The sequence below is a fragment of the Eulemur rufifrons genome, chromosome 18 (assembly GCF_041146395.1).
Source record: "Eulemur rufifrons isolate Redbay chromosome 18, OSU_ERuf_1, whole genome shotgun sequence".
Classification (NCBI taxonomy): domain Eukaryota; kingdom Metazoa; phylum Chordata; class Mammalia; order Primates; family Lemuridae; genus Eulemur; species Eulemur rufifrons.
In genome coordinates this window covers 54583259-54727437 of record NC_091000.1, presented here as the reverse complement: position 1 = coordinate 54727437, position 144179 = coordinate 54583259, and the positions used below count along the sequence as shown (strand labels likewise).

Sequence of the window (144179 nt, the reverse complement as noted above, 5' to 3'; positions counted from 1 at the left end):
GTGGCATCTGGCTTCCTCCAAAGTGAGTAATCCACATGCATTTGTTTAGAGAGGAAGTTCCTAAAAGGTCAGAATTGTTTGAGCTCACTGCAGGTGTAGTTCTAGTCTCTGACTCCTGTGTTTATTTAAACCATAAATTTGAAATAAACAATGGTAGGAGTGATTGGACAGGTAAAGAAACCACCTTTCTTCACTTCTGTTGCTCTTTGCAACCATGTAGAGTTTTATGTTTAAAAGTTGAAGCAGTGAAAGCAGAGTGTAAACTGTCAGGGGTAGAATTCCTATTGGCTGTAAGTTTTAGCTCACACATGACATATTTTATTGAAATCGAATAATGTCTTTAAAATTAAAATGTATTTTTCTTTTCAAATTCTTGTTTTAAAGCAAAAGAAGGAATAAGAAAATAAAATATTTCATCAGTATGATTTAGTAGTTACCTAAATTGTTAATTTTTCACTTTTATTAAAATTCACTTAGTTACTATAATATTATTCATTATATGTAGATAGACATTCATACTCATTATTCATATGTGTAGATAGGCCAATATATAGATATAAGTTCTTCCCTCTTTATTCCAAAAATAAAGTAATTAAAGGTATTTATCCATTGATCCATAACTTTTTTCCTTTTTTGAACGGTAATATATATATATTTTTTATTCTTTATTTTGTGTTGCATGATTATGTATATTGAGTTTGGTAAAATACAAGTGTCCCTGGCTATGCCTTTTTTCATAGTCATTGTCATTATTTGTTTCCTTTTACAATTATAACAAAAATAATTTTGCCATATAGAGAAGGGTGGTGTTAAAAATTAATTTATGCCAGGTCCAATTTGCTAGGCATGCTACTGCTTCAGATAAAATTTTCCACGTAAACTTCATCTAGAAAGGTGATACAAAGCACTGGTTTTCCTTGGAGTTAGCAGGAAAACTCTTTCAGTTGGAAATGGTACCCAAACACTTGGAGATTATTAGTCTGGATGTTAGTTTTTATTATTTGCTTCATGTAGGTTTTATTATTCTTAAATTATCTCTCTTTGGATTTATTGGCGGCTCTTCCAGTATATGTGATGCAGATCGCAGAGTAGTTGGATGGCCAAAGGGATGGGGCATTCAGTTGGAGACAGGAGCTTTTCCCTGAAAGCGGGTCAATGTTTACCTCTTAAATATAGGGTTGGTTTTACGTATGGTCACAATAAAGGTAAGAAAGTATTGTTATATTTTGGATGAGTCTCTTACATTTACATATAGACGGTCTAATGACTACCCCAAGAGAGCACACAATTACAAATTTGAATATATGTTAAGATAGTAAGCCTTAGGTTTTTCAACTTGAGGTCAAGGGGGAGGCTCTTACTTTCCCTTACATAAAAAAAAACCCAATTTAAATATTAAGGGGCTTTATTTATTTACTTATTTTTAATAATTTTTATTTCAAAGTATTAAGAGGGTACAAAGTGTTTTTGTTACGTGGATGAATTGTATAATGCTACAGTCAGGGCTTTTAGTGTGCCCATCACCAGAATAGTATACGTTGTACCTGACAGTTAAGTTTTTAGTCCTCACCCCCCTCTCACCCTCCCTTCTTAGTTTCCAATGTCCTTTATTGCACCCCTTTATGACTCTCAGCTTGACTATTATCAGTATATGTAAATGCTACTGGTTTACGTACACTGATTTTGTAACTTGAGGCTTTGCTGAATTTGTTTATTAATTCCGGAAGTATTTTGGTGGAGTCTTTAGGGTTTTCTAGATACAGGATCAAATTGCCAGCAAACAGGGATAGTTTGACCTCCTCTTTCCTAATTTGGATGCCCTGAAATACAAGGAGCTTTAGAAGCCTCTGATAAAGACCCTGAGAAGATGATCTGGGCTAATTATTAACCCACTAATACAGTGTATTTACTTCCTTTGGGCTAAGGAGGAAAGTTATTTTTTTCCTTAAAAAAGTAATTTCTACATTAAATGAAACACTTAGACTCTGGTATCTATTTTCAATTCATTATTTTAAATGAATGACTCTGAGAGCTGGGAAAGCCATTTAATTTGCCTCTGTGTTAGTTTCTTTCTCTATAAAATGAGGGAATTGGACCAGGTGCTTGGACCTCTTCTTCCCTTCTATTCTCTGATTAGGAATGTAAATTGTAAGGTTGAATAACCGTGAAACCTCTGTCAGTCACTCCATACTCTTCAGATGAAGGTTGTCTAGAAGGTATCGTATACCTCTAATATTCAAAGGAAAGACGTTGTTTAAACTTTTATAAATGGAGGAAAAACTCAGCAAAAGAATTTTGATTTTTCACTTTTTTTTTTCTTCTCCACCAGCAAATCATTGCTGATTCACCGAAGTTAAAGAAATGTTTCTGTGGGTTTTTTCCGGGTGACTTCTTAGGGATGCTGTGCTTTGCTCTGATAGAATGTCCTATGTTAAAAGCTTTTTGGTCTTTCTTACCCACTGGCAGCCACACCATATTATTTCTGTAGATTTTGTTACAAATTTGCTTCACAAAGCTTAAAAATGCAAAACTCAAGTAGTCTGGAATTTATTTCTAAGTGACATTTAAGTTTAGATTTTCTATGGAATTTGACTTTCTTTTCCACTCTTTAAATTTCACTTAGTTTTTGGTAGATATTTTGGTGGTAACTTTGAGAGAAACAACTTTGAGAGAAACATATTACCTCTCCCAAGAGTTTACAATTAAGTTAACACATATGTCACATTTTAACAGTTTATCAAGTGCTGTACTCATACTTAAACTGATTTAATCCTCACTTAAACCAATTTACGTCTCACAACACATTTATAAAGTTAAGCATTGTTGTAATTATCAACTTTTTAGAGATTAGGAAACTGAGGTGTAGGAAGGTTATGTTAAAAGAAAAACTTTAGACAAATTGAATTTAGCAGAGTTTAATTGAGCAATGAATGATTCCAGAATTGGGCAGTCCTCAAAGTCAAAACAGTTTCATAGAGCTCTGGCCTGCAATGAGGTCAAGCAGCATTTATGGACAGAAAATGGAAGTGAGGTACAGAGACAGCTGGATTGGTTACAGCCAGTGTTGGCCTTATTTGAAGATGGTTTGGTCAGTTGGCTGCCTGTGATTGACTGAAGCCCAGCCCTGTGGTTGGCTGAAACTCAACTATTTGTTACCAAGGTCTACTATACAGAAGAGGAAAACGAGTCTTAGAAAGTTCAAGAAATTTCCTAGGAAACTGCAGCTGGTATGTGATGGCCTGGTGATGCTCTGTAGTAACTCCAATACCACATTCCCAGATTTCTGAGATGAGTGTCATTCAGTGAAGTGGCTTGCTTATGTGTCTTCCTTTCAACTAAGCAAGGAATATAAATGCCAGATGAATGTAAATGTAAAAAGACATGTAGCTGTTTGCTTGAGAGCCTAATCAGATTCCTTTATTTTTTATGGCTTGAGACAAGGGTGTTTCACAAATGCATGTAAGTTTTATTTTTACTTTAGGCAACTTGCATTCTTTTCATAAATGTTTATAGAGGATTTGTTATGTTCTATGCAGTTGATTAGGCACAGTACTGAACAAACAGTGAGGGACATAATGAACTAGATCTTTAAGATACCGTGTGCTGTTTGCTGTCATGGGGATTCATCCAATTTGGGGAAAGGTTAATTTAATTTCCTTAAGCCGATAAGTGTTTTCCAAAACATTTTTTTTTTTTTGAGAATTCACCAGGTTTATTGCTCATGGATGCACATCAAATAATTCTTAGAAACAATAAGCATGTCTTTCATTTGGTATGCTTGAGAATGTACTAAACATTTGGTATTGTTGCTTGCTTTGAAGATTCAGTGGGTTGCATGCAGGTATTGCATTGTTTGCTACCAGAGAAGTCATTATTAGTGTAGTACAGCAGTGCCCAGTCTTTTTGGCACCAGGGACCATTTTCATGGAAGTTAATTTTTCCATGGATGGGGGAGGGGGGTGATGATTTTGGAATGATTCAAATGTGTTACATTTATTGTGCACTTTAATTCTATTATTATTACATTGTAATATATAATGAAATAATTATGCAACTTACCATAGGTGGGGGACCCCTGGACTGTAGCACATAAAAGAGATTATGACTTTATAATGTACAAAGGAAAAATAATAGATATGGATTTTAAGTAGGTTGCAACAAAGGTGGGAAATGTGAGTGCAGTCTACCTTGAAGCAATGTTAAATTATAAATGCTGTCCACTACTATTTCCTGGATGGAGGAGATAAAAAAAAAAACACTTTATTTAATTCTGAGTTGCCTGGTATACATGTTCTACTCAGCCCTACATGCCCAGGGAAAATAAAACACATACTGAAGTTTTGAAAAATAATAAACTCTTCAATCCGTTTCAATCAGGCTTTCAAAAAATATTTTTGGTAATGCTTGCTTTGTACATTTGCAGGTAAGTCATGGCAGGAGCTCAATGAAAAAAGAATGAAGTATAGAATGATTTTAAATGTTTACTTTTTATTGCTGTCAGTGAACATCCCTGCTTGTGTTTCCTCTTATTCAGTGGACCTTCCTTTAGGCGTGACTACACATTACCTCCTTACCTGTTGCCCTTACTCCTGTGGGACGCTGTTACTCACACTTACCTAACTCATCTGCTCTTGGCCTTGTAAAGGGATACATGTCTCATAGAAATCCCAGCATCTCCATCTCTGTTTTGGTTAACGGTAGGATTCACCTGTGGAATTTTGCCTATCTGCCAGTTCTAGTTAATGCTTTTGGGCTCAGCACTGTCCCTAGCCCCCCTGGAAAGACCCAGTGGCTTATATTCTCTAGGATCTGAGCTGTACAATCCTGAATATTCATGCTGCCGATGCAGGTTCTTTGCTAGCCTCTCTAGATCTTTCTGCTATGGTCTGAATTTTCGTGTTCTCCCCAAAATCATATTGTTGAAATCCTAAACCTCAAGGTGATGGTATTGGGAGACTGGGCCTTTGGGAGGTGATTAGGTCATGAAGGCAGAGCCCTCCCGAAGAGGATTAGTGCACTTATCAAAGAGACTCCAGAGAGCTTGCTTCTCCTCCCTTCTGCCACGTGCAGACCCAAGCAAGCAGTCACTGTCTATGAGACAGAAAGCGAGCCCTCAACAGACACTGACTCTGCCTTGATCTTGGACTTCCCAGCCTCCAGAACTGTGAGAAATAAATTTCTGTTATTTATAAGCAACCCAGTCTATAGCATTCTGTTATAGTAGCCCGAATGGACTAAGACTCTCCCCTTCTTAATTTCTCTAAAACTTGTCTTTGTGCATTTAATCCTGGTTTCTTTTAGACCCTTTCTGTTTAGCCGTTAGGCATAGAGTTCCAGTACTGCTAAGGCCTCAATGTGTGCCCCGGTGCTCTGGAACCTGGAGGCCAGGCAGATTTCCTTGAAGCTGAACTACAACAGTGTGGCTGTTCTTAAACAGATGTGTTGTTTGGGATTGGCATCGTGGGATGTCCCTAAACAGAGAAAGATAAGAAAAAGCAGCCACTCACCATTGTTTTCCCTAAAGACACAGTCTTCTCAGGCTGCTGGCCAAATGATTAAAGTCCTGGGAGTAAGGCCTTGGGTTTGCAGCCCCTTTCTCCCTCCTGTACCCCACTATTCAGGAAGAAACCTAAGGCAGGACAGAGAAACTGCTGTTGTGCTTCCCTGCACAAGTGAGAGACACCAGATTTTCTTTAAAGGCAGTGTCGTGTCTTGTCATTCCTCAAAGTGTGTGGACCTCAGCCATTTGTCTTGACTTGATGAGATTTGCCCTGAGAAGCAGTATGTCTAAATGAAACTCCTGTCCCCCTACGAGACCTCAGGAAGCCCTGTCCTTTCTCTGAGCTAGAGCTTTCCCCGGCTCCACCTCGTTTAGGGATCCTTCCACAGCCAGCCTCAGACAACCTCTGTCCAGCCTGGTCTCTCCCCAACACGCACACCCACAGCTGGCTCTCTCTTCCGTCTCCAGCCTGCCAAATCCACTTGGAAGCTTTCTTTGGCTGCTCTCTTTGTTTTTTACATAGCACTCTACAACAGTTTGATTCTTTCCATCACTGAGTAAGGCAGTGTAGTGTGTCCATGACAATGGGGATGATATCTGACTCTCAGACTAAGTGAAATAATATTAATATACATAAAGCCCAAGCCCAGCAGTTGGTACACATAACAGGGATGCAATAAACACTAGGTTGCTTGATCCTTTCTGTTTTTTATTTTTATTTTTTTCTGGCAGCAAGCTATGTGTGAGCAGGCTCTTCAACTTTTGCTTGGCGAGCAGCATTATAATGTTACAGTTAGGAGAGTGGACCTGAGTCCATCCACTAATTGGGTTCAAATTCATCCTCTAGGTGACTTTGGGTAACTTAGCCAATTTGCTTAACCTCTGTGCCTCAGTTTCCCTATCTATAGAGTTAGCACTAAAAATAGTTCCTATTCATAACATTGTTGTGAACATTAGTTATATATTAAGTGCTTATACAACCACATGGCTGTTACACAGTGATAAGTAAATATTAAATCTGGGAGAAATATCCTGTTATATTAGTAATAAAAGCAGGACTGCAGAGGTTACAGCTTTATAAAGCAGTGGGCTTTTATTGCTATGCAGTATTAAGTGAGTGAGTTCCCTCTCTCTTTTCTCTGGGAAAACCCAGGTCAGATGGGAGTTAAATTTATGGAACGGGGGCTCCAGAACTGGGGTCAAAAATCCCTTGATGCAACCTTGCTGAAGCTCGGAGTTTTTAACTCAGCTAACTAAGATAGACACATTTTTCCAACCCCATCATAAGAATCACCTGGGGCACTTGTAACACACACACACACACACACACACACACACACACAGACTCTGTGGCCGTGCCCCAGACCTACTGAATCAGAATCTTCAGGGAGGGACCTTGGAATCTGATGTCTAACAACCCAGACAAATAGTGCCACCTGGAAACGCCACACACTAAACACCTGGGAAGCCTTAAGAAAATGCCTGATGCCTTGGTCTCACACACTGGATGTTCTGATTTGATTGCTTTGTGGTCTTTGGCATAGAGGTGCAAGGACTTTTTTTTAAGAGCTTTTCAGATATTTCTGATGTGAGCTGGGGTTGAAAATCACTAAAATAGAGAGAGAGAGAGGGAGAAAGAATATCAGACTTATGTCAGTATTTCTCAGTATCAGGGTGAGTGTTAAAAATGCCATTTTTATAAGCCCCACCCTGATGAATTGGACTCTGTAGTAGTATGGGGGAGGGGTGAGGGTGGGAGAAAGGGGAGTGAGGCCCTGGAATATGCATTTGAAACAGACTTTCCATATGATTCATCTGCAAGCTGGACTTTGAGAACTACTGGCTGAACACTGTTTGCCCTTCTTAGTAGGCATGTGTGAAAGTAGCTGAATGAATGACACTGAATCATTATAGTACCTCCTTTCCTTCTACTCCAATCTGTCAGAAACGTGCTTATTCACGTACTGTAGGTAAATTCATTATTTTCTCTTTTGATTGGTATGTGGTTTCCAGGTAGCTGTCTCATTTTTAATATACGTTGATTTGCCCTGGCAGAAATTTATGGAAGTTCTTTTTGGTCTTTGGCACAGTCACATGAACATAACAGGTCAGATAATGAAACCAGGTAAACGTGCTGCGGAACACAGTTGACTAGTTGAGCAGGTTCAGTGCCGGGTGGCTGTGTTCTCAAGGCTGTTAAACCAAGGCTCTGAAGTCATTGAGTGCCAGCAGTGGGTTGGGTTGATCTCTGCTGTGCAGATGGACGCATCAGGCAGCCAAAGCCTGATGGCATTAAACAGTTCAATGTTCAACCTCTCCTTGATCTAATTCATATTCAGCTCACCAATAAACTCTGATAATTGGGTTTCCCATGTAGCTTGTCTAGACTCTTGCTATTTAAAGTATGGTCCATGGACAAGGAGCTTGTTAGAAGTACAGAGTTTCAGGCCACACACCACCGAGCCCAGCATATTGGGTTTACCTGACAATGTGCATCCTGTTTTCCTATATCCTTCTCACTGATTTCTATTAGTATTTGTCAGCATGGATGAGTTTGACTAACGAAATCATTGCTGAGCCTGTGAGGCTGAGAGCTCACCTTGGGCAGAGGTGAATTCATCAAGAGAAGGTCACTAAAGGGATGGCTGGTTAGCCTTCTTCAGGAGAACTCTCTCCTTGTGTGGTGCCCTTTACTTTCAGCACTGATACTTGTATAACTGCGTGGGGCTCCTGTCCATTCTGGCACGTGCACAATAATGAACTCGCCTCCTGTCTGGCTGCATGAGCACACTTCCAAAAGGTGCTGTGCGGCCGGCTTGGACTTCAGCAGTGTCTGGGAGTCTCTGCAGATGGTGAGGAAGGAGCTTTCCTTGTTGAAATTCTATAGGAGACATCTGTCTACAAGTTACTAGAATTGTTTTCATTTTAAAGAGTATTTGAGCAACTTTAGGTTCCCAGCACAATTGAGAAGAAGGTACAGAGTATCCCATATACTCCCCGTCCCCACACCTGCATAGCCTCCCCCATTATCAACATTCCCCACCAGCTCTGGTACATTTATCATTTTTTAATTAACTGAAGTACACACTTTATTCAGAGTTCCTTAGTTTTTACTTAAATACCCCCTTTCTGTTCCAGGATCCCATCCAGGATACCACGTTACATTTAGTCCTCATCTCTCCTTAGGCTGCTCTTGGCTAAGGTTTCTCAAACTTCCCTTGTTTTTCATGACCTTGATTAAGGTGTACTTTTAGAGTCTTTTCAGATTGTCCCCTCAATTCGGATTTATCTGGTGTTTTTCTTATGATTACATTGGGGTTCTGGGTTTTTAGAAGGCAGACCACAGAAGTAGAGTGCTTTTCCCAGCACGTTGTAGCAGGGGCATAGACTACCTCTTTAAAGACTGTATCTTCAAATACAGCCACATTTTGAGGTACTGGGGGTTATATTTCAACGTGAGAATTTTGGAGGAGCATCAGTAAGCCCGTAACACTCCTTGAAGGAGTCTTGGATAGATACACATTTTTGCCAAGCATTAATTAGAAGGGGCAATCATTGGTTATTTTCTTTAGTTTACTTTACTGACACTACCATCATTGCCCTGAGGCAATAGTGTGCCTCCTCTAGGACAGTCTAAGACAGGTGCTTGAGGGAAGGGACTTGGAAATCAGCCACTTTGCCAGGGGAATGAGACCACTGGGTACCCAAATGTGTATGGGGGAAGTGAGAGGAGGGCAAGCTGTATAAAGGAGGTAGTGGGACATTAAATAGGAAGTTCATAATAACCTACTTGCTGTGCAAGATGGCTCTGTTAGTGAATAGCATCTTACTTTAGCAGCTTGATCACATACAGAGTCTATAAGAATGACCTAAGAGTCAAATATATGTAAGAAAATTGGATGACTTATATTGCAAGTGTGACTACTTCTTTGTATACCTGTCACTCAGTGTGAGGTAGAAGAATCTCTGTCTCTATTGTTACCTTAGGCTTTTGTTAAAAAAGACCTCCTGGCTTGATGCATACTTTGCCCAGAAGGGGTATGAGTATTGTGCCTGAATGCCTATCCCTTGATCCTAAGCCCAATCTTTGAAGTTAACTAAGTTCATTATGATCTTATAGACAACAGATCTTGCTAGTGAATGCGGTTCAGCGTCTTCAGTTTATTCAACCATGGCAGAAGGTAATGGTGTTGTGTTTTAGTACTTCATGTTTCATGTTATACACTTGTCCTCTAAGGCCAGTGACAACGTGGAACACCATACAAAAATGAGGTTGATTCGAGTGAAAGAGTAAAAGTTTGAATAGAGAGAGCCTGAACTATGTTGCTTTCTTCGTCTGTGGCAGATACTGCTATTAATGGTTACCTTTTCAAATTCCATTTTCAACTTCTCCTGTAGCCACAGAACTGTAGCTCAGTGACAGGGCATACTTCCCAGCCTCCTTTGCAGCCAAACGTGTCCACGTGATGAAATTCTAATCAATAAGATGTCAGTAGAAGTGTGGTGGGAAATTCCAGAAAGGCTATTGAACTGGGTCCTTCCAGAAAGGGTAGACATTCTTCTGTTTCCTTCTCCTTTATTCTTTCTTCCAGTCTTTGCTGTGGTGGCTGGAGTTCCAGCAGGTGTCGCGGACTGTGTAGAGATCTTGAAAACAGAAGCCTGATGTGAGGATCACAGAGCAGGAAGCAAAACAGACTGAAGTCCTGAGTGATTCAAGGAGCTGCACTACATGCAGACTTGCAAAAAACTCTTTTTAATATGAAAGAGAGAAAAAAAATCCCTTCTATCTTAAGACATTGCTATTTTTTTTTTTTTTTTTTTTTACGACATGCAGCCAAACCTAATTGTTACTTAGTGAACCTTGGGAACACATTAAAATCATCTGGGGAATCTATTTAAAAATACTACTGCCTGCACCCCACCTCTAATGAGATTCTGATTTTACTGGGTTAGCACAGGAACCAGGCAAGTGTGGTTCTTAAAAAGCACCCTAAGTGATACTCTGTCTCCTCCAAGTAACTATTCTGTTTGAAGAACTGTGGTTTCTAATACCACTGTGGCACTTGTTCTATTTCTGTAGCTCTGTTAGGAACGGGAACAGTACTAGGGATAACCTAAGAGAGGACTGATTTGAAACAGTTTGTGTTTTAGCTATTGAAAACAATTTTGGGGATTTGAATGAGACTCAGGAAGCATCAAGATAATGATGCTATCCCTGAACGCTGCACAATATGGCTTTACTTCTGAGGAAATGAGCAAACCTCTAGCCTTCCACATTTCCCTTTTTTCCACCAAATTCAACTGTACTTCCCCTGGAGATTACAATGGGGTTAGCAGCAGAGGGCTAGAAGGTAAATAAATATACCTTTACAGCTAAACTGCAGCTGAGCTGGATTGAGGGGGAATCCAACCCTTTAGATTTTTATTTTCCACGATCACAGTTCGTGCTTGGGTATCTGAGGAGGATTGATGGGGAATAAAAACCCAACCTGTCTTCTCAGGCTGTCAATTATACCTACTTGATAGTGATATCTCCCTTTCCTATTGTGTTCTGTTAGTTCCAGTTTTTTTGTCAATGTCTTACAGTGCTAACTTCTAATTTTATTTTATTAATAGAATGCATAGTGATTATAGATCAATGTCTAATATTCATGACTTTGTGTTTGTCAATAGCAAGATCAAATTTTGTCATATGGTAAGAACAGTCTGAAATATGAATATGATGTCAAAATTCCCGTTTCCAATTTCTTCTCGGTTATTTGCTACAGAGTTTTCTGTGGGAAGTCATGAGTAGAGAGAAGTAACTGAAACGTGTGTAATCAATTCAATTGTGAATGTTGAAGAAAGTTGACATATTGTGTTTCATTCTTTCAGCAGCAGTTTCCAACTAAGCATCTTGGTGTTTTAGAAATAATTAGCATTCACCTATACAGATACATTATTACATTAGAAATGATCAGCATGTTAGAAATGTACTGCTTTGGAAATATCAGTAGGTTAGAAAGAATGAGCAACTATTGGCTGCAAGTAACAGAAGTATGGATAAATTTGCTTTGTGCGAAAAGGAAAAGTGATTGGACTACATAATCAGAAGTGCAGGTGCAAAGTGTTTTAGGGGGTGATTAATTTAGCAGTTCAACAATGTCATCAGGGACCCTGGTTATTTCCATTCTCTGCCCTGCCATCCTCAGCATGGTGGCCGTGTCTCCTTACGGCTGGTTGACAGAATGGCAGCTCTAAGCAGCATATTTTTATTCAGCCATGATCAGAGGCAGTAATACGGAAGTGGTCACATGCTTTTTCCTTCTGTCCCCTGTTAAGAACAAGACTTTCCAATAAGGCCTTCAGCTGGTTTCCCCTCATAGTTCTTTGGCCAGAATTGTGTCATTATCTTATTCCTAAACCGTGTAGTGGCAGGAGGGATGGAAACACTAATAGAGTTGTACACCTCAGGTTTCCCCTTTCTTCTTTCCCATGCTAGAGAGGGGCCAGACTTACTGGAACCCAGGACTATGGATGCCTGTAACAATTACAGTTCTCTTGGCCACTGGTCACTAGCATTGGTGAAGAATATTCATGAAGATAAGAGGATACATAAGTAAGCATGACATGTATTACTTAATTTTAAGAATATCACATATGTGCTTATATTAGTGTAGCCTATAATTTATATGCATGATAAGACATAATGTGTACTATGTGAAATTATGCATACATGGTACTAGGGTATATATTAATGGAAAAGGCAGATGAAATGACAGGGAACCGGAGGGTGGGCTGTGGTAGGGGTAGAACTTGGGAAGTGGCCAGGCTCTGAAACCTTACTGTGTGTTCCCTGCACCGTGGACATTCAGTCTGCTTCAGTGTCATGGATATGCTGGCATGGTTTCCTATTAAGACCCAAATTATTTCCAGTGACTGTTGGTGCATATGTGATTCTACAGAACTGTGTGTCCATAGGTATGGAGAAAGAATGGAGGGGGATTCATTTCATTAATATTTTGCATTAACAACTATTTCTGAAAGGTTTTAAATGTAACTTCTGAAAAGCACCAACTTTTGTACACAATATTTTCTCCTACTGAGATTGATAGTTTGTGGGAAAATTTGCTTTGACTGCCATTTAGTAATTTATGTTTGTAAAAGCATCTGTGTTGGCTTACTTTTTAATTGAACTACAACCATTTAATTCTTCTCTTTTATTTAAAATGCTCTAGTTCCTCCTTGTCTTTCAACAGTCATTATTAGTAGCCTAGCTGTAGGTATATATCCAGATTATGTTGTGTACTCTAATGAAAATACAGAATCATTCTCATATTTGATTTGATCATCTAATATAATTTATTCCTCCAGAGTCTATCCAGTTAGCAAAACAAGCACAATTTTGAATTATCAAAGGCTGAGTAAAATATTCTTTCTGTTGCAAGTTTAATTATTTTTTGTACTTTGCATTGAATAACTATTTAGGTTTCCTAAAAAAAAAAAAAAAGTAAAACATATCAGCACATTCATAAGCTGGACTTACGCCCCAGGACATTCTAGGTTCTTAGAAAATGAGTTTGGAAGTAAAACAAAGGAATTTTGTCATTAGACCTGCCTCTTACCAGTTCCATGAAAGAGATGAAAAGGAGTACTACTTTACCCAGTAAGTAGCAGACTCTAAAACTTAGTTTGGGTTAAAATATAAATAAATGAAGTTTGATAATTATTATGTGAGAGATTTATTATGACTTACTATAGAAAAGTAACATTGCTAACATTCAAAATTGAGGTTAAAGTGGATACAGTCCTCTCTTAATTTCAAAGAGGCTACATTTTGAGCCAGATCGAATGTGACCAATTGTTCCAGTTTGCCTGGGACTGAGATTTCCTGAGACATAAGGCTTGGTGCTTCTAGCAACCAGCGCCCATCCTGAAGCTATCTAAGGGCTCACTGAGAGTTGCCTCATTAGAACAAAAGACACTCCTATCACCCTTATCAAGAAATTCCAAGGGTTTTTGGATTTCTGTGCCAGGACCTGGGGACAAAGACCAAATATATATTCCTGATTATACCACAGCTCCAAATAAGACTCAGCGGCTCCCACAGTAAGTATAACAATAGTATTTACAAATATTCCAGGGTTTGTGATCACTCTTCTAATGAAAACGCAAAGAGGAAGTGGACACAGAAGTGTGTGCCCCACTACGAAGTCTCACGTAGTGGTGAGTCTTTTGCATAAAGAAGAGGTGTCTCTCCCTTATATAAGGCAAATTGTACTTTTGAACTCATGGTTCAATCCCTTCCCTTCCCTTGTTTTCAATGTTCTTGTACTATAATTTATCCCATCTCTCTTAAGTATCTTCTATCTCTTTTTTTTACATTTCCTCTTAAATATGCATTAAAAACACACTTGATTGTTTCCACATCCCTCTCTAGGTACCAGTCTATCTCCTCATCTTTCACAGTTAAATTTCTTGACCAGGTTGCCTACTTGCTATCTCCTCCATTTTCATGTCTTTAGCTCACTTTTCAGCCCATTTCAAGCTGACATTCATCTCTTCCCCTTTCTGAAATTTCTCTTATTGACGTCAACAGTGACTCCTAGTATCACCAATCCAAGGGACCCTTTTTGTCCGTACCTTGCTTGAACTTTTACCACCGTTTGACTCTGTTGTTCACTTTGCTTCTCAGAACTTTCTTTTCCTTGGCTTTCATGTCTTACGTTCACTTGGTCCCTTGTTTTTCTTTCTACCACTCGGGCTCTTTTAAAAGTCCTTTTTAAAAATCTCTTTCTCTTCTGTTCATTTTTGTTTCTAAAAGATTAGGTTCTAAGCTTTCTTCATCTCAAGATTGCATTACTCTGTAGGTTAAATCATTCACATTCATGGCTTCAATAACTATAAATAAGCAAACTACTACTAAATCAGTATTTTCACAGACTTGTCAAAGAGCCTACATTTTCACTGTATAATTTATTTTGAATTCAGTGTACTTAAGTCTGGAGCTGTGTTTTTTCTCCAAAACCATCCACCTAATTGCTTTTGGAAGTAAACACTGAGTTATTGAACTCCCACACCTCCAACATCCTACGAATCCCCATTCCTAGTGATTCTCTCTTTAGTAATGTGTGAAGCTACTCACTTCTCTCCAACCCTGTTGCTACCACCACAATCATCTCCCACCTGTACTGCAACAGCCTCTTACCTAGAAGCAACTGCATCCAATTTTCCTTCCCTTTAAACTATTTCTACCAGCCAGCGTGACTTTAAAAAAATACAGATCTGGTAATGTCAGGTTGCCTAAAAAGGCTTTCCATGGTCTTTTAGTTCAACTTTTTTTTTTTTTTCTTAAAAAGACATGGTCTTGCTCACCCAGGCTGGAGTGCAGTGGTGTGATCATAGGTCACTGTAACCTCAAACTCCTGGGTTCAAGTGATCCTCCTGCCTCAGCCTCCCAAATCACTGGAATTATAGGTGAGCGCTACTGTACCTGGCTAATTTTTTATTTTTTGTAGAGATAGGGTCTCACTATGTTGCCCAGACTGGTCTGAACTCCTGGGCTCAAGCAATCCTTCCCCCTCGGCCTCACAAAGGGATTACAGGTGTAAGCCACTGTGCTTGGCCTTAGTTCAACACTTAAATTTATAAATTCCTTCTCTATTGTTGGGCCAACACCTTCACCCTAATTTCAAAACACTCTTCCTCAGCCTTTCTACAATCCAGCCCTGTTGAATTCTTTAAATTCTCCAAACACACTATGCTTTTCTGCCTTATGCCTTTTAAACATGCGTTTTTCTCTGCCTTGCAACTCTTTTTTCCTATTTTCTGACTCCTGCTCATCCAGGTTTCAGCTTAAATGTCAGTTCCATAGGGAGATCTCTCCTCACCCTGTGGGCTAGTAGTTGTCAACTCTTGGCTCCACATTATACAATCAGACGGGAATTTTTTTTAAACCAATGATCCAGTTTAGCTGCTCTGGGATGGGATGTGAATCACAATCACCTGGAGGGCTTGTTAAAACCTGTCACCAGGTGATGCCATGCTGCTGGTCTGGGGACCACACTTTGAAACCGTTGCTCTAGGTGAGACTAAGTTTGGACTCCAGGGAAGTGTTTCCATAGCATGTATGCATTCCTTCTCACAGCATGCTTCACACTTCATTATTATTGCCTTTTAAAAATTGCCTTTCCTGCTAGAAAGGAAGGGCAATTCTTTCTTTGTGAGGTCAGGTGCCCTGGCTTTTTTGTTTACCTTTGTATCCCTTGGGTCTAGCTCTGCCCTGATAGCATTGTTGTAGATTGAATTATTAATACATTTTTGAGGAATGTTCTGAAGTTGATCAAAACCCTTTTTTTGCCTGCCCTGCACATTTTCTGGAATTTCTTTCTTTCTTTTTTTTTTTTTTTTTTTTGTTGAGACAGAGTCTCACTTTGTTGCCCAGGCTAGAGTGAGTGCCGTGGCGTCAGCTTAGCTCACAGCAACCTCAGACTCCTCGGCTTAAGCGATCCTACTGCCTCAGCCTCCTGAGTAGCTGGGACTACAGGCATGTGCCACCATGCCCGGCTAATTTTTTCTATATAGATTTTTAGTTGGCCAGATAATTTCTTTCTATTTTTAGTAGAGACGGGGTCTCGCTCTTGCTCAGGCTGGTCTCGAACTCCTGACCTCGAGCGATTCACCTGCCTCGGCCTCCCAGAGTGCTAGGATTACAGGCGTGAGCCACCGCGCCCGGCCTGGAATTTATTTCTTGAGTGAAAGATCAGCATAAATCATAGTTTGTATTTATAAAATATGCATATTTATTATATATCAGTTATTGATTACTTTCTTTATAAAGCGTAATCCTAGAAATGACAGACAAATTTTCTGCCCTCATTCACATTTTAACATGGGAGACAGGCAAATACGCCAGTGATTAAGACAGAGTGGAGTCAGTGCTGTAGTAGAGCGTGGAACGAAGACTACCTTGGGGCTACCCAAGTCCCCCTCCCAGACAAGCAGGGGCCTTCTGTGTTTCAGCAACACCATTAGCCTGGGCAGTGGTGGTGTAAAGAAGTGTATTAGACTGTTCAGTCTTTGGGGATTCACAGACGAGGTTCAGCAGGCCCATGCACACCAGAAAATGTACAAAATTTCATGTATATGTAGTTTACGTATATATGTGAATCTTTTGAAGCAAAAGCTCATAGTTTTGTTGTGTTTTCAAAGGGGCCTATGATTTCCATAAGGATTAGAAGTATTGCCCTAATGAATAAATTGATGGAGGAGGGAGATGAACTGATAAAGAAGTGATCCTGTGGCCACTTAGATTCATACTGGGGTTTCCCTAGGCCTTCCCCCATAAACACAGAAGTCATCTGTGGTAGATGATACATTAAAAAATATTTTTTAAGTCAACCCATATTTTGCACTTACTAAGATAACCCAGTAAAGAAACTTGGGTTGAGTAATTTTGGGTGGTAAGGAATTCAAGAAAGACATCTTTGTGTGTTCATAAGTTCCGGTTTTTGTATATAATCCTTCTATTAAGATACTTATAGCAATACCATTACTGCCACCATGACTACTACTCCAGTGAATTCTACTAGAAGTTATAATTCATGCTCATTTTGTGCCAGAGGCTCTATGTATATTTTTCTGATTTTCTCAGCAGTTATACCTGATAGTTATCTGAATTTTATAAGTGAGGAAACCAAGGCTCCAGTGGGCTAGGAAACTTACTCTAGACTAGACAGCTTGTATTCAGTTGGGAGGGGTGGTGCTACGATTTGAATCTAGCATCGGCAGATTCAAAAGTCTATGCTGGCTTCATTGCATAATCCTGATTTAGTTTTTGGTAATGTGGTTTAGTGAAGGTGTTCCTAGTTTCAAATAACTAAAATAAATTTGAACTAGCTTTAACAGAAAAGGAAAATTGATTATAAAGACAGGGAGCATTTGAAGAACCTAAAGATAGAAATCCAGCTGGCTTCTAGAAGGAACTGGAACTGAGAACTAACTGAAAAGCCATAATTCCCTTTCTCTGACTCTTATCTTACTTCCCCTCTTGCACATCTGCTTTATTGTTCTCTCTCTGGCTTTTTTCCGCTGCTTGTATAGATGATGGAATATGGCTGCTGCACAGCTTCAACCAAGCACAGAGATTAGCTGTCCCTAGATCCGAATTCCAAATTCCTGGTAGAGAAAATCTGATTGGCGCTGCTTCAAACAGACATCCATCCTGGGTCCAATCAGCTTTAGCCAAGAAGGCAGGATTACATCATCCAAACATGGCTGCCAGGGGATTTGAAGGCACCATCCTTTACTGGTAGGAATGTCTGACTCTTGCCTTTTCTTACTCATCTGTTTTGGCTGTGGCCCAGTCTGTGTATTCTAAGTTATGTGGAGAAGTCTAAGAGTTTCCCTCCAGGTTTGACTCCTGATTTATAGTTCTTTGAAGAGCAAACAAGACCAGGACAGGATTGACTAATACATTGTCATGGCAGTGATTTTCCTCTTTTGAAGCACATCTTCATTGTATCCCCAATCTCCTTCCTTACAGCCCAGTTGTCTTCTCTCTCTCTGTCTCTGTCTCTGTCTCTCTCTCTCACTCTTTCACAGGGGTACAGTTAGAATATCTGCTCAGAAGGAATCACCCACCTCCTCTGGAGCTCAACTTTTCCTTGGGCTACAGTGGCAATAGCTCCACTGACTCCATTTACCAATATAAGTGAATATATTGACTTATTCACTCCCCTAACCTGTTGTGCTTATTCTCTCTTTATGATAATGTTGACAGTCCTTTTCCCAATTGTCACTGCTTATCCAGAGCTAGATCCCATTACTCTCATTGGGTATACTGGGAAGAATAAATTCACCCAGGGCTCTGAGGAACAAATGGTGGTCACCAACTCTTTTCTCAATTGAAGTAGCTCCAAAGGAACGAGGTCAGTTCTCAACACCCAATTATATATGTGCCTACTTTCTATAATATTTTTTTCTGCAGCTATAAAGAAAAACAATGCAAGGGAGGAAATTTATTGTTACATTTTTTTGTAGGTGGCCCAAACCTGTGAATATTTAGTGTTTTGAAAGTTTGTTTTCAGGTCAGTTGTTTAGAATGTGGAGCTTATTTGACTCTGGAAACAATACTATACATGCTAGTTGAGGTTTCTAGCCAAACTAAATGATCATTTGGCCTACAACATAGCAGATATGGTAATTGTGACCTTGAAATTTTCCTTACCCTTAAAATTGGAGTCTGAAATCTTGTCAATAGGCCTGAATTCATTAGTTTTCTGAATAGTCGTTCCCGTGAACCTCTCTAAAGTTTGGCACTCCCTAGAACTTCTATTTCTCTTACTCTAAAGGAAGTAGGGGGAGACCATGGAGGTATGCAAGTGGACTATGGGTGTGGGAGCCAAATATTGAAAGATGCAGGGATGGTAGATGGTATAAAAGGAAGGATAGGGCCAAATAGAGAGCAGTGAGTTTTACGTCCTTAGTGTCTCTCATAAAAAAGATAGAGGAGGATGGAGAAGAGGAATAGGGAGGGAAGAATGGCTGGCTGCAGTTTTTGCTAAATGGGTATTGTCATTAGTTATTCAATGTCTGCATTTAAAATATTTATTACTTTTTTTTGGTATGTAATTCTTTGAGTTGTACTTCCCCTCCATTGACCTGCAGTAGATGAAGTACAAATTTTACAGCATTCCTTATTTGCTTAGCTGGATCTCTGAACTCACCTCCCTGGGATGAGGCATCATGACTGCATTGAAGCCCAGCTGCGTAACGGGAAGTTGTGAACTGGCCTTTCCTAGCAGGACTGTGTGATACAGTCGCAGTGTACCTTTGTGGGACTTCGGCTTACGTGGCTTTAGCAGATGAGTTCATCCCCTTTTCTGACTTGGAACCAGACAAGTTTACATTCTCAGCAAACAGATGGACAACAAAGTTGAAATAAGATCTTGTACTGAAATAGCCCTTGAGTCATACTCTTTGACTGCTTGTTCCTATAGGAAACTTGCTCCTTCCTTTTTGCAGAAGGCCAGTGCTGAGAATTCAATGTACTCAGCTGTTGGCCTCTCTTCTCAATGTACGTTTCATATTTTTCTTCTTGATCAAGATTGGAATTCTGCTAATATAAGAATATTGTCTAATTTGTTTTGGCAGAGCACCTGGCCTTTTGCCTTCAGTAGATGTTTAAAAATAGAATTAAAAGTTTTGCATCAACCTTCTATTTTTGTCTTCCTTCCAAAAAAGGTCCTGACATGAGAAAAAGGGGAGCTTTGATTTCACCTATAACTTTATTTTTTGGGAAGTGAGGGTGCTCGAGTTGAAACTCATTCGACTTGGTCATTGGGGTCTAGCGCAGGTTGTACCAGTCACTGTGGGACTTCAGGAAAGTCATTTCATTTTTCAGTGCTCAGTTTCCTCATCTGTACAATGGGAAAGACAAAACCTCAACTGGAGGGTTGTGAGTATTAAATGAGATGATGTTTATCAAAGTACTTAGCTGAGATAACATTGCTGTAACATAGATTTTGATCAGTTTTCAGAGATTCAAACTATCTTTTCTCTGTAACAAAATAGTTCATAATAAGCAAGGAGTAATTAGTTCACTTAAAAATGCACTAAACCAAGTGTATCGTGCTCAATGCCTTTCATTCAATCCTTGCTAAAAAGGAGTAATAATGTTTGCTCCTTTGTGATTTCATTCTCCATTTGATTTTGCATCTACCCAAAAGAATAAAAGACATTCTATAAAAAAGACATCTGTACTTGAATGTTTATAGCAACACAATTCACAATTGCAAAGATGTGGAAACAACCCAAATGCCCATCAATACATGAGTGGATTAATAAAATGTGGTATATATATGCCATGGAGTTCTACTCAGCCACAAAAAACAACGGTGATCTGGCACCTCTTGTATTATCCTGGATAGGGCCGGAACCCATTCTACTAAGTGAAGTATCCCAAGAATGGAAAAACAAGCACCACATGTACTCACCATCACATTTGTATTAACCGATCAACACTTAAGTTCATACATAGTAATAACATTCATCAGGTGTCTGGCAGATGGTAGGAGGGAGGAGGGGATCGGTAGATACACACCTAATGGGTGCGGTGCACGCCATCTGGGGGATGGACACGCTTGAAGTTCTGACTTGGGTGGGGCAAGGGCAATATATGTAACCTAAACATTTGAACCCCCGTAATATGCTGAAATAAAAAAAAATAAAAAAAAGAAATAGCACCTCTAGAGGTTAAAAAAAAAAATATATATATATATACACATACTGTAGTCTACTTCAGAGCATGGTGTGGATCACAATGCCTCATCCCACATATTTAGGGGTATTTATTGCCATCATGCAATAAATCTGGCAAGAGATATAAGCTGATGTATGTCAGGAACATCACAAGCAATTTGAATGGTTGAATTGAAACAATTGGCATGAACTGGGCAGGCAGCCACCCACATGCACAGTGTTCTTTTGAGGACGATGATATCTGATTTCTGCTTGCTTATCTGTCTCCAGTTTTAACAGCCATAGGTATGTACTGCAACATATATGCTGTCCAAGGTCTTATAGACATATGTGTAAAAATTGCAGGTTGAAAAGATTGGAATTTTTTTTAAGGATTAAGTAACACTATGTAATAACATTGTTCGCTCTCAAAAGTTTCGTCTCTGTTGGTCAGCTCATGGATTACTTCCACCAAAAAAGGCTAATCTTTTGGATTGTTTATTTTCAACATAAGCACTGAGGAGGAGAGCTTCAGCCTGTGTGTGTGCCTTGGGTCACATGAAAGGAGGACAGATACTTGACAAGGGCCCTGTAATCCCAATAGAATAATCTGAGAACTTTGCATCAAAGTGTCTGTTGTCTTGATTTGTTCTCACCCTTACATGGGGAGGTGAATTAGTCTTCTCTTCATGTCACCATTTCTTAGTTTACCGTGTTGATGTCTTACACGACTGAACTATTTATCTGTATTCACAGTACTTTTCAGAGGAGTCATAAAACACTTATTTTGTCTTTTGATAAAATTTGGAACTTTATGTGGTGTTAACATATCCTGTGAGCCATTTTGGGTTTAAGAAAGTACTGGAAATTAATAAACAATAAGGAATAAAATTGGGATTGACTTTCCATGATTACCCTTTATTATAGTCTAAAAAAGTTTATAAATGAGTAGTTTTAAAGTTTTTTAAAAATTGAGTGCCTTGGCTGGAGAAATTTGTTTTCTGCCATCAGCAAAGCTTACCTTGTATCCATCTCTCTGACTTTGATTATGCAGTTCCTTTTGCCTAGAATGTCCTTCATCCTCCTCCTCCCTGTTGACTTCCCACACTTCTACCTATTAAGTTGCTCAGGTCCTGCAGGGTTGGGCTCAAAACACTGCCTGCCTTCCTGGATCCTGGCACTGCTCTGACTGGTTAGCATGCCGAACCTGTCTTTTTCTATACCACTTGAAGTCTTATGTTTATTTATCTTTGTTTTCCGAGAACCTAATAAAGATCCTGGTAGATAATAGGAGCTTAATAAATGTTTGTTGAATGGGAAAATGATGGTGGAGCATTGTACTAAGAGAGGAAGTCCAGAGAGGGTAGCTAACTTTATGGGGAAGGGGAAAGGTAGGTGGGAGAGGTATCCCAGAAAAGATATGCCTTAAGTGATATTTTGTGGGATGAGGAGCTATTAGTTAGGTGAAAAGGCTTGGGAAGAATGCCCTTGGCAAATGGAGAACCAGAGGAGTTTGTTAATGAGTAATTTGGAGTACTTAGAAATAGTTTAGTATGGCTGGAATTTAGATGCAAAGTGAAAAAGGATGAAAAGAGGATGAATCTAAAATGAAAGGCAGGTTGTATATTTGAATTTTGTGCCAATTAAAAAAAATCATTTAGGTTATTATCCTGAATTATCTCTGTGATGCACTGATGAATAGTACAAAAGCCAGGTGTGGGATTAGATTTCAAGAGGTCATTTGATTAGAAGGGCTTGAGTATTTAATTAATTGTGTAACAATTACTTCAAATTAGATGGATGGGCATATAGGTCTGTGTTTGAAAGAGATGTTTACTGAAATCACAAACTGAAACTTAGAAGTTTTAAGGGGATTCTTCCTGAGTCAGAGGTAAAAATACTAGAGTCTCAGTTTAACCCTAAATGATTAAGTATTGAATGTCATATGTTGTGGGATAACTTTAGAGCTGAAACTACATTTTCATGAGCCTTTCCTAGTATGTCAGTTACTACCCATTTATAAATGTGATAGTTACAAACAGTTTGTAAGTAGATAAGATAATGACTTTTTGTGAAGATTAAAAGAGAGAAGGTATGCAGGATATGTAGTACCAAGTACCCTACCTGGCACACAGTAGGTTCTCACTCAGTAATAAAACCCGTTTCTTTCTCAAACTCCCCAGAGCTGAGGAAGCTTCCACTTTATCATCATGAACTTTCGGAAGAAACAACATCCTGCCTCCAAGTGTTCCCTTCCTGAAATATCCACTGATTCTTTTGTAAAAGTTTGGAATTTCCTTGGTGATTTTAAACAAGATTTCCTTTCTCAGATGTGCTCATTTTGTGAGTCTTGTATCCCCGAGGTTAATCTGAGTTGAGTACAGAATCTTCAAGCCTCGGTGGGACTGTATACATTTTGGCAGTACTTTTATTTAAAATTGTTCTGGTCCCTTTCACCTTAAGGGTTCAGTGAATCATGCTGACTCCTTCTTGACTTGAGAGACAAATGGTTTTCTCTTGGAATTGTGGGTGGGCAACAGGTCTGCGTGAGTTACTAATGCTGTAGAGGAATCGAGATGCCAGGTTGGAAAAAGAAAACTTAAAGCAGGTTTTTGCTGTGCACAATTCAGGAGAATTGCATGCCTTTGGTTTGTTTTGATTAAATTCCAAGGTGATACAATCATCTGACTATTAAAAATAATTAATTGCCTTGTTTTCTACCTAGAGATGTAATGGTTCCAGATTTGCAAGTTAGAATGCATTTTGCAATAGGACGATGAAACATGAGCAATTGTTATTGTGATTTAATGTTTTAGGGGCTCAGGGCAGGTTATCTGGTCACATGGCTGTAAGACATTTCAGGGAACATTTCCTTGGACAGGTACAGTTTTTCAAACCCCAATGACTAGAAAAATCAAATTATTAACCTACTTGTCCAAAATAAAGTAACACTATAACAAATACAAAAAGTAGAGATTTTATATGTGACATTCTCTCATCATAATCCAATTAAATTAGAAATCAATACTAAACATAAGACCAAAAAATATCTACTTGAAAGTTAAGAAACGCTTTCCTGGTCAAACCCCAGATCAAAGAGAAAATCAAAGAAAAATGATAGATTTTTTTAGAGAGCAATTAAAAAAGTATACTTTATACCCAAATCTTTAGGGCATAACATTTACCCAAAACCAATACTCAGAGGAAAATATATAACAGTAAGTATCTGTTTTTTTCATGAAGAAAAGACTAGAAAAACACCTGCCCCCCCCCCAAAAAAAACCTCCCAAAACCAAATACACAGAAACACACACAAACTAGGAAGAGGAACCGATAAAGTTAAAGGTCAGAATTAGTGGAATAGGAAAAAAAGTAGAAGGGTTAAAATAAGACAAAACACTGGAGAAAGAGTAAAAATGTACAAGATTAGGAATGAGGGAACAGACACAATCACAAATGCAGGAGAGATGGAAATAATTATTAGAATTAGACATGAAGAGTGAGTATAAAACTCTATGGAAACAAATTTGAAAATATGGAAGAAATGGATAATTTATAAACAAAATATAAATGACCAAAATTGATTCAAGTAGCAAATTCAAACAGATTAATTATATATAGAAGTCCTAGCCTCTTATGTCTCATTTGACATTTGCTCTAGATTTTTTATTTTTAAAGAAGTAGTATTATGTAACAGTGCATTAAAATAAGTTGGGATGGTGGTCCTCCATCCTACATGTCAGGTTTTACTGTGGTCACATCTAATAGTGTATAAGATGCTTGTGTTGTGAAGAGTGTATTTTACTTGTGCTTAAATTTGAAAGATGATGAATATAACCCCACTTTTTCCCTTAGTTCTTTCAAAATGCAAGTTAACTGACACCTCCCTTTAAAGAACAGCATACAAGGTGCTTGCTGATAAAATGAAATATGTCCCTACATTGGTAGCTAAGGACAGCTAACTCATGCCAGTCTAAATGGTGGTGGGAGAAGTACTCAATGCCCCGTCAGCTACTTGATGCACCAGTGGCTTATGCCACGGCCCTCACTGGGACCTGCAAAAAGCTGGGAGCGTCCAGGCTGATCCTTGGTGGTATCAGTTGGAAGTGTGTGAAGTCTGAATGGTTTTGCCATTTTTTGGTATGATGTAAATCTACAGCTATTTATTTACCATTTAACAAATTTAAAATTTATTTTGGAATAATCCATTTTGACAGAAAAAGAGCTAAAAGGTGTAAATTTAATGAAAAACTCAGTGTCAAATTCCTCTTTCTCAAGGAGGTTGCCAATGGATGTGTAATTTACAAATCTATTGAAACAGCATCAATATCTACTTCAAATGTTTGTGATTGTTTTAGGAATACTTTGCCCAAAGACAATGATTTAACACACGTAACCACAGGAGGTGTCATTATATTTTATTCTGTGAAACATGACTTTTCATTTAGATCAAATGATTCTTCTACATCTATTTTACCAGTTTCCAATTTTAAGTTTTCTTATGTATGAAAAATGAAGTGATAGCTGTTAATGTGGTTGGTTCCATTAGCAGAAGAGGAATTTGCACACAGTTATGCTAGTTTTATATTATTATTACCAGAAGCTTCAAATAGAAATTCAGTTAAATTTATTACCTAAATGGTTTATTTTCATCTAATTTATGGAATCCAAGTAAAGCTTTTAGAAAAATCATCCACTGAAGTTTAAAATCATTGTGAACCTCATTGTAAATTTAGTTAAAAAGTTTGTCATCAAAAATGAAATCTTGGCCAGGCGCGGTGGCTCACGCCTGTAATCTTAGCACTCTGGGAGGCCAAGGCAGGCAGATTGAGCTCAGGAGTTCAAGACCAGCCTGAGCAAGAGCAAGATCCCATCTCTACTAAAAAAAGTAGAAAGAAATTAGCTGGACAATTAAAAACATATAGGAAAAATTAGCCGGGCATGGTGGCACATGCCTGTAGTCCCAGCTACTTGGGAGGCTGAGGGAGGAGGATCGCTTGAGTCTAGAAGTTTGAGGTTGCTGTGAGCTAGGCTGATGCCACGGCACTCTAGCCTGGGCAACAGAGTGAGATTCTGTCTCAAAAAAAAAAAAAAAAATCTTTTTAACAATTTTATTGGGGCAAAATTTACCTATTAGAAATTTCACCCATGTTAAGTTTGATAGTTTATACAGGTGTATAATTATCACTACCATCCAGCTTTAGAGCACTTCTGTCCCTCCCCCAACTTTATCTGTTGTCCCTTTGCAGTCAATCCCTACTTCCACATTCAGCCCCAGGTAAAAGGTAAAAATGATTTATTTTTCAGTGAAAATGCCAATAAGGATTTTGGTAGGATGATATCAAAATATAAGCAATGGAATTAGTAAAGAAAAAAACCCATGGAGCAGAAATTTGCTTATATAACTCATCATTTCTTTAAAAAAAAAAAACTGCAATAGAAATAGTTGCCAAAATTGACAAATACTGTATTTTTCTATATACAGTACATAGTTGAACTATAAAATTTTTGTGATGAAGCTGATTGAATATAAAAAATCCTTTATACGGTTTGTGTTTTTTCTCTTTGTAATCAGAGTTTAGAAATGTTTTGAGTTTTTGAAGAGCTACATTGCCAATCAGTGCCTATTGATAGTATTGATAGTATTGACCTATTCCCCCTGCAAAGGAGTCCTCTAAATTTTGGTTGTATTTTGTTTGAAATAAGTTGGAAATTTGTAATCATAATAAGCAGGCAAAATGTTCAGCTTTTGACATTTTACAAGTTGCAGTTATGGAAAACAAGCCTTTCAAAGAGGAAGGCATTAGAATTTATCCTTACAAATGCAAGGTAGGACCTGAGCAAATTAAAAGATAAGAACTCCAAACACGCACTGTATACAGGATTTAATTTCAAAAGTATATAGTTGCACTTGGAATACTGCACTTGTAGGAAGAATCTTTTGGTAGAACTACTGTTTTTAATAGGATAGATTTATTTTCTACCAGAATTCCAAATAGGCTGAATTTTAGAAGGCCTATGATTTCAAGGTATCTAAATTGGTGAAATAGCAAAAAGAATCCTAAATAGGCAATTTGATGAGTTTTTGTTTGTGCAATTTTTCTAAAAAATACAGTATCTTTGAAAATACTGTGGCTTAAATATTTATATACAGTTGACACTTAAACAATGTGGAGGTTAGGGATGCCAACCCCACCCTATGCAGATGAAAATCCATGTATAACTTTTGACTTCCCCAAAACTTAACTACTATTATAATATTCTACTGTTGACCGGAAGCGTTACTGATAACAGAAACAGTTGATCAACAGATACTTTATATGTTAATGTGTTATATACTGTATTTTTGTAATGTAAGCTAGAGAAAAGAAAATGTTAACAAAATCATAAGGAAGAGAGAGTATGTTTACTGTTCATTAAGTGGATCATTACAAAAGTCTTCATCCTTGTCATCTTCACATTGAGTAGGCTGAGAACGAAGTGGAAGAAGAGGGTTGGTCTTGCTGTCTCAGAGGTAGCAGAGGCTGAAGAAAATCTGCATATAAGTGGACCCATGCAATTCAAACCTGTATTGTGCAGGGGTCAACTGTATTTCAATATAAAAGTAGGAAAATTAAGAATATGCTCCATTTAGTAGAATTTTCTCTGAATTTGCTAGGTACTGGAGCACTGAAGAAAGAGTATCTTAGAAAAGAGTTAACTGAAGGTGGTACCACTTTTAAATTTATTATAGTAACTATGAAATGTACCTTTGCAATAGATTGCAGGAATACTTGCTTAAAAATTAAAAATACTATATTGAAAATATAACATTCTTTATAAAAATAGCTGTGGCTCAGTATCAGTGATAAAGTACTTGAAGATTTGCCAAGAATAATTTACCTTGTTATATTTTTAATATTAAGATAAATCAGTATAAAAAGTTTTTAAAAAGTTTTATTTTTGAAGACAATTTTTGCATTGAACTATCTTCTCAGCCCACCAATATAATAAAACCAGTTATTTTGAACATTAACGTATATTTTAAAAATTCTATCATTTTTAGTATTTATGAGCATCTTCTTTCATTTTCAAAATGTCCTGGTTTGAATGAGAAATTTATGGTCTATCTTTAAAAGTCAGTTAATGGCAGTGTTATTTAACCTCTTCCAGATCTTAGAAAGAGATAAGTATACCCCCAATTCACTTTATGAAGCCAGCATACATTTAATACCAGGATAAGACAATACAATATGATCAAGAAGGTATTGTTTTAGGAATGTAAATTTGGTTTAATATCAGGAAATCCAGAAATTTAGTCCCTTAAATCAAAACTTTAAAAGATGAGTAACATATGATCATATCAATAGTTGCTGAAAAGCCATTTGCTAAAGTTCAGTCCTATTCCCAATAAAACTCTTAAGGAGGGATAGAAGGAAACTACTTAAATTCATGAAGACATCTGTGAAAAACAAACCTCATTATGAATGGTGAAATACTAAAACCAATTAAATAAGAATCTAGATGAGTGCCTACGATCAGCATTTTAATTTATCATTATCTTTTGTGTTCTAGCAAATGCAACAAGAAGTTACGTTATTGATAATATTTACTGGAAAAGAAGAGATAAAACATCTTTTTTTGTTGTTGCTGATATGATTGTGTGCACACCCCCAAATATGAGACTAAATTAAAGAAAAAAGCCACTCTAGTGGAATTAATAAAATGTTTTGGGAAATGGCTGGATGCAAGATAAACATATAAAGTGGCATCTCTTCTTTATTTTACTGATAAGCACTAAGAAGTGGAAATAATTTTTCCCTTATATAATATGATAAAATCATAAAAATATACATAATATATGAATTTATTGCAATTCACAAATAGCAACTTGGGTTTTCAAAAATTGCATAAAATGACCATAAAGTTTTATACTGTTAAAGAAATGTCCTGTTATATTCAAGAAAAGTATGAAAAATAAGAACACCATAAAGTCACTATAATCAAGATAATATTGGCCTAGCAATAGACAATAGATTCAAAAATAGATGCTTCAGAAAAGATACTTCAGAATACATAATTCAGAATACAGATAATATTTGATTCATGTTGCAGTCCAATTCAGTGGAAAAATCATGGGTTACTTAATAAATTATTCTGGCATAGATAGTTCTCTGGTTAAAATATAACAGGACTCATCATAAATGATATGAAGATAATCCATTAATGGATTAAAGATAAATTTTAAAAACAATATAATAACCATTTCATTGGAAAATCTAGGAAAACACACATGTACAATCTAAAGCTTGGGAAACCTTAAGATGGAAACCCCAGATGCTATATAAGAAAAGGAAGACATACCAGATATGTGCAATCAAAAACCATTAGATGGAAATAGTAATTTAAAATAAATCAATAGACATCACCTGTCTGTCTGGAAAAAGTATTTGTCACATACACGAGTATTGCAGCAATAGTGCTAATCACTATAATTTACAAAGAGCTCTTATTAGTTGACAGGAAAAATATAAGCTATTTGAAAGCAAAATGGACAAAGGATGAGTAGATGACTGACAGAGCTAAGCTAGAAGGTGTATGTGTGTGGGTGTGTGTGCACCACACACGGGTATGACTAAAGGGCACAGAGAAAAATGTTTAGAACATTCCAGGCTATTAACTTTGGTATAGGGGTTAGAGAAAGCATGATGTGAGTGGAAAGTAAAAAAAAAAAAAAAAAAAAGAGAAAAAAGATGACATTCTTCTTACAGACTACTGGGGAGACAGACATATGTTAACAAATAGAGTGCTTCGTAAGTGCCACAGTTGAGGAATAAAGACAGCTGGATTAGAAGAGGAAGGAAGGGCCTATGCATTGTTGATTTCCAAGATAATTACTTCCAACAAGTGACATAGCGACCTTATGAGATTAGTATAGATCTGTTGGTTGGGCATAATATGAGTTTAAACGCTATTGTGAGGCCCATGGAAAAAGGTGCTTTGCAAAGACATGTAACATGACTGCAGTGATTGCCTATTTGAACCAACCATCGTGTATTTAATCTGAATGCGATCCCTCTCTGGGGCAATGAGAAGGAGCTGCTGAAGGAATGCTGTTGTGTAAGAAGGCCCTCTCTGAGATTCCATTTTGTTGGAGATGCAAGCAATGTGGTTGCATGGTTGTTGCTACAAGTCTACGGTTGTTGCTACAAGAGCTAAGCCCCTGGGGATGCTCCCTGAGGATCAGCCTGTGGCATGTGCCGAGGGGAGGTGTACTGAAACAACAGTCAACCCTCTGAGATAGTCTGAGGAGGATGTGGAAAACTTCAGGTAACCATTGGCAAATGTGGAAGGGAAATAGACTTTGCCAGTGTGGGAGATTTTTTTCTCATGTAGGGTCCACGACAGGCTCCCGCACACTGAAAGTACGTGCATTTCCCCATCCGGCCGCTCTCTGATCCTCTCCATACTTCACCCAGCCTGCCTTCCAGGCCTTCACTTTTGTTTCTTTGATCTGTTGCAGATGGTAGTATCTGCTAGCTCCATCTGGCTCCTGGTTTTACTGGGGAGTTGGTGATTCACTGTCTTGTGGGAAGAGGGAGCAGATGGAGGGGAAGAAGGAGAAGGTGGGAAAAGAAGGGAATCCACCATCTATGTCATAGAGAAAACTTAAGTTTTTTAAGGTATTTTTCAAAATAAAGTCCCACTGGAAACTTAACATCTATAATATTCCTATCTGTGGGTCATTTGGTCTCTGCAGGATGGAGTCTTAATTTTAAGAATGAAGTTCCCCATCTGTTAAGCCAAGAAATATTTTGACTTTTAATTCAGGGGAGTCCTTTTCTTCCATGTAGGATGTGGATGCACAGTACTGAGTGCTTCATTTCCTATAAAACGGTTAGTACCTTGGCTGGCATGACAACTTTGGGAACATTGTTTGGAGATTTTTTTTTCCCCCCATGGATTGTCTCATGCAGGAATTTACAAAGAGCTCTTATATACTGACAGGAAAATTCTAAGCTATTCTAAAGCAAGATGGACAGAGGATGAGTAGATGGCAACAGTAGGAGGATTAATACAAGCCTTGCAAACATAAGATTCTTAAGACTTTATTATCTGACTTTCTTATGCAGAATCTTAATTCAGGGCTAATGTGAAGTCATTTTTTTCTAGAGAGAGTTAGGTGTTGAACCAGGGTGCTAGACTCCCTTTTCTCATTGACCCTTAACCAAAGGTTGCTAGTGGTGTTATAGAGGATGTTAAGTCGTGGGCAACTGAGACCTCTGGAGTCTTGCTCTCTCATTCAAGTCTCCATCCTGACTCATTATAGGCTCTTGTGTGACATAATGGCCATGGCAGTTTGAGATTATTCTGGTTTTTCCTGTTGGGTTCCAGTTGGTTTCAACTTGCTCTGTAAGGAGTTGAGATGCCTCTTTTCCATATGAAATAGAGCCCAAATGACGTGTCTCAGGCTTTGTGAAACTTTGTGATACCTTTGTTATCAAGCCCCTGGTAACTGGATGATGTCTTTTGGGTCATATTTTGGCTTTCCGTGTAGTTTGATGTCAGTTCTTTGATTGCCATGCCACCCTGAATGTATCTCTGGCATAGTTTCTATTATTTTGTAACATTCTTAGCCTTATTTTGTATTGTCTTACTCTTAGTTCTATATGCAATGCATTCAATAAATGTTGAAAGAATGGTTAAGATGAATCCCATTAGATGCAACAAAAATGCAAATGAAATTGTAGTAGCTGTTTGGAAGTGAAAAATGACCAAACTGTCAGTGGCAGAACACCATGACCTTTGGCTTATCTCTGTTCCCATGGAGAGGGAATCGAACCTATTGCAGAAGCTGTTTTCCCAATACTTGTGTTCTGATTTACTGAAACTGAACAAACCATTATTGAAAAAAAAATTATGTTTTAATGACAAGATATGATTAAGATGTCAAGTCTAAGGTATGTGTATGCAACCCATGTACTAAGGTCGAATACAAGAGTAATTTCAAAAACAAATCTTGATTTTTCTTTTTATTAACTAAAGAGAATAATTTTCCAAAGAAGAAATCCTACTTGTTGATTCTTTTCTTATGTAGGACTATAACGTATTTCATAATATATACCTGTTATAGATTATATATTACATAGTATGATATATATTATTTCAGTATCTTACACATATAGAGAATCTAGTAATTATATTTATTTTTTTTTTTGCCTCACATCCAGGGAAAACTATATGTTTTGGATTTATTTTGATTTTGCTCTTATATGACTTTTAGGTATATTATTAACTAATATAATTTGTATTGTTTACCATTAATGTCAAGACTTTGTATTCCTTTTCTTTAGGAAGTCCTGGAATTCAGATTAGAAAATGATTCTGTATTATAATGAAGTTCAAATGATTACAATCTCTGGTGAACAATTTGTACTATTATATCATTGCTTAGAATGCTAAAAAATATTTTTGTAGATTGTATTGTCTGGATTTTACACTTCAGTCTGAGATATCAAATGGTACATTTATTTTTGTAGTCTAAAAGAAACAATTCCTTCTTAGGCTTATTTGAGGACTCTCCTCTTTTACCTAGCCTTTAAATACTATTATTCCTTTAAATACTATTATTCTTTTTTGCCACTTTCTTTTCTCTTCCCTTGTTAGATGAATAACACTGAGTTCCTATTGTGTATCAGGCCAGGGCCATAGTGTACAGTGGAGCAAGTTGTGCACTGCACATTTCCAGGAGGTTATATTCACTGCCCCACTCCCCCAAGACTTGTATAGTGCAGGCATTTCTGTCTGTCAGACATTTTACTAGCTACCTTATGAACGTCTCATTTACCCTCACAACAGCGTATGAGATGAATATCTATCATCGTTCCTATTTTATAGGTGAGAAAACTGAGTTTTGAGTATGTTAAATAACTTGCTTAAGGTTACATAATGAGTGGGTAGTAGAGATTGTCTATGTCCAAAGCCTTGGCTTCCCTCTACAGCATCTACCTTTTGTGGGTGATCTTAGCTTTTGGTAATCTCATCCATGACCACCACCTGAATGATGCAGTTCCCAAATGGCTCTCCACCTCAGATTGCTCTCTGTCGATAGCCTAGTAGACAGTTCTTTCAGTATACCCCAGAGGCACCTCCGATTCTGTAGGATTGACATTGAATCATCATAATTTTCCTTACCACTGCTTTTCATTCATTGCCACTCTTAGTGGTGCCAGCAACCTGGGCTATTCTTTCTCTCAGCCCCTACATCCAATCAGATACCAAGTCCCATCAGTTCTGTTTCTGAAATTTCTCTCCATTGGTTTCCTTACTTTGCCTGTCAATTGTCACGACGTTAGTTCAGGCCCTTATTCATTTATTCTGAATGCATCAGCTCTGAATTATGAAAAGCTTCACCTAAAGTCTCATGTCTAAACTGTTGTGCTAGCTGTTTGCTCTGCGTGGTTCAGCCTTCTTCACCATCCCCACTTGTATACTTGAAGACTCAGATTTAAATCACCTTCTCAGAGAAAGCCTCCTTTGATTCTTTTCATCAGCTCTTTCCTTTAGTTAAATTATTTTTCTCCATGCTCCCACGGCATACCATGTCATTTCGCTCATCACATATCACTCATCGCCTCATCCCACAGCTGACAACTATCAGTACCCTGATAATTGATTTGCTTGTCTGACTCCTTCCTTGGATTGAGAGGTCTTTAAGGAAAGAGACCATATCTAACGTTCTTTATCTTCCTAGCACCTAGCAGCTTGTCTGGGAGCAGATCAATAAGTGCTCAAGGGAATGAATATTCATTCACACTGCAGACTCCTTACGCAGATCTGTAACAGTTGTTTGCTTAATAGTATAACATGCAACATGTTTAGTTTTATTAAATTTTAACTGCAATTTAAAAAAAATTTGCATGGTTGAAAAAAATCAGTGGCAAGGTTATTCAGTTTACAAAATATTTGTGACAACAGGCAGCATGATTATTGCTTAACCTATATTTTTATTCATATTGGCAACAACTTCTTCCCTTATCCTGTTAACAAGAGATTATAACTTAATTGACAGGTAATTTAAAAAGTAGACTCTGTATTGAACTTTGGTGTAAGCCTCTGAAGTTATGCATCAACACTAATAAATAACCACTTCAAAGGTGCTTTGTTTATTTTTCCTAGTTCCCTTCCCTCAACAATGGTTTCTATACCAAGAAAATTCCTTGAGGTAGCATATGTTAGAACCTAAGCCACTGCTAAATCTGAAGTTACACATCCTCCGGGGTGGTTTTCATTAACATGCACCTTTCTCATGTAACATATAATAGTTCTCACTCCAGCTCTGCCCCTGTCTGGTTTGGGCCAATCACTTCAATCTCCCTGAACATCAGTTTCCTTATCTTTAAAATTAGGTTGTTTGGGCTAAAATCGCTAGAAGGACTTTTCAAGCTCAAATATCCTTTGATTATATTACTTTGGGTCCCTACTGTGTGGCTTCTCTTACCCTCTTATCTCTCTTAATCTTTTCTCTTCCTTCCCCACTAGTGGGCTGGTGCTAGCCTCACACACATAGATACACTGTGTTCTTTGGCACTTAGCTTTGACCTAGAGGTTTTCTTCAACATGGAGAGCTGAGAAGCAGCTTGCTTGTGTCGTTTGGAACTGTGCCTACTGCTGCTACTTCCCTGGCACGCACAGATCCCTTTCACAAAGGGCTTGCGAGTCCCTTCCTTTTAGGAAGCACATTCCTGAGAGTGGTTGCAAAAGTAGAGAGAGGGTGCACAGTGAGCACAGAAAGATCCCTGTGTCAGAGTAGTGACATTTCTAAATTGCAACACTAGACAGATTTAGGTTGGTGATTGTGACCCATGCGGGGGGAGTATGGGGAGTTATAAACATCACACAAATGAAGTGTCCAAGGTTTTACAGTGAGGAAGGCATTTCACAGCAGCTCACAGCTTCTGGATTATTTTGTCACATTTTCTTTAATTGAGGGTACAAGTTACAAAGGACTTCAAGGGAAATCATTGTTTCCTAAAGACGGGCCTATATTTCACGAGGTACACAAGACTGTTCCTGATTTGATTCACCTGCATTCTAATTTTATCATTAGAGGCAAAAGGACAAATCAGATACAAGCTGTTTTTTGATGGGAAGTGTTTTATAAGACAGTTTTCTGGGGAGGTGGGAAGTCAGGTCTGGGCTGTCAGAAGTAGAAGAAAGAGATCTGAAGAGCTGGGAAGGGGTGAGAAGAAAGGTGGCCTGAGAGGATATGCACAGACAGAGAGGCAGCGGGCACTGAAGGCCAAGAGCTGAACTGTCCCCGTCCGGGTAGCTTGAAGGGCACCAAAGGCTGCCACCGGGGACACGCTGCCCGGGATTCCTGCAGCAGCCGTCCCAGGAGAGGGAGAGGGAGAGGGAGAGGGAGTCCCGACGCTTAGAGCGGGCGCTGGGAGGACTGGAAGGCTGGGTCGCGCTGGCGGCCGAGTTGGGACAGGGTTAAGGCCATCACCTGCAGCTGAAGTGTGACCCAGATGGGAAGTAGGAAGTGCGGCGCCTGAGCTTCCTGTGTAAATAAACGCGCTGCTGCTGCTGCTGGCGAGCTGCGCCCCACGCTCGCGCGGCCAGGTTCCCGGGCACCGGGGCTGCCAGTCACGGCAGGGAGGCGGTTAGGGGACTCCTCCTCCTCGCGACCAATAGGTCTGGGAGCTCGAGTCCTGTTGCAGTCCTGCAAAGTGTAAAGCTGTCAGCCGCAGAGCGCGGAGGAAGAGCGAGAGAATGAAACGGCTCCTCTTTCCCGGTGCGCGAGCAGCCCCGGCTGGCGGTGCGCGCGAGGAAGGCTGCTGAGACGCCGGCGGCCCGGGGAAGACAGGTCTCCTGCCAGGTAGGTGCAGCGAGCTTCTTACAGGCTGCAGGCATTGCAAAACCGGAATGGTGCTGGACTAAGGGAAGAGACAAGGACGGGACACTCACTGTGACACCGTGATTTGGGGCTTTATTTTCTGCCTCCAGTGCTTAAACCGTACAGAATTGAATTCGTGCCTAATGCCTTAAACACCTGTTAACTTTTAAAAATAGATGCTTTTGTCAAGGTACACAGAAAGCAGCTTCGTTTCTAATAAAACAGTCTCTATGGAAGGTATTGTAAAATTCAAGATTAGACCACACATCCCTACGTCTTAAGGGGAGACTAAAAGTTGGCATAATCTCAGATTATGCCAAATAACCTTTTGTTATTTGGAAATGCATAGCGATATGTTGACACACATAGCTATAAATAACATTAATCCTGGCCATACATTAGAGTGATTATTTCATCAGGTAATTGCTGATAAAACAGAGTGAAACTCTGATGCCATAAGGCTATTCTCAAGTTTAAGTTAAAATGAAATTGAAAATTGCTGTTTCAATAGCGAAAAGGTATCTTTTGATTATCTGTTCTAGGGCACCTTTGGCTGTTCTTATTAGTTTCAGGGATTCTGCTGGAAGTCCATTCCCTGCTCGCATTCAGATTTCTTAGCAGTTAATTTCCCTCTCTCAGAAAACTGTCACTTAGTGCTTTCTGCCACATGTATCTTATCAAAACATTATCTCTGGGTCTCCTAATAGGATTCTCAGTGTTCTTCTGATCTGGCATTTCTGGGTGTTTATTAGAACACTGAAAGGTATGAATTAAGGACAATGTACCTATCATTTCTGAAGCAGCAGATTAGGGGTGTCTATGCCCAGAAGCAAAATAAAAGAATTTTGGGATGACTCAGTTTTCAGGGTGTGGGTAAGAGGCAGAAAGAAGGAACCCAGCCAGTCTTAACTGAGTTTCTGGCTAATTAAAGTACTGGCTGCTACAGCTTTCGCTGAGATGAACCTCTTGATCTTTGGTGCCTTTCACATCTAATTTCCCTATGGGTCCCTCCTTCTCCTTATTTTATCTTTCCTTCTTAACTCTGGTCTTTTTCATAAGTAGCAGTCCCTTCAGTATTTCTAAAACTGTCTTGAGGATGAGAGAGGGGGAGAAAAAGAAAACTCTATAGCAGATCCACAAAGCTACTTGGACATAATTGTATTATGAAATCCAAGGTCATGGTTTCACACAACTCCTGCCCCCGCCCTTGTACACCTTTGACTGGTGTTTTATTCTTTGTGGTGAGCATTAAAGTTAGAAAAATGGTAAAGAAAAGAAAAACACCTCTGTTTCAAAAGTAGCCTCTGATTAATTGACTGTTTTGATGAGTGAAAAAATACAAGGCAAACATGTATAGTGAATGAGAAAAAGATGTCAAGTAGCAGAATTGGGTTGCTTGGCTTTTTATTTAAAACAAACAACAAAACTCAACCAAGAAAACCCCAAACCAATCACCCTAGATAACTCGTTCCTACACTACTGTGCTGGAAGTAAGGTTTGAGTGTGGTCAAACACTGTCCATTTACCCAGAGTTTTACAAATATTTACAGTCATCTATGCCAAATATCTTTGTGCTGAGCTCCGGAGAACATTCTCAGCATTCAAAAGCCCCATTCTCATGAATGGTTTCAGTTCATTGGCAATTTAAAGGCATCGGGACTTCCAAACTAGGTCAGCTTAAGACATGTCTTTTTAAAATAATCGGTTTTTGGGTCTCAGATTTATGAACTAGGTTTTTGGAGCCAAACTCTACAGAAAAGAAAGTACACCCTCTCTAGAAAGAAAAGAAGAAAAAAAAAAAAAGCTTATATTATCTACTTAGCAGGGTCATTTAGCTTCCTGGAAAACATTTTTGTCTTCAACAGTATGAATACTTTTAATCTGAGAAAGTATATTTAAATTTTCTTCTTGAAAAGTCAGTATTTTAGACGTGTAGAAGCATTTATGTGTATGTCAGAATCATTTCTCTGAAATGTTTCTGCTAATCCTGGCTTCCGTGTCTCCCCTGGCCTTGACTTACGACATTACTTTCTTGTTGAGTGAGGTTCTTAGTGTTTGAAATCTCCAGTTTGAGGTAGAGGTCAGAAATCATGCTGAACCCAGATGTTGGTGGAGGAACAAAGTCCGAACAGTTTTGGGACTAAGCCTACTTTGTGCAATTGATTATTTTGGATGTGGGAAAGGGGCCAAGCTGCCACACAAGTCATGCTTTCCACTTTGGTTTTCAGAGAGTAGCTATCTGCAGCCATTGCTCCTCAGTACTGAGACATTTCTTTCAGGAATGCCTACTTTAATTTATAGACGCTCTTTAGATACACCAAATTATCAATATTTTCAGCTTTTGAATGGCTGGAATTGAATATAGATGAGAACCAGGCCTTAAATATTTTCTCTCCTCCATGTACAGTCAGAAAAGTTATCCACTCTACTGTTGGGTAACTACTGTTTGCTGGGTGCTATGCTAGATGCTGACAATATAAAGATATGATGTGGTTTCGGTCCTAAAGGAATTCTCATAAGCTTGGAAGTGACTTTGGACTAGAGTGGTAATTCCTAATTCATGTTGTTTTACCAGAGTATGAAAACTACTTTGATGTTTGTTATCTTGGTCATTTTTTTTTTTTTTGGTCATGTTTTCCTGATGTCACTTGAGCACTAAATAATTTGAAGAGGCATAACAGCATATAAGTTTATTTAAATATTTTAATTTATTTTTCACCTTTAGGTGCAACTTTGGCATTTGCTATTTACTTGATCGATGAGTACTTCTAAACTCAGTGCATCATACTGTCATATTTATTAAAAAATGGAAAACTATACATTAAAGAAAGTAAAAGTGACAATGCTCCTGCAATATGGAATGAAAAACTTCTCATTTATGATCGGATCCCTTTCTAGAATTGAAAACACAACCTAAGTGAAATGCACTTCTCTTATTTACAGCTGGAGATACTTCTGATCACATGGCTTGTAGTGTCTATTAAGAAAATACTTAGAAAATGATGTCTCATTGGTTTCTAATTCCTCTGAAGTCATGAGTTTGAGTCCTAGCCCGTAGGCAACTTGTTCTTTGTCTTTCTTGGAAAGACAGAACTTGACATTTGTGTCTTTGCTGGACTTGTGGCTGAAGCCATAAACCCACAAATTCTCTTGTATGTGATTATGTGAAGTCATCTGTTGACAAACTCAACTAGTTTATCCTTTATAAGAAGGGACTGGGTTTAATCACCTAGCACCTAAAGTGTGGAATTTGGGTCTTTGTGGGTTGACTTTGTTCCCTGCCTTATGGATTCCTGTTATAAGAAATTGGTTTGGCAAAGACATACAGAGATACACACCCTGCACCTTGCTCAGCATGGGATGGGGGAGATTCCTCTTCCAAACTGATTTTAAATTTGTTTCTAATTGAAATTTCAATATGAAGCTCTTAACTTTCATAGGAGGGGGTAATATTTACACATACTTTTATTCATTTGGAGAAAAATTTTTGATTTAGATATTCATGCTTTAGTGACTGTAGTTTCCTGATAATGTGTTAACCCAAGCAATCAGCCTGTCTCTTGCTCTATGAAACTCTCTGAAATACCACTTCTCCTTCATCTGTTAATTACGTCATTGTCTGACCTGCCTTTGAGTGGCCTTTCTTCTTGCATCTGAGCTTTGTTGTTATGCCAGGCAGGGGGAAGAAAAATATTCAGCAGGGCTGTGTGAATAATTGTGGGAGGCAGGGGAACCACTGATTTAAAAAGGAGTGGGCAGGGCACAGTGGTGTTGTTGAAGAGGGAGCTACCATGATGGATGTAAAGTTGCAACGCCAAAAATCCTTGAGTTGTTATTCTCATATTCACTCCTACCTTCTCTGGTAAGTTTGTATTATTAGGAAAGCTGGAGATGCATTTCCACCTCTTGAGCCTTACCCTATAGTATATAATGAGAACATGGAAAGAAGGCAAGAAAAAAGACATATGCTTTTTAGAAAAAGGAACAGCATTTTGTAAATGTTAAAATGACATCCCAGATGCCCTGTACTCTGTAGGTTTTAGAGTTAGGTTATCACAATGTCACGTACCTTGTTGGCCATGTTAGCATATCTCCTCCAATATATATTTTGTAGGAAAAAATTACAATAGTTGTAATGGACTTTATTCATAACCTAATTTCAAACGGCAAAGAGGCAGTTCAGAAAACAATTCTTGCTAATATTGAAGATGCTCCTCCTTCCTGATGGAGTGTCTATTCTTTTTACTCACAAAAAAGGTTACTAGGGAAGTATTTGCATATTAGTTCCATTTTTAGAAGATAATGGTCTCCAAGTCACAAAGTTATTGCCATCCTAGAAACTGTTGAGATGAAGATGTTAAAACTAAGGACTTGTAGACTGAAGTGCTTTTTCAGTCCTTGTTTTCCTCTGAATGAATCTGGGAAACAGTGGAGAAAACAGAAGTCCCATTTCCCATCACATAAGGCACAGTGATAAACAATGTCTTACAACACTGCCACCTCCCAGGGCCTGAGGAGGTGAATATTTACTTCCTTGCATCTAAGAACTAAATATTCCCTACGTTTGCACATGCTAGGGAATATTTTCGAATCTATTTTATTTTTTCAAATAATGATATTCTATGTGTGATACCATGTGAGTACTCATTGGCCTTGAGCATTATTCTTATAAAAAGTGATTAAACAGATATAAAATATACTTGAACAATTGCATTTTTCTGACTAAGCAGAGGCTGTCTATGTTTCCATTTGCTCAGGTCTGATTTCTTAGGGCTGTGCCTTGGTTCATCTTGTCCTCAGATGACCAGAGAGCTGGTCAGAGATGCAACCAGGGAGCAGAACCCCAGCACTGTCCAGTAAGGAAGGAGGGCTGCCATAGGTCCTTGCCTCACTTAACACCAACCCGCATTGCTGCTTCTTGCTCCTGCCACCATTCAGCAGGTCTGCCTTGCATTCCAGATTGTATTGAGGGTAGAACTTCAGCAAATGGCTCGTGGCTGATGATGGTCAGCACTTTATTATATGCAGTAGGTACCATTTGGATCACTTGTAGTTTCTCTTTTTTTTTTTTGAGACAGAGTCTCGCTCTGTTGCCCAGGCTAGAGTGCTGTGGCATCAGCCCAGCTCACAGCAACCTCAAACTCCTGGGCTCAAGCAATCCTTCTGCCTCAGCCTCCCGAGTAGCTGGGACTACAGGCATGCGCCATCATGCCTGGCTAATTTTTTCTATATATTTTTAGTTGTCCAGCTAGTTTCTTTCTATTTTCAGTAGAGATGGGGTCTCACTCTTGCTCAGGCTGGTCTCGAACTCCTGAGCTCAAACGTTCCGCCCGCCTTGGCCTCCCAGAGTGCCACTTGTGGTTTCTGTTAGGAACATGAACCAGTAGCTAAATAAACCAGTCCATTGGGCAGAAGTGCCAAGATCAACACAATACTGATTTTCAGATTGTGTTGCGTGAAAGCTGGTTGCCTTGCGTGTCGTTCTTAGGTGGTATTGGGAGAGCTTTCTTAACGAGGCAGAGGTGGCACCTTTAGATTGCTGCTTTTTTCTGCTCTATTGGAGTATTAGAGAATATCTTTCCATTGTACAAGGCAACACTTCAGCCTCACCTCCCCACCACTTACCCCTGCTGAAACCCTTCCCCCTGCCAGTTCCTCCCATGGTCACACATTCATGTCTGCTATTCTGGCTACTTCACAGCCATGGCTCAGTGTCTTGCAAGGGCATAGAAACATTTTAAGAGTGTTCATGTGTCTCCTCTTCTGTTTTTTCCCTGGAGTAACTCTTAGAGTCTCAGAGCATAGCCTGGAATTAATACCTCAGCACAGATCATCTGGATTTTTAGTTACGTTAACAGTTTGTTACATCAGTAATATCCAGTTGATTCATTTTGGTAGTTTTCCGTTTCTCTTAGTCTCTTTAATTGTGCCTTAGCAATTTTTCTGAATGTTATACTTTTGGCATAATTATGTAAAAATTCCTAAATAACTAGATACATACCCTAATCAAACAGTATCCTTTCAAATCCCACCATCTTTTTGTGCAAGGGAATAACTGTTTTGATTTTGGATAGTCAAACTGGCATAAAGCACATTAGTTAAAAATACTTTGAATGTTAACTCTCCCACCCTTGCATTTTGGGAGCAGATTGCTTTTTCAGGCCGCCAGCAGAATATGAAAATTCCTTATACATCCTGTGCTTCCAGCACAGCTTCTGAAGTATTCCTTTCTTTGGCAATTCTAATGAAAACACATGAGGGAAAAAGTGACTTTCCTGTTCCTTCCTATCAGATAGTACTTCTCGTATAATGAGCACTTTATAGTGCAGTAGACACATACAACAGGTAGAAATGCTGGTTCTCTTTTCCTGGTGATTTGGTGCAATTCAGGTTTTTAGAGTGGTGTTCCTTCCTTATATGACCCAGCCAATCTGTCCTGTTTTATGGCTAGGTATATGTACGCAAGCGATACCTGCCACCAACCCTGGAAAGTTTAAGGCTGAAGGCAGCTGTCAGGTTTCTCTTCTTTCCAACATACCCCTTGCATTCTCTGCCAAAATTCTTTTCCCAAGGGGTTCTTAACACCCAGTGAGAGGCACAGTCACAGCTGTAATAACTGTAAAAGTAATTATGATTGCTACCTTTTAAAAGCAAGTGGTAAGGTGGATAATTCAAGTCGCTTAGCTTTCTTATTTTAAATAAAAATGTGAGGTATGAGGAGGAACAAGTTGAGCAAGCCCCAGTGGGAGTGAGTTAGCATCTCTCTGGAATGAAGACTTTTCTCAAAACCTGGAGGGGAGTGGGTGGGACATTCCTGTGCTCTCTTGAAGGTGTGGCCCCATGGGAGGGACAAGAGGAGCTGGGAGCAGTCACCAATTTCATGCCATTTACTGAGAAGTTTGGGTGAGGGGTAAAGTGTGAGGTTCTATTGTGGTTCCATTTTGTAGATACTGGGGAATCTTAACACGACATAAGTGAAGAAACCACAAGACCTTGGAGCCGTTCATAGACATCTCAAGTATGGGGAAAATCATTAGAGGCTGTTGGAATTCTCCTATTTACTCATTGAAGAGCTCGATTTCTAATCAATCAGTGGTGGAAGGATTTCTTGTTTGCTATTCTGTTTTTGATGAAGTGCTTGCTGTGTGTCATCCATTTTGTTAAACATTCATTGTTGATTTTGCCCAAAGTGATTTTGCCCAAGGCTGGTTTTCAATCTGTGCGTGGTGAAGCCTTTAGGCTTCTGTGATGGTGCCTGGGAGGCTGCTGAGGGGGAGGGTCAAGGGGTCCTGGCCTCCCATCTCCCACTACTGAGCCGGCACGAGGCCATCTTCATCTCTTTTCTACAGTGGCTGTTTGCCTGAGATTTTTGTTTTTATGAAATTTCATTGCTGAAAATTGTTTGAAAGCCATCACTTTAGGGAATTGGTATTACTGTGCACAGAAAAATAAATCTTCTTTTTGAAGATTCATTTTGGATTGTTCACATCTCAAAGAGATGAAATATGTGACTTCTTTCCTCTGTCTCTCAGTCACAAGTCCTGCCTGTAGGAATGCTTGGAATTTTTGTTTAAACAAAATGCGTCTCTGCTATGTAAAAGGTTTTAATATCATAAAAATATTTTTTCATATAAAATATGTATTTTTATAGTTTTTATAACTTTGATTTCATAGCCTATAGGCATGCAACTCACAAACTAAGGAGTAAACACTTATGTATATGACAAGAGACAAGATGATGTTGCAGATGGCCTTCATTAACACAATTTCTAGCTCTGCCTTAAAAAGACAACTATTTCTAACAGATATCTGATTATGGGTATCCAATTATGGATAAAATTGAAGTAGTATTAGAGGTATCCAATTATGTCTGCTCTTCAAGAGAATCCAATTAAATTCTAAGAGGTATACAATTATGCCTTTGTTTTTCAAGAGCACATTAAAAATTTGACCTGTTTAATGTCTCCTTCTAAAAAATAATATAGAGTGAGACTGTGAGAGATACTTGGCTTTCTTGAAGAGAACCTAGATCTCTTTCGAGGTTGGAACAGCAGGATTGGCAATTTACAACAGCTTCCTCCAAAGGGCTCTTGAGGGTAATTGATGTTTGTGTGGGATGGTTCTGGCCTGTGTCATTTCCCATCTTCCCTACTCAGGAAATATTCACTGGCTACATTTCTTCTTGTTTCAATTGGGATTTCTCTTTTTGAGGGAAAGATACTAAATAATTTAGAATATATTTTGTGAGAAGTGTTGAGAAAATAGAGATGAGAAGACAGCAATTGGGTGAAATTGGTGGGACCATGTGCGCTATGAACCGGAGAGTCTTGGAGAACCAACTAATGATAGTTGTCTGAGCATCGACTGGGAAGAGAGAAGAGGTAAAAATCATTCATTTTTACTCCTATGTTGACCCTAAAGACAGGTTTTTTTTTTTTTAAAACCTCAAAATCCTGAATTTGATGTGCAGGTCCATTTGAACTGAATTTGCTCTTGGATGTGGAATGAGAACACTGTCTTAAACGTTATTGGGCCTTTGCCAAGAAAGATCACATCTTCCACATGGAAACTAATCGCTGGTTAGTGTCCTATTGTTATTGAAAGCTTGGGACTTGTCCACGAGGCTGCCAGAAGAACAAGGACAAGTGGTTGAGGAGAAGGAAAGAGAAGTTTATTACTTTGCCAGCAAAGGAGAAAAATAGTAGACTATCATTTCAAAATCCAAATTCCTATACATAAGCAGAAATACAGAGCTTTTAAAGGGAAGGCCCTCAGTTCTAAGCTATTGTTAATGAATCTAATTGTCCCATCTCTGCTGAAGACAAAGCCATGATCTCTGCCCACCTGGGAGGCCCACCCAGACCTCCGCTGGCCAGGTGCTGGACCTGGGACGGAGCAGACAGTTCAGTTGAGCTATCTCCTGAAACACAAAGAACAAAAGAGGTTCCCCTGTCCTTCCCAACTACCTGCCAGAGGCAGGGATGCAGGCCTCAGTTCCCAAAAAGAGTGGGGGGAGTTTTAAAGAAACAGAAAACATCTTTTGCCATTTTTTTTCAGGCCATTCCCTCTGTTACATATTCCCCACTCTCAATTTTATGCATCCGTATCTATGGGAAAAGGGGCGACTACTCTGTTACACGATTTAATTTATTTTGAATCACATCTTCTATTGCTACTCAGGGAGTAGGCGGAAAACCTTAAACACTTCAGGTTACTAGAGTTAGTAAATGTTGACTCTTTCAGGTATGACATTAAGAAAGTTAATGCTGGAAAATTGACAAGTAAAGATATCATTGGTTTTTTTCTTGCTTTTCATCTTATCCAATTTGGTGTTTCCCCCTTGTTTTAGTACTTTTGTACTTATATATTGAGATGTAAGCCATTGTGGGGCTTATATAAAGTAATGTCTTTTGTCCAAAAATTGAGAGGAAGAGAGTATGGTTCTTGTTGAGGGAGGGATATTTGCAATGATTTCTATGGCAGAATTTATTAGAATTGGCCAAACTCCTTAATAATGTAAGAACTGGAGGATTTTGCTTTTATTTAATCAGAACATGAAATTTTCTGATATGATATAAAATATGAATATGCAGGAAGAGTATTTTTACAATTATTTCACTCCTTTTAAAGAATCTGAATGAAAATACTCTAGTAGAAAGACTCTGGCTATCATTCTTATTTTTCAGTATAAACATACCTTTTCCTATGTCATACCATGTGTGGGGACAAATTTTATTCCTGTACAACTTCAGTGACCTTAACGATAGCTGTAGTCATGGATTTTAACTCTCATTCTTTCTTTCTCCTTCTTTCTTTTCCTGCTTCATCCCTCCTGCAGCATCCACTCCTGAGGCAGCTCTGGTGTGATGGGTCAGGCACTGGGTTTGGCCTCAAAAGATGGAGGTTTGTTTTCTGCTCTGCCATGTGCAAGTTCTGGGAACCTTGGCAGATTACGTGACTTCTCAGTGCCTTCCTTTAATCTATAATACAAAGAAAATAATTGTGGTTGCAAAAGTTTAAATGAAATAATATATGTGAAGGAACACGGTGAACACTAATACCCTACTTAAAAAATTATTGGGAGGAAATATATATCAAATTTACAATTTCAGTAATTTCAGGTGTACCATTCAGTGATATTAAGTATATTCACAGTGTTGTGCAATGATCACCGCTCCCCATTTCCAGAACTTTTTCATCATCGCCTGCAGAAACTCTGTACCCATTAAACACTGACTCTTCATTTTCCCCTCCCACCAGCCCCTGGGAACCTCTATTCTACTTTTTGTCTCTATGAATTTGACTGTTCTGTTAAAAGGTACCTCTTATAAGTGGAATCATATAGTATTTGCTATTTTCTCTCTGGCTTATTTTACTTACTGTAATGTCTTCAGGGTCCATCCATGTTGTAGCATGTGTCAGAATCTCACTCCTTTTTATTCCATTGTATGTATATAACACATTTTGTTCATTCATCTGCTGATGGACACTTGGGTTGCTTCTATCTTTTGACTATTGTGAATAATACTGCTATGAATTTGGAGGTACAAATATCTCTTTGAGACCCTGCCTTCAATTCTTTTGGGTGTATACACAGAAGAGGAATTGCTGGATCATGTCGCCATTCTTTGTTTAACTTTTTGAGTGACACTATATATTTAAGTATTTTTTGAATCTGTCTAATTCGGTGTTACAGAGGTGGAACTCCTAAATGATGTGCTTGTTCATGGTAGTATTCCCCCCACATCCACTTTATTAAGGTATAATTAGCAAATAAAAATTGTATTTATTTGTGGTATAGAATGTGATATTTTAGATATATCTATACATTGTGAAATGATTAAATCAAGCTCATTAAAATTTCATCACTTCACATTTTTTTTTGGTGGTAAGGATGTTCAAAATCTACTCTCAGCTATTTTCAAGAGTACAATTTATTATTACTAACTATAGGCACCATGCTGCACAAGAGATCCCAGAACTTCCTCATCCTGTCTAACTGAGACTTTGTACCCTAGACCAACATCTCCCCATTCTCACTCACCCCCAGTGGTCTTCTAATTTCCATAGTGCCTGTGGCATGCATCAGGACAGTGAGGTCAGCTTACATTTCTGGACTTTAGGAACACCTTGCCAAGGTAGCAAGCTCTGTAGCCCATGGGTCTCAGAAATGCATTAGTTGTACATTTAGAGATCACTGAGAGTGAGAATTTTCTCTCCTGGCACCCAAATGTGTTGGTTAAACAATAGCTGTGTCAATGGATATAATATTTTCTACTTTGGATCTTTCTGTAGGGTCTGAGGAGACTGAAGAAGGCTGAAGACAGGCTGATGGGCGCAGTTGGTAGGCTCCCCTGTCTCACCATGACTGCTGAAAATCCCACACCTGGAGACCTGGCTTTGGCCCCTCTGGTCACCTGCAAACTCTGCCTGTGTGAACAGTCTCTGGACAAGATGACCACACTCCAGGAATGCCGGTGCATCTTTTGCACAGCTGTAAGTCTTCCTGAATGCTTTCATTATGAGCAAATACAAAGGGGAAGCCAGAGTTGGCCACGATGTGAGGCTGCTTTGGAAAGCAATCCGCATTTGGATGTGTTTCCATATAGTATCTGGAATGGTAAATCCAATGTTTTCTTGTTGTTAGTAAGTATAACGTATGTTTAAAATTTAATTATTGGTTGCTTAAATAGTCTTTCTGTTCTTAAATTTCTAGCTAAGGAACAAAATAGAGAAAATTTGACATGCTTTAGTTAAATGCCATCTATAAGAAGCTCATCAGGTATTTTGAATGATGGAGAAATCAGGTTGCAATTCACTATGCTGATTTTTCTTTCATATTCTTGCTCATCTCCTACAAAGCACATGGTGTAAATTGTTTTACTTTGTCATAGCTCCTCTCATTCTATTTTCGCAATACGCTGAATGCTTCTTATTCCATGTAATAAAGAGAACGTTGTAGACCTGCAGGAGTGGGCTTGTTTCTTTTAGTGTGACACCTGATATCAATGTCTGTGACCTTCACTACAAGTGTCCTTGAAGGTTGATTGGTTAAGGATAGATAGGGAACAGACTGATGAGTTCCTAAAGGATTCAAAGATGACAAAGAATAGCATTGTTTGTTCATTCATTCAGCAAATATCGACTGAGCAGCAATGTCCCAGGAACTGTTCTAGGCACTAGGATTTATACGTCAGAGAAACAAAACCCGCCTCTGATTCTTGCTCTTAGCAGCTTACATTCAATCAAAGAAAGTTATGCAAGAGTGCAGGGCTGAGAGGATGTTGCAGTTTTAAGAAGGGTGGTCAGGAGTAGGCTTCACTGAGGAGTAATATTTGTGCTGCGTCTCCTTCCTTATCTTGTCCGTGTGTGTCGCTTTATAGGAAGTGAGGAAATGGCCTTGTCATCTCAGAGCAACTTCAGTTTTCTTTGGTCTTGCTTTGTTTCTGAAGGCCGTCCTTCAAAAATGAGTATTTCTCTGACTTTCTAACACATGTTTCAGACCCTTGCTAATCCTTGAAACAAATGAGTCAGAAGCAACATTTGGTGAAAACCGGAATGGAAATTTTCCCCTGAGGGTTACTGATGTTTAAAGCAGGACATGGAATTCAGTTTTTGCTATGAGACTTAATAGTGCAGAATTCAAGTTTGCGCGGCAGTGTTGGGTAAGGAATACACAAGCTAAAGTTGTATTTCCTATTCACGAGGAGCTAACACTGTCGTATTATTGTTTCAATTGACTTTAGTTCCTAACTAAAAACAGCACAACTGCTGCTCATTTCTCCTTCAGTGATTTGCGAGGAGGTGTTAGTACAATTAGATTATTCTGTCATGTCGATTCATAGTTTTTCATTGTTAGGGAGTGCTCAAAAGCAGAAAGTCCAATGGCTTGATATTTTTGGTATCCCTCCAAGTTTGAAACTTTTTACACCTAAAAACATTAATCTTCCCTGGCATCCTGTTACCCCATTACCTATGATCTGCCAAAATAGTAAGCTGTGTGTGTATGGTTATATTAGTGTCTGTAAATTTGCAATTAGAATCAGACTCACTTGAAATACTACTCTAACTTTTTTTTGGTTAAAGATTTATTTCTTTTTTTTAAAAAACAAGTTTTAAAAATGTGTCTAATATGTTTTGCATTTTCAAGGCTGAAAAGAAATTTGTAACATTTTTTTGATATGCCACATAGTGCTAATTTCCATTCTAAATAGGATCGGATGATATCTCCCAATTATTGGCTGGGAAAAGCTTCTTGTGCATACCATATATTTAAAATAGTTTTAGGGTAGGTGTGGTGGCTTATGCCTGCAATCCCAGCACTTTGGGAGGCCTTGGTGGAAGGATCGCTTGAGGCCAGGACTTCGAGACCAGCCTGGGCAACATAGTGAAACCCCCATCTCTAAAAATATAAAAATAGAATAATATTAGCCAGGCATGGTGGCATTTGCCTGTGGTCCCAACTACTTGGCAGGCCGAGGCAGGAGGATCACTTGAGCCTCCTTTGAGGTTGCACTACGATCACACCACTGCACTCTAAACTGGGTGACAGAGTAAGACCCTGTCTCAAAAAAAAAAAAAGGTTTTACTGGTTTTACTAAGGATCCTGCCCCACGTTTCCCCTAGGGAGTGTCCAAATGTAATAGTCCTCCTCCTGTTAAATTTGGTGCTATACTGGTCTATTTTCATGGATTTAATAAAGTGTCAAAAACATTCTTTCTTTGTCCTGTTTTCTCTAAGAGGCATCCCTGGCCATTTTGCTGTGAGCTTAAATTGTTTTTGTTTCCGAGATCACTGTGCTCCATTTCCAGCTCTACCCCAATTCAGCTGTGCGATTGAGCTCAATTTGTAAAAATGAAGGTGCTAGGCCCCTTCACAGTGTTCCAGATATGGGGTGCAGTGTAATCTGGGAGTACATAATGGACAGATGTGGACAGTCTGACTTGACCATTGAGTGTTGACCAGCCCATTCCCTATTTTTAGGCAGACCTGGCCTTGAAATTGGTGCGCGCCCCCAAGCATGTTCCATGGACCACCAGCTGTGTGAACTGAGATGGTCCTTGAATAAAGTGTTCCATAGTCAAATTAGCTTGGAAACTGTGATGTTCTCTGTTCCTTTCTTGGAGGGATGTGATGCACATTTGCATTTTGCAGGCTCTGTGAAATCTGTGGTTAAAAGGAAAGCAGGGGAACCCCATTTAACTTCTGGTAACCGTGCCACCTTTTAAAGTGGAATACCTATTAACTTGCCCACAGCTGGTACTCTGAAGAACATTGCTTTAAATGATTTCATGTAGGTAATTCTTGATTTAAATGACATCCAGAGAAAGGAATGTGATGGACGTTGCTTCAAATTAATTGTCAATATTATCTAGTTTGTTGTTAAAGGATGTTCAATCTGTGAAGATGGTTTCTGTTAGACTATTTATTTGCTCAGTGTTAATATATAGAAGAAAATATAAAGCAAGAAAAGCTGAACATATAAGACAAAAATGGGCATAGCTGTCACTAACATGACCAAAGTCATAGATCATTAGGTATATTACGGAGTCAAAGAAGTTGATATTTTGGGGTTACAGGGAGAGAGGTGTGGTGTAATTATTTGTTCTATTCTGAAGGTTAAACATCTCAGGGATGTTAGTCTACTAACAATATGCAAAGAGTATCTATCTGTCTCTCTTTCTTGCCTGTAGATTTAAATAACCCAAATATGAAAATTCAAACTTTCCTTTTCTGGCTTTTGCAACGTGCTCTTTCAGATAATGCCACCCAATGTTAATTCAAGTGAAAGAAAAAATTCACAAAAGTCAGTTATCAAAGTAATGGAAATTTGTAGGTTTGCTCCCTTGTGGATAATATTTGCCTCTGATTTATTTTGGAAGCAATTTCTGCCAGCCATGAATTAAGGAATAATGAAAACACAGTTGTTGCTTGTTTTTATAACCTAGATAATTTCACCTGAAAAGAATTGGTATGTTGGGCATAGCCTATTTACCTTCCAGATTAAAGACAGGATGTGCTGAGCAAAAAGAAAATAAAGTCCAGCCATATTCTTGCCTTTTTTCCATTACATTCTGTTGGCTCTAGGTAGTTAGAACTCCTTTTACTATTCATTTCTCTGAGCCAAATGGATTTTCCAATGTTTGAAAAGTGTGAGGAAATTTAAAACTTTTTAGACCAAGCCCTTCTTTCTCTTGGGGCCTGTTCTGTGACCTTTAAGAAAAGCCCACAGAGGGCTTGGGAGACTGTCTTGGTCCATTTTGTGTTGCCATAACAGGATACCTGAGACTGGGTAATTTATAAAGATTTAAAATTTAAATCTTCTGCAGGCAGGGAAGTCCAAGGGGCATGGTGTGGGTATTTGCTCGGCTTCTGGTGAGGCCCATGTGCTAGTCAAAACATGGCAGAGAAGGTCAAAGGGGAAGCGGACACGTGGGAAGAGACTAAACCCCAGTTATAAAGCTTCCAGGCTTTGAAACAACCCACTCTAAGGGGAACTAATCCATTCTTGCAAGAACTAATCCAGTCTTGCCAGAGTGAGAACTCACTACCATGAGAATGGAACCAAGCCATTCGTGAGGGACCTACTCCATGACCCAGACAACTCCCCCTATACTCCACCTCCCAATACCACCATCTTGGGGATAAAATTTTAACATGAGTTTTGGTGGGGACAAACAAACCATGTCTAAACCGTGGCAGAGACATTTACAGTTTGGGAAGATTTACATTATGTATGTGTACACATGCATGAGTGTGCACACACATGGGTTGGTAACTTATAAGTGAAGCAAAGAACCTGCAGTGGTTCTTTCTGGGTTCTAGTATCTGCATTAGGAGAAAGGAATGTCATTTTCCTCTTCTTACCTCCATTCCTCCCTTGTGGTATAGTATAATGGTTAAGAGTGCAGGAAGACTCAAACTCCAGTTCAGGTTTTACCATTTAATGATTTATGATTTTGGGCAAGTTCTTTGGCTTCTCTTCTTTAGTTTCCTCACCTGCAAGAGGGAGAGGGAGGGAGGGTTTGGTAATACCTACTTTAGAAGATTTTAGGAGGCATCAAATAACAATTCCATTAAAGCGTCTAGCACAGTGCCAAGCCCATAGTAAGTTGGCATTATTATTATTCCTTTCTTTCCTAAGTTACATCAGAATATGGATTTGTTCTGTTTTTCAAAAATGTTTTCAAGAAAGGAAACCCTACAAAGATTTGCCAGGCTTCCTCAATAGCCTTTTATAAAATGGGAGTTCTATGGGTTTTTTCAGCCTCACTACTATTCCGAGACACATGGAGACTAGCAGTTAGGACAGAGAGAGAGAAATTTCTCTGTTGGATTTGTTCAAAGTGTGGCTTACAGCTGGATGTTTAAACTGAAGATCTAGAGTGGGACTTACAGGGGAAAAAACCCAATACAACTTTGAAAATAGATCGATAAGCACATTTACGGTGGGTATAGAAGATTCAGCTGAAAGGGTGTTTCAAAGTACCATTTCAGAGCTGCTTACTTCCAGGAAGAACATAATAGTATATTACTTGCTGGCTGGATATGTTAGTCTAGTACCTTTTATTGAGAACTCTCTAGAGCTGCAAGAAAGAATGAGGCATCTTACTCCAGGCCAATATCGCAGAACGATTTTCTGTCCCTTCTTCTGATCATGAGTCCTGCAACCTTTCCTCAAGCTTTTAAATTCTCCAGCTCTCCAGATTCCCATGTCTTCCATTACTGTTAAATGGACAGAAGCAAATCCCGCCATTTAGTAAAAGTAAATTCAAAGCACTCCATTATTCTGTTAGTTTCTGGTACTAAAATATAGTTGCTTGCCAGGTTGGTTTTATGTTTTCCCTTGACTTTGCTTTGGGTGGACAGCAGTAAGTCAGTGACTTTATCCTTTGTGAAATGACTTCAATATACTCGCTGCCTCTACCCATTTAGAGATTTCATGATAATGTTATGATGACTTTTGTGTTTATCAGTCAAGTCTTTCTCTGGTTTAAAATGCCCATTTTGATACTATATTTTTCCACTGGCAACCGAGTTGCTGCAGGGTCAGATGGCATCTGCGGACTAAGAGCAAATAGTAACAACATGAGAAATGGATTAGAGATGACTCAAGGAGGAGCTGGCTTCCTGGACCTATGATCTCATCCATGCCTAATGCTCACCACTTACTTATTCAAGGAAAGGAGTAAAATGTGGCAAGAGAGGAAACAGCAGCAAAAGAAAGCCATACTATTAAGGCCCTAATGTCTTTGTCATAGCATCACAGTCCTAGAATTGGAAGGGACCTTAGATCTTCTAGTTCTCCCACCCTCCTAATGAAAGAATTTCTTTTTTCTGGAGGCCAGTCTGGTTTGGCATTTAAGAGAATAGGTCTTAATTCTGGTAGCTTCAGCTTCATTTATTTGACAAATATTTACTGTGTCTTGCACAGTTCTGATGGCTAGGATATAGTGGTAAACAATTAGGTCAAGGCCTGGTTTTCAAATATTTCAATTTTTAGTGCACAAATGCTAACAAGTAAATACAGAAGTCAGATGATGATATGTGCTCTGGAAATATGAAGTAGGGGGAGGGGATTAGGGAGTGCTATGGGGAAGGGGGTTTATACTTCATGTTAGATGGTCAGGGAAGTCCCATTTGAGCAGAGACCTGATGGAAATGGGGAATGAGCTATACAAATGTCTGGGAGAAGAGGGTTTTAGGCAGAGGGAAACAGTATGGAGATCTTAAGCTGGGGGTGTGCTTGGTGTGTTCTCATACAACAAGGGGGCCAGTGTGGCTGGAGAAGTGTGTATGTGTGAGTACATGTGTAAGGCAAGCAGTAGGAGATGAAGGCTAAGTTCCATGATCCACGTCTGGAAGCTGAGATTCAGGAGAGCTAGTGGTGTAGTTCCAGTCTGAGTCTGAAGACCTGAGAACCACGAGAGCCAGTGGTATGAGTCTCAGTCTCAGGGCAGGAGAAGACCCGTGTCCCACCTCAAGCAGTCAGGCAGGGAGAGTGAATTCTCCTTTCCTACATCTTTTTGTTCTATTCAGGCCTGCAATGACTGGATGGTGCTCACCTATGATGGGGAGGACCATCTATTCTATTCACTCTACTGATGCAAATGCCAAATTCATCTAGAAACACCCTCACAGACCCAACCAGAAATGCTGTTTATCCAAATATCTGGGCACCCTGTGGCCCAGTCACGTTAATATGTAAAATTAACCATTACAATCACGCTGCTGCACAGAGAATAAACTAAATGGGCCAGGAGAAAATCAAGAAGACTAGTTAGAAGGCAGTATAATAATCCAGGTCAGAGATGATAGTGGTTTGGACCAGCAGGTGATAGCTGTTAATGTCTTTGGGCAGTCTGAGTCTTCACTTTCTTTCATATTATATAGGGATAAAAATCAACTCATAAGATTATAGAGAAAATTACAATGGATAATTTAGATAAAGCACTAAGTAAAATACCTGAAATACAGCTAGCACGTGTAGCTGTACTCTTTTTAGTGTAATCATCTAATTTTTGACTAAAAACCTCCAGGATTGGGACATACCATAATACTGAATATTTAATTATTAGAAATTCTAAATCTAAACTCTCTTCTATATTAATTTGAAACTTGTTTCTATATCAATTATAACTATTAATGCTAGTTCTGCTCTTTAAAACAAAATTTGTTGGAATCTAATTTTACTATTACTGGTTGAAATCTAATTCTGCTCACTGACTTTATAATATTTGAATGAAGGCTCTCTTTCTGTTAGAGAGCAATGATTAGATTACTCATTAAAAATTCTCCCACAGTACTCAGTCCAATGTGGAAAATAGTGAGTTATGCAAGGCAGTCTTGACAATTAGGTATTGCTCTGGTTCCAATTTCTGTCAATAGCTCTGTGACTCTGAGTAAAACATTTATCTAGACTTTCCTCATTTGTAAAATGATCGCTTGGTTTGGGATTTTTCTAAAACAATTCATGAGATTTTTTTTTTAATAGTTCTCTCTTCTTTAAACCAAGACTCTTTAATTATTATACTTTAATCAGCCAAATCATTCTCCTCTGGGAGGTTTCAGTTTGCTAAGGGAAATATATAAACTTAAACTTATTAGTTGCTTTTTTTTTTTTTTTTTTTGAGACAGGGTCTTGCTCTGTCACCCCAGCTAGAGTGCCATGGTGTCATCATGGCTCACTGCAACCTCCAACTCCCAGGTTCAAGCAATCCTCTTGCCTCAGCCTCCTGAGTAGCTGGGACTACAGACTGGAGACACAATGCCCTGCTAAATTTTTCTCTTTTTTGTAGAGATGGGATTTCGCTCTTTCTCAGGCTGGTCTCAAACTCCTGGCCTCAAGCCTTGTTCCTGCCTTGGCCTCCCAGAGTGTTGGGATTACAGGTGTGAGCCACTGTGTCTGGGTTTGCTCACTTGATTATAGGATATAAATGTGGAGACAGGGGTGGGGAGGGTGAGGGGGGTACAGAGCTCAGGCAGTGATGTGAGTGATGGGAAGTGACTGTAAATACAGATGAAGCTTCCCTTGCTCAACCAATGCTCACATCCTGCTGTGTGCCCCCCTTTTCCCTATTCATGGAAAACAATTTTTCCTTGCAGGGGGTGGGGTGGGGCTGCTGGTGGCAGGGCTCTGTGGCCCGGTCCCTAACATTCCTACCTCCAAAGCACCTGTTGTATTGTAGGACTAGCTCAGGCCCTGGGTGCAGCTGTACTATTGGTTAGGGATCTTCTTCTCTGCCCAATTCTACCACGCTTGCTTTCCTGGAGGCATGACTTTGGTGAGGGTACACCTCAAAAATCTTCTACGTGGAATTCTCAATCTCAGAATCTGTTTCTAGGAAACACAGTTGAAGACACAAAACCTTGAATTATTATTTTTCTTCTGATAAAGCCCCTAGCTGTGTAGTCCAGAAAAGTGTTTCCTTTCTTCCCTCTAAAGTGAACATCTCATTTTTACAGGGTCTTCCTTTTCCTTCCCTTGCCTGTAAGTTAACTAATAAAATGTGGGGCAAAATACTTAGGTGTGTTATATTCCTGCTTTGTTAGTATGCTTACATAATTCTATAGAAACTGGAATATTCTTTTTTTGTGGTGGATCTCTTTGAATGTACTTTACTACTCGGAGTGGGTATATTAACGAATTGTACTTTATTTCCTCCCCTCCTTGGGTCGACACGATTCTTTTGGAACAAACTTCCCTTGCATAACATTTTCGACATCGATCATAGGTTCAACAAGTCTTTCAAGCTTTTCTGTGTTCTCTGAGAAAAGCATATGGTATCAGGGCAGGAGATGGTGCTATAATATGAAACAAGATCTTATTTCTTTTCACAAAGTTATGAAAATATGGAAATCCATGCCTGTGTGTTGCATAGACTTTCTTTTAAAAGCATGCCTTTGCCGAAATTTAATTCTTCAAACCACGTTTCAGAATGTGATAGGCTGGCCAAACACGTAAAACATGACCAGAGAGCATGAGAGAACTTTCTGCTACATTCACTAAGTCACCAAAGTTTATTATTCTTTCAAAGTTTCACTCTTATTCCAATTTCCTCAAAGTCTATTCCCATCTCCTCTAAGTCTATTCCCATCCTCATCTAGATTCTACTAATCCTTTTGGTACTACTTCCTGTGTGCTCATTATGGAGCAAATGGCAGTCATGAGACATAACCAGTCCTGCTGTCATGTGGGCAGCAGACCCTCTGATAAAGGCGGTACAGTGAGCATGTGGGAAGCTACCTACACTAGATTTGGGGAGGTCAGGGAAGGTTTCCTGAGAGCTGATACTGAAAGATGGATAGGAATTTCTGGATGCCTTTGTTGGTGGGCTGTGAGTGAGAAGAGTGCTCTAGATGGAAAGTCTTGTATGCCATGTTTAAGTTGCATTATGGTGCCACTGGAAGGCTTTGTTTGGGAGTGAGGTAAGGAGAATGGCTTTGGTATAGGGTGGAGAATGGACTGAAAGTGGGCAAGACGAGTAGGTTGAAGGAAGCATGGCAGGTTGGGTGAGATCTCAAACAACATCCTCATCAATATGTTTGGTGGACTGCAGTTTTGATGTCTGGAGCATTTAAATTATCTTTATGTCCCCAAATGATCCTTTTTTATATCCATTTGGGATACTGTCAGATTTCTTAAAATGTTGCTGTCAGAATGCCACTACTATTTTTAAGGATGCACGTGCTCTTAGTTGAATCCTGTTTCTTTGTGCTGACGAAAATTCAAGTTCCCCTGTGAACTGTCACATAGCGTCTATCCAGATCACCTTCTGCTACCTTTTAATATGAGCTAAAGCATACCTCCTTGTATCCTTACTAGAATACTCCTCTTTCCTTTTTTTTTTTTAATTCCAGCAGCTTGATGCCTAATGATGTTTCATTGCCTGGTCAAGGCACACCTACATTCATTATTCAACAAATACTTATTTTCACAAGCAGTATGCTAGGTCGTAACGGATTTATTAATGAAAGATGCAAGCATGGTTTCTTTCCTGGTAGCATTGACTACCCTAGTATAAAATAGTCATTTCTTCTCTGAAAGCATTTAGCGTTTAAATTGAATTAGATAGAAGATTTCATAAAATATCTGTATTTCCTTATGTTCCAGCTGTTTGACATAGATCCATTTTATCTTTCTTAGAGTTGAAGCTCACGGAGGGAGGGGTGGGAAGAAACCCAGGAAGGCAATTAGGCATCACTAGTCATCATTGCTGTCAGAATAATACCAGTTAGCATTTATCAAACACTTACTCAACGCAGAGCATTGTTCTAAGTGCTTTAACTCATTGTCTCTGTATCATAACCCAAATCAGGCACTAAAGAAAATCCTCATTTTAAAGATCATGAAGTTGATAGACAGTAGTGACTTTTTCCCTAGTGTAACAGTTGTTTGGATTATGCGTCTGTATTTTGAGGCCCCCTCAGCCATCCCAACAAACCATTCACCTAATTGCCAGTTTCTAAAAAGTACTTGGGACAGGCAGAGGGTCCTGTGCCATTACCAGATAGCTGCTCTGGTATATTGATAGTTGACTTCAATTATTTCTGCAAAGTTTGCCATAACTTAAGGGTGGGATGTGTAGGATTTTAGTTCCTCTGTTTATCTCTTTGTAGAACTAGGACGCAAATGAAGGGCTCCCACCAGAAGAGGCAGCGGGAAGGCCTCTGTGGCTGATGGCTGAACTCTCTCTTTCCTTCAACTGCCAACCCAGAATGACTTTCAGTCCCAGACTGAGACTTCAGATAAATGCAAAGATTTTGGTAGCCAATGTCATGTACATTGATGAGTGTCGAGAATTTCACTGAAGTATAGTAAAACCTCAGTTACCCGTTTCTCTCCTTCCTATCCCATTTTCCCTTGCTCTCTTCTTTTTAAATTGAAGATTAATTTTAAATTATAAATGTAATACATGCTGATTTAAAAATATAAAACAAAAACCTCAAAAAGTATTGAGTGTGGAAGAATTCACCTGTTCCCCCATCCAGACTACAAGCACATGTATGGATATGTACAAATTTTCCAAATTTAACTTAGTATATTATGGACACAGTTCTGTGTAAAAATATATGGACTTATCTTTTTAAGTGTCATATAGTGTTCTATGTTATGTCTATATCAAAATTTATTTAACTAGGCCACTCCTAGTAATGGATTTTAAGGTTTTTGCCAGTTCTTGCTATTATAAATGAAAATTCTTGTACTTATATAAATGTGAAAATATCTCTTCCTAGGATATTTTAGGTGTAGAATTGCCTAATCAAAAGGTATGTACAATTTTAAATCAATATATGTTGCAAAAAGTACCTTCTCAAACTGTTGTACCAGTTTAGCAATCCCACCAATAATGTAGGAAAGCCCATTCTTGTGAAATCCTGGGTATTTTCAAACTTTCACCTTCTCTAATCTGATATCTGAAAAGAACATATCTCATTGTTTAATCCATGCTTCCTCTTTTAAGGAGGAAGCCAATTATAGCAAAAGAAGCTCATCTCATGAATCTGTCTTTAAACAATATGTAGTATATTCCATGCCAGTACAGTTTCAACCGATTTTACACCTTGGTGTTCACGATATTGTCAAGTTAGAAAAAATGGGCTATATCTAGAAAAGTATATTACACATAGGAGACATGAATGAACAGAAAAAAGTGATGTTTACAGTGATGATCTTAAGACAGTAGGAGATGACTTATCACACAAAGTTTATGTTTAGTGACAAGCTGTTACTAGGTAGGAAAAGGAAATTTAAAAACTTTAGACAAGTTGAGAAAAGGCTGTGAGTTAACTAGAAAATTCAGTTAATTCTAAAATGCCATTTTCTGAACATTTCAGTTCATCAAAGAGTGGTTATCGAAGGCTTATGTTGTGGATGTCTCCTGGAATCAGGTGAGACACAGTCGGTGCCTCATTTCCATGGAAACAAACAGCTCTGGGTTAACTGAAAGCCTCAGTGGTTTGTAATCATTTCCACCCCCCAGTAAGGAGGTCCTTTTGGTTTGACTCTTCTGGAAAGTGTGTGTGAGCTATTTACTATGTGAACATAGGGTGTTTATTTAATCTCCTTGAACCTCAATTTATTCATCTGTAAAAAAAATATCAAGGGAGTAAAAGCAAGGACATTTGAGTATCTATCATGTAACATGCAAAGGTACTATTTTTTTTTTTTTTTTAATTTACTCTCACTCTCCAGTTTTACAGATAAAGAAACCAATGCAGAGTTAAGTAACTTGCCCAAGACCCGTACTCAATTCCTGGATCATAGCATTGTTTGCAGGAAATAAGAACAACCTCTGTGAAAATATGTAATGTACTGCCTAGCGCATTAAGTATGCAAGTTTTATTTGTTCACATGAACAGTGGACGAAGGCCCATGTTTAGGTTTTTATGACCCTACCTGTAGTTTCTAAAGCTTGACAATAGCCTGTATAATGCAAAACTGACAACTGATTACTGACTTTATATACATGAAAGTTTAGTCAGCATAAAGCAAATGTAAGGAGCAACTGATTTAAGAAATCCAAGTTGTTCAGTGATCAGAGAGTATGTAATCTGAATATAGTGGTGGCCATGGCCTCAGATTAAAAGGATTGAGCGGTGTGCTGTGAACTTTCGGCTGTGTGACTTGGGGCATGTTATTTGAGGAAACCAAGGCCGAGAGATTAACAGGTCTGGTTTACATAACTGAAAGCTCCCAGTGCATCAAGTGTATTTTCAGATGTTGAAACTGAAGTCAAGGTTCAGGCCCAGGCCTCTGCCTCAAAGACTGATATCCCCACACCCAACACACACGCTGGGTCTGTGGAAGTTACTGGTGTTCCCAAGGCGACCTCAGTCTGATGGTGGTTTCCAGGTGATTCCTGTGTGCTGAGGGTGATTCATGCATGGGTTGCTCCAGAGCACAGAGAGAATATTTTATAGCTGAAACATCTGCTTTTCCTAGGTAGCATGTTAATTACAGGTTGTTTTCATCTGGAATGGTGTCTAATCTTAGAAAAACTTTGCCTATGGCTTACAGTATTGATAACCTTCAGAAAGAAGAGTCTTTTCAAGTTGTAAAGATTCTAGTGTTTTCTCCTGTTTTAGTTCTAGTAACATGGAAATAATCATAGTGAGAAAACAGGCAGGTACGTAAGCATATGGATTTACTAAGAGAAAGAAAGGCATGACTGTGTCTCAGTTAGACAGTTCAAATCTCAACTCCTGTGTTTATTAGTCACGGGAACTAGGGTGAGTTGCTCAGTTGCTTTGTGTGAAATAAGGGTAATTCCAGTCTCAGAGTTGCTGTGAAGGTTACATGACGTAGTTTTAAGACACATACCATAAACATCATAGGAGTTTGACAGATATTCTTATTCTCATTGTCTCCCACTTTTCCCCTGCCTCTCAGATAATGAGTATTTTGGTTCTAGGCCATTGGTTCTCAAAGTGTAGCCCTCAGACCAGCAGCACAAGTATCACCTGTGAACATGTTAAATATATAAATTCTTTTTTTAAAAAAATTTTTATTCCAGATTTTACAGGAGTACAAATGTTTTGGTTACATGGGTTGCTTATTTACTGCTTGAGATAAAGTTATGGGTGTGCCCATCACCCAGATAGTGTTCATTGTACCTGTTAGCTGTGATTTCACCCCTCCCTTCCTCCACCCTCCCACCTGCTCGATTTCCGTGGAGTTTCACTACATATCAATTCATGATCCCCACCCCAGCCCCACTGAATCAGAAACTCCGGGAATGGGCCTTAGATCTGTGTTTTAGCTCATCCTCCAGCTGATACTGATGTGCTGGTCTAGGGCATTTGCAGAGTACTTTATTGGCAAAGCATGTATTGATTGCTCATTATCATGTGCTTTGACATATACGTGCCCCCTCTGTCTCTTTCGTGACCTGTGACACATTTCTGAAACAACTGGTCACATGGCTTTGACTTATGAACCTTGCCTTGATAGCCTAGTTTGCTAGAATGTGGGTGCTAACTTAAAACATTTGGAAAGTGGCAGTTCAAAGATAGTAACTAGGTTAGATTTTAACAAGAAAGTAGAGTTAGAAGCAGTCTCAGGTCTGTAAACATATGGATTTACTAAGAGAAAAGGAAGACTGGTTCGAATTACAGCAATTCATATGGAAAAAAACAGCACCAAACATAAAGTGCCCTGACTTCTAGCAACTTGCTTTATAGAAAATGAAAAAAAAAAAAAAAAATTCACAGTTTTTCAGAATAAACCCTTAGGGAGATATTACAAGGTAAGGAATAATTGCAGTTTTGATACAATCTAAATTATAATTAGAAAGATTCTGATTTTGCTATGGAGTAATTGAACGAAGTTGTTTCAAATTAATTTTAAATAAAATTCCTAAAAGCCAACCTATTCATTGTTCAATATTTTCTACTTTTTCAGAGTTCAGGTTTCTTATATCTGATAGATTCTCATCGCAAAAAAAAAGTCAGATAATAGTGATGCTGTTACAGTTGCTCTACATGGAATGATGATTACGGACATGGCATTATCCGTGTAGAGTGGACCTACGCCTTAAACAAACTTCCTCCTTGCAACTTCTGGCTTACTGATGTGAGCTGTTTTGTATGCTGGCTTTATAGGTTATATCCTGAAAGAAAAAAAATGTCGATGATGAGTTAGCTTTATTCTCTCATTGATACGGTATTAATATTCTTTTAAAGTTTCAAAAATTTTGATGGTCATTAATTAATATTGCTACCATTCATTTTAATTAACAAGATATTATTTTGCTATAATTTATTCAAACTCTGGTTTAAATACTGAAGCAGATATTGGAATTTTATTTGAAATATAATAGAGATGATTTCTGCTTTAAGGAACATTAAAATCTGAGATTTGATGAATGGTATACATTTTTTCTTTTGTTTTTTAGGTTTAAAAAATTGTACAACAGTCTGTTATGAAACTTTTCGTACATACAAAAAAGGTGAAAGAATTTTATAATGAATACCTATACAGAGGTCCCTCTGTGGCTGTGGGGTATGGATTCCAGGCCACTCCCCTTTCCACTGTGGATAGGAATTTGAGAATGCCCAAGTCTCTCATACAAAATGGTATAGTATTTGCATATAACCTATGCACATCCTCCCATATACTTTAAATCATCTCTAGATTACTTATAATACCTAATAAAATGTAAATGCTATGTAAATAGTTGTTTTTAAAATTTGTGCATTTTTGATGGTTGTATTTTTATTTATTTTTTAATATTTTCTATCCATGGTTGGTTGAATCTATGGATGTGGAACCCACAGATACAGAGGGCTGTGTCCCTACTGCCTCTTAGATTTTGTCTTAGTCCATTTGTGCTGCTATAACAAAATACCTGAGGCCGGGTAATTTATAAACGATAGAAATTTATTTCTCACATTTCTGGAGGCTGGAAAGTAGAAATCCAAGATCAAGTGGCCAGCAGGATTGGTGTCTGGTAAGGGCTGGCTCTCTGCCTCCAAGATGGTACCTTATTGCTGTGTCCTCTGGAAAGGAGGAATGCTGTGTCCTCTGGAAAGGAGGAATGCTGTGTCCTCACATGGGGAAGGGATGGAAGGACAGGACAGGAGAGCTCCCTTCAACCTGGAGCCCTTTTATAAAGGATGTTGATCCCATTCGTGAAGGGGGGATAGTTCATGACTTAATCACCTCTCAAAGGCCACACTTCTTAACACTGTTGCATTGGGGGTTAAGTTTCAACCTAAATTTTGGAGAGGACACCATCATTCAAACCATGACATGGTTTGACATGATTCTAATGTTAACTTTTTACTTTATCACTTGTCAATTCATCCATTTATCCTGCTATCCTTTGCATGGTGTAGTTTTAATATTCATTCTGAATTCTTTAGTTAAGTGTTCAGTACCCATTGTGTTTGCTTAGAGTGGGTTAATGGTTCTATTTTATTCAGATAACTTGTATAGCCCTACCTTATGGCTGAAGGGTTTCTGGACCTTTTATTAATTTGGGTTTTGTTTCTTTGTTGCTGAGACCTTGGGCATTCTTAGAGATTCGGAGACACTGACTGAGAGTTCAAGTAGGGACTCTAACAGGAGGAGGAAGAAGAAAGTAACAAATGAATCAATGGAATCTGCCTGCACTTAATCCAGAGTATGCTTATTCTCACTGCCAGTTCTGGGCCTGTCTGCTACGGCTTTCGTGCCCACTGAGGGCTAATGTTTCTTTGGAGGAAGTAGAAGGATATAAACTTGGCAGGCCTTCTTGTTTTCTTTCTCCTGGTACTATCAGTTACTTTTCTGGGTATACTGTGTCATAAGGTAGCACCTGGCCCAAAGAGATCTCTTTGGGACTAGTATAAGAATTAGGGCCTTCCTCTGCTAGGAAAGGCAGCACAAGAAAGGACAAAAGGAAAATCTTCTGAAAGGCCAATGGAAGATATATTGAATTACTTGTGTTGGAAGCTGATCTTTCCAATGCTAGTGCTGGTTCACTGCTCTGATTGGAATGTTCTTCCATTTTAGCAGATTTAATGGGCTTCCTTGTGAGGACTGGACCAGGCTGCAGCATTTCCAATGGATTTCTCTTCAGAGCTACTTCTGTTACTGAGTTTCTTAATTTAGATGTTTCATGATCACTTGAGATAAAGACAGAAGTGTTCGATTACTCTTGCTTGGTGAGAACTGGAGGTACTTTTGATTGGAGCCCAGATTTCATCTCCCATATGGAATTATTGTTTTCAAACTTACAAGGTGGACCTTAGTACCCTTTTCCAGAAAAAAGTAATGGCACTATTTTGGGCTAAAGTATTTAAAGGCTCTCAATCAGAGTTCTAAATTTTGCATATATAATTTCCCCCTTAAGCTTCCTTCACTATTTCTTGTGAAACTAGCTGAATGCGTGTATTCTTTATGATGATGTTGGTTAGAAAGGAGTTCTTCCTTTCGCTGAAGTTCATATTGCTTAGCATTATTAAATGACTTGTTTTTTTTTTTTTTTTTTTTGAGACAGAGTCTCGCTCTGTTGCCCGGGCTAGAGTGAGTGCCGTGGCGTCAGCCTAGCTCACAGCAACCTCAAACTCCTGGGCTTAAGCGATCCTACTGCCTCAGCCTCCCGAGTAGCTGGGACTACAGGCATGCGCCACCATGCCCGGCTAATTTTTTGTATATATATTTTAGTTGTCCATATAATTTCTTTCTATTTTTAGTAGAGACGGGGTCTCGCTCTTGCTCAGGCTGGTCTCGAACTCCTGACCTCGAGCGATCCACCCGCCTCGGCCTCCCAGAGTGCTAGGATTACAGGCGTGAGCCACCGCGCCCGGCCATAAATGACTTGTAATTAGTGGCGGTGGACATAAAAGTATCTTCCCTGATTAGAATTGAGGGTGTAGATGGTACTGAACTAGTTAGTGGTGCTCAGACTTGGTTGTACCTTGAAATCACTTCAGGAGTTTAAAAATACTGATGACAGTTCAGCAAGGTTGCAGAATACAAGGTCAATATACAAAATCAATTGTATTTCTATACACTAGTAAAGAATAATATGATAGTGGCATTAATAAGAAAACAACTCCATTTATAGTCATATCAAAAAGAATAAAATATTTGGGGATACATTTTAACAAAATACAAAAGTTTCTGACAACTACTAAACACTCTGGAAAGAAATTTAAAAAGACTAAATAATCAAACACCCCATATTTGTGGCTTGGAAAACTTGTTAAGATGGCAGATATTCCCCAAATGGATCTACAAATTCAACACACTCCTTATAAAAATTGCAACTGTCTTCTTTGAAGAAATTGTCAAGCTGATTCTAAAATTCTTATGGAAATTTGAGAGACCTAGAATGGTCAAACAGTCTGGAAAAAGAACAAAGTTGGAGAACTTGTTTCCTGATTTCAGAATTTACTATAGAGCTGCAGTGGTCAAAACAGTGTGATACTGCCATGAGGATAGACAGATAGATCAATGGAATAGAATTCAGAGTCCAGAAATAAATCTTCATGTTTATTGTCAGTTGGGTTTCAACAAGTGTGCCAAGACAATTTAAGGGGGAGAGGAGAGTTTTTTCAACAAATGGTGTTGGACAACTGGATATCCATTTACAAAAGAATTAAGTTAGACTGCTTCCTCACACAATAGATGAACAGTCACTAAAAATGGACCATAAACCTAAATATAAGGGCTAAAATTATAAAATTCTTAGAAGAATATATATGAATATAGAAAAATTTTCATGACCTTGGGTTAGGCAAGGCATTTTTAGATATGACACCAAAACCATGAGCAACAAAAGAAAAAAATAGGTGAATTGAACTTCATCAAAATTTAAAACCTTTATGCTTCAGTGGATTATCAAGAAAGTTAAAAGGTCAGGCAAGGTGGCTCATGCCTGTAATCCTAGCACTCTGGGAGGCCGAGGCGGGAGAATTGCTTGAGCCCAGGAGTTTGAGGTTGCAGTGAGCTATGATGATGCCACTGCATTCTAGTCCAGGCAACTGAGCCAGGCCCTATCTCAAGAAAAAGAAACAAAACAGATAACCTATAGGAGAAAATATTTGCAAATCCTGTCTTGTAAGGGACATATCTAGAATATATAAAGAACTCTTACAACTCAGTACTAAAACCACAAATAACCCAGTTAAAAGTGAGCAAAGGAATAGACAATTCTGAATGGACACTTCTCCAAAGAGGATGTACAAATCACCAATATGCACATGAAAAGATGCTCAAAATCATTAGCCAACAAGGAAATGCAAATTAAAACCACAGTAACATACTCCTTCACACACATTAAGATGTGAAGAAACAGACAGAAATTAATAAGTTTCAGTGAGGATTTAAAGAAATTGGACTCCTCATACACTGCTAGTAGGCACGTAAAATGATGCATCTGCTTTGGAAAATAGTCTGGCAGAGTCTTAAAAGATAAAGATAGAGTTACTATATACCTGCAGTCCCCAACCCCTAGGCCACGGACTGGTATGGGTCCATCGCCTGTTAGGAGCCACACAGCAGGAGGTGAGCAGCAGGCCAGCAAGTGAAGCTTCTTCTGTATTTACAGATACTCCCCATTGCTCACATCACTGCCTGAACTCCGGCCTCGTGTCAAATCAGCAGGGGCATTAGATTCTCATAGGAACGCGAACCCTACTATAAACTGCATGCAAGGGATCTAGGTTGCGTGCTCCTTATGAGAATCTAATGCCTGATGATCTGAGGTTGAACTGAGGCAATGATGCTAGCACAGGGGAGTGGCTGCAAATACAGATTATCATTAGCAGAGAGGTTTGACTGCACAATAAATGTAATGCACTTGAATCATCCCAAAACCACTCCCCTACCCCTGGTACATGGAAAAATTGTCTTCCATGAAACTGGTCCCTGGTGCCAGAAGGGTTGGGGACCACTGCTATATACCATATCTACTCCTAGGTATATACCCAAGAGAAATGAAAACGTAGGTCCACATGAAAACTTGTTCATAGCAGTATCATTCATAATAGCCAGTGGAAACAACCCAAATGTCCATCAATGGATGAATATATATAAAAAATGTGGTATGTCCATGCAATGGAATACTATTTAGCAATAAAGATAAATGAAGTACTGATACATGCTACAACATGTATGAACCTTGAAAACATACATACTAAAAGAAGCCAGTCACAAAGGACCACATATTGTATGATTTGATTTATACGAAATGTCCAGAATAGGCAAATCCATAAGACAGAAAGTAGATTGGTGGTTGCCTAGGGCTTCAGCATGGAGGATTTGGGGAGGAAATGGAGAATAAGTACTAATGGGCACAGGGTTTCTTTTGGGGTTAAGGAATATTCTAAAATCAAATCTAGTAATAGTTCCGCACTATGGATATACTAAAAAATACTGAATTATACACTTTGGATGGGTGAATTGCATATGAATTATATCTCAGTAATTATACATATATATATATATATATATACACACACACACACACACACATATATATAAATTGATGCCTGGGTCCTTCCCTTAGAGAGTATGAATTAATTAGTCTGTGGTGTGGCCTGGGCATTGGGCTTTTGGAAGTCTCTCCAGATTATTCTATTAAACAGCTAGTGTGGAGAATCTTTGTCCTGGGTCTCTTGGTACTTAAAAGTGTGGTCTTTGTGCCAGCAGTATCAACAAGACTTGGGAACTTAAATGGAAGGCAAAATCTCAGACACCACCACAGAACTACTGAATGAGAATTGCATTTTGGACAGGATTCTCAAATCACTTGAGTGCACATTCAAGTATGAGGAGCATTGTCAGTGAGGGAGTTGAATAGTGAGGCAAGCAATGTCATGTTTGATGTCTTCTGGCGTCCTGTTGGCCCACCCCTCCTCCTCCTGCCCAGGCCATCCCCATAAGGCCACCCTTCCCAGTAGTGTCCCATAGTCCCCAGTGTTTCTTGTCCATAAAAACATATTGGGCTTAGATCTTTTTCTTTAGGGCACTGCCCTCTGCTAGGGAACAACTGGGCTATGTGAATATATTCTCCTGCCATGATCACTTGTGGACAGTGACAGGGGGATTCTAGAGACAAGATTTTAACCAAAGAAATATAAAGGTTGAAATTTCTGATACTGTTGACAGGTGGAGTGAGTGATGAGTAATTTTTTTTGGATACATAATTATGTACATCTAATTAATTCTAATTATCATAAGTACTACAAAGAGTGCTTATAATCATGGAAGGGTTTTAAGCAGGTTGGAGAAGGAATCAGACTTGCGTTTTTATAAAGTTCCTTTTGTCTGCAGTGGGAATAATTAGAAGGAGGTAAAACAGATACAGAAGCCCAGCGAAAGAGCTGAAGAGAAGTCCTGGCAGAGGGAATGGCACTGTTTCTTTGGATTTTGGGATATTTTCATTATATTAATAGTTATTGGTCTAGTATCCCTAACTTGAAAATCTGAAATCAGAAATGCTCGAGCATTTCCTTTGAGTGTCACGTTGGCACTTGAAAAGTTTTGGATTTTGGATTTTCAGATTAGAGATACTCAACCTGTAAGTGGTAGATTCAGGCATGCAGCTCCCATAAAAGCCTGAGTGTCTCCCACTTGCCAGGTCCAGTGGTAGGTGCATCTAGGGGACATGAAGGGGAGTAGATGTGATCCAGACTCTCAAGGAACTCCTGAGCTGTTGGAGAGAGAAGCCAAGTTCACAGTCACTTGCAGTGCAGGGTGCTAAGCGCTACGTTGTTCATGTGCATCTCATACTTCACTTGTTAACGTCTGGTGATACCTAAGGTGGTGTTAGGAAGATTGGCAAGTAAGGAGAAAAAGCCAAGTCTTCTGGAGAACTGAGGGAGGGGAGGGAGGATTGTATCATTTATGAAATTCCCTTTGGATAGTCTGATATTCTAATACGTCCTCAGGGGAAAATGCAATACCACCGGCCCCACTGCCACTGAGAATCGCTGTGTTCTCCCTTCTTTTGGTGGATTTCTGTGGCTTCCTTTTGAAGGGGAAAATCATTGGAACCTCAGTACTGAGCTATTGTAAGATTACTTTTATGAGAGTCTTAATAAAACTTATGTAAACATAATACAAGGTACCATATCAGCACATTTAGGTATACATCTCTGAGTAAGAACACCAAAATAAATGTACAAGAAGAGTATTGACAGAAATTACAGACCACTAAAATATAAGTTAACATGAATGTGCTGGGTAATGCTTAGCTTCAGTTAAGTCACTTTTTTAGTCAGGCTCTGAGTTTGGCATAGTCCAGTAAGTAAGTGGAAATTCAGTGATCCTCACTTTTCTCTGCTGGAGTCAGTAAAAAACTTGTACAGCTTTTACTGGGCCCTGATTCTTCCATTCTTTTTTCATCTGCCTGTGACAATGAAAGGATTCCAACCTGGCAAAGAAGGATGGCACCACAGCCACAAGTGTGAGCATGGCAATTGGGTGGAAATAAGGAGTTTCCCGAGATGGTACAGAGCATGCTATCATGAAGATCATTGAGTAAATATAAAATGGGAAAAATCTTGCCATGAAGAACTCTTGGACTCCCAAGAATACACCCTTGCACCCAGTTTGAGAAGTCAGTGCTAGCTGGGTGTCAGGAGGCTGCGAGGCAGGTGGGCTTGGTGCCCTCCAGACTGGGAGGTGCGGCAGGGAAGGCTCTTATTCCAACAAGAGAAGCTGAAGGATGAGAACTGTAAAACTAAGGTCTCTTCTAAACTGTGCTTATTTATGGCTTCTTGTTTGACTTGGGGCTTTTTATTTTTAATTACTTGGTGTCAGGTTTTCCTATCAGTCCTTCAAAGTCCTGGGTGTTTGGCAAACACCTATGAGGGAGAAGTCGATCCCCATGGGTAATCTCACATTGGTAAAAAGCCAAGGACTCTGAAAGGCGTTTCGTGGGAAAAAACAAAAACATTTCCTACACCAGGAAACATTTTCCTGCCTAGCTATAGATTGTTGATTTGTTTGAAGTTTTTCAAACTGCATGCTTTTAGTGTGTCGTCTTTGAGTTGACAGAGATACCATCTTGAGTTGTACTAATAATGTAACTCAACCGCATCCAACAAAGAAGTCTTTCTCCTTGGCTCATGTGTAGAGATCAGAGTCTGAAGTGGAATTAACAGAATGTTGGCCTCCATCGGAGATGCTATTTAGAACACACTGGAGACATTGTGATGTAATTGTGTTCCAAGGCAGAGAAATGTTAGTCTGCATTTTACGGAATAGCCACTTCAATGTACGCATTGTACCTGGAGGTACAAAAAGCAAAACAGGCGCTCCAGGCCTGTCTGGGGTTAGGCCTTTAGGTACTTCCTCCCTCACCACCTTCCTTTCCACTCAGGGCTGAGCTAGGATGAGAAAACCTAGGTCAGTAGTTTATCAACTTGGCTTCAAGCCAGGTGGGCGGCCAGTCCTGCTTTGACCTCAGGACCCCAGCACCTGGGTCCAGAGTCATCCACGATCCTGGAGGTCATTTTAAACTTTAATGGCACCAAGTAGTGCCTTCCTCCCTACAGAACCTATTCTCTCCCCAGCCCTCATGAGGCCCATATCCCAGGGGTGTCCGTGTCTGCCTGCTGCCTTCTGATTCAGAACCTTCTATTGCATTCTCCAATTATACTTTACATTCATATGCCTCTTTTCACGTCTAAGAGTATTTTATGTATTTACTCTAATGAGGGACTCTCCATGGACCTGAGAGCAGGCTAGACAAGTGGTATTGTCCCAGTCTATAAATGAAGAATGCCCATGCCTCTGGTACACTGAAAACTACCGCCCTTGAAAGGGGTCTAGGAGAAACTCCTTTCTGGGAAGATTCCATTGTACATAATTCACAGACTCTCAGAGTTGGAAGAGACAACATGAGTCATCCGGTTCACCATGTATTTGGTAGTTAAATCCTTCGTTAGATCCCCTCTGAATCCTTGAAGGTTTGTGGAGTGAATTTGATGAACAATCCTTGTTATTATACATGACCCCTCATGGCTTAAAAATACTTCTGTGTTCTACCAAACTAAGTAAAATGTGGACTGTTCAAGAGAAAAAGCTATTTCTTTCTTTCTGGGGTCATTTGGGTTTTGAAATGTTCCATTTGAAACATTTCTCTTAGAATTTGTCAGCTGTGAAGAAAATTGCATATTAGATGTATGTTTAATGGAATGTAATTTTTAAAATGTTACTAAATGACGGTAGTTTTCTTTTTTTTTCTTTGTGTTTCTCTGTCTTTATTGACAAGCTAGATGTCAGTTTTCCCCCCAGAATTGTTAACCACTTACCTATGTTTGGTTTGTGTAACTACACTTGGTGTTCTTGTGAATGTTTTCCTTTCTTTTGTGCTTTTAGCCAGAGGTATTGAAGAAGAGAGGGAGGCTTTGAGATTAAATATTTTAGGGAAAGATAATGGAAGGCATATAATGAACCTCAGGCACTTGAAAATTCAGTAGGAAGCCATAAGTAGGACTGGTTGTTGCCTCCCTTTGCCTTTGAATAGGAATGCAAGCAAGCCCACACTGATAGCAACTCAAATGCCTGTGCTGTAGGATTACGCAGCAACGTGCACTTAACAAATCTCTGCCTTGAACCAGTGTTTCTTAGAATTAAAAGCAAAGGGTAAACCCTGTAGTCAGGGTACAGAGCTCTAACTTCTCTACTAAAATTGTGGGTCACACGTCATATTACTTTCGGCCAGGAGTGTGCTTGTGGGAAGTTTCAGAATTCATTAGATGATGTATTGTGGTTTGCAGTGTACCTAAGAACATCACATTAGCAAATGGAACATCCATTATAAGCTCTTAGGGAGGCCTGTATTTCAATTTAACAAATTTGCTTTGTAAGTCGAAATGAATTTTTTTGCCTATGAAGACTCGCAGAAGTATCTTTGGTTTCTGTTTAATAGTCTTTTTCCATAGATCCAAATAGTTCTAAGGAGAGGCTTGCATAGAGGCATGTGGCTATTCTGTTACAAATATCTGTTCTGCCTACACAGCTTCTCCACTGTAAGTGGTTTAACTGGTCCCCTACAGGGAGCGGAGAAAGGATATCTCAGAAGGCCTAAGGATTAACATTTTCCCAGCAAGTTTTTGATAGAAAGTCTAAGACGAGGAGAAGAGGAGTAATAATATGACCTAATATTCTGCAATTTGCAAATTTACTAAGGGCTTCCGGGATATAAAATTTCACGTGTGCATATGTGTGTTAAACCCTGTGAGGTATCCATAACAGGTATTATTGTCCTTATTTTTAAAATTAAGGGAGGCAAGTCTTGGTCATAGGTCAAGTCACTTCCCATTGTCACCTGTTAAAGTAGATCTGGGTTTAGAACCCAGACATCAGGATCTTAAGTTCATTGCACCTTGTTTTCCTCCAGTACCTTCCCCTCGAGCTGGAAGATTATACATTTTCAGAGTCTTTTTACTTATATTTCTTTAAGTGGCAGCTTAGGGGTAGGGGAAGGATCAAGGCAGCAACAGCAGAACAGGTGTGGCTGTTGGGAACAGGATGGACAGGCTTTCCCATCGTTGATTCATTTGTCTCTTGGTATGACACCCCTTTTTGGTATGACACCCCTTTTTGGTATGACACTCCTTTTTGTGAGCCGTCTTTACTGCTCCTCTGGGGGTTTGTCTGTCTGCAGAAATTCTTCCCCATGTTTCCTTGCTGCTGCTCTCTTCTGCGTACCACTGTTCCTGGTACTGCAGACCATGCTTAGCACCGTAAATCCTAGAGCAAGTGATTGTTCACCCTTCTCTTGAATAAGAAAGTCAAGGTTAAATATACTATTTCTATTGAGGTCAATCTAGGGGAAGAGTGACTTGATAGGACTTCTGCTCCCAGATATCTTGTACTCCTCACTTTATGCTAAATCGCAAGCATTTTCCCATGTCCTTGAATATCTTTTCAAAGCACTTTTCATGATTCTGCAGTGTTCCATGGCCTAAATTTAGCAAAATTTATTTGTGTTCTTCTATTTTGGGTATTTAAGTTATTTTCTAGTTTTTGCTGTGGTGAACATCATAGAAAAAATCGACTCCTTGGAGAAAGGGAACTATTAGCTGCTTAAAGAGATACAAATCTGGTTTAATGATTTGCCCTGACTGATCCATTGGTACATTGTAACAGTTGTTTCAATCAGAAAATAAATACATGATTATTTTTCTGAAGTAATACAATAGTGACATTAGTTTTATTTTCAGATGGGGAAAATGAATAAAGATGATTAATGAAAGGAAGAGACTTCACAATTATGTCTTCAGTATTCTGACCATAGAATTTTATGGAATGGTTTAGGCTTTTATAAAAGGTTGGTGCAATGGCAATATTTTTAATGTAGCAAGTTGATACATAAGTGTATAAATTTGAAACATCAAAACCCAATTATAAGTAATCACTACTTTGTAAGAGTCATTACTTCATTGACTAGCTGTGTATTTTTAGTTGGGTATACTCCTTAAACATTTTGAGCTTGACTTTTTTTTCGTCATGCATATTGAAAAGGGCTCAACAATTATAAGCAAATTAGTAGAAATTGAAGAGCCAACTTTTGGATTTTTTAGAGTTTTATTTGCTGCCTTTAGTTTCCTGTGGGTGTGTGCAGATGGGTTGGGAGGAAAAGGGGGAGGCGTGAGAGGTTTCTGCAAAGCTGTAAGTCCCTCTCCTGCCTTCTCAGTGGGACTCATGTCTCTACCCACTGCCCAAGATCCGGACACAACAGGCAATGAATGAATAGACCAAGTTTGTTCTGAGTGTTCTCTCCTTTTCTTCTCTGGGTTTCGGTTTTTCTGTCCAATTTCTTCTTTCCCCAGGTGACAAGTACCTTTTTTTCTACTCAAACCTACTCCACATGGCACCCACCAAGGCCCATATTTTTGGGAAGGTCTCATTCTCCCAATTTGTCTTTGCCATCCCCAATCAGCAGGAAGTCATCTGACTTTCTCAACTTAACATTGTCTTCCCCAGGTGCCTTTGCTTCTAAGTGTGTTCCTAAATAAGTCACTGCCTTAATCTTTGCTTCTGTTTGGCTAGCACAGTGTGAGGGTCACGGAGTTCTGTTTACTTTTTGGGCAAACTTTGATGGAGAGGACTACTAAATAAAAGTGGAATTGGAAAGTCACAGAAGTTTAAAAGAAAAGTAAGAAGAAGCTCTTGCCATTGGAAAAGAGTGTTTCTTCTTTGCTCAATCTATGGTGGGGGAAAGCATGCAAGAATCTGACTTGAATAAACTCTTAGGATGAAGTCATACACAATGAATCACCTGTCTCTGTTTTCTTTCCAAAGGATGGCTCTTAGCATTCACACTTGTGATAACTTATGTTTGCTGAGTACAAGAGCCCAGGGCAGCCAATTAAGGAAGAAGAGGCAGTGGTCGGTTCTGGTTCTGTTAGGCAACCTTTGTGCTACTGTAATAGGGTGGGTAATTGTCTGTCTTTTTCCTCCTTAACTTCTAGTGTCTGAAACAGTATATGCAGCTGGCAATCCGAGAAGGATGTGGGTCTCCCATCACTTGCCCAGACATGGTGTGCCTAAACCACGGGACCCTGCAGGAAGCTGAGGTATGTATGGCTGCCATAATATTCCCTTGATGTTATTTATTAGCATCTTGACTCTTTACGTACCTGCATACCAGGGAGTCTAGCAACGAAATACAGAGATTAATTTTATAAAGGCGTACTTTATTGCTGCGTACCTTTGGATTTTTTATACAAACTGTTAAAGCTGTCGTTTAGCTCAGTTCTGTTTATATAAGCCATCCTGAGTGTCGAAGAAGCTTTAGCATAGGCAAAGGTGCTAGAGATCAAATTTATCGAACATGAGGTTTGGAGGCTGAGTAGTGAGTGGTCTTGTGATTTTTATCACCTTAAAGATAAATAGACCATAGATTAGCCACAGTTACAGAAAATATAAACAATTTTGGTTTTACAATGTTAGCCTGAATCAAACCATTTCCAAGCATCAGAGAGAGGCCTTTCAGTTGATTTGCATCGGGAATCAGAAATATCTTTCTTTTTTGAGTGAGTCCTTCTCCCATTTTCTTAAGTTTGATTTAACTTTTTCTTTTGTTTGCTTAATCCCTGGTCATTGACTCACCCTTAAATCTGCCTTTTGATCTTCAGACCCTGTTCACATTAAATCAGAATATAATGAACTCTTGTCCATTCTTAGGGGGTGTGTGAGCCTCCGAAAGATGCCTCAGGAAACAGATGAAATAAATTATTCGTTCAGCAAACGCAGAACACCTGCTTTGCACCAGGCACCCTTCCAGTTGCATTTGTGGCCAATATACTATCTAATTCTCTCAAGAAACCTCATGAAATTGGATCTTACTTTCAGATAGGGAACCTGAGGCCCAGAAGGTTTAAGTAACTTACCCAAAAGTGTACATCTAGAAAGTAGAGGAGATATAATTCTAATCTAGTTCTTTCTAACCATCATAACTACATGGCTTTAAGAGTAGAACTAGGTAGGTAAGGACTTGGTAATTTTTAGCTCAATAGTGTGCATATGTGTGTATGTAGAAATAAATATATGTGCATGTATATATACTGTACATGCTTTATGAAGATATATGCTTTTACATGTGTAGCCTTCGCTTTGTAAACAAAGCAGTCAGATGGTATAGATGATTTCTAACCAATCTGTATCTGAGTATCCTGTGTTCAGTTTATGGAATATCAGCTGAGTGGTACAAGTAAAGGAGAAGTATCTTTTAGGGGTACATAAAAGGAATACATAACGGCTTAAAAGTGACTCATTTTAAGGAAATCCTGAAATAATATTTTTGATAAAAAGGTAATATTGAATATGTAAATCCTGTGGTGAGAAATATTGTTTACTTTTGTGTGGGTAGGATAAAAGGAAATTATAGTTGGGGGCCAGGATTAGACTAGCTCTTAAGAATACTGTTGATCTATGTCACTTAGAAATTATTTTTCAAATGAGCCTCTGGTGTTTGGAAGGATCCGTCTCTGCATAATCCTTCCAGGAAAGATGCTTCCTTTTTGACTTACTCCTCTGGTGCCTGAACGGTCAACAAGTGTTAATAAAGAGCACAGAGTGTGCTGGGCCCTCTTCCAGGCTAGGATGGAGAGGAGAATAAGGCAGGCGACCAGTGCTCTCCTCGAGGAGCTTCTGATCCAACAGAGACATTAAACAGACATCAGATCTGATAGTTATAAAAGTGAAATGCGAGAATTGGGGCAGGCAGTAAGAGCTGTGTCTGATGTGAAATCTTACTGAATTCATGTATGCAAAATCTATTAAACATAAATGAAATGAATAGTTTGAAATTTCAAAACAAGCCTATGAAATTCATCAGAGTCCTATACTCTAGACCCACGCTGTTCAATCCAGTAGCCACTAGCCACCTGTGGCTATTTAAATCTAGATTAATTAAAATTAAATAAACTTAAAAATTCAGTTCTTCAGTTATGCTAGTCAGTAACTGATTGTAGGTGTTCAGTAGCCACGGTGGCTAATGATTACCAGATTGGACAGCACAGAACAGAACATTTCCATCATTGCAGAAAGTTCAATTACGTAGTCTTGTTCTAGACTTTTCAGTGAATGGTAGCCATCAGCCACTGACATATGGGGTATTGAATGTCAGGGCTTATGCGTCCAGACAAGCAGGTCAAGACTGGCCATGGTTTGTCTCACAGTTCTTTACAATGGAGCTTACGTCTTCTGATTTTCTTTGTATAGATATTTTCTCTTTGTATTCCCTCTCTCGCTCACCCTTTCCTGCTTCTGGGTCTCTTTATTCAGTTTGACTCTAAAAGCAGATTTTACTTCTAGGCCATATATTAAAACCAAACAAACCCATAATGGCCCTTTAAAAATTACAAAAATCTATTAAAAAAAAAAAACAAACCACAGAACAAAAACATATTCCAAACTAAACTATGGTATTTCTTAAATTTTCCAAAGTCTTTTTCTCATTAGATGAGGGAGAAGACCCTGCAGGACATTAACGGGCCATTTCCATACTTGTCGGTCTTGCTGAGAGCCTGACCGAAGATGGGCATAAATGTGCAGTAATCAGAGGTTCTTAACTAACTCGCTACTATTTTTTTTTTTTTTTTGAGTGGTGGTGGTGGTGATTGTTTCTCATTTTGAACTGAGAACTGAATAGAAGGTTATAGTGGAGATATGGGTAGCTTCATCTATTTATATGGGGCTCTTCCTTTGAAAGTCAATACCACACACCCATGAACTTGGGCCGTTCCACCTTCCTTTCTAACTTGCTTTGCATCAAGATTCCATCACATACCGTTATTATTATAATATAGAGCTCATCATCCACATATTATTGAGTATATTACAACAGAGCTCATTCTCATTATGCTCCCCTGGACACCATATCCAGGACTACTACTTCTTTCCACCCTTTAAAAAGTGTTTACACAAGTAACACATGAATATACTTTGCTTGTTAAAAATAATCCTGGTTAAGGCTGGTTCCCTTTGTCCTGCTGCTATTTCTATTATGCTACATGATTCCTCATCATTCATTGTCTTACAAAATGCGTTTAAGTCTAACATTTTTTTCGTCTTCCGAAGGCACTGGGAATTGCAGCTCTTTCCTCGGAGTGCTTGGCTGTGCTCCTTGTGCCGCCTTCTTGAGGCCTCTAAATTGGCTCAGCTGTGGCCTTGCCTCTTAACTTCTATCTCTCAGAAATAGCCTCATTAGAGAAGCATTTAATGCCTAGTTCAAGTACAGTCGGCCCTTGGTTTCTATGGGTTCTGCATCCATGGATTCAACCGGCCACAGATCAGAAATATTTGGGAAAAAAATTATGTTGGTACTGAACATGTACGGGCTTTTTTCCTCATCATTATTCCCTAAACAATGCAGTATAACAACTATTTACCTAGCATTTACATTGTATTAGGTATTTTAAGTAATCTAGAGATCGTTTAAAGTACACAGTAGGATGTGCATAAGTTATATGCAAATACACTGTACCATTTTATATCAGGGACTTGAGCATCTGAATATTTCGACATCTATGGGAGGTCCTGGAACCAATCCCCCCTCCCCAGATACCAGTGGGATTATTTCCTAATGTAGGAAATAGTAGAAAATGGCAACTTCCCCTTCAGCGTCATGGAAGCCCGTGAAAAACAGTGACTCTGGAGGACTTGTGGCTGGAGGTGAACCCACTGGGAGCCAGGAGAAAGTAAAACTTTCCTTCATTGCATCATCTGGTACTTTCAGCTGTTGCTCTGTGGAGCTTTTCCAATGTACTTGATCTAGGAATCTTGTCCAACATGGAATTATGAAAGGCAGGACACAGATTGTTTATGCTGATAGCGTCACTTCAGGCACAGCTTTGCTTGAAGTGAGTAGCCCTGTTAAAAAAGGTGATGTCTAATTTAAGCAGTTCCCATCTGGTGTTACGGAAGTAGCATACTGTCACGTCTGGGAGAGCCTGAACCACTTGTCCGGGCCGTGTAAAATTTGAGTGCTGAGTGCATAACCCTGTCTGAATAGTACCTGCAAGGGCCTGAGAAATTTAACTTCCTCCAACTGCCAGCTGGTGGTGGAAGGCAGGGAAGAGCTTCTCACCTACAAATCCTCCTTCTGAGTCCTGGGTTACTGAAACGGCCAGCCTGCCTTTTACTGCTAGTGCCACAGCACGCATGAGAAGAAGGGTGGGTGCAGCTGCCAAGAGCTGGGGGCTCTAGAATTTCCATAAGAAGGGATTTAGGGCGGGCCACTCTGGAGGCCTGGGCCAGAGGGACGGCGGAGGGGGAGGAATAGAGTACTAAAGAATTTGAAGCTACACTTGCAAAATAAATACAGTTTTTCCTTGGATTGCATATTTATTTAGGGTGGCTTAGGGAAAGGCTGCTAGATATGGGGAGCCAAGTGTTCTCCCCAGATATCCTTTAGCACTACCTTTTCTTTTAACATTCTTCCTTCCCATTATCACAGTGGGAAGCTGGGGCAGAGGAGGAATGAGGATCTTCCAGCAAGAGGCCATATTCCTGTTACTGTGATTTAAGGATCTGAATGGGGAGGGACTGAGTATGTCTGTAATGCCCTTTAGCTGCCATATGTGTTGGCTGGAGAAGAGTGAGACTTTGGGGCAATGGGGGATAAAGGAATCCACCAAGCCAGAATTCATAGATTTTTTTTTGATGTTCTCAGCTGAAATTTTGTTTTAGAAAGTTTTTGAAATTTTGTTTTAGAATGTATTTAAAACTGCATATGAGGATTCTAAGATTCTTCTTTAACTAAAGATAAATATAGGAAAACTAAGCAGGGACGAGTTGAATGGGTTGCATGTATGTACATGTGTTCATTTTATCCATGGATGAGTTGAGGGAGAAAAGGCAGGGGATGATGTGGGAAGATGATGGTGGTTTCGTAGTATTCTGAAACTTCTGCAGAACATGTGAACAAAGAACAGCCAATGCAGCCCTCTGCCGTAGACTGGGAAGAAGATCACTGGCCCTGGAATTCCAGTTCTCTCTGTCTTTCACTTCCCCAGGGGCCCCCACCTTCTGCCTCCCAGACAATGATGCCCTCTTGTTTTTTCCAATCAGGATTTGTCCTCTAGGATTTAGGTAAGAGGACTTGAGTTTGTTTGTTTTACTCAGGTGAATGGGGTGAAAGTGCCGTTTTTCTTCTCTGTTAGGAGGAACAGTTCTTATTTTCTGGCTTGAGATAGAAAACATTCTTAGTTTCTGTATTAGTGCGATTAGACATCGATCCATAAGGCAAGTATTGTTTCTCCTGCTTTTACTTTCACAAGTAACAATACCTCAAAAATTGCCAAATCCTTGGCAGGTTGAAATGATCCACTAGTGGTCAATTCCATCTCCAGGTGTACTGATCTGCTTTTTATATGCTCAGCCTGTTTCTTTAATTTTTAAAAGTAGCTGTACCGGAAACATGATTTAAAGCAATGGTCTCCAACCTGTTTGGCAGCAGAGACCGGTTTCATGGAAGACAATTTTTCCACCGAAGTGGGGAAGGGGAGGCGGAGTCTGTGCACCCTGGTTCCCAACAGGCCGTGGATTGGGGACCGCAGAATTAAAGGTCCAAGCCTAAGTAAAGTCTGGGTGCTTTCCTCTTCTGTACTGGCTTTTCAGATTCTTTTGTGTAATACTTCCCTGATGCTGATCCCTAACTTCTGTTAGAACCATTTTATTTTCTTAACTGAGGATTAGTTTCCTAACCCAAAAGCAACGTATGTTGCATTTATTAACATTTCTTATGGGAACACACACCACTCTCAGGATCCACTGTCTGCCCCTTTTTTTCTTTATTTTTTGTAGGGTTAGTGCTAATATAGATGGTGATGCTTGTTCAAATGTTGTCGTAGTTAATACTGCAAACCACGGGGGTGCCTCACTTCTCATTTCTTCTCAGTTGTGGTTGTTAGTGATACCCGTGTATAGCGGTGGCTGCAGCCCTGCGTGTAGGTGGACTCTGACTTCCCTGGTCATGCTCTGCTGTAGGTGGGAGGGAGGAGCAAGGACATTCATCAGAACTGCGTAGCGAATAAGGATCTTCAGGTTCATTTTTATCAGAAACAAAACCAAATGAAACAGTGATTGTAGGTAATTAGGGGCTTTTTGTTATTATTGTTCTTATATTATTGTTCTATTAAAATGAAACCAAATTTATTTTCTCTTTGAATTAAAGTTTTTCCTTTCTGGAAAGAATTTCTAGAATGACGATGAAAAGGAAAGGTGGTCTTTTGTTTTTGGATAGGAGGAGAGAGAAATTTCTGTTTAACAGGCAAATTAGCACAAATTTCAGAAAAGAGGTATCAAAAATAACTTTAAATCAAGTTAAAGACTTTTTAGTAATTGATCTGAGGGAAGTGGTCTCTTGAGAGTTGATATTTAGAGAGCTTTGCTTCTATTATTTGAATATGGATTTGGTTAGTAATAGATTAGAACCCACTGAATAAAATAAATATCAGTCCATGCTGAGCTAAATAAAAAAATGAATAAACAAATAGGGGAGAAGGGACAGCTTTTTCTTACACTAGAATTCGAATCACCAAATGCAGAATGAATGATGGAAATAGAAAATCATTATTAAGCAAATACCATAGTAATAATTATTTTTGGCAAGAATTATCAATGGATACAAAAACTAGTGGGCAAAGGTGTGATGAGAAACAGGATTTTGTATAGTCTCAAAGTATCTCCCTACAAGACATTTGTTGATTACAAAGGGTGGAGAAACCTGGCAGATACCACCTTAACCAAGTTAAAAAGTTAACATCCCGAATAATGAGACGTTATTTTTGTGCAGCTCCCAATGGCCCTGAAGTCACGTCTGTGATATTCTTGCCAAAAATGCACAACCTGAATCTAATTATGAGAAAGCATCGGACAAATTCAATTGGGGAACACTGTACAAATAACTGGCCTGAGCTATTCAAACACATCAAGGTCATGAAAGATAAAGATAAACTGAGGAGCTGTCGTAGATTGGAAAGCCAAGGAAACACCGAAGTTAGATGCAAGGTGATAGCCTGGATTGGATCTGGACAGAAGAAAAGGCCTTAGTGGGATAATTGGTGAAATTTGAATAAGGCCTGAAGATTATTTGATTGTATTGATGTAAATTTCATTATTTCAGTATTGACTGTGGTTATATAAGGTGCTATCATTAGGGGAAGTTGGGGGAATAGCATTTAGGACATCTCTATACAAATTTGAGAACTTTTTGTAGAATTTTCTGGTGTGATTTTGAATGATTTAGATTTTTTTTTTTTTTTGGCAAAAAAGATGATAAATGTATATCAAAAGACACCTTTTTATACTCTCTTTTACTATTCTCTAGGCTTATCAGTCTAGCAGGTTAATTTTAGAGTACTTGTGAGTATCCTCAAAAAATGGATTGTAGCCCTTTTTACCTGCGGCCTGATTGAGTTTTCCAATAATCATCTGAACACAATTATTTCAGTTTTGTAATGGTAGACATGGACGCATCAAGCAATTGTGACTTAGCTCTAAATGGCAATAGAACCAGGAATTTAATACTTTAGATATTTGTTATTATTATTCTTTTAACAAGGACCAATTTTCTCTCATCTTAAATAAAAAATGTGATAGAAACTTTTCAGAAAATTAGCTCTAGTCTGCAAAATCCAACAGATGACAAGAGGAGTAGATCTTTTTTGAATTCAGTATGTATTTATTGCCTTCAGAGCAATTTAAGTTCCCTGAGTTTAGCTTCTGTAGGTCCTTCCTCATTGTATGGTAAGGCTTCAGCCCACTGCTTACCCACTGTAGGATGTCAACAAGTATACGGAGAAGATGCAAATCTAAATGCTGGGGGCCGGGGAAGAGAATGGTGTGTTCTGGAGGTGATCTTTATTCCAAAAGGATCAAATAGAAATGAGAAACGATGAAATTAACTTTTCCTGATAAAAAATGTCAATAGAAAATTTTATTTACCTTATTAAGTCTTTTTTTTTTTTTTTTTTTTTTTTTGTTGAGACAGAGTCTCACTTTGTTGCCCAGGCTAGAGTGAGTGCCGTGGCATTAGTTTAGCTCACAGCAACCTCAGACTCCTCGGCTTAAGCGATCCTACTGCCTCAGCCTCCCGAGTAGCTGGGACTACAGGCATGCGCCACTATGCCCGGCTAATTTTTTCTATATAGATTTTTAGTTGTCCATATAATGTCTTTCTATTTTTAGTAGAGACGGGGTCTCGCTCAGTCTGGTCTCGAACTCCTGACCTTGAGCGATCCACCCGCCTCGGCCTCCCAGAGTGCTAGGATTACAGGCGTGAGCCACCGCGCCCGGCCCTTATTAAGTCTTAATTCCATACAAACCTTTGACTTCTAATAAATAGGAAATCCAAAGTAGAGTAAAACACAAAAAAATTAGACCTATGACTTCCCTGATGGTAGTAATGTGCACTTTGATGACATTTATCTGTCTAATTTAAAATTAAACATCCATTTCTACTGTTGTCGACTTTTTATTACTGCATTAATTTCTGTCATTTTTCTCATTAGCGTTTCATCTGTGTCTAAAACATCTTCTGTTTTTCTTGTCTTCCATGAACTGTATTTGACACAGCTGCTATATATTAATAAGTTTCTTGTCATTGAAAAATCAGAATTTTTAGGGGCTGATTTTGAAGGACTTAAAGAAGGTCTTCATCAGTTCACAAACTATTTGAGATGGGGGTGAGTTGGGTACAGGACTGTCTCATAGAATAAAAGACCTCAAATAACTTGTGGGAAGGTGGTTAAAAATAGAGTCATAGAATATCACTGTGGTCTTTTGGGCTCAGTTGATATCATCCCCAAAAGTTGAAGTAGCATTAGGTTATTTTTCTGCCACCCACATGTAGCAGTGACAAGGCGATAACTCAAGCCTGGTTCCTTAATGCCACTCAATACTTCATTTGCCTGAATCATCTGTCTCCAACTCTGAAATTTATCTGAGACACATTTGCCTTTCAGGAAAGATGTCCAGGTAGTATTATAACAGACAAACAAAGCTGGCTTTCAGTATAATAAAAGTCTGACCATACTTTAAAAATAACTATGGTAAAATATATATAACATGAAATTGACCATAATTTCTTTTACAAGGATTGTGGAGGAGCTTATGTTTAAGGTATCTGATGAAAATGCAACACATTTTCTCCCCAACTGGAGAAAGAAAAAAGAAAATTTGGGGGAAAATGTTTTTATAATTAAATTAAATTTATGTTTAACCATATTTGGAATGAAGAAGACTGAACTTCCTTGTTTTGTGGCCCTTCAGACATTTTAACTAATTTAGCTTGATCCATTTGCAAAATAAATAAATGAGATGATTTTTGTAGGGCAGAGGATTAGATTTTAAATGCATTTTAAATGTATTTTATTTGTTAAATATAATTTTAGCTACATCATTCTCTTGCTCCAGTTTTCTCAAGCAGACTTCCTTTTGTTAGTTGCAAGAACTAACTTCTATCTAGATATATTTTCTACCAAAAAAGTAATGGTTTAGAGTTGAAATTGACAAGGCTGTGTCCTATATCAACTTGCTGAAAATCTGGAAGGCTCATATCAAATCCTTTGATTTTCTCAGTTATAAATCTTTTTTTTTCAGTTATAAATCTTTTAAGCAACGTCAATATACTTACATCTTGACGTCAATGGAATTAATATTTTTAGAATGCCAGTTTAAAGAGCAGTTAGTTTTTCCTGCATCTGCCTTTGAAATGTAATTTAAAAATGATTAATCTGAAATGTCACTTAGTTAGATATGAATCATTGTTGTTTACTAGTAAGCCTTTGGTTCATATTGCCATCTGAAATGGAAATGGCAGTCTAGCCACAAGAAATGTCTTAGGGTCTGAGATAATCAATGTGGGATAACTGAGGGTTCCATGAAGTGATTTTTGTCAAAAGAAATTATTTTTAGATTATTTAAAAGGTACTGTTTCCTAGGTGACAAATGAAATTTTCATAATTCCTGAGGCACTGTCTACCTGACCTTAGTTTTTAAGGGTTCCAAAGCTAGAATTATAATCTTTAAAAAATTTCTTAAATGAATGTAGAGAGAAAAGGAGCATCTGCCATATATAAACATGAATAATTTGGGAAGTCCAAGTTGTCTAGCCTTAGTAGCCACCGATCAAAGAATGGGAGATGATTGATGAGTTTTGTGATTGGTGCCTTGAATGGTGATTCCTAGCTGTGGTAGAGGAATGGGGGTGATTTGAAGTTGCTGCATGTGCTACTGGATAAACAGTGCAAAGAAAGAGAACTTTGCAAACAGTTGTCATAGAGAGACTATAAGTAAAATCAGGAAAGGAAACCATAAAAGCCTGGTCACTCATGGCCCTTTGATGACTGAAATCTCATCTTTCCAATATCTCTGGTTTCAGATTGCCTGTTTGGTACCTGTGGATCAGTTCCAGCTTTATCAGCGATTAAAATTTGAACGAGGTATGCACTCTTTTTTTTTTAATCCTGATAGTGATTGTGGTTTTACATGTGTCGTCTTTGCCCACATGGGAGATTAAGGCAGCTGTGGGCTGTCGGCAGGGCCACGAGGGTACTCCAAAAGGGGAAAACTGTAATTGCAACATAAAATTTCCTTTCAGCCACAGCCAGAAAAAAATGCAGACTAGCAGGAAATGGAACTGTCCTTATGTTGTTTGTTTTGTGTTTTTAATTTGGCTCATGTGAGAACGGTTTTGCAAAAGTTGGATGGTTTTATAATAACAGCAATAGAAAAGAAAGTGACTCTCAAAATGTGTTTTACCACCAATCTTCCCACTCTCGAAGACCACTTTGAAACATGAACCAGCCCAGACAATTTTACTGTTCCTTAATATTCACCATTTGTTTTGTGATACTGCTTTTGTAAGCATGATGATAGTTGAGAGAGTTTGGATCTGTTTCATTCTAATGTGAATTTACAATGCATTAGACTGATTTTCTTTCTCACTTTGGAATAGGGGTAATTTATATAGCTTTTCTATTTACATTGTCCATTTATCTGTAGGAATTATATTTTTTACTCCTTTTAGGTTTTTGGAAGGTCTTTTTTAGGAGCCCTTTCCTTCTTGCCATACCCTAATATATCCTTGAACTACATGGTCTGTTTTTTAGCATCTGAGAAGTAGGACAAAAATTGTTTCCCCCAGAACTCACAGGACTGGCATAGTCTTACTGAGTATATAAAAAACTCTAATCTAGCATGGGCATACAGTTTTCCGATTGCTAATATTTAAATCTGGATTAATAAAGCCTAGAGGTGAGGGTAGGGGGAAAAGTGAACATTTATCTGTCGTATGCCAGTAAGTTTGGTAAGCACAATTACCTTTATCTCATTTAATTTTTACAACTACCCAGATAGATAATGTTACGAGAAAAAAAGAAAGAAAACCATGCACAGCATGAAGAGATATAGAGTAGGAAAACTTGCCTGGGGATTCATAGGACGGCAGTTGCTACTTTAGACCAAGATCTGGCTCAATCTTAAAGGCTAAGAAAGCTGACATTTTTTTCAGCAAGCCAAAAGCGGATTCATCCCCCATGGGTGGATCACTTAACTAAACTCATAAAACTAGATTGTTTGAATTTCAAATGGCAGGTATATTTTTGCCCTGTAGAAAGATCTAGATGGGAAGTCAGGAAATAGAATGTTGAAAATGGAATCAGAATTAGGGGAGTCCAATGAATTGACTTTTAGTGGATGAAGACATAGTCTGATGCAGCTGTCCTGTGCGGATTCTGAGCTAACTTGAGAAATTAATGTTGGGGGTAGATTATAGTGGCCTTCCCTGGTCTATTCACATGGGCTGGTTAGATTGAGCATTGTAACACCAGATACATATTTACTGGATGTGATAGCTAAAGATGATGAAGGCATCAGACATCTGCTCTGCCATTCTCCCACTTTGTCCCAATATCCCCCATTATAAAACTCAATTATAACTGGAACATGGACATTCCCGGTATTCTGCCCTGTGGATGACAAGCTGGTAGCAAGTGCCATGATTTGATGGCTTTTACCTGGAGAAAGTCTAAAGAGTTAGGTTGGACTTTCAGGCTTCTGAAATGGTGAGATGTGGCCTATCAGCGTCCTCAGTCCTACTTAGTGACTGGGGCTCAGTCTGTCCATGGTGTTCCCTTGCTCCACACGTAACTTTCTTCTCCCACGACCGCTGACTTCCTCCCCCACCACTGCTGCTGCCCCATCTGTCAGTAGCAGGCCTTATTCTTGATTGCTTACGTTTTAGGGGACTATTCTAATAGTATCAGCAATTAAAACTTTCTGTGTGTTGGTTCTCACTGATGAGTATAAAGTTTTGATTTATTTAAGAAATAGTGGCTAAGAGCCTGAGTGCAATTGCAGGCTCTACCACTGGCCAGCTGTGTGACTGTGGGCAGGGTCCTTAACATTTCTGCACTTCTGTTTCCTCATCTGTAAAATGGAGATGATAATCGTCCATATACCCTAGGGTTGGGATGAGGGTTACGTGAATTAATACTTGCAAAGCACTTCCTGTGAGTGCTTCCTAGCTCAGCATCCAAACCTTTAACAGCTGTTGGTAATAAAAATACTACCGGCTTAAAAGTACCACCTTTATATTAAAGTACACTCAATGTTCTTCTCCTATACCCTTTTGTCCAGATGAGATAATCATACCATTCTTCAGGAAATATCCTCATATTGAAATGGATATTATGCTGGTCTTATGAACAGGATTAGAACACTCCAAGTTAATTGGCAACATCCATCTTTATAGTAGGAATGGCCTTGCCATGGGTGCGGTACACATGGGCTATCACTGGCCAAGATTCTCATTTTCCCTAGGTAGTGCTTGGGTTTTTGTGTTATCTGTAGTATTCAACCCTATTTGTGATTGGCTTATTTCTTCATTAGATGTTAAAGTCAAGTTGGGTAGACCTCAGAGCCAGTGCATCTCTTTTAGGAAGTATTGTGTATCTCTACCTGGCTCCATTATAAGTTGATCAAATAATTTTATTTATGCACAGAATTTATTTTTTCTCATGAATTCTACCTAGGCAGATTCCCCACTGTGAATCTCACGCATTGACACTTAATTTCATTAATCTTATAGATGAAGAAACTGAAAATTGGGCAGATTGAGACTTGCCTAGGGTCACATAGGCTGTCTAAGAGTCCTCATCTACATAAATTTTAAAATTCTATAATTTTTTTGTTGTGGTAAAAATATGTAAAGTAAAAGTTGTCATTTTGACCATTTTTTAAATGTACAACTCAGTGACATTAATTACATTCATACAGTTGTTCAACCATCACCACTGTCTGCTTCTAAAACTCTTCCATTACCCCAAACAGAAATTCTTGTAGCTGTTAACCAGTAACTCCCCATTCCTTCTCTTCAGCCCATAGAAACCACTAATCTACTTTCTCTCTCTATTATTTGCCTATTCTAGCTATTTCATATAAGTGGAATCATATAGTATCTATCCTTTTGTGTCTGTCTTACTTTACTTAATATAACATTTTCAAGATTCCATTCCTGTTGTAGGATGTATCAGAACTTCATTAAGGCTAAGTAATATTCCATTGGATGTATATACCCCATTTTGTTTATCCATCCATCTTTTGATGAACATTTCAGTTGTTTCTACCTTTGGCTATTGTAAATAATGCTGCCGTGGATATTGGGTTACAAGTATCTGTTCAAGGTCCTGCTTTCAATTCTTTTGGGTATAATACCTAAGAGTAGAATTGTTGGGTCTTATGGTCATTGTATGTTTAGTTTTTGAGGAACTGCGAAAATTTAACACCCTATAATTTAAATATAAATTTAACTAGACATCTTACTATCATAAAGTCTTGTAGTATGTTAAATTTGATGACCTTTTGGTTTGACCCCCTCATTTTATAAAAAAAGGAAACTGAGGCCCAGGATATTTCCATCTAGGTGATTTTGGAGGGTAATTTGTCATCATGTAATCCTTCATTATCATCCATTATAAATAATTATTATTGGCAAATAGACATTTCAATTAAGAATAAATTTAAGTTAATAAAGTAGTACATAATGAAATTTACTTGGTTGGGATAATCTTTATCCAAATTGTGTATTTCATTTTTACATAATAGACTTCCTGTCTACCTCAAACTCAAGACCTTTATCAGCTAGGTGACTTTGAGTTCTATGTTATAGAAATATATTTTATGTGGAACTGTTTATAAGGATATCTTGCAATGCATAGAATATTCACTAATATTGTCAATGTGTTAAATGACTAACTGGCTAAAAGTAAATTTCATTGGCAGGGCTGAGACAGAGTTGTAGAGATTGTTGTTGCTCTGGCAAAATGTAGACTCAGGGTAGATGCAGCCATATTTCCTGCTTATAAGAATTATCCTTAGTTCTGTCCAATTCTTATTGCCAAGTTCTTTTCTCAGTCTTTAGTTTGTTGTCCAGTGTGTGAATTGTCTTCTGCTTTATGTTACATATTTGATTAGCTTGCCTTTTATGTCTTTGTCTTCATGTAAGTCTGTGGGGAAAAATATTTTGATTAGGATCACACAAAAATCATCACCCTGCACAAAGCAAAGAAGCACTATTTGGCATTGGTTGGTTATTCTGTCCACTTTCCATCCATCTGTGACTTTTCCATTGGCTACTACTAGATTTCTGGGTTTCCCTTTCTGTGTCAGCCGTCCAATATTAACAAAGAAAAGGGAATGCTAAGTTTGCCATGTGTTAATGATCACTGCTTTCCTTTCTACTGGTTCTCAAAGTACATGCCTGATGATTAATGCTAGAATTATGCTTGTCTCTTACTTCCAGAGTCTACTTTTTCAAAATAGTTTTCTTTTTAAATTGTGTTAAGATTATCCATCTCTAGTTCTTAAGCACTTTTCCTAATTTTCATTCACCCTGTTTTACTTTCTATAACTGCAAGTTGTTTCAGTTCCTTCTAGGTTTATGTGTCTGTTTTTTGATATTTGTGATAAATGCAGTGGTTAGGAACTCTTACAAATGGTTATAATATTGTTCTCCTTCATAAAAAAGTGCAGTGAAATAAAAATTTGTTTTCCTATTATCTGTTAATTCTATTCTATTTACTCCTGTATTCAAAATGTGCTTATTTATATACTGAGTATCTATCCTACGCTAGGTACAGTTCCAGATGCTTCCTCAAGCATCTGGGTTCTTTGACAACCCTTTTGTTCTCAGCGTTCTTCACAAGGCTCTTTTCATTTTGTGTCTTCACATTTATGAATTTTTTTTTAAATTTCAGAGTATTACGGGGGTACAAACGCTTTGGTTACATAAATTGCCTTTGCACTGCCTGGCAGGTGTGCCCATCCCCCAGGCAGCACATACCGCATCCCTTAGATGTGAATTTACGCATCCCCTCCTCCCACCTCCCACCTGCCTGACACCCTATGAATGCTACTTCCCATATATGTACATTAGTGTTGATCAATTAGTACCAATTTAATGATGAGTACATGTGGTGTTTGTTTTTTCCATTCTTGTGATACTTCACTTAGAAGAATGGGCTCCAGCTCCATCTGGGATAATACAAGAGGTAGTTCATCATTTTTTTTTAATGGCTGAGTAGTACTCCATAGTATACATACACTGCATTTTGTTAATGCATTCATGTATTGATGGGCACTTGGGTTGTTTCCACATCTTTGCAATTGTGAATTTTGAGACGAAGGTCTTGCTCTGTTCCCCCAGCTAGAGTGCAGTGATGTCATCATAGCTCACTGAAACCTCAGACTCTTGGGCTCAAGTGATCTTTCTGTCTCAGCCTCCTTAGTAGCTGGGACTACAGGCGTGGGCCATGAGGCCTGGCTAATTTTTCTATTTTTAGTAGAGATGTGGTCTCGCCCTTGCTCAGGCTGGTCTCCAACTCCTGAGCTGAAGCTATCCTTCTGCCCTGGCCTCCCAGAGTATGAGGATTACAGGCGTGAGCCACCGTGCCCGGCCCATATTTATGATATTACTCTATGCGTTTCATCTTGCTTTTTTATTTGCCCTTAGTGAAATGCTTCCACCCCAGCTTTTGTATCTGATCATAAAAGTTTTATCTCATCAGAGCCTCCTATGTAGTTATTTGGTTTCTTCTAGAGTTTTTCCCTCTTTTTAAGACTGTGTGATACTTAATGACCTTATCATCTGCTCAGTTTTATTTTTTAACACTTCCCATCTCTCATTAGTCTACTAAAAGAGTTTGATTTCAGCTGATAATTAAATTAGCTTGGGGGTATGGTGTTTCCCACAATAATAAACATTCATGTGATGTCTTTTTTGGCGCAGCCTCGCAATGGTGGAGGATGGTGGAAAACCCATCCTTGTTAGTTGAGAGAGTATTCAACAGAATAAGAAGCAAACTCCACATATTCTAAGTTGATGGTGCCAGGTGGGAAAACCAAGGGTCTTGGATTCATTTTTTGAAAACTAAAAATAATCACTGGGATCTGACAAAGTCCTTAGGTCTCATGGCAGTTTTAATTTTCCAGAATTTTTCTATTTCCCAATAATTGTCAGAATACAGAAGTAAAAAATAGTTTTAAATAGCATTTCCTGCCTTGCATAATTTACATGAACAGGCAGAATCTGAAGATCAAATAGCTGTGAGTCTTTATTTCAATGGTCAATTCTACTTCCCATAAGTAAATTGCATTCAAGTCTTTGAATGTGTCTATCTCTGATGTAAGTCTGGCAGAATTAATCACTTCTAAATCATGTTCATTTAAGTTTTGAGGGCACTATTATTTGGGGGCTGACTTAAAGGTCCCTGGTTTCTCATTTTCTAGATTTCTGAACTTCCCCCATCTCAAAGCTACATGACACTTTCATCACTGCTGATGCAGAAGGAATTGATTTAATATGCATCAGTTCACTTTCTTCCAACTTTGGAATAGAAATTTGAAGGGAGGAGCAACTAAACCTTAAACTTTTTAGATAATTGTGCATTTTGTATATGTATATAATAATTGTGTTTCCTAAGCCAAACACCAGGAAGTAGAATTGAATTTACAATAACAGTAATAAAAAGTGTCTTTATAAATATCCTGTGACTCCTGTGGGAGCTTCACTTCATTTCGGATTCCTCTGGGATCACTGGTGTGGAGGAGAGAATGGGGAGGGAGACAGCTCTTCCTGTGACAGCAATTTGACTACCACCTGCTGTCCATCAATTTGTTCCTTTTCGGCTCAGGTTCTGGGCAGTCCTGTTAGACCCCAGGGCTGCAGTGTCTGATGCCCCTTCTGCGTTGCTTCCTTTTCTACTAATCCGTAGATTCCATGGTACACCCTGTTCCATGAGGCCTATAAAGCAAAACTGTGCTCTTAATGGCATACTGGAATTATAATAGTATTTTTTAAAAAACAGCTCTTTACCTTTTATCGACTTGTACTTGAAGCTGTTCTCCTAGGAGCAGCTGGGCCGAAGGGCATTCTGAAGGACAGATGCCCTGCTGCGCTCAGATGCCTTTTCAGTGGAATCTGGCCAGACTTGTATGTCTGGATCCCTGTTCCTTGGAGGAAGTGCTTCATCAAGAGCGCCCTATACAAATAGCTCTCAGGGTTGTTGTTACTGTTCTCTGGAAATACCAGAATGCAGGGCTGAACAACACAGGACCTTGACATGTCTAGTACCATTATCTTTTATTACCACAGGGACTTGATTTACCAGTACTGTTTTGTATACTTCTGTTATATTGCTTCATTCAACAATTACAATAATTTATTCAACAATTACAACATTCCAGGCATCTTGCTAGGTGAGTGTCAGAGAGGGGTGAATTTATCTTTCAGAAGACATTTGGTGATATCTGAAGATATTTTTGATTGTCCTGACTGGGAGGGTGGGATGCTATGGGCATCTGCCGGGTAGAGGCCAGGATGCTGCTAAACATCTGTGCACAGGGTGGCCTCCACAACAAAGAACTGTCTGGTCCGAATGTCAATAGCGCTGTTATTGAGAAACCGGCCCTAGATGATGGGGATTCAGTGATCATCAAGACAAAATCCTGCCCTAAAGGATCTTGATGTATATGTCTGTGTGTGTGTAGGGGGAGTAGATAATAAATACAAAGTAATATTAGATAGTTGTACGTACCATTTATATAAATAAAGAAGGGTAAGGGGAAATAAATAGATGGGGAAGCTGTTTTGGATAGGATTTTCATGGAAGACCTCTCTTAAGAGGTTATATCTGAGGAAAGACGTGATTTGAAGTGAGCAAAGCATGTGAGTACATATAGGAAGAGCATCTCAGGCAGAGTTAAAGGGAAGTACCAAGGCCCTGAGGCAGGAACAAGTTTGGTTTCTGTTTGCGAAAGCAAGGAAGCCCGTGTGATAAAGCTACGTAAGCAGAGGGAGAGTCATAGGAGGTAATTTGGGAGTAGTGGTCAAGGGCTTGATCATGTAGATTGTGAGGATGAGGTCTAAGTGTGATGAAGTCATTGGAGAATTTGGATCATGGAATGTTGTGATATGATTTCCATTTTTGGAGGACTACCCTGGCTGCCGTAGGAAGAATGGATGCTAGTGGAACAAAGTGGCAGCATAGGGATTTATCAGGAAGCTATCGTGGTGATCTAATCCAAGATGGTGCATTGGATTATATGTTAAATGTAGAAGTACTGAAAATCACCACATTTGGAATATATTTTGAAGGTGGAACTGTCAGGATTTCCTAGTGGAGATGCATTTGGATGTATGAGTCTGAAAGTAAGTGGAGAGGTCAGGACCAACAATGTAAATTTCGGAGTCATTAACCTAGAGGTTGGGTTTAAAACTATGATGTTGAATGAGCTCATCTAAGAATAAAGTGTAGATAAAGAAACAATCTGAGGACTGTGCCCTGGGACACTATAGGTTTTAGAGGTGGGTCCAACAAATGAGACTCACAAAGGATGGCCAGAAATATTAATCCAGAAGCCAGGTGAAGGTAGTGTTTAGAGAGTGTTTACTGGATCAGATGCTATTGAAAGATTGGGAGAGGTAAGGACTGAGAGTTGGAAACAGAGAAGTCTTTGGTGACCTTGACAAATGAGGTTTTAGTGCAGGGCCAGGAAAGTACCAGCTTGGAGAGGGTTCACAGTATTATAAGAAAAGGGAGTGTGGTGAATACCTTTTTCAAGAAAACCTATTTCAAGTTTTTTTCTTAAAAGGAACTCATGATCCTGCAGAAAGGATGATATAGGAGAGGAAGGGGAGAGAACAGCAGAAGCAAAATCCTTGAGAATGTGAGGGGGGATGGATTTCAGTGCCAGAGGGGAGGGATTGGACTCACTACGGACAGGTTCAGCTCAGCCTATCCCAGGGGAAGGTGGAGAGGATACAGGCCTGGATGCAGGTGAGCTAGCAGATGTGGTATGCATGGGTTCTCTTCTAACTGCTTCTGTCTCCTAGGTGAAATAAGAAGGAAGAGAGAAGGAGGAAGAGAGTATTGGAGGTTTGAAACAAGAGGAGGAGCTTTATATAATATTAATATATGAAAGTACAGTGACTCTAGCAATATTGAACATGACTTTTACAAAATACCACCCAAGTTGCATGCATTCATAAATCATTCAACAGATGTTTATACAGCCCCAACTTTGTGTAAGTCACTGTGTTTTTCAAGATATTTGACTATGACCCAGAATAAGAAATACACTTTACTTTGAAAGCCAGTATACACACATACACCAAGATAGAATGAAAAAAACTTTCATGAAACTATACTTAGGTAAAATGCATGCTATGTTCTTTTCTAATCTATTTCATGTTTAAAAATTGCTGGTCACAACCTGTTAAATTGATCTCTCAATCCCTGTTGTTTGAAAAACACTACAATAAAGAATACAGATTTGTGTGTCCCCTTTCAAAGAGTTTAAAGTCACACATTAAGGTTGTGGATTGGAAGGAAAAGAATGGGGAAGAATTTTACTAATTTTTGTGGAGAACCTGCCATATGTCAGGCACTGTGTTGTGTGTTATTTACAGTGTCTGTTTAATTTATTTACAGTGTCCATTTTATAGGGAGGGAAAACTTCTTGGGTTAAATGGCTCCTCTAGTAACTCATGGACCCATGCTTTCTCCTATATTATCATAGTCTTAGCTGAGTTCAGTGAAAAGTAAGGACTACGTCTATTCTGGGTTTGTTTTTCTGCTTCTGTAAAACAGAATTACATGTATGAATCTCTACGTCTGCATTATTTGGATAAAATCTGGAAATCTTTCAGATCAAAGCTATGTGTAGATTGGCTGCTTTATTCATGGTTCTAATCTATGGGTTTAAAATGTGATTTAAACAAATGTATAGCTGTCAGTGACCCTCGAAAGCAGGAATAGTATTAGCTCAGTGTCATCTGGATCTCACAATGTAACAATTTCAAAGGCTTATCTCTAGCAATTCTTTTTAAAAAAATTATCATAATAGTTTTTAAATGTTTATTTCACAAAATCAGTAATACATAGTCAAGAGAGAAATTGAGGAAATGCACAAAAGCAAAAAAGAAAGTAAATATCCCTTTACCCAAAGATCAGTTGACTTTTGCTTTAGCCTTAATGTATTTAGCTCTGTTTATTTTTATTACGTGTACATTTGCTAAAAACAAAGACCTTGTTTTGGCCTTTTATTTATTTAATTAAAAAAAATTGACAGATAAAACTGTATGTAATTTACTGTGTTCGACATGATGTTTCATAGCTGCCAAGTGTATGTACATGGTGGAAATTACTAAATCTAGCTAAGTAACAGATGCATTACCTCATATAGTAATCATTTTTGTGATGAGAACATTTTATATCCACTTTCCTAGCATTTTTCAAGAATACAATATAGTATTAACTATAGTCACAATTTGGTACAATAATCTCTAGCAATTCTAACCAAAATAGTAGTTACCCAGTTGAAAGAGCAAAAAGTATACATGTGAGCTGAGAGGATCTCTACCATGAATCAAAAATAGAGAAGCCAGAAAAACAAATTATGTAAGCATTCTTTGTGCCTTCAGGCCCAGAGGTACCAATGTACTTTTTCTTCTCATTCAAAAATGCCCCTCCTGAGTTTCTGTAAAAGTGTGTGGCTGTTTGACAGCAAGGGATGAATCTCTGCAGTCCTGTTTCTGTCTTCCAGTAAGAGAAATTGAGTCATTATTCCTTTGAACATTCTACCTTAACTCCTTGTTAACTTAGCTTCGTACTTTAACACAGAATTATAAAGCTGAGAGGCCTTTCAGAAATTTGTCTAGGTCAGTTTCCTTCCCCCAGAATGCTTATTTACTCTGCATTTAATGGTTTATCAAGAAGATAGTGCCACAACTCCTTAGGTAAGTATATTTTACATAACCAGAGTAGTATTTAAAAGCCTCTGAGGACCAGCTTTTAAGTACCCCATGTGAAAAAAAAATGTGTCCAACAGAAACGTTACATAAACAAATGATACTTTAATGTTATTGTGGGTACTCTCCTGTATTGATGGACATTTCTCCAGGGTTTAATCATGTCTGATTCTAACTAGCTGTGCCTTCTTTTTTATTTAAATTATTTTAAAGGGGGGCTCGATGGTAGAAAGGGGACTCAGAGTAGTAACCGGTTTGAATTTATAGACATCTGGTGTTTGTTTTCTCCTGTGACCCTCTCTGCGTATAAGAGGAAAAATTTTGATCTGCTGGGGTTGGCAGGAATGTAATGAGTATGTCCCATCTGATTGGTGTTGTGAGAGGTGCCTGAAAGCCTGGTGGGGAGACCCAGAAACAGCGACTTTTGACATACTGTGATTCTAAGTAGAAGAAACAGCCTGTACAGGGTACTCCTGTACTTCACTGGAGATGAAGAGCCCAGACAGAGGTACAAGAAGCAATTAATGAACAGTAAATTAGAATATATAACCAAATGCCATGTACTCTTAAGAAGATGTATACACACGTGAGTTTGACTTCATGTATGTATTCCTATCTGTATGTGGGATGTTCAGAAAGTATTAATATAAAAGGTTGGTCAGCAAATGGTCTTGTTTTTGTGCTGTGCAAGTTCTGCCCTTTACTTTCCCATTCTGCTCCATACTTGTCTGTGCTGGATGTAGGTTTTATATATTAATATGCTTACTTTCAATTTGGCCTGTGTTCAGTGATATGTTGGTGAAGTCTTTTGAGGAGGTGGGGAGGAAGACTATGATTTGTAGTGTTTGCCAGTTTCTAAGGTGTGAATAGTTCCGGCATGGCTGATTTTAAGCCACCAAAGTGATGTCACTGAACTTGGAGTTGGGAAGAGATGCAGTTGGTTCTCATGAGGCAGCAAGAACCCAGACTGCCAGTGTTCTTGCTCAATGTTTCTTTTAAGTACAGAATCTTGATTCTAATATCTGGAAAGAGACTATTTTCTCCCTTTTACACCTTCCAAATGCTGCCTACAGAGTTGCTACCCCAGGGATGGGTTTTTTTTTGTTTTTTTTTAAATCTCTGTTTATGTGGTGCTTTAGCTCTTTCTAATCTAATCTCTTTGTGTTTTATCTCAGCATGTGTTATCTGCTTTGTTCTGTGATTAGGAGGGACTAATTTTACCTCCTGATTTTGAAGTTGATTAAACTTCATTGTAGATACTTGGATAAAAGAGCATAGCAAACTTTCTGTATATAACTATTAAATATTAATATTTCTTACCTTCACTTCTAAGAGCTTCTCACGGATCTTTGTAAATAATTTCATTTTTATTATCTGTGGTATGTACTGTCATTTATTTGCGTTGCTTAGTTTCTTGTTTTTCGGGGGTTTTTTTGACATTGTTTTTGATTTAAACATCTCTTTCCCTTTTCATACTGTGAGGTTTCTGAGGAGGAAACCTCTATTGTTCATCTTCGTATGCCCAAGTTCTCTAACAAGTACCTGAAATCAGTCATTTGTTGAATAAACAATGAATAATAGACATTTGCCTAATTTTCCAGTCTTATAGTCACAAGAAGTCATACCTGGAGAAAATATTTGGAATAATTCAAATTTAAGTGAGAGTTGAGGCTCAGTTATGGCATGAGTTCTATAATTAAGTAAAATATTGAAGAAATCTGGGACTAGGTCTTGAACATCATCCGTGGATGGGAGCAAAGGAAACAGCATTGATGATAAAAGAGAAAGGAGGATTGTGAGAAGAAAAGAGAGGAAAAGGCAGGGCCTTACACATGAAAGACAGAGTTACAAGAAGAGTCCCATGGCAGATAGAAGATGGATTGATGAACATTTGCTGGATGTGACCGGAGGGATGTCACTTGTAACTTTTAGGGAGCAGTTTATTAATGCATTGAGAGTAAATTGCTTTATGTCAGTACTTAAGGAAGATATGAATGGATAGGAATGAAATTAGTGAATATGGATTTCTCATCTAAGGACTGAGATGAGATAGGAAGTAAAATAAATGTTTGTTATAGAGAAGCAGTAGAGTCCTAGAAGGGATAGTTATTGCTTGTTTTAATATTGACAATTTTTTCATTGTCGCCCATATAAGGTTTAATGTTGAAGCGCTACATATAAAGTTCCATGTTTTGCCAAGTCAACATCTTTCCAAATATGAGAGCCTAAATTGAGGTGGGTGGAGAGCTATGGTCTAATATAGATCATAACATAGTTTCAACACCAGGACTGATATTGGATGATTTTAGTGTGCTATGTACATCTGTTGATGACAGTACTAGAAGAGAATGAAAATAAATTCCAATGCAAGGCAATTCAAGATGGTATTATTAGTGTATGTGTTTTAAGTTAATTGCTTGCACAAGAGTATATCTATGCTTTTGAAAAACCAGAAATTACTATTTTAAATCAATAGATAGCATCCCATCACTCTGTCGGGTAAATTGAAACACATATATAGAATAAAAAACAGCCTTTCCTACAGTCTAAAGAGAGAAAGGCTGTCTCCATGAAATGAGTAGAAAGCAACAATTAACAAGATACTGATTCTGTGACACCCAAATTAAGGCAAGCACATAATGAAAGATGGTTCCTTTAAGAATGGGTAGGCTACTGCTCAGTAAAGAAGAGGGGATTTTTAGGGGAAAGGAAAAGCATGGGATGAGCATTGTATATATGAAGAAGAATGTGCAACAAAGGGGAAATGTGAATATGTTTCAGTGTTATAAAAGGAAATGATTTTCCAGGGGACAGCTTAGTTCCAGAATTATTTTATCAGTTTGTTATTCGTATGCCAGATTGAAAGTAGCTTTTTTAAACCAGTTTTTAAAAATTATAAAAGTAATATTTGTACCTTTTTTTTTTTTAATTCAAGTTTAGTGGTAAGGTAAATCTTTGCCTCCTCCCACAACTCCCTGCCCTTTACTCAAGGGTAACTGTTATGTTTCTTCTACATTCTTCTGGAAATGTTAAAATGTATGTAGATATAGATATAATATATACATATATATATATTTTTTGAGACAAGTTTCATTTTCTGTTTCCTGGGCTGGAGTACAGTGGTGTCATCATAGCGCTCACTGCAATCTCGAACTCCTATGCTCAAGCAATCCTCCTGTCTCAGCTTCCCAAGTAGCTGGGACTACAAGTGCACACCATTATGCACACTAATTTTTATCTATTTTTTGTAGAGATGGGGGTCTCACTATGTTGCTCAGACTGGCCTTGAACTCCTGGCCTCAAGCGATTCTCCCGCCTTGGCCTCCCAAAGTGCTGGAATTTCAGGCATGAGCCACCACACCCAGTCTCAAAACATATTTCAGATATACATATTTTTATAAGCATGGTTCATTTATATTCCTGCAATCAACTTTTTTTCACTTAACAATATATCTTAGAGGTGTTTCCATATTGTTACATTGATTTACCTTATTTTTTTTAAAGCTGCATAGCTTCAACTATATGGATGTATATTTTTTGTCTGCTCACCTATGTAAAAACCATATAGATCAGCCATAGTGTGTTAACTTTTTAAAAAAGCATATACATTTTTATTAGGTACACAAGGTTTTCTAGAGGATAATATATGTGGTTGTATATTTTGTGTCTATTTATATACACACATTTCCATGTGCCTCACATTTAGAATGATAAAATCATTGGTTGGGAAAACTTGTAAAGGTAATCTTAGACATGCTGCTTTAATCCCTTTGATACAATATCTGCCACATGGAGGGAACAGTCCTTGTTTGAATCGAGGACTTGCTCACTATTATAGGAAAGACTTGACAGTTACCATCTTTCAGCTTCAAGGAATAGAATGCCTGATTCAAACAGAATGCAAGGGCATTTAATTATGTCACACACAGGAAGCCCAGAAGTAGGCTGTCCTGGGTTTGGTTAATTCAGTAGCTCAACTTTTTGGAATCACTTAGGTTTCCCTCAGAGTTCCAAGATCGTTGTCATGGTCCAAGCATCATAACTTTACACAGCTGTTTGAAGGAGATGCAGACAGAATGGTGATTCTTCTGTGTGTATCAAGGAAGAGATCCTGTCCCAGAAGCCCCTTGGTGGACCTCCCCTTCCCTCCCATTGGCCAGAATTGTGTCACATGCTCAAACCTTAGCTGCATGGAATTCTGGGAAAGCATGCCTCTGTACTCTTCAGATTCTATAGCGATAGACAGGTGTTCTTAGTAAGGAAGGTTGAAAGGGGTGGGGAGAGATGTTGAATTGATACTCTACAGGGTCAGCTAGAGTAGCTAATTTCACTTTTGGATGAGTCAAAATCTATCCCTTGGTAACTTCACTGTTGGTCATAGTTAAGCTCTATGAGCCATTCCTAAAGAGCCAAACTTCTAATGAAGGAGATACGTAGAAAGCTGTAATGTCTCCCTTCTTCTCCTTCTTCTACGCTCCTTTGCCTGGTCCTTTGTGTACTGTCATAATGGTGAAAAATACAGGAGATCTCTGTTTTCTGTGGCTCAGACTCTTCCCTTGCTTTTGCATTGGACTTTGTGCCATAGCTGCACTAAGGTTTTTTCTTTATAGCAACTCTTCACAAGCTATAACTGCTCCTTTATTTATTGTTTCTGCTTCCATTGTGCTACCCCAGATACCTGAAATAATAACCAGATAGAAACAAGTCACAACTTCTACCAAGTAGTTTGAATAGATTAGAGTTACAAGAACCAGTTGCATCCTTGTATCTTTTTAAGGTGATTACTAGGGATGCTATAAAATTTAACAGCAATATGTACCATAACTTTCCCTTATTTTTCCTTCTTTTTCATCAAACTTTTAAAAGACCTCTGATTTAGAAGGGATGGTAAGTACATATTTGATGTGGGAGTCCTTAGCTCTAAGTTACATACCAGCCTTCATTTCTTTGGATTTAGTATTTGTGAAGCAGTTATAACATTTTGGAGGAAAATATTAAATGATGTATAATAGAAATAAAAGGCCAAGACCTTGGATCCTATGTGTATCACCATCCCCTCAATATCCAAAGTTTTAGAGACTTTAGAGGGTCCATCTCTCTTGGGGTCTGAGCATCTGCAAATCATAGGATTGCCGCTTCTGATTATGTTTGTTCCAGGGCCCATCATTTTTCAACCCCACCCCCTAGAATTATTAGATAAGACCATATATTTATAGATACTATTTCTGAACACAAGCTTGTAATGAGAGAGATCCAAGTATTTCATTTTCTAGTTGAGACAATTATGGAGATAATGTTTACTGGAACATTTCAGACTTTTTCCCCCTGACATTGAACTTGTAAAATTATTAACTTTAAAAACTAAACTCCTATTTAATATCTTCATTTCCTTTTTGCATCACCCTTTGGATTCGTTTGTTTCCTGTGTATAAATTTTTAGGAATCACAAGCCCCAGGAGGTTTAAAACTAGAATCTTACCAGTTTAAGATTTGCAAAATATATTAGTTCAGAGAAAAAACTCTACCCCTCAAATAACATCATTTTTCACATGGTGTGTTTCCTTAAAAGTCATATTATATGGAAAAAACATGAGGTCTATTACTGAATAGAAAAGGGAAAACTTAGGAAGATGTGTAAACACTTGAATAGGTATTTGTCCACCCTCCAACTCTATCTTCTTTCTTGTATATCAAATGGTCCTAGCCAGTGTGGTATGACTGGCTCTCATTTTATGGCCTGTGAAGGCCCCTACCTTTTGTTTTTAGAGCATGTGGGCCTTTTACAAATTATCCCTAATTAGCACATTGGTAGGGCAGAGAATACCTAAACTGACAGGTAGTCTGACTTCTTGGCTAACCCACGCCAGATGCTGTTTGGTCCCTAAACTATTTTGATTCTTTCTTGTTCTTTAATATCCTGTGATACAATGGAAGAAACTTTCCTACCTATTTCTCAGTGCCCAAAAGGACAAAATCTTTTGTGAAAATACCTTTCTCCCCCCCACTTTGGTTGGTTCTTCATGTTCAATTTTCTTCCAAGATAGTATCCAAATAATTGTAGAAAGTCCTTGAGATTTTTGCCTGTTTTGAGTGCTCAAAGGTGAGAAATATTTTAAGAGTTACAAGTTTTGGTTAGAAAGAACACTTCTCATCTGTTCATACAGGTGGTGACCTTAGTAGGTATGTCCATTAGTACCTACTTTGAAAAATGTAGTAGGGCTGAGCAGCCTTGTGGATGGTAGGTTTGGATCCATTATGAAGACTAATAGTAGAAACCATCACCCTTGGTTGTATTATATTTCCATAAATGTTAGTCTATGAAAGAGGATACATGAAGGGAGGAAAGCCTCAAGCTCGGATCAAAGGCAGGTAGACCATCATGTTTTCTTTCTTTACGCTTTAGAAGTTCACCTGGACCCCCACCGGACATGGTGTCCTGTCGCAGACTGTCAGACAGTGTGCCCTGTTGCATCAAGTGACCCAGGACAGCCTGTGATGGTGGAATGCCCTTCTTGCCACCTGAAATTCTGTTCATGTTGCAAGGATGCTTGGCATGCAGATGTCTCCTGTAGAGACAGTCAGCCTATTGTCCTGCCAACAGAGCACAGGTAAGAAAGAAAACTTTGTCTTTGGCATTATTCACTAGTTTTCTTAGAAACTCAACATATGTTGCTTGAAGAAGGAATTATCTTGTGATGGTGTTTAGAGGTTGGTCATTCTCCTGCAGAACTTCCCTGAGAAATGTCTCAGAATTGGTAAGTTGCTAACAAGGAATAACAACAACAACAACAAAAGCATTTCTAAGAGGGATTTTAGTTATTTGCTTCCAGAGAATCTTCCAGATATTGCTACAGTTAGGGTTTGCATGAGTTTTGTGTTCTCTTTAGGTAGAGAGGCACCATGCTCCACTGATTTTCAGGAGGAAGTCATGGGTTGTCCTCAGCTATTTATTAGGTACTCTGTCTGCCTACCATTGGTATATCTTGTTCTTTTTGCTTGCAAAGAGAGACAAATTATTTTCTTACCTGACTAAATTGCCAGCTCATGAGGTGTGCCAATCATAACAGAAAGAACACAGCAATAGAAACAACAGCCTTGTAGTGGAGTACAATTTTAAATTCTTAGGTAATACAGGGAGAGAGATTCTCTCTTAATACTTTATACTCTTGAAAGATTGTGCCAAGGTTGAGGTCTTGTTATGATGAGAAACAATTAAATCTTTACCTTTTAGTACAGAGGGTTTTTATGGCAGCAGCAGGGCCCAGAGTGAGAGACCTCTGTGTTTGATCCCTTGCTTTGCTGGAGGCGATGGCTGTTCTGCATCAGCAAGAACAAAATACCAGTGTTATAGTCCAGTTGGCTTAATCACCCCAATGCCTTCAGAGTGTGTAGAACCAGTCTTCAGGAACAGTAATGCTACTTGGCTATGATGCTGCGCTCGAATCTCAGAACAAACAAACGAAGAGGAAAAAAATCTAATGCACATGGCAAGCATGTGCCTCTTAGCCAGATTTAAACCAGTGCTTTCTATATTGTCGCGGCTGTAGTAGTAAGTTCCCCGGGTATCACAGGGCAATGCGAAGAACTCAGAGGAGAGGAGGATTTGAGTGCTGACATTATCACTTGGTATCTGTGTGTCCTCATACGAGTCACTCAGCCTCTATGAGTCTGTTTCCCATTCTGAAAAAAGGGGAATTAAGATACAGATTGAGCATCCCTTATCTGAAATGTTTCAGATCTCAGATTTTTTCAGATTTTAGAATATTTGCATTATACACTTACCAGTTGAGCATCCCTAATGTGAAAATCTGAAATCTGAAATGCTCCAATGAGCATTTTTTTTGAGCTTCATATCAGAGCTTAAAAAGTTTCGGATTTTGGACCATTTGGGATTTCGGATTTTTGAATTAGGGATGCTCAACCTGTGGTAAGTGTCTCGCCACTATATAAAGTTATTGTTGGTGCCAAATCCGATCATATATTGGACAACACTTTGTGAATTGGATATCTCTGTGTGCTGGGTGGTGGTTTAGAGGCACAGTAGCTAAAGTGTAACCCAGGGCTATATGTCAACCTGTCCTCCTCTCCCACTCCAACTTGTGTGGCTTCTTCTTTTCTGTGCCCCTTTGGGCAGTGAGCCTGTACTAGCCTATTCATGTGTTTGGAGAAGATCTTTCACTGGTGTTTTAAAGTATTGATTATTGAGGCTCCCTTCTCCATTTGCTTAATGAACAGACCTTGAGGTAGATCTGCAGGCCCCAAACCCCGGGCCGTGGACCGGTACCGTCTGTGGCCTGTTGGGAATGGGCCACATAACAGGAGGTGAGCGACAGGGGAGGGAGCAAAGCTTCCTCTGTGTTTGTAGGTGCTCCCCATCACTGCCTGAGCTCCGCCTCCCCCCAGCCCCCGAGGTCCATGGAAAAATTGTCTTCCATGAAACCTGTCCCTGGTGCCAAAAAGGTTGGGAACTGCTGAGATAGATTAAATATGCCTGGTTTGGATCCTGGACTAGTTCCTCTGTTGTATAGCTGACTCTTTGCGCTTCTTATTAAGGCAATGTGTGCTCAGGGAATGAAATATTAATTTGGCAAAATAATGAGTTAAATCAGCTGTGGAAACTGTAATCATATAATTCACTCAAAGCCAAAATAAATAAAGATTCCTTCTTGTTTGACTTATCTGCACATCTAATAATCTGTGTCTCTCCTGTTTTACCCACACTCTGTTCTTTGGAAGTGAATTAAGCATGGACATTAAGGGTTCATTACCTAACTGTCAGGAGCCCTGGGAATTCCGTTGATGATGCAATTTCTCATCCGTTTTGTTTCTAGGGCCCTCTTTGGGACAGACGCAGAAGCCCCCATCAAGCAGTGCCCAGTTTGCCGGGTTTACATAGAGCGCAATGAAGGCTGTGCCCAGATGATGTGCAAGAACTGCAAGCACACGTTTTGCTGGTACTGTCTGCAGAACCTGGACGTAAGTTCCACCTGGGAGAGTTTTGTTGTCTGGTCTTTCTTATGCTGTATCTGAACCTCAGCCAGTATCGCACAGGGTTTCCTTTTAAAATATTGAGGCTCTTTTTGTCCTGCAGAAGGAATTTATGTTTCTTAATGAGACTTGCTAAGCCTGCTACTTTAGCTATCTATAAAACCTCTTTTGATTACCGTAGGTGCATCACCTTAGCTTTAAAGGCAAGCTTTTGGTTTAGGGGCATTTCCTGTTTTTTGGGTATTGTCTTACTCTATTATATAAATGATTATTAGCATCTTAGTTTTATATTGCTGTTGTAACAAATTGCCACAACCCTAATGTCTTAAAACAATGCAAACTTACTATCTTATAGTTCTACACATTAGAAGTCTGACATAGGTCTTGCTGGGTTAAAATCAAGGTGTGGGCAGGGCTACATTCCTTTCTGGAGGCTCTAGAGGAGATTCGGTTTTCTTGCCTTGTCTACCTTTTAGAGGCTGCCCGCTTTCCTTGGCTTGTGGTTCTCTTTCTCCATCTTCAAAGCCGGCAACATCACACTCTCAGGCCCTTCTTCTATAGTCACTGCTCCCTCTGACCACAGCTAGGAAAGGTTCTCAGCCTCTAAGGGCCCATGTGATTAGATTGAGCTTAGCTGGACAATATGATCTTCCCCATCTCAAAGTCTTTAATCACACTTGCAAAGTCCTTTTTGTCACCTAAGGGTAACGTATTCACATGTTCTGGGGATTAGGCTGTGGACATCTTTGGGGGGCAATTATTCTGCCTACTACCACTAGTGTAGGTTGCTTTCTTCTTTTTGAGTTTAAGGAAAACTGTTCAAATCAATGGTGTCTCTTAACTAACTCTCTCTTTCTCATTCATTGGCACGGCAGTGGTGTTGCTTCTGTTTTGTCAATGCTCCCTTTCTAGATCAAGAAGCCTGGCCTAGTTATTATTTTCCCCCACCATTCATGAAGAAAGTCTTTTCAAGTTTAGGTGCAGTTTCATTCAGCCCTGTGCCCAGGACAGTGGTAACCTCAGAGTTAATTGTGGTCTGAAGGATTGCTGAGGTCACACTCCAATTAAAGTTTGGCGCAGCATAAGTTGTTTATAGATATTCCTTATTTTGGCAGTTTGGATGTATAAAATCTGTCCATATCAGCGTAATTCCCTCAGTCATGGTTGAGTTGCCATTCTTTTCTCAGCTCTTCATTTTTGTTGCTTGGTTTGCTTTAATTTGATTTGTGTAGTGCTTTAGTATCAAACACACTGAGTGAGTGAGTATGACGTTAACATGTGATGTCTTCTGGCCACCACATGCCTGATTTTTAACTAGAAATTAGATAAGTTATTTAAGATGACATGTATGAATAGGAATCTTAATCGGCTTGATCTCCGTATTTTAAGAAGTATAAATTAGGGAGAAGAAAATGGATATTTTAGACTCTAGATATTCAGCAGTGCAGGTTGAAAGAAATGGTTTTCATTTTTTTAAAAAATCGATTTATTATAGCCCATTCAATTAGTTATAATTGATACGTAAGACATATCATAATTCAAAACGAGTGGTATTCTGGATGAGGATTTAACCGTACACAACATTTGCATTACACATGAAAACGAAATAACTTTTGTTTTCCTTCATGTTTAACCAGAATATTTAATTGGGTTCATATCCATGAGGAGGCTGAGACCATGAGGTTCTCTTTAGGAGGCCAGAGTATAAAGGAATAAATATGTGCACCAGATCTCCATCCTTTGGCCGAAACATGTTTGGGGCATGGTGTTGCAAAGCACACACTGTTCTGTCACTTGTGCTGTTCTGGTGCTTGAGATGAAATGGTACAGATGTTAAACGGCTGGATACACAGACTTCAAATGTTGAAACATCTTTTTCTGGTCACTGTTTTTTGAGATCCCATTTTCTCTGTGTTAGCCAGGGGGCATTGGCTTGTTGGTAATGATGTTTTTCTCTGGGCAAGTGGTATTCTACGTCAGATGGTGCTGTTGATCTCTGTTTATAGGAAAGTTTGAGAGCATGGGGCCGGCAGTGGGGTGATTGTCTAAAATCCAAGCCTGAGACAGACACCAAATAGAGAGATTTTTGAGTGTTTTGGGGATGTTGAATTTGTTTCTGCCCCGATCGTCCCTGCAGTTTCAGAGGACGAGGTATTCTTAATCGTCTGTCTTGGAATCCCGTTCCCATCTCCAGCCTCAGCGACTTGTTCCTTTCACTCATCTCTTCTCTCTCCTGTGACTTCAACTTTCACTGTCAATATATTTATGCATTCAACTGTGTCCCATTTAAAAATGTGTAAACTTTTTTTCAAGCCTACATCTTTTCCTTAATACCCCTCTGTTTCTCTCTTTCCTTTAGAAGCCAAGCTTCAGAAAAGCCTAATCACCTCTTGCTGTTGATATTTGCTATCTCCCAGTCACTACAATGTGCTCAGATTACCACATAGTCAAACCCTGACCGAATTCTTCCCTAGGTTTAAAGTGATTTCTTATCGGTAAAATCCAGTGGCTACTTCCACCCGTATCTTAACCTAGATTCTTCACTCCATTCGACATCGCGGCCACCTCCATTTCAGTGATACTATCTCTGCTGGTTTCTCTTCTACCTTTCTGGCCACACCTCATTTCCCTTTCCAGGCTCTTCCTTGACCCCTTCTTAAATGTTTGTGTCCTGTTTGCTTTGCTTCTCAGTCTATACCTCTCCCTGGGTAATCTCACTCTCCTGTATGGTTTCTTCCACCCCATGTACACGGATGCCCAAGTCTTTTTCCCAAGGTCCAGATCTATGGAATGGGCTGCCTTTTGAACAGTACTGCTTGGATGACTCAACTATTTCTCAAGTTCAACATGTCCAGACTTAACATCTTCCCAAGAAAATCCATCTCTATGTTGACATTTGTCTCAAAGCCACTGCCTTGTTTCCACCCATCAGCTTTCCCCTCATCTGTGATTTCTTCTCCCTGTGTCTCCATCTAGTTAGTTGTCTTTTTAATGTCTCATGACCATAACTTCCTCTTCTCCATCTGTCCTCAGTCACTGGCATTTTCTCTCTCCTGGTTTGCCACCCACGCCTTCCACTGCCTCGCTCCTGGCCTTCCCATTCCATAGTGCCTCTGCCAGAGCCACCTTTCCAAGATAATGGGTCAGGTCATTCCTCTTTTTTTTTAGAATCCATCAAAAGTCTCATTGATTATGATGTTTTCACTCAGTGACTTGCAAAACTACCCAGATACTCTAAAGATTATGGGCTTGGAATTCCTAGGGAGAGTCATTAATATCACCAGAGAGAGACTTTGCTTCCACTAGGTGATCTGATTACCAAAACCTCTCTCTCTTTGTTTTTCAGAATGACATTTTCCTCAGACATTATGACAAAGGGCCATGCAGGAATAAACTCGGCCACTCGAGAGCGTCAGTGATGTGGAACCGAACACAGGTACCCTGTCCTTAAAGGGAGCATGACAAACTAGAATTGTGATCACTTAAAGGGCCCACGTCTTCATGCTTCGCACTCTATTCCCTACTGATCCAGCCAGGCTGGGAGGTTCTGGGGGAGGGCTAGGGAGAAGTAATGGGGCAACCACCCGAAGTTAATTCATGAGCACAGTCTCCTTAAGGACAAGTTGGGGGACAGGGGCCCCAGCACAGCCAAGCCATTAAGAGTGACAGAATGCAGGCAGATGTTCTTTCCTCTTGAGAAACTTTCCTAAAGCCCTTTAAGGCATATTAGCTATCAAAGGCAGTGCTCCAAAACCCAGTGAGCCCCTGCTGGGGCTTGGATTCCTCTGTACATGCCACTGTGTGTTTATGTGGCAGGTTCAAAGGGAGTCATGGTTTATTTTTAATAGGGCTTTATATTTATTAAAGGCTATGTTCTTTTTGAGGGACTCAATGCTAATATCTTAGTAATCATAATTAACATCCCTACGAGACAGGTGAGGAAACTCAGGTAGAGAGAGAGCCAACACCAACAATTCGTGGGCTTGCGACAGCTTCGGTTAGCATCTGGTTTAATCTCAGCCTTGATTTAGTCCTTGGTGTCTCCCTGCTTTGTGTGCAGTTCAGACCATTGCTGGGCACTGGCTAAAAGGTCCCATAAATGTAATTGTTTTATGTGCCTGAGATGGTGTCTTAGTCATTCTGGCTACTATACCAAATTACCATAAAGCTAGAGATTAAACAATAGAAATTTATTTCTCACAGTCTGGAGGCTGAGAAATCTGAGGTCTGGGTGCCAGCATGGTGAGGTTCTGGTTCTCTTCCTGGTCCTGAGATGGCCATTTTCTTCTGTGTCTTCACGTGGTGGACAGCCTCGAGAAAGGAAGCGAGCTCTCTGGCATCTCTTCTTCCATAAGCACTAATCCCATCATGAGGGTCCTGGTCACATCATTAATTTCCAAAGGCCCCATCTCCAAATGCCATCACTTTGGGGATTCAGAGTTTCAACACATGAATTCCGGGGATGGGAGGATGTGAACATTTGGTCCGTAGTTGGTGGTGTAGTTGGAATAAGTATACACATAGAAAGATTTAACTGCTGCAATATGCTTTTCTTGTACATTTCCAGGTGGTGGGGATTCTTGTAGGCTTGGGCATCATTGCCTTGGTGACTTCACCCTTGTTACTCCTGGCCTCCCCGTGTATAATCTGTTGTGTCTGCAAGTCTTGTCGGGGCAAGAAGAAAAAGCACGACCCATCTACAACCTAAAGATCTCTGCATTCACGTGCCACAGATGTCTGAGTTACATGAGACAGCACAGTGATAAAGCCCCACTTAGTGATCTTGCCTCCTTCTCCTTGCCAAACTTTGGAAGTGCCTCTGTGTCCAGACTTTGAACCTGCCTGCCAGCCTCCGGTGTCGGAAAAGGCCATGTCCTCGGTGCAAGTTCCTGTGTAACAAGAACTGGGCTCTGCGGTCCAGGCTGTGTCTATGGAGCATGTCGGGAGCTTTGGGGTTGCTTGGAAGGAACTAACACAGCATCATTTTATCATCCAAAGGATCCCACTGGACTTTCAATTTCCAGCCAAATTCAAGGAACCTGAGTGAATATTTGATATAATAAATGTGTTGTCATGGTTGGCAACATACACGATAACTGAGAAGCTAGAGTCTGTTCTGTGTTGATTTGGCCACCATGAGAGACACAGGGGAAACCCAGCGTAGGAGGGAAAAGATAAGACTCCAAAAGGAGAAATTCTCAGAGGCGTAAAGCAGGCTGCTTATCTTAGGAGTCAATATGGTGGTTGTGCCCCTGCTGGCTACTGGGTGTGCTGTTCCCAAGGTTCCCACAATGACTTGGCAGAAACACAATAGGTTTCTCCTTGTGTGATCTCAGCTTCAAGCAGGAGAAACTGCTGTGCAGAGGGAGTTGTCCCTTCCCAGTAAAAGGGTTGCAGCTTGTAAAACAATAGGATCTAATTTAGTGTCTGTCCCTTGGCAAATAAAACTTTTCTAAGCTGTCCACATCATCTCTTACAGGTGGTAGCTGTGGTCTACAAAATTGTTTCATATGAAATGTGGGTAGAGTGCTAGAGGTTCAAAACCTTCACTATAGATAACAGGGATCATTCTTGGGCTCTGTGTTCACATACCAACAGATCTGAAATTGGACCTAAGAGTACACATCTAGGATTAATATTAAAGTCCATAGGTACATCTAAAATCCAAATGACTTACAGTACCTAGAATTTCTATCCATTGGGCATGCATGGATATACCCAATAGTATACACAAAATAAAGATTTACTTAAAAGTCTTCTGTGACTAAAATGGTTTATTATAAATCACCTTAAAGATGTTTTGCATATTATATATGTGAATTTTGGTTATAAGTTCATAACTTACCCAAGGGTATAGATGCATAAACATAACTCTTTTAAACCAATACTTACTATGATATCATGCCATCTCTGTTTGTAAAAACACTAATCGATAATCAAGTTATTTACATGTTTTCAAACACAAATCAGAGCAGCTCTATTCTCGGCATAATTTATTATTGCTCTTTCAGCATCTGTCAGGACAATTGGAATACTGTCTATGTGTACAAGGCACTGATAAAACAGCGACAAAGATATGTAAGAAATAAAATGGAAATGCTTTATATATTTTAAATAGTTTGGATTTATATCATCTCGTTGTGGATTTTTTTCCCATTATACTTTTGGTCAGATTTGAATAAACAAGTCTTAAAAAGACAAACCTTTTTCTCCAATGACAGGATTACATAATTGCCATTAGCAGTGCAGCCTGGTGCTTCATGACACCTACAGTAAATGTTACTGGAGAGTTCTCCTTGAAGCCAGGGATACCATATCAGGAACTATCCGGGACTTACGATATTTTCTGAGGTAACTGGGTAACTAGATTATTACCTTGCTGCTATCCCGGAACTATTATTAAAGGATGATGCTTTACTTATATAATGGGATATATCCTAAGTGGGGATGTGTATATTTAAGGAACTCTAATTCACATGTATATGTCGATATCTGATGTATATGTAGTACATCTATTGGTCATGTACATTTTTATTTACAGTTTGTATAGGACATAGATGAGAACTCTGGGAAAACTTTTGAATGGCAACCAACCAAAATCATTTTTAATCATTTATTAGAAATTTCTTAATATTAAGTGTCTTTGTTTCCCTTTGAAACTCGAGAAACACTTCAGAAAATAAACCTCTTCTATCAGTGTATTTCATATTAGTATCAATGTAAGTGTACATATATTTGAATAGTTAATTTGCTTTGTTTTACACATAGCCTACTGCCTCACTGCGGGTAAAGGGCATTTATAACTGCTCAGGGGATCACAGGAACTGAACTGAAATTGAATTTTTGTAACAAGAATGTCAGTAGTGGCAATGGACTTCTCCATTAGTAAACTCTCTAAGTTTGGTTCCACAAAGAATCTTTAAACAGAGGCTGATTTCAAGCAACCTAAAATGCTGTGTTATCAAAAGAAAAGGTCCCAAATTTGGAGTAAAGGTGGAAGAAAATATCTATGCTATTTCCTTGGCAAATTGAAGAAATTTGCCTTTGCACAGAGATATAACAGAATTAGCTACTTTTGGGGGGTAGGGCAGGACTCAGGAGTGGGTTTTTTTTTTTTTTCAAACTGATTTTAAATAACTGGATTCAATTTTTTTTTTTTAATATTGAAAAGTGCCTGAAAAATGGTAACTTCTTCCTTAAATAGCTAAGTGCATGTGAGATTGTCAGAATCAACAGGGACGGGTTGATAGGTTACGTCCAAACATATCTCTTGTGCATCAAAGGGCGTGATGAAAGTCAACCCAGAGGCTTTGTTTACAAAGGAGAGAGTTGACAACTTTGATAACAGAGGCTGATATTTTGGGTTTGGATAAATAGCCAGTGAAAGAGTTTAACCTTGTCTCTTTTCACTGCCTGCCAGGTTTATTCTTTCCTAGTAATTCTCTTTCTATATTAGAAGAAAATAAGGATCTACATAAGGATGTTTGGAGATTGTGGCAAAAAATCTTTTTGTGTTTGGAGTGGTATAGGCCATTTGAAATAGAATTCAAAAGTCCTCCACAAACTTGTAATCTGGGTGTAATGACCCACTATCCAGATATACTTACTGTGGGATGTATTGGCACAACATCTAGCCATTGCCCCTCATCTAGGAAATTTTCTCTTGTTATTAGGTAGGGAAGTGAGGAAGGAAATGTTAGAATCTTAGGGATCCTATTTGTTCATGCCATGGGTATTTGCTTTGGACTTGAAATCTGTACTTTGAAAGAGGCCTTTGAAAAAACAAATAATTCAGTGTGAATTTTCTTGTGGCTTGCATGATGAAAATCGTACCTATCCAGGTTTGCAAATCTACCATGTTTGTTTGAATGTAAATCACTGTTTCTAGGAACCCCACATTTTTTCTTAAAAATTATTCAGAATCTAAATATGTTTTACTTTAGCCTTCCCTACACAGTGCTTCTAAAAGACTTTTCTTTCTGTTCATGAATAGATGCCTTTCTGTGTATAGAATCATGTCTGTATGTGTAGTTTTAAGGTCAATTTCAGAAATGCCTTAGATGAATGACATTTTACAAAGTTGTCATCTCATGTTGATTCATGATCCAGGAAGTTTTGTTATGTATTTAAGAAAGTGCTATTATGTTATATTTTTCCAATTCTTTGGGAGGAAAATAGCTGTTTTAGTCTCTCTACCCCCAATAAATGTGAGCAGGAAATCAAATGTGTTAACCTTTGTTGTGCTACACAATTCTAGACACATTCAATTTTATCCTCTAAGAACCCACCAAATCACTATTAAATGCTAGGTTCAGAATTTGAAAAATGTACCAGAATTTGCAATGCTATCTATGGAAATAATTCTTGCTACTTTATTTCTTAAAAGAAATGAGGGCAAGTGTAATAATGCCTTTATTTGTTGCAGACTTTCTTATTTTTTTTTTTTTTTTTCAGACTTTCTTATTGTATGTGTGATATTCCACACTGCCGGTGCACAGGAATTGATCATTATCCAGAGAAATAACAATGCAAAATTCTAATACAAAATGCTGCCAGGTGTCAAATCTATTAGTTCTGTAAAATGAAGGTTGGACTAAATGCTTTCTAAGGTCAGTTCTAACCTTCCAAAAGTCTGTTAGAGGAATGTGTTTTTTTTGTTATAGGATTTTTAAGAAAGGATTTAGATTAGAGTGTTAAGGTCATTTCCATTTGATTAGTATTCAAGGCAGGACTCGCCTGCCTAAAGTTGAGTGCCAGGAGCTAGTTAACAACTAGAACTTGTGTTTCTGCAAAACCAAAAGCTCTGTACTGATGTCATTGCCTTTTTATTGAATGTTATGTGCTTCTAAAATGATACCTCAGTACAAAGGTTTACAATTGACTTACAATTCAAATTTCATTTTCTAACCATTCAGTTTGGAAGAAATCAATAAGATCATTTAAAAACATTTTTGCGTTATGGTTTCTTAATTTTCCTAATCATCTTCTAGAATGTCAACATTATTTCATTTTCAAAGTGTGGTTATTGTGTACTAAAACTTGAATTTGCATTCCCAAAGAAATACTGAGTGAACCATTTTATATAGCAGTGATTTTAATCAATGCCCTAACCAGCAAACTCGTTACAATATAAATTATGAATCTAGTGATTTGGAGGAGCATGATAATTAGATTTTTTTGGTAATTATTCTTATTTGTTAGATAGTAAATCTAATTTTTCCTTGGACCCTAAAGATAATATAATTATAACAGATGAATTTCTTCAAATAATTTGTTAATAGTAATTATAATGTGTTCATATATTTTTACATAAACTATTTAAAGGACTTTTAAGACCAATCCTTTGAGATAAAATGAACAGATGTTAGATCGATTTCGTAGAGAAAGCAATGTTTTGAGTTCATGTCTTGCCAAAGGTCATAGTACTGATGGGTTTCAGCCAGAAAAAGAATGCTGGCTTGAAAATACTTTAATGCTCTTGCATCAGTTGGTAATTCCTAGCCTGCCTTCACTCCCAAATCTGCAAGTCCCAAGGGAACTCGCTCCCCTCTCAATTATCTGCATCACTGGAGGTAAATGTAAGAGAATAATTTATCATTCCAAATCATCCTTCAGAGTCTGTGTCTGACAGCAAAGGGCAGATGAGCACCCCCAAAGGTCAGCCCCTGTTGCTCCCTGGGGTTCAGCTGCAGAAGGGCAGGGCGTGTAGGGTGACTCATTAGAGAAATAACAAGGTGGGGTGCATCCGACTTGCTAATGTTGGAAGCACAATTATAGCTGAATCTATATACTTAGTCCAAATGCCAAAGTGCTTGCCTCTCCCTTACAAATACAAATTTCATTCTCACAGGTTCCTTTTGATGTTTACAATCAAGACTCAAAGCGATCGTTAACTCAGATCCAAATCCTTTCCTATGTTATTAACATTACCAACTTGTAATATGTGTTCGTGGCCTATCATTAAATACATCAACTGATGGGCGATTTCAAAAGCTAGGAATGGGGCTCTAAATAAAGCGCTTAATTTCTGATGTGTCTAATAAAGAGATTGTGCTTCGAATTCTATTTTCTGCCTTTATGATTTTCACTTTTATCAGTGCCCATATTTGTCTTCAGTTTTGCTTTGTTCTGGAATTCAAGCTTTTCATGAGAAGGAAATTAAGTCTAATGTTAGTCATTTTATCTTGTAGTTTCTTAATGACCTGGCATGATTTGAGGGGGTATATTTTCTTTTGCAGGGGGGAGTAGATGGGTAGGTAAAGTTAATATTATTGAACACATTCAAATAAAGTGAACATGAAAGTATTTTTGAGGTAAGTTGTGAGACTTCTAATTACTGACCATCCTGGACTTATGTTTTGAAGACAAGCCAATTCATTTAACTAAAAGCAAACAAGTCCAGAAATCCACATACCGCCCTGCATGGCATGTCCTGAATTCCAGCCTGACCCTGGGACTTTGTCACCACAAAGGGACGTGAACAGGGTGCTGGGAGAGGGATGGCAATTCTGATGTTACCCTGGGCACAGAACAAGTGTGCAGTGTCCTCTGTCCTCCCTGCCCTCTGCCAATCCAGGTGGTGTGGTGTTGGGGATAGTCACCCAACTTGCAGTAAGATGGCTTCAGTTCCAGGCCTGTCCCTGCTCTTGACTGCCGGTGTGGTTGTCATTTCATCGCTGTCTCAGGTCAGGATTAGGAGCATTGGGTGAAATCCTGAATGTCAAAGGGCTTCTAGGCATTGTTTGTTAGGGAGGTGAGAGGAGAGGAGCCATTGAGTTGGGTTTTCCCCGGGGTGGGTGATCAGTTTTTAGCCAGACACTGTTCCAAAAGGAGAAGGGAGGGGCGGGGATGGGGGGTTGGTTCCGAAATACATTTCAAGCTTCTGAGTGTTTGTGAGGGAGGTGTGACCCCCCCCCATCAGTAAATGTACTGTCCTTTTAGATTAAAAAAAAATCCCTTTATGTCATTTTTTCATAAAGAAATATTTCACGAAATAGTTATCTAATTTTATGCTCAATTAAAATGGGGTGTGTGGAAAGAGAAATGCAGGATTTATACCAACACAATGATTTGGGGGGAAAGGTTTATTATAAAACCTTGGCATCTATACAATGTCTTATGGTATGCAAAGTATTTTCAAACATTGTTTTCTACTCTGCACACTACTCTAGAGAGTAGATATTAATACTCTCACCCCGATCCCACAATTTACACATGGGAGATGAGACTGGGGGCTAGGTGACATGGTCATTCAGCAGGTTAGTGGCAAAGCTAGAATTTGAACCCACATCTTGCATGAACCAGCTCAGGACCTGTTAGCATTATTTTAATTTTTAAAAAGCAACTTAAAACAACATATTTGGCCAGGCATGGTGGCTCACGGAGCACTCTAGGAGGCCGAGGACGGAGGATCGCTTGAGCCCAGGAGTTCAAGAGCAGCCTGAGCAAGAGCGAGACCCCATTTCTACTAAAAATAGAAAAAATTAGCCAGATGTGATGATGCGTGTCTGTAGTCCCTGCTACTTGGGAGGCTGAGGAAAGAGGATCGCTTAAGCCCAGGAATTGGAGGTTGCAGTGAACTATGATGACACCACTGCACTCTAGCCTGGGTGACAGAGTGAGACTCTCAAAAAAACAAAAGAAAACCCCAACATATTTATTACTTTAGTTTCTGCAGGTCAGAAGTCTGACATGTGGGTGGGTTCTCTGCTTAGTATCCCTGGGCTAAAATTCCAGGTATTGGTTGGGGCTGTGTTCTTCTCTGGGGTTTAGGGTCCTCTTCCAAGCTCACTGGATGTTGTCAGAATTCAGTTCCTTCTCACACCTTCCATGTGGCCCCTCTGTCTTTCAGCCAGCAATGGCTTATTGAGTCTTTCTCATACTTTGGATCTCTTTGACTTCCTCTTCTGATACATCTCTTACTTCCATTATTTATTTTAAGTTTTAAAGTGGCCATGGGAGTATTCTGTTCTATTTCCCTGCCCTGTAAAGGCAAACAGTTTGCCCAGGTGACAGAATCAGCTTAAAGAAATCACAAACTCACGGAAGAGTTAGCAATATCTAACAGTTGATTTAAAGCTGTGATGGAGCCTGGTATAGCCAAGGAGTCAACAGCAACTCTGCTTTTGGCTGGCATCCTTGGGAGGTCCACTTGGTCTATACCTTGGACAGATTTTCCCAAATAGACTCAGAAGAAAACCTAATCTTACTTTTTTAATGAAATTCTCAGAAGATTTAGGATCAGATTAAATCTTGTGTCAGATTCAGGAAGGACAGCTCCCTTCAAGAGCTGGTTTTAAGTACAGGATGGTGTTTGGATTTGAAATAACTAATCACTGCCTGTTGCTGAGGGGCCTGAGCTCCAAAGTCAAGGTCATCATCTCTTCCCCCTTTGCCCCCCAGCAGTACAGGAATGCACACCCTGAGTAGGTGCTTTAGATGTTTTAAACTAGAATAGCCATGCTTCTGATTAGAAATAAGATTGGAGGGAGGTGTGAGAGCCTGATTAGTCCCTTATGGTCTTGGACAACTTACAATTTCTTTTGGCCTTGGTCTCCTCATCTAGAAAATTAGGAAGTGATTGTTTTCTAGGTTTGGTTTAAATCTAACATTCTAAGATGGGAAAAAAATGTCCAGCCCCCTCTCCCCGCCGTGAACCCCACATGCATGAGAGTAGTCAGCACAGGGGAATTCTCCTTATTAGACAAAGAACTGGTAATTCCCAGCAGCAGCTTCCGGGTGCTAAATTATGGATAACTCCAGAAGCACGTGAAGTATATTATCAATTTACCTAAAATGAGCAAATTCAAAGACTATTTGAACTTCATGGTTTGTCTGCAGCTCTTGGTGGCTGAAAAGAACTACAACAAAAGTTGCTTGGGGCAATCTCTAGGGACATATTTCTTCTAGTACCTATATGAAAAATATCAGGACCTCAGTCTCCTTATGTGACACACACCACGGACTATTCTGAGTGTGTCAGCCTAAGTGGCTTGGTATTGATTAATGCAGTTTACATTGTATATGGCCTGTGAATTGACTTAAATTTGAGGTACATATGTATATTGTTAATCAATAGTATTTAGGATAGTTTATATATAATATGTGTATATATGGGTGTGAGTGAGTAGAAGATAGAAAGCCATATCTACTTAGGTACAAAGAAATTTTTATTCAGCTTAAATAATGAATTTTATTTTCAAAAGTAGGACACAACTACTTTTGGACTTTAAAAACAGTTAATTAAAAAATAAAATTTACTGGAATACTTAACAAGCGTTTTAAAATGTTTCTGATGTTTGAATTAAAATGTGCTTATTTTTCCTTGTATTACTTAAAAACTACACTAAGCTGTTCTCACAGACCATTTCTCCCATTGTGACAAAATGTTTCCTCCTAGGGCTTTTAACATTCGAGTAATTTGGAGTGGTCATATTAAAACCCATGCCTAATATTTACATCTGATGCCACAAATATAACCAAGGAAGTAAAGCAAAGACTTGAAAAAAAATCATCAGGCTAATTTCCATTACCCATTATAAAGAAAACAAAAATGTGTTGATCACATCCTAAAGTAGAAATGATGAAAAGAGATGGAAATTATTGTGTTCTTTCCCCATTCGCTGTTCATAATCTACGGGATATTTCCCAAACATTTCTACATAAATATCCTCAACTCGTGCAGGAATATGAATTCCCCCCGGAAGGAAGAAAAGAGGACTGGAAGCATTGTTAGCTGCTGAGGGCTAACCACTTATTTCACATCTCCTGTTTTATTTTTAAATGTTATTGTTTTAAAAATTCATTTACAAATTATGCTCCATATTATTTTGATTTCATTTTAAAGATACCATTTTAAGTTACTGAAGTAAAGTTAACTTCTTAAACATGGTGCATCTTTATCTTGTATCCTCCACTACCCCCAGTGTACCTCTGAGGTGCACATATACCGTCTGAGAAGCTGACAGCTGAGCTTGCTGAAGAACGCAATTCTATTAGGTTGCCATTCTAAATACCAAGCATGTACTGAATGCCTTCTTTCTTTAAAAAATTTTAATTTTTTAATTTAAAAATTGGTACATAACCGTTGTATATCTTTATAGGTACATGTGATATTTGATACAGGCATACAATGTGACTTAATCAAATTAGGGTAACTGGGATATCCATCACTCCAGGTATTTAACATTTCTTTGTGTTAGGAACATTCCAATTCTACTCTTTTAGTTATTTTAAAGTATACCCTAATTTATCGTTGATTATAGTCAGTTTGTTGTGCTATCAAATATTATTCATTCTATCTAATATCTAACTATACTTTTGCACCCATTAACCATCCCTACTTTATCCCCACCTCCCCACTACCCTTCCCATCCTCTGATAACTGTCATTCTATTAAATACTCTGTCCCCGTGAGATCAATTGTTTTTAATATTTAGCTCCTAGTGAGAACATGTGATATTTGTCTTTTTGTGCTTAGCTTATTTCACTTAACTTAATGTTCTCCAGTTCCATCCATGTTGTTGAAAATGGCAAGATTCCATTTTTTGTGGCTACATAATATTCCATTGTGTAATGTACCACAATTTCTTTATTCACTCATCCATTGATTGGGCACTTAGGTTGATTCCATATCTTGGCTATTGTGAATAGTGCTGCAATAAACATGGGCATGCAGATATTTTTTTGATATACCGAATTCCCCTCCTTTGGATATATACCCAGCAGTGGGATTGCTAGGTCATATGATAGTTCTATTTTTAGATTTTTGAGGAACCTCCATACTGTTCTTCATGGTGTTTGCACTAATTTACATTCCCACCAGCAGTGTACAAGGGTTCCCCTTTTTCCATATCCTTCCCAGCATTCATTATTGCCTGTCTTTTTGATAAAAGCCATTTTCTTCTTTTATTTTTTTTTCAATTTAATTTTACAGAATCAAAGAGTCTAACAGTATATCTTGTTAGATACAGTATGTCCTCATAATGTATACATTATTTCTTGTACAATGATATGAAATAATATGGGAAATATTCATGATAAATTATTAAGTGAACAGTGCAAGTTAAAAACAATAGTTTCATATTTTTTTCCCCACCCCCCCTTTCCCGAGTCAGCACCTTCAAGTGTTACCACTCCCCAAACGGTGCGCAATGCACTCATTGTGTAGGCATACCCCCATCCCCTCCCCCACCCCCCACCTCAGTCTGATGTCCAATTGGTGTCGTTCCCAGATTTGTATTTAGGTGATGATCAGGGAAACCAATTTTCTGGTGAGTACATGTGATGCTTGTTTTTCCATTCTTGGGATACTTCACTTAATATAATGGGTTCCAACTCTCTCCAGGAGAACCATAGAGATGTCATATCTTCATCATTCCTTATAGCTGAGTAATATTCCATGGTATACATATACCACAGTTTACTAATCCAATCATGTATTGATGGGCATTTGGGTTGTTTCCACATCTTTGCTATTGTGAATTGTGCTGCTATAAACATTTGGGTACATGTGCCTTTGTTACAGAATGACCTTTTTTCCTTTGGGTATATGCCCAGTAATGGGATTGCTGGGTCAAATGGCAGGTCTACTTGAATCTGGATAAAAGCCATTTTAACTGGGGTGAGAGGACATCCCACTGTAGTTTTTTTTTTTTATTTTTTTTTATTTTATATCATCTTATTGTTATGGGGGATACAGAATTGCAGGTTACATACGTTGTCCATGTACCACCTTTCCCCCCAAGTCAGAGCTCCAGGCGTGTCCGTTCCCCAGGTAGTGCGAGTTGCACCCATCATGTAGGTATATATCCCTCCCTTCCCCACCCTCCCTTCCCGAGTCAGCACCTTCAACCATTACCATTCCCCAAACGGTGGTGCGCAATGCACTCATTGTGTAGGCATACCCCCATCCCCTCCCCCAACCCCCACCACAGTCTGATATCCGATTGGTGTCGTTCCCAGATCCCACTGTAGTTTTGATTTGCATTGTTCTGATGACTAATGATGTTGAGCATTTTTTCATATACCTGTTGGCCATTTGTATGTCTTCTTTTGAGAAATGTCTATTAAGATCCTTCGCCCATTTATAATTAGATTATTTGATTTCTTCCTATTGAGTTGTTGGAGCTCCTTGTATATTCTAGTTATTAATCCTTTTCAGATGGGTAGTTTGCAAACTCCCATTCTCTTCCCTTTGTTTATTGTTTCCTTTGCTATGCACAAGCTTTTTAACTTGATGTGAGCCCATTTGTTCAGTTTTGCTTTGGTTGTTTGTGCTTTGTGAGCTATTACTCAAGAAGTCCTTGCCCAGACCAATGTTCTGAAATGTTTTCCTAATTTTTTCTTTTGTAGTTTCATAGTTTCAGATCTTAGATTTGAATAAAAATTCATTTCAATTTGATTTTTGTATATGATGAGAAAGGGTTTAATTTCATTCTTCTGCATATGGATATCCAGTTTTTCCAGCACCATTTATTGAAGAGACTGTCCCTTCACCACTGTACAGTCTTGGCATCTTTGTTGAAGGTAAGTTCACTATAGATGTGTGGATATATTTCTGTGTTTTCTATTCTATTCCATTGGTCTATGTGCCTGTTTTTATGCCAGTACCATGCTGTTTTGGTTACTACAGCTCTGTACTATAATTTGAAGCCGAGTAATGTAATTCCTCCAGTTTTGTTCTTTTTCTCAGGATGGAATACCTTCTTTCTGCACAAACAAATGTGCAGCAATTAGTTGCCTCAAGTGACTCAGTCTGGTTTAGGAGAAAGAACACATTGGTCTGGAGAAAGATGAATGACCATGTCAAGTCATGCCTGGTGCATACCAGGTGAGTTGCATAGACAGGTGCTATGAGCCTGTAGAGAAGGAGAGACATTGTTGAAACTTCTCAATTAGGGTTTTGCAGAGATGGTATGTATCAGGGTGTTGAAAGATTGGTAGGATTGTGATTGGCAAGGGCACTACAGAGAGGGATATGATGAGAGCAAGTTGGCCTGGGGAGCTAGAAATCACTGAATGAAACTGACACAAAGCACTTGTAGGATGGGGGAAGAGAGAGAGGGAGAAGGAGAGAGGAAAGGACACCTGGAGTGCCAGGCTCCTGTGTTGGTAGGTTCTTTTTGTGGTGGGGAGCCATTTCAGAGTTCTGAGTTTGAAGATTGATTTGTGCTAAGCTACATTTTAGCAGGTTGATTAATCTGACCGCAAGTAATGTGCCAGTTAAATTGTAAGGGGGAAAGCTAGAAGTAGCATGATGAGTTAGGGAACGGTACTGCCATAGTCCAGGTATCATTTAATGAGGGTCTGATCCGGGGTGGTGTCTGACAGGAATGGGGGGTGGTGGAGGGTGGGAAGAAAATGAGAAAGACCTTATATTAAACAAACTCAAAATTAACAACATTTTGGTAACTATAGCATCCACAAAACTAGTGCTCTTGAAAAGTTTTCCACTATAATGTTTCCTACTTGAACATATTACTGTATTGAATCTTAAAACCTCTGTACAGTTGCTATCAGTCTTACCCAGAGCCAGCTTAGAAAGGGTTTTGTTAATGTGAGGCTTAGTCATAGGACCCACCCTTAAATCATTTTTGGAACAAAGCAAGAAATAAATAAAATTACTCATAGGGCATGATGAAGGAGCAGCCTGATTGAATGCATAAAAACCGATTGGGAGATGTATTTCTACTTGGTTTTATAACTTTAGTTAATGCTTATGGAAGTAGGGGCACAGCAGAGTCTCTTACAGCAATGCATTAATTCGTGTTTAAGAAATGCTTTCAACCCAACTACCTTCTCTTTTTTTTTGGGAAAACCAGGAGCACATAACTAACTTGACAAAGACCGGAAATGGAGCTAAATTCTGAAAATGCTTTGAGGAAGTTAATTGACTACATTGTTTTCATTTACTTGGAAAGGAATTCCCTTTGAAAATGTACGAGGTGACGTGTGTCTTTCCCCTCCGCTGCCACTCTGTCTGCTCATTAGATAAACTGATGCAATCTGACGTTATGTGCTTCCATCTTGTATGCGAAGAATGAAAGTTGTAGTGATATCACTTAACAATTCTGGTATAATTGGTGATTAGCTCATCCTTATTAGAATATTCTTTTGCCCCATGCCCATGGAAACCATTTGTTCTCTCTATGTCTGACAGAGTGGCTGTTGGAACCCTGCTTGGTATGATTGAAACCCAGAGAGCAGAGAAGAGAGAGGAGGAACGTTGTATTCTGGCCAAATTGGCCTTCTGTTAATCAATATCCATTACTTTGGAAGGGGGAAAAAAGGAAAAGCTGCTTATAATGATCAGTGACTGGCATAGCATTCACTGTAATAAATAGTGTAAGAAAAGCTCAGCCTCCCTAGAGTTCTTGTATGCTAATCAGTGGATGCTCAGGGAGAAAGAGTGAAACTTGGAGAAGTGCTTAGACAGTTTTCCTACGTTTTCCCATAGATGTCGTTACATGCAAATGTTCCTTTATCCAGTTTGTTAATATGTACGTTGTATTGAGAGGGTGAAAATTTTAAGAACTGAGTCATATCGAGAAGTCTTTTATAATTAAAAACAATCTCTGAATCTCAGAATGATATTTTTATCTGGTTTCCTCATAGTTGTTTCTTAGTTGCCAGATATGCATCTATTTCTTAGCCTTTTCAAACAATGAGCTCTTGGATTTATTAATTTTATTTTTGCTTTCTAATTTATTATTTTGGTTTTAATATTTATTAATTTTTTCTGCTTTTCTTACTTATTTTTTTAATTTCCCCTTTTTCTTTTTGAGACAGGATCTTACTCTGTTGCCCTGGCTACAGTGCAGGTGTGGCATCATCATAGCTCACTGTAACCTCAAACTCCTGGGCTCAAGTGATCCTTTTGCCTCAGCCTCCTAAATAGCTGGGATTATAGATGCAAGCTGCCATGCTTAGCTAATTTTTCTGGTTTTTTAGAGATGGGGTTTTGCTATGTTGTCCAAGCAACTTAAACTTCTGGCCTCAGGCGGTCCTCCTGGCTTGCCTTCCCGAAGTGCTAGGATTACAGATGTGAGCACCCAGACCTTGCCCTTTTTTACCTCTTGAGTTGAATGCATCACATATTTTCATTCGTTCTTGTTTATTTAAAACTATGAATTTTCCTTGCAGTATAACTTTGATAGCCCCCAGTAAATTTTAATAAATACTAATCGTTGTCAGTATTTTCTACAAAATAGATAATCATCATATTGATTTTCACTTTCACTCAATAATGCTTTTACTTAGGCTTTAGTTTACAAATATATTTTGCTTTTCCTTAAAAAGATGACAAATTCTAATTTTGCTTATTTTTGCATTGGGGTCATGTTGCTTGTGCAAGCTCTACTTTGGGGAATTTACTCATATTTATTTGTTGAAAAAATTAGAAAATATTCTGTAAACAAGTATTTTCTCTGAAGGGTACGAAGTTTGACACATAAATATTGAATCTTGCTTATCTTATTATACAGTTCTATTTGTCTTTGTTTAATATCAGTCTACTTGGCCTGGGAAGAAGGTGTTAGCCTCCCCCTATGCTCTTAATTTTATCAATTTCCTTTTATTTCTAGTGTTTCTTATATGTTTTAAAATTATTTAATTTCAATCAAAATAACACATTTTATAACAAACATAGTGTTAGTATATTTTGTTAATATAAATTTAGAAAATATGATAGTAAAAGATAAAACAAGAGCCTCTGACCTCTTCTTGGTAGCTTTAGTACACTCCCAGGTGACCCCTTTTAACCATTTTGGTTTCAAGTTCATCTGGTGGTGCCTCTGCTTGTCTATATAGTTTGTATACACCACAGGTTCTTGTTTGGGAAAGTCATTTTGATATAACTACAATAGTAATTGATTTCCCACCACGAGTTATGAGGATTTAGTTCACTTATACAAACTCTCTCTACCTTCCCCACCTCCTGTCAATATTAAGTCATTATTTTAAATTCCTTTCTTGGCCACGTTTCCAATCTTAAAATTAAGACCTCCATTTTCCTTTCCATCAACTGTATACAGTATCTCTTGACTCTCCAGTTTATAAAATAAAGCTATTAGCATTCCTATCTTTTCCTCGACCTCTCCTTCTACTCCTTCCCCATTTTAATTTGTAAAATCTATCAGTTGTACTTTGATTTTTTTAAATGCAAAAACAGGAGAGGAAGTATCAGTACCTGGAACATAGAAAATGCTCATCAAATGTTTGCTGTTAATGTTATTTTTATTATTATTATCAACAGGGCAGTGCAATTACTTTGCATGATACTATAATGGGAGATATACATCATTATACATTTGTCAAAACTCACAGAGTATGTGACATCAAGAGTGAACTCTAATGACATGATAGACTTTGGGTAATCATGACATGTCAGTGTAGGTGCAACAATTGTAACAAATGTACCACCCTGGTGGGGGATGTTGATAATGGGGTTAGGCTATTTATGTTTGGGAGCAGGAGATATATAGGAAATTTCTGTACCTTTCTTTCAATTTTGTTGTGAACCTAAAATTGCTTTGAAAAAATTAAATTCTTTAAGAAAAGAGGGAGGGAAGGAGTCTATAGTCTCACTTGGGGGTAGGAAAACTTTCTTACTCATTTTTCTCCATATATTTTATTTATCATTTTTTTTGCAGCTTTTTTTTTTTTTTTTTTTGAGACAGAGTACCCTCTGTTCCTGGGGCTAGAGTGCCGTGGCGTCAGAGCTCACTGCAACATTAAACTCCTGGGCTCCTAGCGTCAGGGGTCTCTCCATGTTGCTCAGACTGGTCTTGAACTCCTGGCCTCAAGTGATCCTCGTGCCTCAGGCTCCTGAGTAGCTGGGACTACAGTTATGCACCATGACGCTCAGGTCATTTTTCTATTCTTTGTAGAGTCAGGGGTCTCTCCATGTTGCTCAGACTGGTCTTGAACTCTTGGCCTCAAGTGATCCTAGTGCCTCGGCCTCCCAAAATGTTAGGATTATAGGTGTGAGCCACTGTGCCCAGCCCTTTGCAGCTTCTTTGAGGTATAACTGACAAACATTAAATGACACATATTTAAAGTGGACAACTTGATGTATTATGTATCTATATAGCGATATCTGTGACACCTTCACCAAATCATGTTAATGAATGTAGCTATCCCTTGAAAAGTTCTTTTTCTTAACTGAGAAAAGAAACATTTATCTTTATTATTATGTCATTATTATTTTTAAGATTCCTAATTATTCTATATATTGCTTGCAACTTGTTCTACTCTTTGTTTCAGAATCTATTGTGGTGCTGTTCTAATTGATTAATTTCTTTTATATCGGTACCATGACTTTCTTGTATAACTTTTTGCTTTTCTCTGGGTGTACCGCATATCTTTTTTACTGCACCTGTGATTCTATCGTATATCCAGCCATTCCTCTTCTCAAATCCTGTCTATTAAATGATGTTTTCCCTTTCCCCAGTGACTTCCCACCTAGAGCCGTCTTTCTTCCTGCCTCGACCTTTACCTCTAGACCAGTTTCATAGCTGTTGTGCTGGGACCTCCTTTTCCTGCTCGTGGTTCCGGTTTACTGTTTTCTGGATCCCCTGTCTTTTTTTCCTTTGGTTTATTCCCTTACTAAAATGAGTGTGGGAGGCAAACTTTCTGAGTCCTTGCTTGTCTGATTTTTTTAAAAGTATTCTTTCATATTTAATTAACAATTTGGCTGAGTATTGAATTTTAGGTTGTACATTATTTCCCCTCAGAATTCTGAAGACATTAATTCTGTATCTTTCAATATCTAGTTAGTTTGCAGGGGATTTGTTTTTTCTCTGTTCTTAATTTTCACAGTAATGTTTATAGCCATGAGTCCTTTTCCTTCATCCTGCTTATTAGTTGGTAAATCTTTTCAATTTGAAGACATACTTTTTTATTAAGCCCTGGGAAATTTCCTTTTATTATTTCTTTGCCCCCATTTTCTCTTTATAAAAGCTCTAGTAAATACTGAATTCTCTGAGTTGATGTCTCACTATTTCTCTGATGTTTTTCATTTCTATGTCTTTTTGTTCTCCTTTATGAGAGACTTCCTCTATTGTTACCTTTTATCCCTTGTGTTAATATTTTATTTTGTGTTCCTTAGCAGTCATGTTTTTAATCTCCAAGAGCTCAATTTTGTTTTCATATTCCCCTTCTCCATGGCATCCTGTTATAGATGCAATCTCTAATCTAATTTCTCTAAGGATACTAAGTAGAATTTTACTTTTAAAAACAGTTCTTCATAGTTCATTTATTTTGTGTTACAGGCTTCTTTCAAATGTTTGATGTTTTTTGAATACTTACAATGAGAGAACTGAATGGTCAGCAGCTCAGCCTATGGGGTTGAGTTCTGTTGACTGGTAGGCTTCTCTCCAAGCTGAGTGGCCGGGGAATTTATACTTTACTGGAGGGAATTTATGCTTTGTACCATAGCTCTCTGCGTGCTAAAATTAAGAAGACTTTTCTCTTATGTGCCAATACCCATGCTAATTGCACTAGTTTTCTACAGACATTTTATTGATTTTCTTTTGAAACGACTATTTATTTATTTACATATTTTTGGCCTGGCAGAAGAGGAGGAGGCAGATAGAAAGCCGCAGTTGGCTGTTCCTTATATAGACTTTCAACCAATTCCGCTGTTTTCATATCCAGTCTTCACTGTGTTATGTATATGCTTCTTCCTAGTCCAGATCCTCTTTTGGGTCTATAAAGTGAGTTAATTCCCTTCATTGCAGCAGCACTTTCCTTCCTAGTTTACATATTAGGTGGCTACTTTCTTGGCTCTGCTTTATTCCTTGGTCAATGTTTTTTCATCTGTGGTCTATATTCTAGCAATTTATTAACCTTTCTCACCCTCTGATGGTCTACTATCATTAATCCTTATTTTGGGAGGCTTATAGCTTTTTTTTTTTAGACAGAGTCTCGCTCTGTTGCCCGGGCTAGAGTGAGTGCCGTGGCGTCAGCCTAGCTCACAGCAACCTCAAACTCCTGGGCTCAAGCGATCCTACTGTCTCAGCCTCCCGAGTAGCTGGGACTACAGGCATGCACTACCATGCCCGGCTAATTTTTTCTATATATATTTTTAGTTGGCCAGATAATTTCTTTCTATTTTTAGTGGAGACGGGGTCTCGCTCTTACTCAGGCTGGTCTCGAACTCCTGAGCTCAAGCGATCCGCCCGCCTTGGCCTCCCAGAGTGCTGGGATTACAGGCGTGAGCCACCGCGCCCGGCCTGGAGGCTTATAGCTTTAAAAATTTACTTCTATAATTATTATGGGGTTTCATAGAAAGAGAAGAGATACTTATATTTCTTCACAGCTATCATTCTGAAATGGAATTCTGTTTTACGTAATTAAACACACATGCTGTGTTGTTTGGTGCAAATATGTTCATGGCTGTTATACCTATACTTAAATTCTACCTTGTACAAAAATAAAATTACTCTTACTCTCTTTTGTCTCTTTTAATGCTTTTTGTCTTGAATTTGACTTTATTTTTATTTTTATTTTTTTTTTTTGAGACAGAGTCTCGCTCTGTTGCCCAGGCTAGAGTGCCGTGGCATCAGCCTAGCTCACAGCAACCTCAAACTCCTGGGCTCAAGCAATTCTACTGCCTCAGCCTCCCGAGTAGGAGGCTGTGCCACCATGCCTGGCTAATTTTCTTCTATATATATTTTTAGCTGTCCAGATCATTTCTTTCTATTTTTAGTAGAGACGGGGTCTTGCTCTTGCTCAAGCTGGTCTCGAACTCCTGACCTCAAGTGATCCTCCCGCCTCGGCCTCCCAGAGTGCTAGGATTACAGGCATGAGCCACAATGCCCAGCCTGAATTTGACTTTAATATTATTAATATTATAGCTTTCATTTTCTTTTTAACTGCTATAGTTTTAAAATCTTTATTTTATTATTTATATTGACCAGATAATACAGAGAGTTCTCATCTGTCCTTCCTCATGTGTCATTTTCTCTATTATTAAATCTTTAGCAATTTCATGCTAAGATAAATACAACATCTGATCAAGGTGGAGAATATGATTTCTAGAAGATCACCAGGAAAACTTCAGTAATAGTATCACAGGAAGGTGTGAATCCAAGCCAATCTGAAGAAAGAGTCCAGTATTAATAATGGAGAAGATTTAATATGTTCCTTATCTCAGAGCTATTTTAATTATAGAGGGGCCAATGGCTTGAAAATTTAAAGAATACATATTAATATGGCTTTGGAAAGAAAAAATACATTAGTCCTGTGATTGAATGCTTATTTTACATTGGACACATTGTTTATAAAGCTCCTACTGTGTACTAAGAACTTTGCTGGGTGAATGTGATACATAGACAAATGAAATATGGACTATGCCTTGAATATGCACTAAAAATGAAGAGAGAGACATGTAACCAAATAATTTAATACAGTGTCCTAAGTGTAATGATGAAATACATTCTAAGTAGACTGAAGTGATCAGTTTACCTTGAGTGTGGGCCCAGAAAAGATTCCAAATAACTGTGGCTCTAATTTTCTATCTTGACTGCAAAGACTCTTGTAAAAGATATGCTAATTCTGTGGTATTATACCAGGAGAAACACTGTTTTACTTTCTTAAAATAATGGCCTTTGTGCATGTGAGTGAATTCAGAGATGGTACTCAGGTGTATAAGTCAGAACCATCCAGAAAACAGAACCACGCAGTAATTAGAATAAAGAAACTTTAATAGAAAGAATTACTATCCATATGGGATTAAAGTAAGGTGAGATTGGCTAGTAAAGAAGTAAAGAGAACTCTGAAGAACTCAGGAATCACAGGCACAAGGAGCAGCCATATAGGGCTGAGAGAGAGCACCCAGGGAAGAGGATTTCCTCTCTCTCAGGGCTAGGACACAGACTGTCCCAGGGACTCAGGGACACTATCATTGGATAGTGGAGGATCTCTGGGATGCTGGGCTTGTGGAACTTGCTGGAAATCTTCCCTCTCAGGTGCTGGGGAAGCCATATACAGGGAGGTTCCATGCCTTGCAATTCAGTGCAAAGTTGCCTGAGGGGCTATTGGGGAAGCTACTGGCCTTGGAGTGCTGCTGGCTGCCATGTGCTGCAGGAGCCAGTTCGTTGCAGGAACTGTTTATTATAGGTGTCAGGTAACGGACAAGCCATGCACTGCAGGAACCCAGTGCTGGAGAAACTGGGTGCTGTAGGAGCCTGGGAAGAGGAGCAGACCAGAACCACGAAGAGAACAATACCCTTTCTCCTCCAATGACTCTCCACCTCCCTCCACTGACAAAGCTTAACATTGTGCCAGTTGGCAAAAAGGGAAAATGTAAAGGGCCCATATCCATTTTTAGAGAACGGGCTATGAAGGGTGGATTTCAAGCTTTGAGGCAAATAAATTGATAACTGATACAACAGGATAGATTTTTGTGACTTTCTCTGAAATGGATCCTCTCTTTGAAAGTTCACATCACAGTTCAATGTTCATCCCTTACGTCCTACTGATGGCCTGCTGGTTTTCTTACTTTCAATATTTGCTTAAAAAACTTTTGACATTTCCATTTCAAGTTTTCTCTTGAAGACTAAAATTCAGAAACATGTCTGGCTTCAACATGCTGTTTCTCTGCCCTGATATAAAGAAGAAATTTTGTAGTTTTTTTATTTATGGAATTCTAGATTTGTGATTCCTTGGTTAGCAAGTCTAGCCACTCACTGCATCTTTCCATAATATAATAACTCTGGTCATCGTTATCTTTCTCTGGTCCCTCCCTTCTCATTATAAGCTACAGACTTAGCCTTAGCCTGCTTGACAACCCGAGGAGTTCAGGATTTCCTCTAGCTGAGAGTTGGAATTAGTTTTATAATCCCTCAGGATTGATTGTGATACTCCAGAAGTAATGCACAGAATGGAAGACTTTCCAAACGTGGTGTCTAGCATAATATCGATATCAGACAAATTCACTCCCTGTAATCAAGATATCGTGTGTTTCCTGGCAGTTGGATTTCAGGTCTTTCGGCTCTATAGACTTTCTGTTCCTTGGTTTTGAGGAAGTTTAGCAAGTGATATGGTACAATGTGGCTACAATGTGGTACAGTCGCTTATGTGTTAAAAGATCCATTGTGACAGATTTCAGTGATGGAAAAATGGGAGGGGGGACCTGCGGTTGGCAAGGTGATTAAGAGGGACTTTCAACAAACATAGAGGGCAAGTTATTGATGTCTCAGAAGAAGGAAGATGGTAGTCCTTACAAAGGAACACAGTGATGTACACACTGAAAGAACAAAGGAGCAACTCAACAATGATCAATGACTAAGGATGAAAGCACGTTCTGGAAATGCTGACCCAACAAAGGCTGGCAGAACCATAGAATTGAGCCAAAACCTCTTCTTTGCATTCTTTCCAATGCTTGTGGAATCCTTTGGTAACGTGTATGTATCCAGTAAGAACTGAGATTTTGTAAGACCTTTTAGCAGTGACACATAATCTGAAGAATTCATGCTTGTCACATAATCTTTTTTTCTGAGAGCATTTTTTTTTATTTCAGCATATCATGGGGGTACAAATGTTTAAGTTACGTATATTGCCCTTGCCTCCCCACCCCCCTGAGTCAGAGCTCCAACCGTGTCCATCCCCCAGACAGTGCGCATCGCACTCACATATAATCTTATTTTTTGATAGTTGTGATAATAATATATTTGAAAGTCCACTATGTGCCAGGTGCTTTGGCATTATCATTTAAAACAATATTTACCACCATTAACAAGGTGCAAGTTATCATCATTTTTTATGAGAAAACTATGTCTTACAAAGTGCAGATAACTTGATGTGGTAAAGCAGGGCCAAGTTTGGGACCTGGGTATGAGCTCTGCGAAGGCAGACATCATAGCTGTTTTGTTCTCTTGGTACTCCTAGTGGCTTGGATAGTGTCTTTAACATGATAGATGCTCAGTAAATATCTGTTGAATGAATGATTTCCATATCTGAATGCTTTCCATTCTATTCATTATTTCATATTGATACTATTTAAGAGTTTGGGCCATGGCCTTCCTATTTCTGTATAGCAGATATTCCAGTGGGTTCTGAGAGTGGGAAGATATCAGATGAAGGTAGTAGTTTTGAACTGGTGATCTGGAGGTCCTTGTAGGAATGGACAGTTGGCTAAGGCTGGCATAAATTTGATAGGAGTCATGGCAGACCTATGGAGAGAAATCATCATTTAGTAAATGGTTTTGTCTTTTCATTTAATAGTCTTTTTTTTTTTTTTTTTTTTTTTTAGAAATAGGGTCTTGCTCTGTCATCCAGGCTAGAGTGCAGTGGTGTGATCATAGCTCTCTGCAGCCTTAAACTCCTGGGCTCAAGTGATCCTCCTACTCCAGCCTCCTGAGTTGCTGGGACTAGAGGCAAGTGCCACCAGGTCCAGCTCATTTTTAAATTTTCTTTTGTGGAGATGGGGTCTAGCTATATTGCCCAGGCTGGTCTTGAATTTCTGGCCTCAAGCAATCCTCCTGCCTCAGCCTCCCCAAATGCTAGGATTATAGGCATGAACTACCACACCCAGCCATTTAATACATTTAATATAAAAATCTTTAACCTAGGAAGTATAGAGCCCAAGGGGGAGTGCATGGGAGGTTCTCAGGAAGTCTGTTGATACTGAAATTCATGAAAAATTGTACTGTGTATTTATTTTTCTGGGAAGAGTATACATAGTTTTTAGGTGTCCGCGACACAAAAAAGATTAACAGTATTCACTGGGAATACTTATCATTTAAATTCTGGTAAATAGGTATTTTTGTGTAATGTTGGAATTACAAGAAGCATTGTGTTTGTTGGTTTTTATTAAAAGGAGAAATTTCATTTTTTCCTACAAATAATGGATTTTAAAGTGTTTTTTGTTATAGTTGACATTTCTGAGCTTAGGCCTGGGGCATATCTCTTATTGACAAGCCTAAGTCACTTATGACATTGAACCCCAGAAGAGAATACTAATTAATTTCCAATTTACTTGGAGGCAGGATGAAAATAAGCTGGTCTCTCCTTCTGACCACCCAAGCTGCCAGTTACTCTGAATACTTTTCCTTGTTCCTTCATGTTTTGAATCCAAACTAGCTAAATCAGGGTCTTTTGGAGGTTTTCTCTAAATAAGCTAGTGAGCATTTACCTATTTCTAAACAAAACCGAATTGCCTGCCTCATTTTTGCAATCAAAGCTCCGTGGCCGCTAGCAAGTTTGCTTCTGCTTTGATCTGTGATGTGTACAACAATATATTTTTTGGCTGCTCTAAAGCAGACTGCCAATTAGATCCAAATGTGTCAGACAGACTCGGAGAGGGTACCAGTGGCCAAGTTTCCATTAGTGGTTACTACTGATTGATGCTTGTAGCATTCTGTTCATTTAGAAATAGAAACTTATTCTCATCTTTAATCTTGGGGTTGGGAGTTGAAGTAATGGGGAGGAGAAAGTCCTAGAACACAATTAAGTCTCTGTATCTCTCAGCTTTTAACTGTTGTTTTCCCTTTAACACAGGGCAGACTCAGAATATTACGAAGTTGTGATTCTCTTGCTCAGGCTAGGGCATGCTACTCATTTTCTCAGACATACAAAGATGAAAGGAAAAGGAAAGAAAGATATGTTTGTTGACAAACAGCTCTGTGCCTGCAACTCTGTTAGATGCTTTCACATGCGACCTCGTCAGGTTCTCTAACAACTCTAGAAAACAAGCATTAGTATGTTGCATACTGTTGAGGAAACTGTAGTTCGGGGAAGAAAAAGACATTCTTCTGTATTGTGCACGTTATAAGTGGCAAAACAAATTCAAACAGGCATCTGTTGGCTTCAACATCCTGTGCTATTTCCACTCCACTGTATAATAATGTAAGTGATTACGGTGTGAATCCTTCTAGGACCAGAAAAGAGCTTTATAAAAGCCTTGAGTGCACAATGGGAACAGGAACAATTCTAGCCTGAATAGCTTATTCAGACTAGAAGCTTACCTGTGAGTCACCAAGGACCAATACAAAAAAAAAAAAAAAAAAAAAAGTAAGACCAGGAACTTAATTTCTAGATTTCAACCTTTGCATTAATACTTACAAATGGACTGCTGTCCTCCTCCCCACCCCATCCCCCCAGTCCTGGGTTATACTTTCTTGAAACCAGAGCCTTGTTCTGAGAAGTAAACTGTGCCAGGGGAAAGAATGTAGAAGAAAAAAGAAAAGCAAACCTCTTTTCTTTGTAATGAATCATATTGTCTGCACTTGGATTTTCAATGACACCAGCCGGGCTGGTTTCTGCTCCTCTCTTAAGGAGGATCTTAATGATGAATCATGGGGCCTGAATCTCATTTGTGGTACCAATTAATTCTGGAAACTCAAAAGTGCATTCATTTGAATTTATGTTTAATGTTTTTTCTTTCTCCTTCATGCTTATTTTCTAGGAATGTAATTTTAAGTTTGAGATTGCATGACACAAAAGTTGGTGAAGTATACTTCGCTACAGCTCTTTAGGTAAGGGAGGTTCATTTAGCTGTGGTGTACAGCCTAGAGCAGAGGTTGGTAAACTTTGTCTATAAAGTGCTATATAGTAAATATTTTAGGCTTTGTAGGCCATATGGTCTCTGTGGTAACAACTCAACTCTGTTACAACGTTGTAGTGTGAAAGCAGCTAGAGATAACATGTAAATGAATGAGCGTGGTTGTGTTCCAATAAAACTTTATTTACAAAAACAGGAGCGAGGCCAGATTTAGCTTGTGGGCTATAGTTTGGCAAACCTTGGCCAAGAAGATATCTCTATATATGAGGTTTTTCTATATATGAGACACCCACTGCCAAGCACATAGTAAGAGCTCAATAAATGTTTCTAAGTAACTGAACACATACGTAAAGCAACAACAGAACTCTTTCCAGGCTTTATAACAAGAAACTATTACAAATTAAGAAAGGAGTTGGTAGGAGTAGACTCAGTTGATAGCTAGAAGCATAAAGCATGAGAAGATAGGGCCTCAAGAAGTTGAAGTCAAATTTTCATGTAGAATTCAAGCTTCCTGACTCTATTTTGGTCCACATGCTGGGAACAAACCAGAGAGTAGATGCATTCTTGGGAAAGGAACATCTCTGGGGGTGTGCGAGGGTCTAGCAGGTTTGCTTGGTTCAAACTTGTTCAGAATCACTGGAGTGTAAGGAGAAGGAGGGGGAAGATACGGGTGGATGGACAGGTCGGGAAGGACCAAATCCAGAAGACACCTGAAGGAGTCAGCTTGCATCTCCAAGTTGATTGGGGCATAGCTGAAGAATTTTGAGCAAAGAAGTGATGTGATCAGACTTAGATATTCAAAAAATTACTCTAATTGCCTTGTGGAAGGAGGTTCAGTGACAAGCAGGGAGAAAAGCCACGAACCTGATATAATCAGCTGGATGTAGTGTAGTGATGGTGGGTATGGAAAGGAGGGGAAGGGCACAGGAGCTGTTTAGAGGGAACAAACCCCCTGGATACAAGGAGAAGTGAAGCAACCAGAATGACTCTGGGCTTCTGTCTCAGCAGCTGGGTGCGTGGTGGGGCCTTAGACTATGATAAATAAACAACATATTTCTATGCATTAGCTTTTGAGGGCATGGACGTGGGAGTCTAGGGTGTGTTGTGTATTTTTCCAGATATGCTGGATGAGGAGGACCTGAACAGAGGTGGCAGTCCCCAGGCTAGTTGCTCAAGTCAGGGTGGGGTCCATGCAAAGGTCTGTAACCAGTTTACAGCGGTGGCCCGGACTGCCTCTAAGGAGAAGTGAAGAGCCCTGGCCAGATCGAATTCAGATGTAGCCACAGAGCCCTGGGCTACTCGGCCTCTTCTAATACCACTGGGTTGAAACCACTGTGGAGGGCAATGTGTCCCTGTTGTCTGACGTCCTTTGCTACTTCTTACTAATGGAACATATTCTAAGTGTCAAAGTCACTGTCAGTTCTGAAGGCAAAAAAATATCCCTCTTTTGATTTTGTAAAGGTCCTGGCAGGGGGATTTACCATATGCAAATGCCTTAGGCATCCTGGCAGTGAGGGCACAGAGCCCTGTGTCCCTCTGGGACTCAGCCAGGCCCCACAAAGCGCATTCACAAAACCCATGGGGGGGGGGTAGGGGAGAAAGAATTGGAAGGAGCCTCATCATTGTTCTGGAAGTGGGAACATATGTCAGGAACATTGTTCCAGCCACTGCAAAAGGGCTCCCAGCATCGCTTGTTGGCCAGAATCATGTGTTGAATTGGTGACAGTGGCAGCTGCAGGTCCAGCCTGTGAGTGACCATCAGAAGGGTGGGTGGATGCTCAGAGAGCAGTGTGGGAAGTTAAGCTTTGTAGAACACCGTCCCCCTCCCCAGGAGCTCAGCTCAGCGCCCCTCCAAAGGTCTGGATGCAAGGAATTGTGGGTGGGAGGCAAATTGAACATGTGATTGACTAGACGTGGGTTCTTTAGTTAGAGAATGCTTACAGATTACGGCAAACAGGACTCTGAATCGAAATGCAGTGTCATTCTCATTAGAGATCCAGGAAGTCTTTGAAAGTTTCAGCCTGAGTGAGTTGCTTTTCAGGTAAAACCAGTCCTTAAACCATAGCTGAACTGGGAGTGCAGCTTTAGGCAAGTAGGTGGATGTAGTATACACAGAGAGGAAACAGCCACGAAGGTTGGAGAAGAAAGCTTTTCCGTCTTCTAACTTCTCTCTGGATCCTTATGTTTTTTCTTGTCTCTTAAAATGCTCTCTCCTGATATTATGGCAAAGAAAGAAGCCCCTGGGACCTGGTTTTAGGCACAAATGAACAATTTGGTAAGGGGACTTTTGTTCAGTCCAGTTCAGCAGCCTGTGTTGAATGTTTGCTATGGGCCAGGCGTTGTGCTGTGGATGAAGGTCAGAGGAGGGGTATTAAGAACAGGACACAGTCCTTGCTCCTAAGGTGCTCACGGTCTATGGGGGAAGACAGCATGTTTTAAAGTAATCCTTACACCAATCCGACTGTGGTAAGTGCTTTAGGAAAGGTATAAACAAGATAAAAAGACAAGTAGAGTTATTCTGACTGGAGACAGAGGGGAGGCTTCGGGAAAGAACTGACATGGATGGAGAGAAGAGGAAGATGGCACCAGTGAGAGATAGACAAAGCACTAGAATGTTCTGAGAGGAAACGTCCCCACATAGACTCTGCCAGATGAGTGACAGCACAGAGCCACTTGATTCCCTTGCTTCTCTCAGGGCACTGGAATTTGGGACATTTTCATAGTTAGGAAAGTTTAACACCTGACTGAGAGTCTGAGACAGGCTCGACAGGGCCTGCTCCTCGCCGAGGGTGGGGGATTCCACGGGAACAGACAACCACAAAGGCCTCTGACCTTTCCTAGTGAAATGGCTAAGCCAGAGAAGGAGAACACTGGAGTTTTTCCTGCCCTGTCTTTCCTTAGTTAATATTTACTGAGAGTCCTTCCTGGGTGCTGTGGAAACCCCCTGATCACAAGGAATGTGCAGGCAGAGGGAGGAGATACAGAAGTTGATTTTATTGCTTAAAATACAAAACTGACATTTTTCAGAGACCCTGAAGGTACTGAAAGCACTTCTCTTAGGCCTCTATGCTATACAAGCCATGATGACAAGAACAGGCCTCCATGAAGTCTTGCTTTATGTATTTTTTGCGACATGCATTTCTGAAAACTTGACTAAATTATACATTCACCTCATTTTGATTCAGCAACTGCCTCCGGAGATGATTCAATTAGAGTGCTACACAGTATTTTCAGGGTCAAAAAATCCTATCCTAAGAACAGTAGGGAAAGGCAGAGGAGACCCTACAAGCCTTACAGAAGAGGTGGTGTGAGGTGGGAAGTGTGGATGGGGCAGGAATTCACATTTATTGAATAATTGTATCTACTGGGCACCGTGCTGGGTACTTTATAGGCAATGTCTTAGTCTTCAATATGCCCTGAATGAAATAGGTGTTATCCCTACGTAACGATGAAGACACAGAGACTCTAAGTGGCTGAGTAACTCCCCTAAGGCCCACCTACTCAGCAATGATGCAGTCGTGATTCACAGCCCAGAATCCAGGGCCTACACCACCTGCCCAGCTGCTCCCAGCGAGTGCTGCTCTATCACAAACCAAACAGTGCTGTTCTTTCACTGTGTTGCTACCAGGAAAGGAGAAAGTGCAAACAGTACTACCCCATCAAGCAACCTTGCTGCTGCTAGGCTACAACTTCTCAAACTTTTTTGTCCAGCCCTGTAGTAAGAAATACATTTTACAGGAAGAACTGGTACAGTTTTATATGTAAAATTTCCAAAGTTTAATGAAACAATTCTTACAATTACTACATGGGAAGTGTTGTGGCTTTCTGTTGAAGTAATCTGCTCTGTTGGTTCAATTTAAAAAAATGCTGATCTGATCCCAAATCTGCAAATGGCGGGTGGCCTGTATAGTGAAAGCACTCTTTGGTAGTAACACATTGGAGATTTGTTTCTAGCTTTGGATAAAGGAATTTTGACAACCTCTTTCCTCTCTTGTATACACTCCTCTAGCTAAAGACCTGATGTTACCCTTTTATGACTTATTTTTTCATAAAGGCTCTCTGGTTCCATTGTCCATAAAAGAAAGCGGTAATCCTATGTGATCTCTACGAGCCTTTCTTTTTACTGGAGTGTAGGGTTACACCCCGTGGCATATTCTGCTTCCTCACCTTCCTGTGGACAAAGGGCTGTAGTGTGGCCCTAGATCATGGGGGAGTTTTGAATGTGATGAAGCTGATCATGTCTGCTTTTGAAAAATTTTTCCCTTGTCTAGGTCAGGATTAGAGATTTTCCCTTATGACTCCTGTCTGTGAGTAAAAAGAGCTTTTAAAACAGCACTCTTTTACTTCAATCACTGCAAATTTTGCTAGAGTTGGGTTCCCTAGCGCCAACCCACATGGTGTTCAACAGGGTTGGGGAGAGAGGTAATGTTTGGTGAGATGGGATTTATGGTTCGATCTCCACTGGGAGGCTCCCGTCTGAAGATCGGCTTCCCAGATCTGTGGGAAGGAACCTACAGGAATGATCTTTTGGAAGCCACTTTGTGTGCCCTGAAGGACGAGGCAGACATGGGCAATTACTGCTATTGGATGTGGCGCTGGGTAAGAGAAAAGCCTTTATCCCGACTGTAAAAGACGGCAGGCATTTCCTGGACCCAAGTGGGGCTGTAACAGAGTGTGGCTCTTTCCCTGGCCACAAAACGTTGTTGCCTTTACCTGACCCACACATCAAATATTTATGGATTCCTCGTGATACGCTAAGGATTGTGCCAAGTTTTTGTGGAGGCTGAAAACAAATGAGAGATGCTCTCGGCACTTTCGGTGCTTGTAATTGATCTTCAGGGAGAACAGAAATGAGAAAAAAAAAAAGCAAGAAGTCTGTGAGGGCGTGTAATTCAGTGCTAACTGGTGAGCCACAGACCATGGAGAAAAGCTGAATGGTCAGACTAGTCAGGGGAACTCAGACCTGTCTTGCGGTCTGTGAAGGAATGTCCATGTTGGAAATGACAGAGAGCAGTGAGGAAGCAGCAGAGGTCTGTTTATCTAGAAAACTCTTCTCAGTAACCTGTGACCCTTGGGATTTATTTCAACTTCTTTGTGATATTGATTAAATGCCACAAAGAAGGGCTCATGACAGCCCATGCACTATAGTATCCACTTAAGGTCTTGGTAGGAACTTAACTGAAGGACCACAGTTTCTGCATCTTGGTGTCTTAGTTTGCTCAGGCTGCCACAACAAAGCTGCAACAATAGAAACTTTATTTCTCCCCGTTCTGGCGGCTAGGAAGTCCAAGATTAAGGTGTTGGCAAGGCAGGTTTCACCCGGAGGCCTCTTCCCCTTGGCTTGGTGGCAGCTGTAGCCTCACTGTGTGCTCACATGATCTCTTCTTTGAGAGAGCGCTGGTTTCTTTTCATCTTCCTATAAGGGCATGAATCCCACCATGGGGGTGCCACACTCATGACCTCATTTGAACCTTCCAGAAGACTCCACTCTGAAATACCAACACATTGGGGGTTTGGGCTTCAACATATGAATTTTAGAGGGACACAAACAATCAGTCCCTAACACTTGGTATGCTCAAGTTGTATGATGAAAGGAGAAAGGGAAAAGCATACCAGAGCTCCTACCTCCTCAGCCCCCTTTGAGCTTTGTCATGGAGAGAATGCATCCTAGATACTCTACCCCTATCAATTGACATGTTCAGTTCCTCTGAGGCCACACGGATTTCAACATCTTTGTCACAACATCTTTGTTGCATTTGAAATCAAGGCTCTGAATGTTAATTTGGAAGGCTACCATGCACAAATTTATGTGTTGAGTGTTAAGGGCTTTGAATGCATGCATTTGAGAAATGTGTACCTTGTTCCATAGATCATATAACTTACCCATCAGCTTCCATAATTAGTTTAACATATGGGTAGTAGAGAGGCTACCGCTCAGTTCCTTCCCAACCAACTACCTTAATGATACTTTCCCCCTCCCCCTCCTCTTGGTTTTTCCATTTAGTATTTCCAGTGTCATTTTCCTCCTATTTGATCCCTCTCCTCTGCCTCGTCTTCCTTGCTCAGGAGGACAGAAGTAGCAGTGAGTTGTTTGTTTCTTTATTTTTCTACCTCTGTATCAGAAGGAGCCTGATACATTCTTTTAAGATAAGCCAGGCTGGGCCGTAGTTAAATGTTTGTAGAGAATGTTCCAAGGCAAACAGAGAGTGCAGGTTTGGACCAGATGAGTGCCCTCTGAGTAACTATCAGAAGAGGCCTTTGTCCTGGTGCTGGGAGGGTGGTGCTTGGGCTGTGGAGAAAGAATCCCATGACCTCAATAACAGCCTGTGGCCACTGGGATTCTGCAGCTTTTCTGCCAACTAAAGCAGGCTACTGGGCAAATGCCAACTTGGGTGAACCCATTTTTTCAACATTAATTTTTCTTAGCAGCATTGAGTTTCTTAAAGTGGCTCGCCAAGGCAGCCCTTGGAAGCATGTCTATCCTTCTGATGAACAACCTAAGTTACATCACTGTGCATATTAACAAGGATATCTACATGATTATATGCAATCATAGAAACTTGTGGGTGGAAGGCCATAGGGATTATCTTGTTTGTCCTTCCTGATTTCAGGTAAGGAAAGCAAAGGCCCCTTGGGTAGTGTCTTTTGCCAATCAGCAAAAGAACTGAACCGATATCTGGGCTTCCTTACTCTCACTTAATTCATTGTTCTGTTGACTGTGCCTCAGTTTGGAAAGTCTATGCATTTGTTTGTGTTTGTGTTGTATGTGGAGTTGAGATAGGCTTCCTTTGAGGGTAGCCCAGTATTTTAGGAAAATACTGGGAATTTTGTAAGCTCATTGTTTAATAGACAGGGATGGCATTGACTTTACCTGTCTATCATAGTTAGTTGCAGAGCCAGAGGTGATAAAGCTTAGAACTGTGGTCCCCAACCCCGGTCAGTGGCCTGGTAGGAACCAGGCCAAACAGCAGGAGATGAGTGGCAGGTGAAGCTTCATCTGTATTTACAGCTGCTCCCCATCACTCACATCACCACATAAACTCCATCTCCTGTCAGATCAGCTGCGGCATTAGATTCTCATAGGAGTGAACTCTACTGTAAACTGCCCATGTGAGGGATCTGGGTTGTGGCTTCTTATAAGAATCTAATGCCTGATGATCTGAGGCGGAGCTGAGGTGGTGATGCTAGCACTGGGGAGTGGCTGCAAATGCAGATTATCACTAGCAGAGAGATTTGACTGCATGATAAATGCAATGCGCTTGAATCATCTCAAAACCATCCTCTCCTGCCCCGTCCTCATGTGCCCCCTGTCCATGGAAAAATTGTCTTCCATGACACTGGTCCCTGTTTCCAAAAATGTTGGGGACTGCTGGCTTAGAAAATGTGCTGGGATAAAAATCTCTTAAGTCAACAAAACTGAGGTCATTTTTTGTTCAGGGCTCTGAATTTTGTTATTTGGGGTCAGACTGAAACGTTGGCTTTCTCTGGGCAGTTTTCACAGGCAGTTGTATGAAGAGATGCTCTGTCTTTGGGCGTTGTGATATATATTGTGGGAGCGAAGGGTGTGGTATTAGACAGAAAGAGAGAAGGAGTGGGCAGTGTAGCCAGAAAGGAAATGGCATATTTTATGCCAGGTTATATGTTCACAAAATGTCCTGACAGGAAGCCAGGAGACCAAGTAGCCTCAGCTGTGCCACTAAGAAGTTAAGTGCATTCGACTACCTCCTGAATCCCAATTTCTTTATCAGTGTCATGAAGAGGTGAATTAGATGACTTCTTGGGTTCTCTTTGAGCTTTGAAATTCTAGATCATTGCTCAGAGCAAAATCCCCTATTCCTGAAACCATTCTGACTTGCTTGCATATTCTGCCAAATAGTGCAACAGACACTAACACAAACAGTCCAGAATTTTCCAGTTTGCTCGTTAACACCCTGAAGATGTTGAGTCCTGGGGTGTCTTCCTTCTCCTATTGGAATCTCCCATCCAAACACTAACCAGGCCCGACCCTGCTTAGCTTCCGAGATCAGACGAAATTGGGCGAGTTCAGGGTGGTATGGCTGAAGACTCCTATTGGAATCTGATTAGGAAGATTTTGCAATTTGGGGATGGATGGGATGTCCCGAAGACATATTGCCCAAAGAATTCTTTCATCCCCTGTCTTGAAGGCTTGCTGTGTTGCAAGTACCCCGCTCAGTGTCTGGCACCGTGTGGCTGCCCTGGGAGTGTAGCCCCCCTCTCTCGCACAGAACCTCGCCCCAGGTGGAGGTCCCAGAGGGGTCCTGGCGAATATTTTTGATTGTTTGAGGCAAGACTTTAGGTGGCTTTAAATGCAACTGGTCTGGGGACATTCTCTGATGGCTCGATGCTCAACCACCTCAATTTTGGGCCACAGATCAGCCTTTTCTGGCTGCCTCCTTGGAAGTGCTGCTTCCCTTAGGTGGCTTCCTTAGAAGAAGCCTTGTCTCTTTCTGCAAGTCTCTGAAACTTGCCTAGCATGTGCTCTGTTCACTCAGGGTTCTAACCACCCTTCCACAAGACAGTCAATGATTTCCTGCCTCTAATCTCTTAAACACACACACACACACACACACACATGCACACACACACACAGTGGTGAGGGCAGTGATTACAGGCCGCAAACTCAGTCTGTAACAAGTCAAAGAAAAATAATAACTTCAAAGCTTCAGCCAGATGCTAAGGAAAATACTGGGTGGGTCATTTTGGTAATAATAATTTGAAAAAAAAAAAGGTGATGCCTCTTGGAATGATCTAGAGGAGAAGATGGAGACAAAAGTGCCAGCCAGATTGCTTTGTGTAATAAAATTGAGGGAATATGAGTTTTCTTGAGTCATAGTTTGGTAGAAAGGTGGTGAGGATCCCTGGGACTATGAGAGGAGGAAGGGTGGTAGAAAAATCTATTTGGATATTGAAACATGAAAATTGTTGATGACAAAGAAAAAAACAACCAAGGAGAATCCTTTGTGGCAGGGACAAGAAATTTCAAGAACAATCATGCCTAATTCTGTTTTTTTTTTTTTTTTTTTTTTTTTTCTTTTTAGGAGCTATGGTCTCCTATTAAACCTAAACTTTTAGTAAAAGTTTGTTCCATGAAGTAGTGGTGATGTTACTCTGAGTGCTTAAAAGCAACATGCCTCTTGGATACCTGAAAATATTGGGGAGGGTAGAGGACATAAGATGGTAGATCATAATAAAAAGGGTCACCCTTGATAGATTTGGGGGCATTTGTATTATATAAATGCGACATCCACTCACACAATTATGTGCAAAATGATCTGGCATCATGTGCTGCATTGGATGAGGCTGTGTATTTCCGGAACCTTCTAAGTCCGTGGTTGCACATTGAAATCCCATGTTGTGCTTCAGAAACTACTTTGCCCTGTCTACTTCCAGAAACTCTACTTGGTCAGAGGTGAAGCCCAGACATTGATGTTTTTAAAAAGACCTCAGGTGATTCTTAATGTGCAGGTAGATTAGAGAAAAATAGAGCAGTGACTTTAAGGTGAGTTGCATCCAAACGATTTTTCCTCATTTCTATTTTTATTTTAATTACAGAGAATGAAATGTAATCTGTGAAGTACTGTCAGAAAAAATAATTTCCAGGATATGTTTATAAAACATTGAAAGTTTATACTCCAAACTGTACCACAGTGGGTGTCAGGGACATGGTGATATGAATAAAACATTGGACCTAGAGTCTAGTTTTGTTTCAGACCTACACAATGTATTAAAACTTTAAGTTCTTCATCCATCAAATAGGACTAATCATGATATCTGCCCGCTCTACCTCACAATTTTGGAATTAAACAAAGTAGTAATAGATGCAAACATATTTGATAAAATTAGAAAGTCTTATAGAAGTGTGGGGTATTGTTTTTGTTTTTTTGCAGTCCCATTTAGTCCCATTCATGATGGATTGTGTTTGTGTGTGCATATATGTACCTATAGATATTTATATAAATATGTGTTATAAAATATGTATATTTATAGATACACATGTATAGAAATATATATAAATATATGCCTTCACATACATACATGTGTATACAAGATAGCCACCGGGGCTCTGGAAGCAAGGGTGTGCCTAGAGGGCACTATGCCATGCACAGAGAAACCACTCAGCCACAGGTGCTGATAAGTCCCAGGACAGCAGCTACCTGCAGCCTCACCTTTGTGCTGATAGGATTTCCTGATACGTCCCTGAGGATGACCAAATAAGCCTCATGCCTTGTTTCTGTTTCTGTCCGTGGATGACATCTGTAGACATTATCTCCAGGTAAGGGATTGTTGCAATTGAGGATC

At 39.1% G+C, this 144179-nt stretch overlaps 1 protein-coding gene across 1 annotated transcript; it reads left to right on the top strand.

Moving 5' to 3' along the window:
• The first annotated feature begins 35299 nt into the window (after window positions 1–35299).
• On the top strand, window positions 35300–112746 carry RNF144B (ring finger protein 144B). The gene is made up of 8 exons (XM_069493093.1): window positions 35300–35579; window positions 46893–47093; window positions 74019–74123; window positions 84437–84497; window positions 101769–101973; window positions 104197–104341; window positions 107700–107789; window positions 108921–112746. Exons 2-8 carry the CDS (start codon window positions 46929–46931, stop codon window positions 109059–109061), a joined length of 912 nt encoding a protein of 303 aa, XP_069349194.1. The 5' UTR covers window positions 35300–35579; window positions 46893–46928; the 3' UTR covers window positions 109062–112746.
• The last annotated feature ends 31433 nt before the right edge of the window (window positions 112747–144179 follow it).

Bases quoted from the DNA above. Each gene is read 5' to 3' on its own strand.
- RNF144B (XM_069493093.1), top strand. From the start codon at position 46,929: ATGGGCGCAGTTGGTAGGCTCCCCTGTCTCACCATGACTGCTGAAAAT. The intron at 101,974-104,196 runs GTAAGAAAGAAA...TTTTGTTTCTAG, and splicing joins GTCCTGCCAACAGAGCACAG to GGCCCTCTTTGGGACAGACG. The intron at 107,790-108,920 runs GTACCCTGTCCT...GTACATTTCCAG, and splicing joins TGATGTGGAACCGAACACAG to GTGGTGGGGATTCTTGTAGG.